Genomic DNA, 121,896 nt, shown 5'->3' with positions numbered 1-121,896 from the left:
CACACAGGAACCCCTCACAAGGTTTCTGGAGAGGCCTGCCTTATTCCAGCCTTCATGGTGGAACAACTTCACATGACAAGCCACTACTAAGGAGGCTAGGGTCATGGAACCACACAGCAATGCTGGACCCAGCACATGCAGGATGCAGAAGGCAGCCAAGTCATCTCACCCTCCTCCCACCTGCAGGCTCCTGGCCTGGCCTGCACCTTCCCATGCCTGCTTGTCCCCAGACCGTGCGTGTACTGATGCTCCCCTAGGATACATGTGCTCTGCTGGAAAGTGCCTGCTGACTAGGCAACATATAGCCTTGCTCAAAGCACATTGCCATCATCTGAACTGAGACCTTTGGTGTCAGCTCAGAGATTAGGATTAGGCTTCATACACAGTGTATCTTGGGACGACTGCCCTGGTAACTTTTTTTTCACTGCTGGGCTAACTTGGTGTGTCCTCCACTTCCGACACAATCTACTTAACTCTGTGAGATCTGCAGGAGGAAATGCACCCAGGAGAACCAGAAGTCCAGAAAGATGAGGAGACTCCTGAACCTCCCCTTTAAAGGGCTGAATGCATATTCCATAACCATGTGGCATCTGCTCAACCTGGTGCTGAACTTCTTGAGGGGGTCCAGGCTGCCTGAATAGGGCTTCAGGAGCCAGGGGATTAAGGGGTAGTCTGACTTGCCTAGGATGATGATGGGCATGTCCACCTTCCCAACTCTGATGGTGTGGTCAGGGAAAAAAGTGCTGGAGTGCATCTTTCGGAAGAGGCAGGAGTTCCAGAATATGTGGGTGTTGTGCGCCTTCCCCGACCATGTGACGTTGATGAAGCATCTCTTGTGTTCCATGGGGTCTGAAGCACCATGGAGCAGTACCCCTTCCTGCTGATGTAGTCTGAGGCCCAGTGGTCGAAGGCCAGGATAGGGATTTGCATGCTGTCTATGGCCCTCCTGCAGTTGGCAAAGCCATCCTCGATGCTATTAATGTTCCCCAGTGCGATGATCCTCTGTAGCAGCACATGGTTGAGGGCCTTGGGTACCTGCAGGAGCATGGCCCCGACTAGGGATTTCTCCATGCCGAACAGATCCTCAGCAGAACAGTAGCTGTGCAGCATGGAGAGCCTCCATAGGACAATGGCCATGCGCTTCTGCAGGGGGATGGCAGGTCTCATGTGGGTGTCCTGTTGCCTGAGGGCAAGGACAAGCCACTCGCAGAGCTTGAGGAAAATGGCCTTCTGCATGTGGAAGTTCTGCAGCCACTGCTGGTCATCCCATAGCAGCAGGACAATGAGGTCCCACCATTCCAAACTCATCTCCAATACCAGAAGCAGCGTTCTGTGGTGTCCAGGGGACTGAGGGGCATGCGCAGCAGCAGGAGCACAAGGGCCTGGGTGAGCAGGTCCTGCGTTCCAAACTGGGGTTCTTCCTGCAGGTACTGGTCTTCATCCTGCTGGAGCAACATGTGGGCAGTTTGGAAATACTGTGCCATGCGGTGCAGTACAAAGCCCATGAGCCAACCACTGCTTTGCAGCAGCTCTGGCTCCATACTGTGAGTGCTGTGGTGTCTGCAAGGGCAACCAGAAGACACCGCATCCCTTCTGTGTCCTGCAAAGGGGGGTGAGGGGCATGTGAGACGTGGCTGTAGAGAGGAGTCCCTGAAAGCACGTGTTACAGCTTGCCTGACCTTGGGTGTCTGGCTGGTGAGTCTTACCCACATGCTCAGGGTTTAGCTGATTGCCATATTTGGGGTCAGGAAGGAATTTTCCTCCAGGGCAGATTGGCAGAGGCCCTGGAGGTTTTTCGCCTTCCTCTGTAGCATTGGGCACAGATCACAGCTGAAGGACTCTCTGCATGTTGGGGCCTTCAAAGTATTTGAAGGCTTCAATATCTGAGACATAGGTGAGAGGATTATTCTAAGAGGGGTGGGCGAGATTCTGTGGCCTGCACTGTGCAGGGGGTCAGACTAGATGATCATAATGGTCCCTTCTGACCTTAAAGTCTATGAGTCTATGAGACCAAGCAGCCACAGGAAGTGTCTGCCCTTCTGGTGCCCTTCCCAGAGTGCTTCTGGGGGCTCTTAGTCTGAGGCAGGCTCCAATCAGCATTGATGCTATCGCAGAATAATTCCATCTAATTTCAATGCTTCCCTGTAGTGGGGACATACTGTTTTGATTTTGTTAAATTGGGAATTATGTGATTTTACTTATTTTTAAGTAACTTTCTAGTGTGGACCTGCCCCCATTGCTGAACTGGAATTACCCTGGGAATCTAATGCAGTGAATGACTTTCTACTTTCAGCTGCACTATACTACTTTCAGCTGCACTATTTCATCTCAAAACCATACAGGGCACCTGAACATGAACTGGCATTTAGTCAGGGCTTTAGGTAACAAAGTACCATCGACTTTTAATAATACAATGATCCTAGAGGTGCTAGAACAATTTGTATAGTGCTGGTGCTGGGAGCCACTGAATCAAATTGTAAAACCCTGGATATAACGGAAACCACTTCAGGCAGGTCAACACTGCCCTCAACACCTAGTTCCAGCACTTACGATGAACCCTAGCCTTAGGCTAAATCCTTGTTTCTGCCAATTGGTGCAAACTCAAAGGGAAGAGGGACAATCTCCGAATTTCAAACACACTTTGTGTAGCACCTGAGGGTACGGCTAGACTACAAGGCTGTGTCTACACTGGCACCCTTTTCCGTAAAAGGGATGCTAATGAGACACTTCGGAATTGCAAATGCCGCGGGGGATTTAAATATCCCTCACGGCATTTGCATGAACATAGCTGCCGCTTTTTTCCGGCTCGGGGTTTTGCCGGAGAAAAGCGCCAGTCTAGATGGGATCTTGCGGACAATAAGCCCTTTTCCGGAAGATCCCTTATTCCTACTTTCAATTCCTTATTCCTACTTTCAAAGTAGGAATAAGGGATCTTCCGGAAAAGGGCTTATTTTCCACAAGATCCCATCTAGACTGGCGCTTTTTTCCGTCAAAACCCCGAGCCGGAAAAAAGCGGCAGCTATGTTCATGCAAATGCCATGGGGGATATTTAAATCCCCCGCGGCATTTGCAATTCCGAAGTGTCTCATTAGCATCCTTTTTACAGAAAAGGGTGCCAGTGTAGACACAGCCCAAGAGTTTTTCTGGGATTCCAGGAATGTGTTTGCTCTTCTGTTGTGGTTTTTTTTTTTTTTTTTTTTTTCCGAGAAGAACAAACATGCTCTCTTGGAAACCCCAGTATTCCTCGTTCTATGAAGAATAAGGGGGATTCTGAAAGAGGTTTTTTTTTTTTTCCAACATTTGGCCCTGTCTAGAAGGACCTAATGTCAGAAAAGCCTCTTCCAACAAAAGGATGGAAAAAAGACTCATGCATCTGAGGAAGTGGGTCTTTGCCCACAAAAGCTTATGCTCCAATACATCTGTTAGTCTATAAGGTGCTACAGGACTCCTTGCTGCTTTTGTAGGTCCAGACTAACACGGCTACCCCTTTGATACTTGAGACCTGGCCAGGGTGATCCATGCATTTATAAAATCTAGATTGGACTATTGTAACTCTGGAAAGCTAGAAAGAAACTTACATAGGCTGAGGGACTTCTAGTTTAAGGAGAACACAGCAAGTTATATATTGAACAATACAGATAACCAGGAATGCCTCATCCTAGTACACTGACCCCTGAATAAGATACAGGCTGTTTCCTAGCAGTTCTGGTGCTCTATGCCTCCCAAGCACCTGCACCATGGGGGGCACTCTGGGAAGAGGGACTGGGATCAAGGACTTGTGGGACCACAGGGGCAGGCATAGATCTGCAGAGGGCAGGAACAGACAGGGAGAAATCAGGGGTCAGACCACCTCTGAAACACAATGATACTGCTGGGAACTGGTGGAGCAGAGTGGGCTGGTGCCAGGTAGCTCCACTTCCCATTGCTGCTGGAGAACACAGGAGGGGCAAGGCCTGACCCCTTCTGCCAGTGCCAGGCCTCCTCCCAGTCCACATTACTCATGGGAGAAGGCTTGAGAGAAGGGATAGGAACAGCAGTGGGGAGGGGGAGGAGCAGGGACAGGAAAGAGGTGGGGTGAGGACCTGGGAGAAGAGGCAGAGAAAAGGGGTTCTCCTGCCCTCCCCTCCACCCTGGATGGCCCTGCTGGGTGCAGCTAACTGGGGCGACAGTGGTTGGGGTGTGGGTTTGGCTTCTGGAGCTGGCAATGCTGGTCCATATGTACCATGTGGCTGCCTAGGTACCCTACGTGTCTGTTTATTTTGTGTATTGGTAGAGCCAGCTTTGTTCCTATTGAACACGAGGTCTACTTCACAGATTCATAGAGTTTAAGAACAGAAGGGACGATTACATCATCTTGTTAATACACACCATTACATTTTACTCAAGTATCCTGTGATGAGCATTGTATTTGTTAAGGCATATCTTCCAGAAAAGCATCCAGTCTTGATTCCATGTAATGGACTTAAAAGTTACTGTTCTTGTTTTCAGAGTCCTGCAAGGAATTGAACTATTGCCTTAAAAGCTACAATTCCATGAAACTTCCAACCAATAGGAGGAAATTCCTGGCCTGTGATTCAAAGTTCTATGCAAAGATGACAACTATGGAACTTGTTTCTGGAATAAGAATGAATACTAACCTCACTGCTTTCAGAGATGCATGCAAAAGTCACCTCTGTTCAAGCTTTCCCTTCACTCTCACTGATTTCTTTTAGAAGAACTAAAATACAATCACAAGACTTGTATGTTTGCCTCCTGGAAGCTGGCAACTGAGGGCATTTTCAGAGTATGGGAAGCACCTGCTACTGCAGTACTACAGTGGTGCAGGCAAAGTAGGTACTACTTAGAAGCTGCTTCTGAAATTGTGATAGTGGCTGTACTGATCCCATTCCTTGGAATGTTGCTTCTGTGTTGAATAAAAAGTTATGCATTTTGTTAAGGGACTTTAAACTTGTGCTTGGTTCAGAATGCTTAGTGATTCTACACTATGCAAAATTCTTCAAAAATAGTCAGCCAGAGATTTGTCTTTTTAAAGATTTATGTACCACTTGCCAAGAAGCTGCTTTTTTGTATCTATGGCAATATTTATGTAATAACTTTGTGTTAAAGTACTGGCCAAGCAGATGGACATAATTTGCAAAGCTGTGTATTTGCCCTTCCAAAATGCCCAGGAAAGAACAATACTGTTTGCAACACAGCATACTTGGCTATCATACCAGGGATGTTAAATATTGGTTAATTGAATAGTTGATTAACCTCATGAATTCTTATTGGTTATTTGACTATTCTATAGTCCCTGGAGGTGGGGGCTAGCCACCAGTGCACTCCAGCCTCACTCCCAAGGAGCCCCCTGCCACTCTGTGCTGCTGCCTCTGTATTGGAGGCAGCAGCATGGGGAGCCAGGTGGGAGCTGGTCCATGAGGGGAGCAAGTTTAAAAACCTGCTCCTCTCGTAGACTGGTTGCCTGCTGCCCTGTGCAGGGGAGGGCTGAGCTCCCAGACCCACTGTGAGCTAGTACTGAGCTGGGCTGCTTGCCCATCAGGCTCCTAATACACTTTAAATGCAGAACTGCAGCAGAGGTAGTGCAAACTGGCAGTGAGCTGGTTGGTCAGCCTGCTAAAAAATTTACTGTTAGGGCAGGGAGGGGGGGCAGGAGCAGGGGAGAAAGGATGTAGTCTATAGCATTAACCTATAAGCTTTTGCTTATTGGTTAATCAGTTAATCAATTACACTATTACGTCTCTATACTCAAGGGAAAACATTGTTAGCTGAGCAAAGTTAATCTATATTAAAAGTATTTTAATGAACTGAAAGCTTAACAATATGCACTCTGATCTCTGAGTGTACTTCCTTAACTGATATGCTGATCTATTTCCTTAAAGCATGAGATGAGACAGGAGATCTGGACTCTGCTATAGGGCTCTGTGACCAGGACAAATCACTTCCATTTATTCATCTGTAAAGCAGAAGTGATACTGAACACATTACAGGTTTAGTTTAAGATTTAATTAAGATTTTTGTATGGTGCTTAGAAATCCTCAGATGTAAAATGGGAGTATTATTATCTCTGCTGGTTATACCATTTACTTGGTAAATCTTGTACTGAAGCTTTAAGGGTACACCCCAGACCTGTAAAAGCCAAATAGTGAAATCTCTTGATTAAAACAAAATACACAGATACATCACTGCACATTTTCTTGAGATTCACTGGCTAATTAACAACATTTTGACTATTACTACACGAATGCATGTGAAAGAAGCAGAAACTTGCAACTGCTCAATATATTTTGCATGCTAATTGTAAGAGCATTTTAAGAATTTGAACATTTCAGAGAAATAGGGCTAGTGAGGCATTTTAGTTAACCCCACAAGGACAAATATGGCATTGTTGGGGGTTAAATAACCTTCTAAGAATTTATACTTTACTCATCGCCACAATATGAACACCTGTGGGTGCATCAATTGTGTACTATTTGTTCTTTCACCCTCTCCTCAGAGGGACAGATGCAGCAGAAAGATGAAAGTATGAATAACTGGTTTATGCCATCTATATAAAACAACCAAGAATGAAGCATTGTCAACATGATTCATGCCAGTATCATTTCTTTGTCTGTATCTATAATCTACCTAAGCCTCAATCTCGCATCGATATACCTATGGGCTGTGTCTAGACTGGCAAGTTTTTCCGCAAAAGCAATTGCTTTTGCGGGAAAAACTTGCCAGCTGTCTACACTGTCCGCTTGAATTTCCGCAAGAACACTGACGATCTCATTTAAGAAATCAGTGCTTCTTGCGGAAATACTATGCTGCTCCCATTCGGGCAAAAGCTTTTGTGCAAAAGGGCCAGTGTAGATAGCTCAGATTTGTTTTGTGCAAAAAAACCCTGATCGTGAAAGTGGTGATTGGGGTTTTTTTGCGCAAAAGCGCGTCTAGATTGGCACAGACGCTTTTCTGCAAAAGGTGCTTTTGCGGAAAAAGCGTCCGTGCCAATCTAGACGCTCTTTTCCGCAAATGCTTTTAACGGAAAACTTTTCTGTTAAAAGCATTTGCGGAAAATCATGCCAGTCTAGACGTAGCCATGGAGAATCACAGGCCCAGAAGTCCACAGATACAGATTAAATACCAGGGTCTAATTCTGTAATAAATTACACTACTGCAGCTGAAATTTAAATCATTTCATTCTATACAGGTACATAATTTTATCCAAGTACATGGAGTATAAGAAGAAAAAGAAATTGTGACCTAAAACCTCATTATATGACATACAGTACTTGGGTTTTAAAACTTTTCATGATACTTGCGAAGGTTTTTTTCGCCGCTAATTAAAAATAAAACTTTTGTCCTAGTATTCAGATTGGCTTGGCCATGAATAGAACACAAGCTTCTGAGAGCTGTAGAGTTTGGAGTCTTCTGAAGTTATTCAGAATATGCAACTCATAATCAATGTGTTAATTTTTTAAAAAATGAATTTTATTTTTCACATCTGCAACTGACTTTTTGTATCAGCAAACAGGCTATAGTTTATGAAAGAGGAAACTAAGAAGGGGATAATAGATGAGAAGTGCTCTGTGACTGAGGCCTATTTCTGTTTCTCCTTTTGATTGTGCATCTGGGCACACTTCTGCTAGACTACATCCTCTGACTCCCTAGATACCTTTAAGAAACAATGGGAGCAGACAAGGATTCTCTGGTGTCCCCCTCTAGGGTACGTCTAGACTACATGCCTCTGGCGACAGAGGCATGTAGATTAGACTACCCGGCATAGGAAAATGAAGTGGCGATTTTAATAATCGCCGCTTCATTTACATTTAAATGGCTGCCGCGCTGAGCCAATCAGCTGTTTGTCGGCTCAGCGCAGTAGTCTGGACGCTCCGTGGTCGACATCAAAGGCATTTGTCGACCTCCCAGGTGTTCCTCCTGGAATGAGACATACCTGGGAAGTCGACATGCCTTTGATGTCGACCGCGGAGTGTCCAGACTACCGTGCTGAGCCGATAAACAGCTGATTGGCTCAGCACGGCAGCCATTTAAATGTAAATGAAGCGGCGATTATTAAAATCGCCACTTCATTTTCCTATGCCGGGTAGTCTAATCTACATGCCTCTGTCGCCAGAGGCATGTAGTCTAGATGTACCCCTAGTTTCCTATGCCCTTTCGCCTGGCCCTATTTTTTTTAAGTGTCACCCAGAATTATTTGAGCCCTGGGTTCAGTCACTCTTCCCCTTAGGAGGGCGGTGGGATTTTCGGATGCTTTCGGGTCTGGTTATGAAAGAGGAAAGGAGAAGCTTTTAAAATTACTGAGGTGGGGCTTGAAGCTTGTCTGCAGAGCTAATCTTGGTGAACAGCGGAACAAGATCCAAGAAGTGAAGTGATGCAGACATATTACTGCCCACTTTCGTAATAGACATGTAGCAGAGCAATTTATAGGAGCATTTATGGTAAAGCTTTGTGAGCCCAATAGATGAGGTACTAGTAAGGACCTTGCAACTGATGAAATTGTGTTTTGATTTGAAGGGTAACCAGCAACTTGCTTTTTATTCTACACTCAGCACTTTTAAAAAATGGACTTGTTCAGTGAAATAGGTTTAAGAAGTTTACTCCTTGAATGTTAGTACTTCAATCAGAGGAATACACTCATAGTTCAGGTCATCCTTAAACGATGCTTAGGCAGCATTTTCCATTCTGTGGACTTCAAAGGACATAAAAAGAGAGGAAAGGTGGTCTTATGTTTTGAAGTAGAAACTGAGCAGTCAGGAGAGCTTCATTTTATATTACAGGCAGTCCCCGACTTACGCGGATCCGACTTATGTCGGATCCGCACTTACGAATGGGGCTTTCTCGCCCCGGAGGTCGAGGCAGCGGATTGCTACCTGCAAGCTCCGGGGTGAGAGAGCCCCGTTCGTAAGCTGCTCCGGTGCCCCTGGTCTGCTGGAGACCGTCTCCAGCAGACCAGGGGCACCGGGTTCCCACGCTTCTGAGGCTTTGCCAGAGCAAAGCCTCAGAAGCGTGGGAACCCGCCGCTGCTGCTACTTGAGTCCCGGTGCCTGTGGTCTGCTGGGGACCGTCCCCAGCTGACTTGGGGAAGCTTGGGGTTCTTAAGTTGAATCTGTATGTAAGTCAGAACTGGCGGTCAGTTTCAGCAGCGGCTGAATCTGGACGCCAGTTCCGACTTACATACAGATTCAACTTAAGAACAAACCTACAGTCCCTATCTTGTACGTAACCCGGGGACTGCCTGTATCTGTGCAACCCTGGGTGGGTCCCTTGATCTTTTTTTGCTTCAGTTTCCTCATCTGCAAAGTTGCCATAATAGATTTTTTTTCTGGAAAGTAATAGAAGTGCAAAGCAGCATCAGAGTAAGCATGGGAAAGGTGGGGGGAGAGGAAAGAAGGCTTTACATAAAATACAAGTGTATTACTTCTAGTTCCTTGTTAAAGCCCTTCAATTTTTAAAATAGAATCAGAATATCAATAACATTAACTCTTTGTTTATAGTCTTTCTACAACTGAGTTTTGCATTGCTGTGAGCTATTATTCTATTGAAATTTGGAGTGTTACAGCACACTTAACTATTTGTAATATATTGTCAATACATTAATTCTCAAAGTTGTTTTAACATAAGAATATAAACAATTAAATTATTCAGCTAATGGCACTATATATATATATATATATATATATATATATATATATATATATATATATATATATATATAAAATCAAGGATTTATTACATAAGAATGGCCTTACTGGGTCAGACCAAAAGTCCATCCAGCCCAGTATCCTGTCTGCAGACAGTGGCTAATGCCAGGTCTCCCAGAGGGAATGAACCGAACAGTAGATCAAGCAATCTCTCTCCTGTCATCCATCTCTACCCTATGACAAACAGAAGCTAGGGACACCATTCCTTACCCATATTGGCTAATCATAGAATACTAGGACTGGAAGGGATCTCAAGAGGTCTTCAAGTCCAGTCCTCTGCCCTCATGGCAGGACCAAATACTGGCTAGACCATCCCTGATAGACATTTATCTAGCCTACTCTTAAATTTATGGCCTGGGCAATTTATTCCAGTGTTTGAACTTTTTCCTAATGTCCAACCTAAACCTCCCTTGCTGCAGTTTAAGCCCATTGCTTCTTGTTCTATCCCCAGAGGCCAAGATGAACAAGTTTTCTCCCTCCTCGTGATACACTTTTAGATACCTGAAAACTGCTATCATGTCCCCCCTCAATCTTCTCTTTTCTAAACTAAACAAACCCAATTCTTTCAGCCTTCCTTCATAGGTCATGTTCTCTAGACCTTTAATCTAGACCTTTAATCATTCTTCTTGCTCTTCTCTGGACCCTCTCCAATTTCTCCACATTTTTCTTGAAATGCGGTGCCCAGAACTGGACACAATACTCCAACTGAGGCCTAAAACTAGCACAGAGTAGAGCAGAAGAATGACTTCTCGTGTCTTGCTCACAACAAACCTGTTAATGCATCCCAGAATCATGTTTGCTTTTTTTGCAACAGCATCAAACTGCTGACTCATATTCAGCTTGTGGTCCACTATAACCCCTAGATCCCTTTCTGCCGTACTCCTTCTTAGACAGTCTCTTCCCATTCTGTATGTGTGAAACTGATTGTTCTTTCCTAAGTGGAGCACTTTACATTTGTCTTTATTAAACTTCATCCTGTTTACCTCAGACCATTTCTCCAATTTGTCCAGATCATTTTGAATTATGACCCTATCCTCCAGAGCAGTCGCAACCCCTCCCAGCTTGGTATCATCTGCAAACTTAATAAGCATACTTTCTATGCCAATATCTAAATCGTTGATAGCATGAGTTCACCTCATCTGGTCAGTTCTTTGGAATTAAACTTTTCTGTTTAAACTGTTGTTTGAATGTTTTCTGTAGTAGTCAGTTAAACGTTGACCAAAAAATTTGGAATTTGTCATGTTTTCAACCCGAGTTTTGTGCATATAAAATTGGGAAGTTTAATTCAGACTCCCTGCAACTCACCATTTGCCTCTCTGTTCTTTGGACAGGACTGAAATTAAAAAATCTGCAGCTAGCCCATGCCAGCTAACTTCGGTTCAGGCTAAAAGGTGAATGTAGTTGCTGCGTAAAATTTTGAGCTCAGGCGGAAGCCTGTGCTTTAAGACCTTGTGGGAAGGGAGGGTCTGTAAAGTTGGGCTTTAGTTTAAGCCAGAATTTTTACACTGTAATTAAATAACATCTCTGTCTGAGCCCTGCAAGGCTGAGTCCTCTGGTACAGTAGAGTAGACACACTTTTAAGTCAGAAGTACTCAGGTGTGGAGACTGGATGTGACCCTTGGCTTGCTTGGATCTGGCTCCCAAGGTTCCAGGACTCCATCCCCCCAGTAGTGGGAAGCCTATGCTGGCACTCCAACCCTCCTGTAATCTCCCTTTAGAGTTGGAGCACACAAAATCTACTAGTCTGGGCCCCTTCGGTTCTGGTGTGCAGGGGAAATGGGGGGAGTGTATTTCTCCTTCTCATTTGGGGGCATGTCAGTGAGGGTTGTTGGTTTTTTTGCTTCTCTTTTGTGTGTGGCCTTTGATTTGGGGACGGGGGGTCCAGTGGCCCCTGTCCCATAAAAGGTTTCCCACCCCTGCCTTGAGTAGATGTGGCCTAAGGAATTTTTATAAACATGCATCCAAGCACATTCAAGATGGGATCTATAATCTGTTTGTGTGTTTCTGTATGGGCCAAACCCTGTAATCAGTTCATTATTTTGGCCAGAAAGTGTTGTCTTTTCCAGATCTGCTCATTTATTTCTTCTCCGCTGTGTACATATAAGTTCCTGTCTCCAAGAAGTATTGGGAAGTTTTTATTTAATATGCTTATTATTAATGGTCCAAACCTACAGATAATTGATGGGAAAGGATTTGAAAGGGGTTCCTCACCTGTCCGGGGCCTGCTCTGACCACTGGACTTACGTAGTCATGCTCACAGTGTTTTTGGCCTGATGCATAATAAATTATTTGTATAAAGTAGATTGGCTTCACTAAGAGTGAGTGAGAGAGAAACCCACATCAGAATGAGGGTAGTTCAGTGTTTTAGGTGCTCTCCTGAAAGAAAGGAACCTTCTGTTCACGTTTCTTTGCATCACCAAGCAAGAGGAGGAACTCAATCAGAATTTCTCACATTCTGGGTTAATATCCAAACCACTGGGATAACAGTTACTAGGAATTATGTTTTCCTGCCCACCGTGGGGAAGTTCTGAGTGGAGTTACAAAATAAAGCTAGGACAAGGCCCATCTTCCTGCAGTTTGAAGATCCTCTGTGGGAAAAGCATGACAGAGGTAGCTGGTTGCCTGCCTGAAGTAGCCCTATGCAGCTTCAGGTGCAGAAATTTAGGTAGTTTGGGAACTTGTACAACTGAAATTTCATCACTTAGAGATGTTAGGCACCTATTTAGCTGAGTGGAGGCTTTTTTGGATCACAGTAGTGCCTCTGTAGGGGCTGTAGGCATGTGAGCCTGGGCAATGTGGGTTAGTGCCCATGGAGGATTTTGCTAGGGGCTGTACATACACAAACCCTGCCTCAAGAAGTTACAAACTAAAAGGACAAGGCAAAGGGGGGGGGGGGAGGAGGAGAGAGGATCTTCTCTTTCTCTCTCGAGCAGAGACTGGGGCCAGGGAGAGATGAAGTACCCGAGGTCACACAGCAAGTAGGTGGCAGAGGTAACTGAACCACTAGGAGCATCCCTGGCTCCCCAAGCCACCACTGCAGCGGGTCAGGGAGCCAGCGACTCGCACAGGAGCCGCATGGAGCAGGTGCGGAGCGAGCGCCACAGCGGGTTAATTCCCCCTCGTCTCCCTTTCCCAGAACCTAGCGAGTGAGCCCGAGCGGCGCGAGCCTGGCCCCAGGCAGCCCGCGGCTGTGCTAGCGCAGCACCGGCAGGGGGGCTCGCTCCCGGCGTGGGGGCGGTGAGCGCAGGGAGCGCCCCCGCCCCCGCCCCCGCCCAGGTAGGGCTCAGCGCTAAGGGGCCGCAGGGGGCAGCCCGGCCTCCCGCCGCACGTGTGGGGGGTGCAGGGGCGGCAGCCCGGGCGGAGCTCACCCCCCTCCCCCGCGCAGCAGTCCCCTCCCTACAAGTGGGCCCGCCGGCTCTCCCGCTGCTGCCAGAGCTCGCGGAGGGGCTGAGCCAGAGGATGGTACCTTAGGAGCCGCCGCCATGGCCGCCCCGCTGCGGGATTTGCCGAGGACCGCAGAGACCCCGGCTCCCTCCCGGGAGAGCAGCGAGGACTTGGCTCCTTCCCCTTGGCTCGCCCCTCTCAGCCCTCGGGCGGGGCCCCGGCTCGGGCCAGACAGGTGAGGCGGGGGCAGCGGTTCCTCTGCCCCGTGTGGCTACAGGTGGCTCCGAGGCCCCCCTCGCAGCCTAGAACCGCGCCTCGGGCTCCTGAGCGAAAGGAGGCTCCGTATTGGGGTGGGAGGCTGTTGGGTTCACAAGGCAACGAGACGGTTCGGCTCCTAAACCTTGCGGGGGGGGGGGGGGTCCTGTTCACACCTGCTCAAAACCAAGCGGAGGACGCCGCTGCATAGGGCTGATGCCTGAGCAATAGCGGGGTTGGAGAGAGACCTGGGCGCACAACGGCGGGCGGCTACCGCTAGAGGTTCGCCAGCCAAGGCAGAAAGATGTGAAGGGTCCCGTAGCGGAAGCATTTTTTCCCCACTTAAATCCTTCCTTCTCAATTGGCTCTGAACAGTCACTGTTAACTCCCGCTCCTGCAAACACTTATGTATGGGCTCACCTTTCCCGTGGCGTTATTTACAGTAGCTCGGGCACAAGTCTTTGCAGGATAGAGTCTTTTATCGTTTCTATGGCAATTATTTTAGGTCTTCACTGATCTGTTATTCCTCAAGAGCTTTTAGACCTTGGGGTTGTTGTTTTTTAAACTAGATTATCAGCCAAAAAATATTTTTTTGCACAAGTCATCAATTTGCAATGACACTTTGGGGCCATAATTAATATTGCTGCGAGGAGTCCTGTGGCAACTTCTAGACTAACCGAAGTGTTGGAGCATAAGCTTTCGTTGGCAAAGACCCACTTCCTCAGATGCATCTCACAAAGTGGGTTTTTGCCCACAGAGCTTATGCTCCAACACTTCGGTTAGTCTAGAAGGTGCCACAGGACTCCTCGCCCCTTTTGCAGATTCAGACTAACAGGGCTACCCCTCTGATAATTAATAGTGCTGTTTATAGTTTCAGCATTTGATCTTCCAAGGCTATATCAGCAACATTATACACCACAAAAATTTTTAAAGTGAAATGAAATGCATGATAAGAGAAATCCATTTCCCAGAAACATCTACTATTAAAATCTCTTCTGGAAGAGTTGCAATAATTTTAAGTGTACCAAGTGCACATTTGTACCAAGTGCTTTTAGCGGCTGTTAGTTTCCTTTTAAAAGATGAGTTTGTTTCAACTTGAATTAAAAGAAATGTAGCTGTTAGGTTTTTATGCAGTATCTGTCAGTTGTCTACATTAACTTCTCCCACACTTAAAAGTATTGTGAGCAGAATCTTTTCCACTCCTGCTAAACTATTGTCCTTTTAAACTTCTTTAAATACTTCAAGAAGCCTTAAAAGTAATTTCATGATATTGAAGTCTAAACATTTTTATCATACTAATTAACAAGTGACACACAGAATAACATTAATGCAGGTAATAAAGAGGTTAAATATTGACCCCAATCTTCAGCTTACAGCAATAGAGGAAAAATAGATGATTGCAAATCAAATCAAGGTTTACAGCACTTTGATTTCTGTTGCTTAGAAGAATAGGTACTAATTTATATTTTACATGTCAGAACATTATGTACCATAGTGTGCACAGCATTTCAAAAGTTTAGGTGTTGCTGTTTTCCATTTCTATAATCATTCTGAATCTTAATCTGCTCAAACAACCACAGGCTTTGGCTGGTGGTATTTGAAACAAAAACAAACATAGATTTTAAAAGCAAGACATTTTATGTCTCATAGCTAATTAAGGAATCATACAAGAAAGAAGACAGAGGCAGTTAGAGGAAGAAAGGGACATTTTCCTATGTGAAATGCCAAGCTATTAATTACCTTTGGACCTGATTCTGCAAAAACTCATGCAGGTGCTTAGTTTTATCATGAGTAAGTTCATATCAAATGGATAGAGCTACTCGTTATAGTAAAATTATGTGCATGTGTAAGAATCAGGTGCATATTCCTGAAGCTATTTGCTAATACCTGAAGTATGGACACACGTAGGTCCAGATGCTGTAAATTACTAATGTAAGTCTTAATTTTACAACCATGGTAATCACTGGGATTTAATTTAATCTTTCTCAAGAATTGAAATCAGAATGCGGTGTTCACATTCCCAGGAAAAGGGGAGGGTTGGGAAATAACTAAATTGACAATGCTTCTGGTGATGTAACTAGTTAGCCACTGGAGGAGATGGGTGTAAAGAAATCTTGCATATGCAAAATTAATCATATGCATTTTAATCAGTACAGTTGTCTAATAAAATGTGCTAGTAACATGACCAATAATTAATGTGGCAACCCCCTAATATTAATGTCATTATGTATACTGTGAACATAATGCTTTAATTCAGCAGTTTATTTGATTTTCTTATGTATTTTGTTGATGTAGGATCAAAAAGAAAGAGCTTGGTATGTTGGAAACGCCATCAATTCCAAACCCTTTTCCTGAGCTATGTTGCTCTCCGCTTTCATCAGTTTTGTCAGCCAGCTTGTTGCCCAAGGCCACTTCAAGAAAAAAACAAGTAAGTCATAACTTTTTTTTGTTAAAACAGTTCTACAATTTTTTTTCCAGTTCTCAAAATATATAATAATGTACAAAATTGGTCCAATTCTAAATTCCAAATAATAAATGTTCCCATGAAATTATCATACTCTAATGATCACCACCATTAATAGTCTGTTTATGACTTTTTGTAATTCATAGTGTCATATATCTAGGAGAGTTCAATATTTTTCATAGTTGAGATGGGACTGACTAATCTGTAATAGGTAAAGAGAGATCTCAGGGAGGTTATGCTTTGTCATCCTTAATGCCTTGCCCATAATTATAATTAGACTATATCAGCTGAGAGTTCACAGTAACTGAAGAGCTTTTTATCTAAAGTGTATAATGGTTTTAGTATAGCTGTGCACACAAAATATATTAAAGATTAAAGAACTCTACCAGATTTTTAACCATGTTAGGTGGATAGTGGGTTTATTATTGAATTCTGTAGCCTACATATACAGTATTTAAATGAATCTCTTAAATGTGAGTCAGAGAAAGCACACCTTTCAAGTGGTCAGGTAAGATTTGCATTCCAATAATAGGTCCTCTTTTTCAGAGGAGAAAATAAGTTGCAAGAAACTAGGGTATTCTTTTGTAGTCCACGTTCACTTACAACATACTTGTTGACTTGAGAAAGGATGTCTACTTTAGAGCAAGAAACCAATGGGGTTTAAACTTTGTCTCTTACAAATTGGCCCAACTCTTGAATTTTTTAAAAATGTATGTGGGTGGAAGAAACTTCATGTCAGTGGAACACTCCTACTGGCTCTCTGGGATCTTTCCTGTGAGGTGTTTTAGACATTGGGCAAGTACAAAAGGAAATAGAGCTGATGAGTACCTACTTGCAGGAGGACTGTTTCTTGCTCAGCGTTCAGATTTCCACCAAGAAATTGTGCAAGCTAACATGGCTATTAGTAGCTTTCATTTCTCTGCAGTGATCAGCTACAGAGAGACTGTTAGTAACAGGACAGTTTCTACTGGAAAATGTCCTCCTGGGATAAGTGAGGTGTTAAAAATTTTAATGCCCTTCTGGCATGAAAGATCTCTTCAATAATGCTTATCTCTTCAATAATCCCTACCTAACCCTTTAAAGTTGTCCCATTACAGGGAATGGTGTTCTGAAAGAAGTCCATCTGGATTGAGTTCAGGTCCCACTGGTCATCCTCATGCATTGCTCCATGACCAGGACTATCTGGCCCACTGTTCCATCTGCTGTGTCACTATATCTCTCAACTTTTTCCCCAGTCATAGTAAGCTCCTTTGCATCATAGGTCTGGAGGCTGATGTAGAGGATAGGTACCAGGGGCTTGTCAGCAAAATCCAAGAGTAATACTTCGATGAGATGCCATTTCCTGATGTCTATCTGTTTTCAGAGGCTCCATCCTTCAGTATTGGTCTCTGAAAGCTTCTTGCTTGCTTGCTTCTTTCTCAACCCCTTTCTTCCCTATGACAGTTTGTGTGAGGATTTCCATTACTTTAACTTTTTTCTGCAACCTCCTGCTGTGAAAGTTGGGGTTCTGTGGCATGAGACGGGAGCAAGAGATCACTATTACTTGAACCCTCCTCACCTAATTCTGTTGGGGTCCATCTTATTTTCAACAATGAATGGGAGTGGTGTTTGCTTACGCTATTATTTCTCTAAGTTTTGCATTAACGGAATCACCTAACTCTTGTCATTTTCACAACTGCCTGCAGGATTTTGACTATCAGAAGTGAAACTGAGTGCACATGTGTAATATTAATACTCGGTGAAGCTATAAACAGCAGCAGAGACATTATGGGTATCTTTCTGCAGAGTCAGGAAGAAAACATTGAATCTGTTCATATTTGTAAAATTCTTTGCCCTCATAAGGGCTAGACACTCTTACTTGAAACTTTTTCTAACACCTCCTATTTAAGGTTTAAACCTGTCTTTTTCCACTCGACATGGCAATCTTTGTACTTAAAGCTATTAAACTGTTTAAGTCCTCCTATAATATTGCAAGAGCCCAACTGCATGTTGTTGTAGTCGATCAAATTGAAAAGTATTTGTCTTCATTAATTAGCACCGCTCAATCCTGAGGCTGGTGTATGAGTATAAATGTAAGTTTCACATCTTTACTGCTTTTATTGAAGTCTAGTTCAGTTAAAGGCTCTTGCTCTGGGCTCCAAATCTTTGATCCCATTCCAATCTTTGTACTGTCATTTTTTTCTCCCATTTAAGGAGAAAAACGTTTGTGGTAAAAGTATTAGTGGATTAAAAATCAAGGGCCTTCTTTAAAGGTGGAGTTGCAATAACTGTTATATATGGCCTGATCCAATGCTCAGTTAACTCAAAGGGGCCTTTTCTGTTGATGTCATTGGGCATTTGATCAAGTCCATAATATGTCCGCTGAGAATGCTGGCACTTTTCAGATGTAAATTGCACTGAACTTATAGCTTAAAGCTCAAGTAAAAATGTTTCAGTCCTGAAATGATTATTTACTCAAATTTCAGTTTTGTTTTGCAATATAGATTTAAACCCTCCCATAACTTTTTTTTCAGTAAAGTATTATATCTTCCTTGCACATGAGTAAACAGGTGTGCAGAGAGCTGAAGTAACTTGTTTAAGGCTTCACAGAGAAAGAGACAGATTCTCTTCTCTAGAATTTGAGTCTCTCCCAGTTCCCGGTGCTTGCTTTAGCCACTTTTTTTATTCTTTCTTTGTAACAGAGCTGCAGTATGTTGAATACAGATACGAATGCTACTGTGAATACATTATTACTATAGAATTACATGAAACTAGAAACCTCAAAGCCAGTTGTAATAAGAGAATTCATTATCTCTAAAAAGAGAATTGCAATTTGTTACACTATTGTCAAATACATTATATATAGTGCTCATGGTTAAAGGGTTCCTTCTCATCTTAAATTTATTTTCCTGATGGATTTAAGCAAAAGACAAGTAAAGAAAATTTACAAAGTTAGCTTCTAAATAAGTCTAATGTATCATTGTCAGACAAGTTTCGGTTTCCACCAGCGGCGATTTGGATGACTACAAGAGTGAATGCTGGAGAAAAGAAAGTAGATTCAGAAGTTAAAACAGGAGAACAAGTTAAAAATTACTTAGAAAAGTTAAATCCTTTCAAGTCACCAGGGCCTGATGAAATGCATCCTAAAATACTCAAGGAGGTAACAGCTAATGGCTCAGACATCTTGGAAAAGTCCATGGAAAACGGGAGAGATTCCAGAATATTGGGAAAGGGCAAATATAAGGAAATAAGGACAATCCAGGAAACCACTGACCAGTCAGCTTAACATGTGTGCCAGGAAAGATAATGGAGCAAATAGTTAAATAATCCATCTGGAAATTAAGGAAGTAAGTCAGTCAGCATGGATTTGTAAAGAACAAATCTTGTCAAACCAACCCAAGAGCTTTCTTTGATAGTAAAACAAGACTTGTGGATTAGGGGGAAATGGTCGACATGGAATACCTAGATTTTTAGTAAAGCATTTGATACAGTCTCTCGTGACCTTCTTATAGATAAACTAGGGAAATACACCTAGGTGAGGCTACTATAAGGTGGGTGCAAAACTGGATGGGTAACCATTCTCAGAGAGTAGTTATTAATAGTTCACAGTCATGTTGGAAAGACATAACAAGTGGGTTTCTGCAGAGATTAGTCTTGGAATGGATTCAGTGTCTTCATCAACAACTCAAAAAATAGCATAGAAAGCACTCTTATAAAGTTTGTGGGTGATACCAAGCAGGGAGGGATTGCAAGTGCTTTGGAGGACAGGGTTGTAATACAAAATTATCTGGAGAAATGGTCTGAGATAATAAGGAGAAATGCAAAGTGTTCTGCTTAAGAGAGGAACAGTCAGTTTCACCCATACAAAATGGGAAATGACTGTCTAGGAAAGAGTACTGCAGAAAAGGATTTAGGGGTAATAGTGGACCACAAGTTAATATGAGTCTAAAGTATGATACTATTGTGAAAAAAGAGAACCTTATTCTGGGAATGCATTAATATCAGTGTTGGAAGCAAGACACAAGAACTAATTCTTCTGGTCTACTCTGCATCAGTTAGGTCTCAACTGGTATATTGTGCCCAGTTCTGGGCACCACATTTCAGGAAAGATTTGGAGGAGGTCCAGAGAAGAGGAACAAAAATGATTAAAGGTATAGAAAACATGACACATCCCATCTCAGTCTTCTCTTTTCCAAACTAAACAAACCCAGTTCTTTCAGTCTTCCCTCATGTATCAGCTTTCAAGTACCTAAAAGATTGTTACAATGAAGATGGAGAAAAATTATTCTCTTTTAATATCTGATAAGACAAGAAGCAATGGGCTTAAATTGTAGCAAGAGAGCTTTGGGTTGGATATTAGGAAAAACTTCCTAAGTGTCAGGATGGTTAAGCACGGGAATACATTGTGTATGGAGGTTGTGGAATCTCCATCATTGGAGATATTTAAGAGCAGGTTGGATGGTGCTTGGCCCTGCCGTGAGTGCAGGAATCTGGACTTGATAACCACTTGAGGTCCATTCCAGTTCTAATATTCTAAGTATGCCCCTAAAAGAAAGAAAGAGAGCCTAAAACATAAAAATAAGATGAAGTAGATATATACAACAGAGCCATTCCACATATCCAGGAAACACAATATCAAACCTTTTTTTCTATGTTAAGTCTAGCCAACTGTTTCACAGGTACTTGGATCATTCTGTAGATGTCTTTGGGTGTTTAATAGATTTTGGGAATGATTTTCCAACATTTTTTCTATAATCTTTGGTCTCAGAAAGGAGAAGTTTAATTGGACTCCAGTATCATGGGCTGTTTGAGAGTTTCATGGTTTTCCTCTCTCCTTTTGTCCCACCACACTACAAGTCAAAGTAATCAAACATCTTTCTTATGTGGCTGCCTGTTTTAAAATATAGCCCAGGAATTCTCTAATTTTGAAAGAGGCTTGGATTGTTCAATGGGATATTATTTCAGATGTTTCAGGCATCTGGCTGTAAAAGACCTGTCTCACCTAGATACACACAATAGGAGGGCACTATTATTCTTTTTTATTTTTTTAAGCTCTCAAATATCTACCACATAGATGCTAACAATTTCAATTAGGCTGTTTTATTCTTTAGGACACACCCAGAGATGGAGTTACCATTTAGTCGAAAATGAAAGCGTGCCTAAAATATTAACATTAAGTTTGAACTTTACTCTTTCTTGCTTATCTTTTTGTCTTTTACCTGAGTACATCATTTTCAAATGTACTACAGCGAATGCTGAGTGACTGAGACACCTATTTAATGGGGCTGACTTGCTGGAATTAAGTTTAAATGGGCTACTAACTGGCTTTTATGACAGAAGGATAAATTTGCCTATGTTTGGGAAGTGGGACGTGTGTGTGTGTGTGTGTGTGTGTGTGTGTGTGTGTGTGTAAACATTATTCAGTTCTGCATTGTCAACACAGCTGTCAGTCTCCCATTTCCTCATACAGCTTGGGGAAGTTTTGCATTTTGTCATCAATTGCCGTCCTGATATTATGGCAGCACTGAAAGCATAATTTTGTACCACAGGTACCTGACATTTATTGTTAAAACATGGATATTCTAATGAACCAACACCATGGAAACAAATAGCTTTGCTGAATAAACTTAAAAGTTGAACAGAAAAAAAACTGCACAAGAGCTTTGGTTTAATAAACAAATGAAAAAAAAGGCAGTGGAGTATAGGGCCAGCAGGGTCACACCAGTCTTTAGTTATTTTCCAATGGGGGAAGAGGGACTGAGATATGGGTTTCACAGGGAGTGAGCTGCATACTTTCAGGCACCCTGGTACCTTTCTTGAACTAAGACCTATCAATCTATTTCAGGTATTTGGAAAACCTGATTTCAGCAGGGAGCTGCATAGGCATGAAATGTCACCTGTAATATAAGATGGCTGGATAGTTTTGGCCATAAATAACTCATATATATGCATGCTCAGTGAAGAGTAATCAAATGTCTTGCTTCAAGGCATAATATATTCCTCTGCAGGGATCAGGAAGAAAATTTAGCCCTAATATACAGCTTTGCAGAATTGGCCAAGTGTGTTGGTGCCAAATTCTGCCAATTGTTGTTGGAAGAGTATAAAAATTAAATCTATAGTATGATCAGGAATGGTAAATCATGTTTCTATCTTTAGTATAGTTCATTGGATTCTGCTCATGCTATGCTATGCTATGCATTTTTTACATTCTTTGCAGTTTCTTAATTAAAGAAGGAAACTAGATTATAGCTCTGATCTTTTGTGCTTTAAAATGTTAAATACATGAATGGTCAGTACTTTCTTCTGTAATTATCTCATATAGAATCCCATAGTAAAATGGGTGTTTGGGCAATCTAATGATCTAGTTTTATATACTTTTCCAGTTTCCCCATTCTTGTTAAATAAAGACAAGTATTTAAGGTTTAATAAATGTCAACTTTTTAGAGTCAATTACATTTTAGCGTTCAATGCTCTCTAATGACAAAACAAGAATGACTTGCCCTCGAGTGACAGTTATAGATTTGCTAAGGATAAGTCAAAAACTATTTCACCACAAAAGTCCTTCAAGGTAATTATGCTCTGAGTTTCCTTGAAGCCAGTTTGAAGTGTAAAAATAAAACAGCAGTGAATCTCAAGGTGAAGAACAGTTTATTCCTTGTAATGTTATCTTTGTGTGTTTTCTCTTTCTTGGTTTTCTCAACAAATGGCTATTTTTATCACTGAGACAAAATACACTTTAAATAATTCCATGATTTCCATTTTAGAAAAACAATGTAAGAGAAAATACATGTTTTAATTCCAGTGTGATTGTTTGCTTCCTTTCAGAAGTGACTGCTTCGCATTAGTAACTTTGTTAAAGTTTCATGGTAAAGAAGAACTTCATACCTACAACATGGCCTTTAAAATATTTACTAATCAAGGGCTAAAATTAACATTATAATTTGAAAGTCTCAGAGAGACAATCATATTAGTCTGTAACTGAAAAAAATGTAAACAACAAATGGTCTTGCAGCACCTTAGATTAACAAAAATAGATAGTATCATGAGATTTCATGGACACAAAAGTAGTGACTTCAGATGAATAGAGCAAAGGGTCCAGAGGTACAAATAGATAGCTTAGGGTGATTAACTGAAATAGAAAGGGGAGACACTTGTGCTCCCACTTAACTGGAAGTTCATTATCCACTGAAGTGGTTACTGTTGTACTTGTGAATATTGGGAGTCATGCAGACCTATGAATGAGTACCTTATTTTTGGCTCCATTTCTGCACAAGATATAAATAATGAACCCGGAAGTTTACTTTCCTTTAAATTTTACTATATTGTGCTAAGTTTTGTTGTTGTTTTTAAGATTGGAAGTACAGCATGGAACTGAATCCACTAAAGAGGACCGACTTTCTTTTTTTTTTTTTTTAAAGCAAAAAAAATTAAAAAATGAATGCAAACTACAAAACATTGGCAATAAATTAGTAGAAACTTAAGGATAACTATTGTGCTTCAGCTAACTTGAAAAGTAGTTTGCTAAACAAAGGCTTGTTCTAAATACAGATTTTTATAGTAATATAACTACTTTGGCAGGTGTGCAAGTGAATTAAATCAAAATAGTTATACAAGTACAGCGGTTAGTATGGATGCTCCCCTACTGGTATAAAGGATTAAAGGTGTCTTATATTTAGAGCTGCAAATATCTACCTTATATGCATGAGTGTATCTGCATCTATAGATGTGAACTTTCATAGATCATTTTTGCAGTTGCAGATACCAACTTTGTATTTGTACAGGGCTCTACTTTATGATAGTACTAGCTGGAGTTACCCAGCGTTGCTCGGGAAATCGGAGGAACAAAATGTAGAAAAACAGTAGTCCATTATCTTTTTTTACAGCTTGAGCTTGGGCCACATTGGGTCCAAAAGTACCTTAAACCCTTCTCCTGTATGAAATGTTATCCCATGCAAAGTTTAGTTGTGGTAGCTCTTATAGTGTCCAAGTTATTAGTGCACAAACTTACAAACATTCTCCTTTATATATTAGATAGCTAAGTATATCTGTGCAGTTAAAACAATGCAACTATTGTGCATGGTTCCCGCTAAGATTTCCCCTCCATAAGTGGAGTGAGTTTTGTCTTGTGCATCAATGTTGAGGTCCATGTGTGCTTGTTTGGACATGTCATGATGTGGCATTCACCAGTGGTGCTGATCCCCGAGAGTCTTTCCCAGCACAGAGACTCCAGCCTGCCCCCCCCCCTTGTTGGGACCCCAAATCCTGTTTCTAGGCAGTGACCCCTATCTCATGGGGAGAAGGTGAGACCTGCCCCCCTAGGGAGTGCTGCTGTTTCACTGTGTGGGAGGGGACTCCAGGCTGAGGCAATGGGTGGGGATGCAAGAGGGTGTGAGGGCTCTGGCTGGGGGGTGCAGGCTCTTGGGTGGGACCACAGATGAGACATTTAGAGCCTATATGAGGAGGCTCTGGCTGGGACTGAGGGGCTCAGGGCTGGGAAGGGGGTTGAGGTGTGGTGTGTGTGAACTTTGGGGTGGGACTGGGGATGAGTGATTTGAGGTTTAGGGGTGTAGTATGGGCTGGGACTGAGGAGTTCAGAGGGAGGTGGGGGATGGGAGTAGGGATGCAAGCTCTGGGTGGTGCTTATCTCAAGCTGTACCCAATAGCAGTTGGCATGTCTCCCCTCTGGTTCCTTTGCAAAAGCATGGCCATGCAGCTCTGCATGCTGTGCTACCCCACCACTTCCATTGGCTGCAGTTCTCAGCCTGGAGCCAGAGGGAGATGTGCTACTGCTTCCTGGGAGCCTTGTGGTATGAAGGCTCATGGGGAGCCAATCAGTCTGGCTGCGTGGTATCACCAACCAGGCAGTCAACTGCTTGGTCAGCAATACTAACCAGAGCAATTTGGATCTCTTTTTGACCAGAAGTTCCATTCAAAAACCAGACACCAGTGACCGTATTTGTTTCCCATCCTTAGTAAGGCAGGTGCTGTTGAAGGGAACTTGGAATTGATTGCACCCTGTAGAGTACAAGGGGGGGGGGGAACCTCTCCTTCCCTCCTTTCTGGCCTGGTTGGGGTAGCAGAGCTCAGCGGGTTGGCTCTAATCTCTGGAAACAAAGTAATTTGGTTCAGAAATGTCCTCATGGGGCTTGAAGTTTAGATGTCTTGTGCTCACATTCTCCTGCATATGCCATGCATACGGTAGAACACTGCCTTCTCTCTTGGTAAGGGTATCTGGCACATGGGAGACTTTTAAATAATAATAAAAAGAAGACCCACACATCTTCCATTAACTTTGATGGAAAGTGTATGGCACTAGATCTCTGGGATAGCAGTGATGCTTTCTCAGCATCCAAAACCAAAAGTCGCCCTATTTCTCCCCCTCCCTACCCGCCACACACACCTGCCTTTGCAAGGGGAAGACTAGGCTATTGCCAAGAAGTGTGGCAGCTCCCTGTTGTTACCTTTCTGTCTGATAGTCAAACAACCTCCTTTGGACTCTGCCACTTCTAACTTTGCCTTGCAGCTTACCTTCAGTTCCCAAACTCTCCAGAAGGATTTCCCTGCTGCATCCAGCTTGTCATTGGAGACAGCAGATCTGTATTTTTGTGGGCATCCAAAGACACAGAATACACACCAGCTATTACATCTCACTTACATATAACAGCACTGATATGAATGTGAAATAAAACAAGAACACTTCATTTAAAAAAAATGAAGACATTTAAGTGATACTAGACAGATAATAGAAACCGATCTGGTTGCAAATAAACATATATCATGCTTCTAGGAGACTACATGTAACCATAGCAGGTTCTAAGCTTTGGCTAAAGCAGTTCTTACAGGTACTTCTCAGCACCACCAGCCCACTTAGCTAGGTATTCACTGTTACTAAATGCAAAAATCCCTGAGCCAGAGCAAGGTAATACCGATAGAATGAAAAGACAGGTAGATAGGCTTCCAAGATTCTGTGATGGATGTGAAAGCAAAAATGGTGAGTGTATGAGTGCCCTTCTCAAGATGGAGGTCAATGAAGTCTCAAAGGGCATGTCTAGACTACATTGTTTTGTTTTTTAAATTGCCCTTAAAAAAAAAAAAACTTCACCTGTGTCCACACTGCAATCACGTTCTTTTGAAATTAAATTAGAAGAACGCAGGGTTTTTTGGCATTGGTAAACCTCAAATTACGAGGAAGAAAGACTTTTATGAAAGAGCTCTTTTGAAAAAAGGTATGTGTGGATGCAGAACAGAGACATTTTTTGAAAGAAAAGGCAATTGGAAAAAAAACACAGGTGCCTTGGTGGCTATTCTGAGAATAGCAATCAAGGCTTTCTTTTGAGAGAGCGTCCATGCAGTCTGGATGCTCTCTTTCAAAAAAGTAGATCGCTTTTTCAATCCGGTTTTGAGGTGTGGATGCTCCCTTTCGAAAGAAGCTTTTTTGAAAGAACTCTTTTGAAAAAGCTTCTTTCCAAAGAAGCTTGCAGTCTAGACATACCCAAAGAGAACAGAGGATTCTAAGGAAGCAGTTATCAAATGGCTCTGTAAAATGTGTTGCCATATAAGTGAATAAGATGAAAGGGATCTCATAAGTTTACTAATTGGTGATGCCAAAATCAAAGACATTTTTAAAATTAATTATTTCATCACTCCTTTGTGATGTTGAGAGGGGAGCACTCTTCCCTCCCCTACTTTGCATTTTGGTGAAAGTACAGTGTCCTGTCTCCACTATGTTTTTACAATAGGATAGCAAATACATGTTATTTACTTTGTGGTAAAAACACAAATTTTCATAGCACTGGGGAGCAGCGCCACTAGTGGGTGCCACAGTGGCACCTATCCGAATAAGCGCACATGACCTTATTGTTGGAGCACAAGAAAAAATTCGCTCCGCTCATGGATGGAAAATCTTAGAAGGAACACTGATACATGCTGCAAGAATATGTACCAAGGATTGGTATATATGCATGTGTACTTCAGAACTTGCTACAATATGCATGATATGCAGCACATCAAGATAACAAACTGTCTTGTGACTAAAACTCAAATTTTCAGCTAGTGTCTGCACTTAGGCTATAAATAGGCTTTTTTATATTAGTTCTGTTATGATAACTCCTATTACTGATTGCATTAAGACCTTGAGTTTGTGAGCAGCTGCAAGCACTTGATAATGACATAGAAATGCTATCCAATGTTGAGAAAACATTCTTGCAAACTTCGAGTCCTTTTCCTAATTACTCATAGTTATTGATATATTAAGGGGAAAGGATAATATGAAATACAATGGTTTTGTTATGACTGAGTTGGCAGAGCTTTACAGATAATTTTCTATGATTTTTAACTTGAACGTACCAATAATTACGTGAATAGCAGAGAGTTGGAAAGTACACAGACTTTCAGGATTTGCTTGTTATGAGTTTAACAGTCTACAAATAACTGAACAGAATGGGAGCAAGGGGGAGAACTGAGCATTGTGCTGGGGAGAACTGAGCATTGTGCTGTGTAATGTGACTTATCTCAATTTGTTTGTAGTCAAGAACCTAGAAGAAAGCAGTCTTCAGCTGTCTCCACTATGTATCTAAACTTAGGAACAGTTGACATGCAAGGTGGGGACTAATATCCCCACAGCAGCTGTGCAGATGAATAGTCTAATAAGGCCACAGAACATTCTGGCATTGAATTTATTTTTATTTATAGGTTGTTTCCCTATAGCACAGGCTAAACAACATCTACAAGATGCTCAGATAGGGAGAATTCTTCATGTTCATCACTATACTATTTTATAGTTTGAGCAACCAGAATTTTCCTAAGGAGAAGGGATCAGGCTATGTCCCACTCTTCTCCCCAATCATGATCATTACGTCAAGATCTCTTCCCGCCCTATCACCTCATGGATTCCCCCCTTTCATTTCCCCCTGCAATCTCTCATCCTGTCCCAGTGAACCTTCCTGGGAAGCACTGCTCAGAAGCCAGCGCTCCCTGCCAAGACAGAGTTTTTTCATCTCCAGGATGGAATTTTTGGGGGGAGAGGGAGAGAGTGAGTACCCCTTTTGACACTGTAATAGTCTGGCAAGGATTTGAAGCTGTCTTCTGCCATTAAGATGAGTGCACTAACAACAGTCTATTGTGGTGTGGGGTGAATTGGTCTGTCTCTTCTGCAATATTTTTGAAAGGTCACAGATTTATTCCAGTGTTTAATGGAAAAAAAATCTTTAGTCTTAACAATCTTTGCAGGTTTGGGAAACCAGTTCCTGCCCACTTCTAACCCCTACCTAACAATACTGGCAGCATTTCATCCAAGTCCCAGAACTACTTCTCGCTATTTCTGTCCTGGGAGAAAGAGTCCCGGTGACTCAGAGTGGGGGTGAAATCCATTGCTGGTGCACCATGGGCTGAGAAGAAGGGGAACACATGGGTCCTTCCCTGTCTGCAGGGTGGAGCATGGAAGTAGCTGTTCCTTCATATCAGCTTACCTGAAAACAAAATAACTGTGGTTGGAGTCCTGGATTTTGTGTAGTGTTAACCTTACATATTTATTTAAACCCTGAGTTTTGCCAGGAGGTTATAAGCTCTGTGTGTGTGTGGTTTTTTATTAAATGAGTGTGAACTGCATGCTAATGGAACATATTACTTTGTGAGGCCTAAAATGTGTGGTGGCCAGTCATTATTCCCGGCCAACGTTATTCCAGTTTAGCTTGAGGCCTTGCATATGACTCTGCTCTTGATGATATGTGAACCCTCACTCCATTTCATGTACCTTTATGGTAGGTAACGATGTGACAGGACTCCACATTTCTAAAACTAAACCAGGTCTTTATTAAGAGAGCTATTCGCAGTGGTGCTGCATCTGCATCTAGCATTCCATCCATGTGCATGTACCTCGTCTCTCTTGTAGTCTGTGCTCTTCCCTTCAAGTTTCATGCATGTTACTACTTACTCCAATTGAGGAAATAAATATTGAAACTTGACAGAAGTTCATCTCTTAGCACAGCTTGCAGAGCATATAAGCTCATATTAGAACAACTGTTCTAGGAATGGAAAAATGAACCACATGTGTCTAGGTCTTATTTGGTCCTTTCATGCTGTCAGACACACATGGAGATGGTCAGTTTCCATCTCCCCCATTCCCTTAATTATTTACTGGGCCAGTCATGATAACGTGATGCAAGTATGCATGAGGGGGTTGGTGGTCACATTTCACTTCCTCTTAGTACCTGGCCCAATCTGAAGAAGCTAATGATCCAACTAGTAGACAAAATTCAGTGATGAACTCTGATCGCATCCCACCTGAGGCATGTTGCTCAGACTAAGAATTAGTAGTAGAGGAGATTCAAATGTACACAGTATATCTTCGGTTTCTTTGCCTCCTCTGGTTGCACCAGGCTGTCAGCTGAGCACCACTAGTTGACTAATCAGTTGGATTCAGTTTTCAGCACACAACTCAGAATCTCAAGGCTGTCAAGATTTGCCCCTAACATGCCCTGAAATGGGTGATGCTTCTACGTAAATATAAGCTGGAGGAGTTGATGTGGTGTTATCCTCCTATAACTAAAGAGCATGCTGTTGGAATTCTACACTGCATCCTTTTAACAAACTGATGTGGTACAACTTCAGTATGTGCAAGATGGGCGTGGAGGAAGAGAGGGAATAGTTGATTCAACCTTAATTGTAAACTTCCTAGGTATCTAGAATCAAGATTATATATACTGTAAATGTTTTATGGGGTAATGTTTTAGTGTAGGAGTCTCTACATGGGAATTAATAAATATTTACTCCAGCCCTACTGCAAGCATATCTGACATCACACTACATGTTAAGTTTGGAAATAAGACTGTGTTTTCTCACAAAGTGGAACAAACTCTGAAATCTTTACCTTGTGCACATCAGTTTTACTTAAAAATACTTTTTTCAGAAAAACTAAATTCTATCCTATCATGTGTTTCTTCACTAATCTTGATAATATAACCTTCATTCTTTTGTTAGAGGCAGAAACACAAAAGATGATGCCACTGACTAGATAAAACAGTCTCTGATAAAGAAATACAGATGGTATGACTAACAGACATCTCTGACTATATGTTGGTCTTTTTATGACCACCTACAGTGTTCCCTCTAATTTTTCCATTAATGTGCAGAATACATTTTATGTGCATAGAGGTCTATGCATATGTGCACCACCAATAGACACATGCTGCTAACTGTGGGTGCTCTGTTCATTAGCTGGGTGACATTTGAATCTCTCATGGGTGGCTGCTCAAGCACTCAGCTTCCAAGGAATACTGGTCACCTAATACTATATTTAATAGGTTAAAACCATGGTATCCAACATGTTAGCCACTAACCTCATGTGGGTATTTGGCCAGTTAAGTGTGGCTAACTCACTATAGTAGAAACGACCATAGTTACTACTGCTTCAGAACTGGTTGGCCACCTCAGGGTTAAAATAATAGTTCTGCAGCATCTTTCATGTAAGGGTCTCAAAGGGTCTCAGAGCTCTTTACAAACACTAAATGAATTTAGCTTCTTGATCCTTCTAAAAATGTAGAAACTGAGGCACAAAGATTGTGACTTGTGCTGTATTTGCAGAAGAAGCATCAACACAACTTAGCTCTCATGACTCCCAGGTCAGTGCCTTAATAAGACCAGCCTTCTACCTCTAGAAGTATACCCCCTACAGCATATTATTTTTAGCCTTAAAAATCTCTATCTGAAGTTGATTAATGAGATAAGCAGACATCAACTTGACTTTGCAGAGCTGTTAGAAGTTCACCCTGTTTATCCCCTTTTTATGAATCATAGTGAGAATGGGATTGTCTGAATTGCTTTCAGTGGACTGCTAACATTTGAAGCTCTGCACTAAGATAATGACTTATCAAATCTCTTGCCTCAGGGCTTCAGCTGATCACTTGTAAAGGTCAGGAAGGATTTTTTTTTCAAGATCACAGTTGTCTAGAAGTATTCTGCATTTTTTCCCTCTCTGAAACATAAAAGATCAGCCATAGCTAGAGAGAGGATATTGGATGGGGTGGGCCAGTGGTCTGAAATGGTGCAGAGTAGCTCTTTTCCAGGCAAAATAGCTAAAGGTAAATAGCTAATGCAGTGTGAGAGAGAAAAGTGGGCAATTGCATGCTGCCAGAGATGTGTGGAGACTGCCAAACAAGGAATGGATAAATGCTGGTCCCCTTTTCTTTTCCAGGAAAACCACTATCAGTTGCATGAGACCTTTATAAACTCTACTATGCCTGAGCATTTCCTTTTATTTTATTTATATTTCATGTATACAGCTTGTAACTGAAAGCAGCCTAAACTAATTTTTCTTGCGATAGCTCACATGTTCAGGGTCATACTTAACTACTAGATATGTCTATGGGGAAAGAATGTTCCCCCAGGTCAAATTGACTGGGACCTTGGGGATTCTATCCATTCCTTCCAGAATGGAGCATGATTTGGCTGCTGAGCTCGTCTGGACACATTTTACCTAATCTGTTCTCTGCCACTGCTGGGACATTGGGCAGTAGTGGCACCTTAATTTCTCCTATTTTCTGCCTGACACACAATTTAGTTTCTCAAGAACCAAAATCAAAAATATTTTAGCATGAGGATGAAAACTAGTGGCCTGTGATATTCAGGAGTTTTAAAAACTTGTATAGGGCTAAAGGTAAAAGAAGCCATTAAAAGATGGTGTAAATAAATAGTGGTGATTTGATATAGAAACAATTAAGAAACTGAAGTATCCCAGAGTGCCATTTCAGACTAAATCTACACTGGCAAAGCACTAGGGGGGACTGTGTGGACACTTGAATTGTTTGTTGCATCTTGACTGGCTTCCAGAAATGGCCCATAATCCCTCAAATCCCATCTGCGCTTTGTTTGTGGAACTTGTCTGTTTGCCTTGCAGGCACGCACATATCCCTTTTCAGAGCTCCATTTTCTGACTGCCGCCTTGTTGTGCTGATTTACTCCATGACACAGAACAAACCCATGTTTATGTGGATGGACACAGGCATCTGTGTGTGAGAGAAGGAGGAATGTACGGGGTAGGGCCTGAGATGTCAGGGTTCCCCCCCCCCCCCCCAGCCTCAGGAGGGGTTGTTTCCTGTCACTGTCTAACATCCCCTCCCCAAAACGCATAGTCTTCTCCCCCCCCATCATACTCTCCCTTTCTCAGACTTCTGTTGAAAAATAGCTGTTAATGCATCATATTGACCATGGATCAATGGGATTGGGAAACCTGCATCATCTGATGCTGACTGTTCCATGCCACATTGCAAACTGTTCCCAAAGCACCCTGTGGCTAGTTGCATAATGGGATAGCTACAACAATACACTGCTCTCTGATGTTGCAAGAGCTGCTAATGTGGATGTGCTCCACCATCACAAGGAGCACAGTATGGACACACAACAGCCATTTCCCTGCAGCACTCTGGGTGTGTCTAGACTACATGGCTCCGTCGACAGAGCCATGTTGATGAGTTTACTAGACATAGTAAAATGAAGTGGCGATTTAAATAATCGCCGCTTCATTTATTTCAAAATGGCTGCCGCGCTGTGCTGATCAGCTGATTGTTAGCATAGCACAGTAGTCTAGACGGGGATCAGCCTTTGTTGTCAGATCCTGTAAGCCTCGTTTCACGATTATTTAAATCGCCGCTTCATTTTGCTATGTCTAGTAAACTCATCTACATGGCTCCGTCGACGGAGCCATGTAGACTAGACACACCCTCTGTGAGCAGTGATCTACTAGTGCTTTACATCTGCCAGTGTAGATGTGACTTTAGAGTCACTCTGGAGAACAGACATGCATTTTTATCTGTGAATTTTTTTAAAATCAACATCATCTGAATTATGAATTCCTGTTTTAAAACTGAAACATTTGGTCACACCTGGGAAAGTAGGGCCTTGTTTGTACTTATTGGGAGATCGCTGCTGTAGAAATCACTCCCCCAGGGGTCAATTTTTAGCGTGACTAGTAAAGACCTACTAAATCAACTGCTGAGCATGCTCCCATTGACTCCAGTAAGCCACCAGGTGAAGAAGAGTAAGGGAAATCAGAGTTTCTCCCATGGACACCCCTCCCCCCCAGTGGAGATGTCGCAGTAACTCAGACTAATGTACCGTATATCAAATCCAACTATGCTATTCATGTAGCTGGAGTTGGATAACTTAGCTTGCTATTGCCCCCTTATGTATACCTGGCCTAAGAAAATATCTGGTGTGGCCATGTCTGCTGGAGCAGAACAAACACAGATATTCTCAGTGGGGAAAATAATCCTTTGCTTCACCTTGTAGACAGAGGAAAATATTATTCATATAGCAAAAAGCATTGAAATTCTTGGCAGCAGACAAGGAACGCCAGTAACTGAAGTAAGATTAAACTGATTTTGGTTATTTGTATTCCCTTCTCAATAAAGTAGTTAATGCAATATACTGGGATTACTATTATTAAACCTCACTTTTTCTATAATTTATTTTAAAATAAATAAAACTGTGCTCCTGTGAATAAAGTTTGTGGCCTAATACCAAGGTTTGTGTCTCAAAGTCCAGTAAAACTTGAGTCGCATAATGGGCTACAAGGTGAAAAAATATGTAACAAGACACTTGACGCTTACATTAGCCATTCTGAAAATGGTGGTTGCAGAAGGATATGTCCATTCTGGATTTTACAGGAAGGAGATTAAAATTTGACCTTCTTGAGTAACTACATTCTGGAAATTTCCAACACATAGGCATAATGAGTTCTTTACTTAAGCCTCAATATAGGCAGAGAGTATGATTTGAGTACTGTCTAATTTTTGGGAGAAGAGTTATAGCTTGACTGTGAAACAAGCCAAAAAAACCCCTTAATATCTTTTAACAAAGATTTTTGCTACATTTTAATTGGATTTATGATTTATTAAAAGCATGCGATTAAAATTAACTAGACAAATGTTGGCCTCCATACTAGATCCCTTTATGACTTTGCTTCAGTTTCCAGAAGTTATTTGACCCTTCCCCCACTGTCCCGTCCCACCAGTCATCATCAAGCCAGTAGATTTTGAAACGGCAGAAAAATGATTGCCTCTTTCTATTATCTGACTAACTTTTGTCATTCTTTGACAGCTGTGTGCAACGCATCAACATACTACAGGTTACATTGTTTGATTTTATTTTAATCTGCATGTTGCTTTGTGCAAACTCTGATTTAGAGACCAATTCTGCAAAGTACTTAAGAATGTGCTTAAGCCCCACTGACTTCAGGGCCTCATCAAGGCCATCAAGCACATGCCTAAATTTTAAAGCCACGCATAGGCACATTAAAATTATGAGCTCTGATGGTGCCCTGTCAGTACCAGTGGCTTGTTAGATATGATCATATTTTTTACTATTTAAAAGACACTTGTACAGAGAGTGTTAATTGTAGATTATAGTACTGTTTCTCTTTAACTCCGCAGCATTTAATTTTTTAAAATCACTGACTGTTACGGCTTATAATCCGTTTTTCCTTCCCTACCACACTCTGAGCAGAAATGGCTGTCTTCATCTTCCAATTATTCCTCTCTGCCCCTAAATCTCAAAGATAAAATCGTTTTGGCATGGATTATTGTTGTATTTGCCAATTCAGCTCTGAACATTTCAAGGATATGTACAGTACTCGGACATGCACTAAATAATTTACTCACTGGTTTTTAAAAAAGACTGCAATAGCTTGAAATGTTATGAACTCTTGACTTGAGCCGTTGTGGATTGTTTACCTTGTTAATCTAGAGTGAGCAACATTTGAGATACTTCATACTTGATCAAAAGCAGCTTATGTTTAAAAACATACTTTAATCTCATAGTTCTAACTGTATCTATTGCATAATTGGCTTTAATTTAAAACATTTTAAGACCAGCATATTTTAACTGTAATCTAAATATGCATGTGTTAAATTTTAAAAAAGAAAACAAAACAAGGCACAATTTTCTTTCTGAACGGCAAAGAAGGCATTCAGTTGTTCTTTCTGGGAAGAGGGGGGGAGATGGAAGTATGGGGTAGAAGTTCCTGGGTGATCTAAATACTTGTTAATCTGGTTCTTTAAATATCATAAACAAAAATACCAGAATGTATTTTCAAGGACAAAGGAGGAGTTTGCAAGTCCTGTGATTGGTTGGTTGCTAGTTAGTCCTGTCCCAGAGTCCTCCTTAATTGGCTTTCAGTAGGGTTGGATTCCCATAAGAATGTAATAAATGTCACCCTGCTTTTTTGTTTGTTTGTTTTCTTTCTTTACACTGACTTTAAGGTATTGGGTTCTGAGAACTGAGGCTTCAAGGAATATTGCCAGAGACTGACTTTATTTCATGTATGACCTGAACGGAGGCTGTTACTCTAATTCTGTGAAGAGCAGACATGAGCTTGTATGCAAGAAGGGTAACCTTGCCAGCAATCACTCCAATAGTTCTGCAAAAAAGGGTAGGGCATTTATGTAATTTTGTAACACTTACTGTAGTGTGTGTGGGATAAGTGGTTGCATGGTTGAAGCAAACAGTGCTTTGAATACTTTAATGTAGCTATATAAAAGTATACATGATTTTTTTTTTAAATCCTGTAATATTTTCAGAAAATAGCTAAATGTCTTTATTTCATCTAGTGGATTTAAGGCTTCATTAGACTACTTATCACACATCTTTTTCTCTATCATAGTTTTTGTGGCTATACTAGTGTGTCTTATATAAAAAGTTGTATGTATAGAATATTTTATCTTTTTCAGTAGGGCTGAAAAATCCTAAATATAACAATTTCATTCATTAACATTTAAATGTGCATTCTTACAGAGTTTTTAAGGACTTTGTTCAAATCCCACTGAAGTCTGGACCAGTCTTTATGTTCCTACACTCTGTGACTAACTCTATTGGTTAAATTTCAATTTGTTAAAACTTGAATGTGAGCATTAAGTTTGAAAATGGTTTCAAATAGTTTTTAAAAACGAAACTTATTTGTTCTAGTTCTTACTGTAAGGATTTAACTCTTAAAAAGGAACTTTTGATATTATACCTTGTGAATAATAACTGGAGTTATAAACTGGCCAGCCTACGTAATGTGGCTGTACAGACACTTAAAAGCAACAAGGAGAGGGAGGGAGATGTACTGCTTTTCTAATATAGTGGTATTAATTTATATTAAATGCAAGAATCTGTATTCATTTTTAAAAAATGTAAATCATTTAAAGTAAATTTTCAAAGGTAGTTTTGATTGCCACGTGCTATTTCCCTGAAGTAAATAAAATCCTGATAGAGACTTTTGTTGCTTTTGAGACATGTCACAGCTACGAAAGATGGAATTCAAGTGAAACACCATAATAGTATTAAGTAGCTTTCAAGGCCATCCCTATAGAAATGTTTATGATGACCTGTTTGGCCCAGTGGTGTCTACACAATTTGAACACAACTTTTATAGCTCTTTGTATTTAAAAAAAACCAGTTTTGACTTAAGTGATCTATCAAAAAATGTACATAGAGAATACTAAGATTGCCCAATTGAGCATGCAAAATTCAGGAAATACCACAGTTAAGGTTTTGCATAAACTGCGCCTATGCCTCCTCTGTTCTCTATGGAGATAGTGCTGTGCTGGGAATGGCTTTTAAGCCTGCTTCTTTCTGCACTGACTCCTGCTCTCATCCCGTTAGTGCCTCTGATACAGAGGCAGCAAGGTGAGGGAAGCGACTAGTTGAGTAGTGAATCAACTACCGGATAAGCTTAGGTTTATCAGATAGTTTGCTAGTCGCTACATACCGTGTTCTAACAGTCTAATATATCTTAACTGACTTGCCAGAGAATTTTCTTAATTTTCTAAAATGTTTAAATGTTCCATTTAATCAATACCCTAGTATTCATTTTATTTTCAATAATCCATTTATTTTCAATAATCCTTATGTGTATTTTAGGAAGTGAGGCAGCATCAAAGATAATTCAGTTGTAAACGTAGGTAGTCTGTGTACCATGAGCTTTCATAGTTGCTCTATTTTTGTTTGCTTATTGGGCACTTGTGTTAATGCACTTTGCCTACTATAGACAGAGTAATACGCTATTACTGCACATGTGCAACTTTGGAGTTCCTTGATTTAAAAAAAAGATATATTTTACTGGCAGCCTTAAAGTTTTTTGTCAGAATTTTCTCTGTGCTAGTGAAGGAATAATGAATTCCATATTTGGGAATTTATTTTGTGATTTACTTAGATACCACCAGTGCCCAGTCCTCTGAAACTTTATACGGTATGCCTGAGAGAGCCCATTCTTCCATGAACCTTAGGAAGTGTTTAGGTGTTCTTTACATGCTTTACAGATAGGCAGTGAATGCGACAAATTTGCCAAAGCAGCCTTTTCCCAAGCACTGCACAATTTCACTAAGTCTTTCAACATCCAGCTAAGTTAGCTATGTGCATATTTTATAAGCCCACTATGCACCCAGAGTTGGATATTCATTACCTATGGGATCTAAAGAACTTTTATACTCCAAACCGTATGTCCTTGATTACAGATAATTCAATGCCAGATTTAAACTTTTTGGTACAGGTTGTGCTCTTGTGTGGCATACTTTCTGTGTAGATCTAAAGCTTCTGGGAGCTACCATCGACAGGAAAAACTGATGCATTGGATTTGAGTTACTAGGAAGCTGGGGAGAAGGGTTAGTTGAGGGAAAGGGTGCAGCAAATTTACATGGGCATAGTTCTAATATTCTGGAGATCCTCCAGTTTGGAGGGTGGATTCTGCAGAGAGCAGACCCCACTTTCAAGCATTTGTGGGGAACTCCTTTCAGAGATTTCCTTCCAGAAATACCTTTTAATAAGTTTTATTACAGCAATTTAAATTGCTTTAGTGTAGGGAACATTTGGGGAAACGTTTAATGGAGTGAGTATCATTCTTGTTTAACTTACGAAGGCTCCCTTTACTACAGAAGCGTCTGACTTTTACTGGGAGAATCCTTTGTGTTGCAGTCTAGCCCTAGAGACTATAGCTTTCATGAGACCTCGGGGAAAAAGGAGGGTTAGTGAGCTTCATTTTGGAGAAAGGAGTCATACTGCTAGTATGGACCCTTTTCCAGGCCAGGAACTGTTGTTGAGGCTAGAGCCTGTTACTGAGAGCCTACTGGGGCTTGCATCTAGCAGGCTGCTTCAAGGGCTGTTGGTGATTGTCCCTGGAGGGAAAAGATCCTGGCTATGCCTGTGGCTGAGAAGGGCCCGCATAAACTTGAATAGAAGTAACTGTGGCTGTTTGGAACAGAGTGTTGCCTGGGACAGAGCAGAGAAGACAGCCTGACTCTGGGTCCAAAGAGAGCCAGAGAGATCTGCCCAGTGAACCAGAGGTATTGGCATTTGGTGTTCCTTGCTCTGTGGCAGAGAGATTTTGCAGCTGGCTGACCACCTTGGACTGACATGCACAGAACCTGTACAGTGCTGTCTCCACTCCAGCTGCAGACCTTCAAGCGTGCCTGCGCAAGCATTTGGGGTGGGATACATTGTGGCAGAGTGTATGCCAATTAGATAAGTTTCCTTTATTTCTGTGCACTTTGTTAATTGATTTTACTCATTTTTAATCTTTTAAAACCTGTTTCTTTAAGTTGTTAAGTAAAGGTATGCTAATTCTAATTTAATCAATTAGATATATATTATTTGTAATTGTTGTTTTCGAGTTAGATCCACATCATTAGTGGAATAATTGTATTCCTGGAGGCTCCCAAGCTATACCATTAAGTACATATAGGGACAGCTAGGTGGAGGCACCCTCATAGTATATTCCTTTAGGAGCAAAGTGCTACAGCAAGGGGGTCGATAGGAAATTCCCAACTATACAACATCACTACTGGGCTACTCAGGATCTCCTTTTATGTTAAAAACATCAGGTGAGCGTGACTTGCTCCGGAGTAACTCTGGGAGGAAAGAGGGGGTTACACTTAAAAACTTGGTCAGATCTTTTGTTGTTGTTTTTTGTTTTGCATCACGCAGTATAACATTTAGGACTTGATTGTACTGTTATTAAAACCAACAGCAAAGTTTTCATTGACTTGAACTCCAGCATCTCTAGGCCTTTCTTATGTTATGTGCTATTTGAAATAGCAGTTTTTCCCTAAGAACTATGAATGCACATTTAAAAAAGCACTCTCCACTGTTATCTTTCAAAAATATGCTTTTGAACTGTCAATATACATTTTATCCATTTTTGAGTATTGAGTAATGCTATGTTAAAATGGGGAAAAAAGTAAGTAAAGTGAGAAATGTTATATTGATATTCAATATTAATTAAGAATATATTGTGTGAATTTTAGAAATACCAGCTTGATTCTTCTCAAATGAAATCTGAGCCTTAGTTCAAAGTATTCTCAATTGATGGTCACTTACGCCATAAAAATTTGACTTAATATGTATCTCATACTGTAGGCAAAAGTGTAGGTTTTACCAATTATACAAAAAATTGCTGTGGCATTTTTCCATGAGGAAAAAAAATTAGTTGCTTTTCTGAGCCGATATTTGGCTAATCTGCCAATATTTCTGATAGGTGCATTTCTCATCTTCATTTTCTTTTTGAAAAGTTGAAAGAAATACATACTCCAAATATGTATCTGTTGTATCCTAATATAGACAAATGTTATTCATACCATTACCACTCAACTACGTCTCATAAGAATAAAATGCAGTACAAGCTAGAATGTACTTCCACAATTCATGCAATTCCCTTTCTACTGACCATACATGGATACTGCTTGCTATGGATGTTATTCTAAGGGTCTGACTCCTTCTCCAAAAGGATCTTTAAAAGTCATCCAGAAAGGTGATTTATTGAATATGAGGCAAATATAAATATTAAGCATTGTTCAAATCAGGTCTGTACATTTTTGGCCCCAGGGTCAAACTCTCAGAATTAATATTGTTTTCTCTCTCTTTCTGGTCTTGGTAACTTTTTACTCTTTTATAAACTGTTTTTAAGGAATCTAACTAAACGTCAACCTGTATTAAAATATTTATTTTTGTCTGAAAATGTTAGTAATTAAAAATAAATACTGATGTATCCTCAGGATTAGTAGTTGGTAAGCATAGATGCTATCATTACATAGAATTAGGAAGAAAGCATGATAAAAGCATTCTGTTGTTTCATGCTAGCTAGAGTCTGCTTCCATAAATCATTGTGTATATCCCCCTTGAGCATGTATATAGCATGATGCATGACTATATTTTGCACAGTGATTTTTAGGGTTAAATTGGTTAAAGTCAGAGATGTAAGAAAGCAATTTCAAAGTCCCCCTCCCCACACACTTCCAGTGCATTTACCTTTTGGCCTTCAACTGCCATCATACTTTAGTCCTGAAACAATTCTCAGGAAAAAAAAATTCCTAGTTAAGCTAAATATTATTCAGGGTGATGAACAAATTTATCTGTTAGGCTCAAAGCCAGTTTTCAATTAGTTAAGGGCCCTAGAGGTGAAATGTTAGTGCATTTATCTAGTAACTTTTACATAACACTCAAATTGACATATCATTGGTGTCTGTAAGTGGATGCCTCTGGAAGCAGTGTTTTTTTTTCCTTTGAATATTTTGTCTTCCTACCAATAAAGACAATTGAAAATATGGAGTTAAAGATGGATAAACATCACCCTTTGTATCTACATCTGAGTGCCTCTCTAGACTCAAACTGAAATGCTTTGCCTAAGGCAATCCCATTGCTTGGCTAAAGGCCTGACAGAACAGGGAAGTCTTGTTCTGCTTCTTGAAGCTCACTAAATTCAGGCTCTGGAATATTTCCAGAATGAATGAATTTGTTGCGGGCTCTACCTATATTCAGGTCTGTCTTCTGCTGAATCTGGGGAACGTAACCTAGAAATCTACAGCAAAAGTAGCTTAAGAATATTGCAACCACTGACACTGAAGGCAGGAAATGAGGTAATTCTATACAGGATGGAATGAACTTTAGTATGATTCTTTTTTCTGCTCTGAAATATTGTCTTCTAGCATTTAGTCATAAAAGTGTGAAGTGTTACTGCAGCCCAAAGAACACATCCGTTCTGGCTATAGAGCTATTGTAATATCTATTTAATGAAGTGCTTAGCTTTACTGCTCTGGTTATTGAAATACTGCTAAACCTACTCCTATGTAGAGGAGGGTCTTATCTGAGTGTGCCTTTCCATAACTTCCTGTAGGCATATATGGGGAGATGGCTCGCATGGATTAAAATCAGAACTGTTCAATAGCAGTATTAGATTTCTGATAAAGTGACTTTGTAGCTCTTTTTACAGCTAATGCTGCTAGGAATTCTGATATTCTAAGAGAATTGCAACTGGAAAAGGGAGCCTTTGCTATCCCTGGCTACATCATTATTAATAGAGGACTGTCTCAAGCAGAGATAGCATGTTCTTTTCTTCCTTAGCTGAGAAGTATGTTCCCAGCTGTAGGTTAGACATACCCAAAATGAAGGATGAAAATCATTATTAATGATTAATCACCCTGACATCTGTTGGGAGACCAATACAGCAGTACACAGACAATCCAGGAAATTTTTGGAGAATGTTGGGGATAACTTCTTGGTACAAGTGCTGAAGGAACCGACCAGGGGCCATGCGCAGCTTGACCTGCTGCTCACAAACAGGGAGGAACTAGTAGGGGAAGTAGAGGTGAGTGACAACCTGGGAAGAACTAGTAGGGGAAGTAGAGGTGAGTGACAACCTGGGAAACAGTGATCATGAGATGGTAGATTTCAGTATTCTGACCAAAGCAATAAAGGAGAGTAGCAAAATACACACCCTGGACTTCAGAAAAACAGACTTTGACTCCCTCAGAGATCTGATGGACAGGATTCTCTGTGATGCTTACATGAAGGGGAAAGGGGTCCAGGAGAGCTGGCAGTATCTTAAAGGAAGAAAGCCTTATTGAAGGCACAGGAAGAAACCATCCCGATGCTCAGCAAGAAAAGCAAATATGTTAGGCGACTGGATTAGATTACCGGGGACATCCTTGGTGATCTTAAACACACAAAGAAAGCTTACAAGAAGTGGAAAATTGGACAGATGACTAGGGAGGAGTATAAATATATTGCTCGAGCATGCAGGGGAATTATCAGGAAGGCAAAAGTGTAATTGGAATTGGAGCTAGCAAGGGATGTGAAGGATAACAAGAAAAGTTTCTACAGGCATGTTAGCAATAAGAGGGTGATCAGAAAGGGCACGCTGCAACCCAAAATGGCTGAGCAGGGCTCACACGGTGAGGACACAGCTCAGGCTGCAGACCTTCATCCACCGTTCGCCCACCTGACCCTGCAATTCTCTGTATGGCCTCCCCTCTTCCCGGTGCTCCGGGGAGTCAGGAGCCAGATGGCCTCGCCCCTCCCTGTACATCCAGCCCCCTCACAAACTCCCTCAGCTGAGACCCCGCACCCTCAGTCCACTCACTCATATCCCCCAAACTGAGACCTTGCACCCCCAGCCCCCTCACACACCTCCTCCACTGAGACCCTGCACCCTCACACACACACCCTCTGCTGAGACCCTGTACCCACCAACCCATTCACTCATACCTCCTCCCCCAAGCCAAGGCCTCACACCCTCACCCCTTCCACCAAGACCGCTTGCCTCCAGCCTGCTCTTGCACCCTCCCCCAGGCCAACATGTCAACATGGATTTATGAAGGGCAAGTCGTGCCTGACCAATCTGATTAGATTCTATGATGAGGTAACTGGCTCTGTAGATATGGGGAAGTCAGTGGATGTGATATACCTTGACTTTAGCAAAGCTTTTGATATGGTCTCCCACAATATTCTTGCCAGCAAGTTAAGGGAATATGCATTGGATAAATGGATTGTAAGATGGATAGAAAGTGATCTAGACTGTTGGGCCCAATGGGTAGTGATCAATGGCTCGATGTCAGGTTGGCGGTCAGTTTCTAGAGGAGTGCCCCAAGGATCTTTTCTTGGTCCGGTTTTGTTCATAATCTTTATTAATGACCTGGATGAGGGGATGGATTACACCCTCAGCAAGTCGCAGATGACACTAATCTAGGGGGAGAGGTAGATGTGCTGGAAGGCAGGGATAGGGTCCAGAGTGGGTCAGTGAGCACCAGGGTAGAGTCCTGCACTTGGGACGGAAGAATCCCGAGCATTGTTACAGGCTGGGGACTGAATGGCTAAGTAGCAGTTCTGCAGAAAAGGACCTGGAGATTACAGTGGATGAGAAGCTGGACATGAGTCAACAGTGTGCCTTTGAAGCCAAGAAGGCTAATGGCATATTAGAGTGCATTAGGAGGCACATTTCTAGCAGATCTAGAGAAGATGTTATTCCCCTTTATTCGGCTCTGGTGAGGTCACATCTGGAGTATTGTGTCCAGTTCTGGGTCCCCCACTACAAAAAGGATGTGGAAGCATTGGAGAGGGTCCAGCGGAGGGCAACCAAAATGATTAGGGGGCTGGAGCATATGACTTATGAGGAGAGGCTGAGGGAGTTGGGTCTGTTTAGTCTGCAGAAGCGAAGAGTGAGGGGGGATTTGATAGCAGCCTTCAACTTCCTGAAGGGAGGTTCCAAAGATGGAGATGGTTGTTCACAGTAGTTACGGATGGCAAAACAAAGAGCAATGGTCTCAAGTTACAATGTGGGAGGTCTAGGTTGAATATTAGGAAAAACTATTTCACTACGAGGGTGGTGAAGCACTGGAATGGGTTACCTAAGGAGGTGGTGGAATCTCTCCCTAGAAGTTTAAAGTCTCAGCTTGACAAAGCCCTGGCTGGGTTGATTTATTTGGGATAGGTCCTGCCTTGGTCAGGGGGCTGGACTTGATGACCTTCTGAGGTCTCTTCCAGCTCTATGATTTTATCAATGTTGTTTAAGGGCCAAACAAGAATGGGACAGGTTGTTAGGTCCTGTGCAAGCATAGTGTAGGGTTTTATAATTGATTTATGTAAGACAGACATTGTATGGGAGAAGGAGAGTAATACACACATAGCTAAAAACTTGAATTTGAATTTTTGGGATCTTATTAGCCCTATGCTGCGGAAGGCAGTCAATGTCAAAGAGCAGCCATGTCTGTTGTCCTCAGCTGCTCTGTAATAAAATGGGGGAAATAAAAATGTTTGCTTACATGAAACTAAATAAGTGGCACTGTCTGCTAGGCAAGGCACGGCTATGGAAGTCCGGAGACCTGGCTTCTGTTCTTGGCTGTACTGCCCACTTTATATGCAACTTTTGGTAAATCACTTCACCATTTGATGTATTTTGTTTTCTCTTCTGCTCTGTGTGTGTCTAACTTAGATTGTCAGCTTTTCTGGGCAGTGTCTGTCTTCTATTTGATGTGTACAGCAGTTAACATAGTGGAACCTCAGCCTCAATTGAGGTCACTGTCTGCTATTATCATACAAATAACCACATTCCCTCCCCCCATGCCTTTTTAACAGGACTGTGAGTTTGGACATATATTCCAAGTGAATCTCTTTGAATATTAGGCATTTAGATTGTTGTGAATCTGCTGCTATATTTGTCTCCCCAGCATACTGTAAATCCTGGCTTTGAGGTTGAGCAGATACAGCCAAAAGGCTGATTTTACCTTAAAGACAGCTGTGATTGAATTTTAAGTTCCTCTTATTCATTTTCTCAGGTCTGAAGATCCTTTAACGATTACAGGTTTCTGAATCTTAAATGAACTTTTTAGGTTTTCCATTGAATGTTCAAATATGTATATTTGTAAACAAATATGCAGTAAGATGTGTTATTTTAATTTGTTAGCCATTTCAAAGGAATAATTTAAAAACAAAACCTAGCAGGAAAGGTCAGCATGTTGGTTTTTACCATCTTTGTAAAAACAAAGAAACCCCAAAAAGCCCTTTCCAGCCTTTTGCTTTTTCTAACATGCACATGCTAAATATATTGATCATGTGATTAAAATACTGTGTATTTGGTTCAGTGCAGTATGATAGTGTCTCACTGACACTCTAGTCTCTACACTTGCTGTGGCTTTTGCAGATGATTTTAGTCACAGAATTCACAGTGATCTAATGTGAATTGTATGACAAAATGTTGCTCAGCTCGTCTGAAGTGTGTGTGTGTGTGTGTGTGTGTGTGTGTGTGTGTGTGAGAGAGAGAGAGAGAGAGGTTGTAAATGTGTAATTTTCCCTAGGTCTAAATCTGAGCAGGTAACACATACTTTCATCATTTATTATAAGGTGTAGTTTGACATGCTTTAGTGGCACAGTTAATATTGCACTCCACCCCCTCTCCCTTTTCAGTTCTTGGAAAACATCTCATAGACTTATTCAGTTTCTTCTTGACTTCTTTGAACATCTAACATTCTTCATATAGTAACCAAGGGAATTGGCTGTGTTTAGTGTTTTTCTCTGCTCATACTCTTGTCTTTTTGGCAGAAATCTGTTGGAAGAAAATTGCTTTCTCATCAGTTTGGAAGAGTGCTTGGCCATTTCCTAGCCCTATTATTTTAATCTCATCTCCTTTGGAAAAAAAATTAGGCTTCCAGTAAGTTGGAACTTACACTTCAAGGCTAGATAACAGTCTGAAGGTTATCAGGAGACTTTGAGTAGTTATTTCTGCTAAGAGTAAATCTCTTACTTAGTAGACATGATTTTGCATAGCTGTGTATAAAAGAATAAATGTAGCTTATTTAGAGCACAAAGAATTGATTAGTTTTAGCATAAAAAACCCAAAGTATTTCCCATACTTATGACTGAAATTTTATATGCATCTTTGGAATTATTCTGATATATATGAATATCCAGTTACTTATTGATGTATTTGAGCGTATACACACACTAATTTGTCCAGAAGAATTCAGCACAATGTACTAAATCATATGCCATTAACAAGACTAATATCCTTTCGTAACATGGATGTCTTCTTTGACTCCTCCTTCTCCCTTGTTGTGCACAGTCATGCTATGTCCAAACCTTTCTGCTTCCTCTAGAAAATCCCTGAAATCCAATCCTTTTTACTTTTGATATTGCAAAATCTGTCATTCAGAACCTCATTTCAAGTGTTGACACTGTAAACCATCTCTTATCTGACTACTTTGTCCCCTCACATTATATACACTAGATTAGCAGTAGGCAAAAGATGGATGTGGCTTGCTGGGATTAGTTTATTATTATTTACCTACATCTTTGCAGGTATGGCAGATTGAAGTTACCATTGGCCACGGATCGCCATTACCAGGCAATGGGAGCTGCAGGAAACGGTGTCCCAGTCTGCGCCACTTCCAGCAGCTCCCATTGCCTGGTAATGGAGATTTGTGGCCAACGGGAGCTGTACCTGTGGAGGCACAGATAAATAAAGCACCGGCATCCTGCCGGGGCTAACTCTGGTGAGCTGCGTTCAGCCCATGTGCTGGTTATTGCCAGCCACTGAACTAGATAATTTTTTTTGAAATCTTAGACTGGCTTTTTCCTTCTTCATTTCATAAACTTCTTGCCCTTGCTTTCAAGGCCTTTCATAACTCTGCCATTTGATACATATCCACTTTTGTGACTTATAACATCATCCCCATTTCCCAGCCTTGAATACCTATTTGTCTACTGCCACAGATATTGTTGTACTTGTTGTCCTTTAGTCATGGAATTCTTCTGTAATCATAAGATAGTAACTGCATTCTCCCTGTCACCCCCGTTCTCTCCTTTTACCCCCATTCTTATGTTAACCTGTCTTTTTTCAACTTAGATTGATATATCTCTGAGGCAGTTTCTCTCCATGTTTGAGATACTTCATTATTTCTAAAGGTCTTTTAGGATTGACCACAGTAGAAATAACAACCAATGGGAGATATGGCATGTATTTTGTTCCAGGTCAATGGACAAATCTGCCTGGGCAATGTAGGCGACTATCGGGGAATAATACTATAAAGAGTAGAGAAGCTCTCCAACTTTTAATTTAAAGCTGGAATGTAAATATTCCTCAGACAGCTTTGTTCTCCTAGTCTGCCTGTGTTCCTTCTCTAATGAGCTCCAGGATTGTTTGCATTTTTACCTTGAAACCTCTGTTATAGTTTAGCCTAGTTTTCCCATATAAAATTGCTGCCCAAAAAAGAACATATTCTGCTCCTTTTATTAGCAGGATAACCGGTAATAGCAGGAGCAGTTGCAGGGTGAGTACAGAGCATTCTTGCTCTCCCTCAGTCCTTGGGGCTTGGCTCACACCCCTTTCCTCAAGTATCCTGTCCCCTCGGGGCTCGAAAGGGAGGATATCCCCAATTCCTACAGTGTGTTCATCGAACCCCAAATGATTTAATCCAGCCTTGAATGTGTCATTTACTTTATATAATAAGAACACAGAATTCTATTGCGTTCTCTGCAAAGAAAACATTAGACCGTTAAATACTGGTGACACTTGACACAAATGAGGATGTGGAATTCAGAGATATGGCTGATAATCTTCTGCCCTTAACTTCACTGACCACAGAAGACAAAAGTGAGAAGTATGTAGTGTTAGCTTCATTTTGGAACTCCTTTTCTTCCCTCATTTTCATGGGTGACTGTTTTTTTGGGGGGAAGGAGGGAAAACATAAGCATTTCCTGTATGTGGGTGCTGCTTAAGTAGTTTTGCTGCTTCTTGTTTATAGTAATTTCAGATGTATGCAGTAATATGAAGGCATTTTATTTGACTCTACACTTCTAACTGCCAGAAGGAATCAGTTTTAAGTGAAGAGCTACATGAATGGTACTGAACATAACATTTGCTGCTCACGTTTGCATAATACTGCAGCCACTACTTGGTTTGTAAAAGACCAGCTTTTTTTGGTGGTCTTATGTTATTTCTTACCTGACACATCTTTAGTCCTATTTCTTTCCATCTGCCAACTCCATTTATGTAGTTGCTCCTTCACTTTTAGAGGTGATCTGAATGTTCAACTGAGTCTTTCAAAACAACCTAGTTTGGGTATGTCTACACTACAGTGCTATTTCAAATTAACTTAATTTGAATTAGTTAATTCGAATTAAGCTAATTCAAAATAATGCATCTAGACACAAAAATTAATTCAAAATAGCATTTTTCTAATTTGAAATAGCATGTCCACATTGAGTGGACCCTAATCGAAGGTAAGGCTGCCCGGAACCAGTGCCAAAAGGGCATCAGGGTCGGACTTAGTGTGTGGGGCTGCTGCCTTAGGCTAGTCGAGGTCTGTGCTTAAAAGGACCCGACCCCCCCCCCCCCATCTCAGACAGACAGTTTTCAGGTTTCTCTGCTTGCTGGTCCACCTTGCTGAGGGACAGCAAAGCATTCTTGTCTTGGAGTGCTCTGCTTGATGTCCCGAGTGAGGGCACAGCACTCTGCAACATGGAACCAGACCTATCCCTGGGCACACCTATCCCTGGGCATCTCGTGGGGTCATTGCCATCATCCCGGCTGCACTTGCTGCAGGCTGCCATCTATGAGGTCCATCGGGGGGCTGTCAGGATCCAGGAGGCCCTGCGGGAGAGTGTTCACCCAGAGGAGCCCTCAAAGCCACACCAGTCCTCCCTACTGGGGGCTCGAGCCCCATTCCTGCCTCACGTCCTTCCACTTACCCTAACCCTAGCCCTAGCCCCCGCCTTCCTGGTGTCAAATAAAAGACACGTAGTGTCAAAAATATTAACTGTGTTCAATAAACCCAACTGGGGAGGGGGAATGAAACTATGGGGAGATGGGGGGGAGTAGGCGGGAGAGGGGAAGGGGAAAACTGGGAGGAGGGAGCTGGAAGGGGGAAACAAGGGGAAGAAGGGGAGGGGAAGCTCAGCACTTAGAGTTGGGGGTCTCGCCGGGCCAACCACCTCCCAGCATGGCAAGGGAGGGGGCCTCGGTGTCCCCGGGAGGATGGGGAGGAGGATGCGGAGGTTGAGGTGGGGGGTGTGGACATTGAGGGGGAGGGTGTAGAGGTTGAGGAGGAAGAGGTGGGAAGGGGGGCAGGAATGGGAAGAGGGGCAGTAGTTGGGGGGGCAGCAGGTGCAGGACTGGACTGGCACAGGGCACCATGCTTTGCAGGAGGGTCTGCAGGTGACAGTTCCTTGCTCTGTCCTCCACAAGCTGCTCCTGGCGGAGCTGCAGGTCTTCCAGCATCCAGGTCTGGACGGTGCAGTGCAGGGCTCGCAGGGCCCCCAGGTGCTGGTCCCAGTACTCCTGCTGCATGGTGGTGGTCTGGAGCAGGCCGTGGGTGTGGGAGCATGTTCCAGGCAGGGTGGTGCACCCTGTACCAGAAGCTTGTACAGCTGTAGAGAAAGAAGAGAAGTGGTCAGTTCTCCCTGGGGACACAGTGAATGATGCCCAGCTCCCACCCTGCATCGTGAAGGCGACCATGCTCTGCACTGCCAGAGCTGCTGTGTTTGCACAGAGGCCATCGTCAGGATGTCTGGCTCTCCCCGGGACTGGGAGCTGCCCCAAGTCCGCACCCATGCCCCTGTGCCGTGTATAGTGTGGCCGAGGTGGGGGGGGGAGATGTCCCCTGCCTCTGTGAAGAGGGGGCGTGAGAGCATTCTGCTGGGTCCCGCCCCGGGGTCGGGAGCGTGTCAGGTCTCTTCACACATGCATGTGCCTATTGGGCCATGGCCCCTGAGTGTCACGCAGCTGGAGCCACCTGCCCAAGGGTGGCATGGCATGTGCTTGCATGTGCACAGGTAGCTGCATGATCCATGGGAGGTATGGCCCACATTCGCAGTCCCTGGTCTCCCTCCTCGCCTCCCCCCCAGGCACAGGACAGTGCTGGCACTTAGCCGGTATGGCCTCCCTGGCCGACCCTGCAGACTCCAGTGCCGGAACAGCTGGCGATGGCCCCTCCGGTGCACCTGGGTCAGGACCCTCTGGACCCGGCTCGCTGCCTCCTGGGCTGGCGTGGACCGCCCTGCTCCCCAGGAGTTGTTTGAGGGTGGGGAAGTAGGGGCAGGTGGCAGCCCCTGCTGCGGCGCTGCCCCTGGTGGCCCTGGTGAATGCCTGCTGCAGCTCTTTGACTTTCATGTGCACCTGCTCCTGGGTGCGCCTGTGTCCCTTTTGGGCCATGGTGGCCGCTATGTGGCCATAGACGGCCACGTTTCTCCTCCAAGTGCAGAGATCATGGACGTTGGGGGCCTGCCCCCAAACCTCAATGAGGTCCATGACCTCCGCACTAGTCCAGGAGGGCATGCGCTGTCTACTGCCCCTGGCTGGCTCCTGGGTGCTGTGGGACTGGGTGAGGGATGGCTGGCTGTCACTGGCTGCCTGGCTCCTCCTAGGGCCACTGGGTCAGGGGCAGAGACTGCTGGCAGGGCTGGCTCTGGCAAGTGCCATCTGGCCATAGTCTACCCCTTTAAGGGCCCTGGGGCTGGGGGAGGGGAGAGGAGTTTTCCTGGTTTGGCCCAGAGTGGCCACCAGGGGAACCTGGGAAGGGCTAGCCTCCAGCTAGTTGGAACTAAGTGGCTACACAGCATTTAATTCGAACTACTTAATTTGAATTAGGTGTTACTTCTCATAGAAGGAGGTTTACCAAGTTCGAATTAAGCGCTCCGCTATTTCGAATTAAATTCGAAATAGAGGTTTGCATGTATAGCCACTATTAAAGCTAATTCGAACTAACAGCTGTTAGTTCGAATTAACTTTGTAGTGTAGACATACCCTTAGAAATTTATGCATGCTCCTGTATATTTGTTTATATGGACTTAAGTTACTTCAAGGTACGAACAGCTATGCCTTAGGTAGCCATTTAATTGTGCTTGTTCCTGAATTTTTCCCTGTTTGGCCTTGGTTTGTTTCCTTGATTTGATTCTGGAACTCTGTTTGTTCTAGTGCTATGTGGAAATGGTCTCATCCTTGGCTGAAACAGAGAAGTTTCCTTCCCAGGGATATTCTAAAGCAAAAAGATGGATGGTCCAGTGCCTAGGGCAATAGCCTAGGACCCAAGAGACTGCTCTAGCAAAGACTTGCTGTATGACTTTGCACAGGTCACTTAGGCTACATCTACACTATGAGTTTTGCCAGAAGAGGCAATGCAAATGAAGCATGGATTAGCATTTTCTCACGCTTCATTTTCATCATCTCTTCTGATCCGTTTTTACGCAAAAACAAGCATTGTGGACATTTCCTTTTTGCTCCAAACCCCCTTTTTGTGCAAGATCCTTATACTTTTTTGACACAAACGCTTCTGGCAAAGCTCGTAGTATAGATGTAACATTACTGTCTTGCTAAATGGTGATAATTCCCCATCACACATGAGTGCTAGGAGCACAAATTCATACATGCGTCTGATAAGCTCAGATACTGGGGTAAATGAGGCCATATTGGTGCTCTAAGGTAATACAAATACTTAATTAACTTAGAATGTATATGGAGAAATCTGTCATGATCATTTCTTCCTTTCCTTTTACATGACTGCATAATGTAATGTCTGTGAGTTGTGATAATCTTTTCTTTATACACCTGCTTCTTTTGTGGGTTAATGATAGAAGCTGAAAAATTGAACTGGTTGATTGAAAAACTTAGAGAAAATCCTGGGAAGGTTCTTTAAACTCCCTAAACCAACATTCCACTACACCCAGGGAACCTACCTAGTTAAGGAGACTGTACATGATGGGCAGGTGGAATCCTGCATTTTGGCCAATAAGCTAAGTCATTTGCTTTTATAAATAAAGGTATGAGTTTTCCATTGCATGTAGAATCATAGAACCATAGAGCTGGAAGAGACCCCAGAAGGTCATCAAGTCCAGCCCCCTGCTCTAGGCAGGACCAATCCCAACGAAATCAACCCGGCCAAGGCTTTGTCAAGCCGAGACTTAAACACCTCTAGGGATGGAGACTCCACTACTTCCCTAGGTAACCCATTCCAGTGCTTCACTACCCTCCTAGTGAAATAGTTTTTCCTAATATCCAACCTGGACGTCTCCCACCACAACTTGAGACCATTGCTCCTTGTTCTGCCATCTGTCACAGCCTCTCTCCATCCTCTTTGGAACCTCCCTTCAGGAAGTTGAAGGCTGCTATCAAATCCCCCTTCACTCTTCGCTTCTGCAGACTAAACAGACCCAACTCCCTCAGCCTCTCCCTCAGCTGAGTTGGTCCCCAGCTTGTAACTATGCTTGGGATTCTTCCAACCAGTTAAGCTGGGGACCAGCCAGTTAAGTAGATTAGTACCAGGGTCTGAGGCCCAAATTTACTTGCCAGGTGCTTTAAATGAGTAAAGGAAGGTGGAAGCTGCCTTTATTTTCCTTATCTTTTTGTTTCTAGTCTTGGTAGGTTTCAAGAGAAAGGAAATGGATAGAGAATGCCTTGTAGGCATTCTTGTAGGTTGTAGATCGGGGAGGTCAGTGTAGTCACATTCTTAGTCATGACTTTATCCTCATTTTACTACTAGTGAGCATTTCTTTTCTCCCTGGATCTGGCAAGAAAGAACTGTATAGCTCTTTATTTTGAGGAAGGGAGGAATCTCCACATGACCTCTTTCAGCTGGCTCTAATCTTGGAGACATTTGAAACAAGTACATTCCTAAGGAGTGTGCCCTGGACTTGTCTCAAATGCACATACTCAGACAATGCAGATGGTACTTTCCCTCCCCTAATTATAAGGAAACAAAAGGTCACTCTAATTTGATGAGACTTACCCTGTCACACTTGCTTCATCAAACTGTAACTAAAGTTCAGAGAGAAATTCTTAGGCCACAAGCAGTTAGTTGTCTCCCAGCCGAATTTAAATAATTTGAAGTAACAGAACTCAATGGAACAGTTTTGCTACATTTTTCAAGATAACATGTATCCTACCCGCTAGTAGGGGGTGATTGGCTTTCTTTGGCTTGGGGGTCTGTGTGTTTGTGTGTGTGTGTGTGTGTGTGTGTGTGTCTTCTTTGCTAGATTGTTCCAATCTCTTGTCCAATTTTGGCAGCCATCATTTCAATGTGTAGATCTCTTCCAACGTCTACATGGAGAGAACAGCTGGGTGCCATTTTAAAAAAAACAGTTAATGAGAGTATGATGCAAATTGAAGATGCTTTATGGAACTAACTCCATTGCTAACAAACAATCTCTGCTGCCCCTCAGGAGCCATTCCCTTATGTTGAGGCACCTCTTTTCCATTGTATTATTAAATGACAATTTGTGCCTGCCATGCAGACTCATAGTGACCTTGCATTCAGGCTCCATTTAGATTAGCTGTCTCTCTGCTGTGGCAATAGCAACATTTGCCCAGGCTATGTTGTCCCTTTTTAAGGCACTGGCTGCATGAATTAGGGCTGGGATATCCTGCCAGCTGTGTAGCTAAGGGTCAGATGGTGGAGCAGAGTTCCGGAGAAGAGTTGACCTTCAGTGCACTACTGCTGATGTGTAGATGAGGTGCTTCACAATACGCTTTTCACTGATTGAGATGAAATTCAGAGAAGGTTGAAGCAAATATTTAAGGGATGCAGGATTGCTTCATGAAGGAAAGTTTTAAAAGCAGGTAAGATATCTGTAGCTCATTTAAATGACAGAATAAGAGTGTATTAAGCCATGATAACTTGGTGTATAAATCTCAGAGGACCGTATAAATCTCAGAGGACCAGATGAGTTATGCACACTATGATAAAAGGGAACCTAGATACAGTGGGGGAAAAATGTAGTAAAGAATTTTTAAAAATGAATACCACAAACAACTTGAAAATGCTGAGGGCTCTCACTATGTCATGGACTTCCCAGGGAAGTGAGACATCAATTTATCTAGTTTAGTGTTGTCTCAGGCTACTAGAAAATATATGCACTAGGGAAGAAACTCTGTGTTTGTGCAAGATATTAATGACATGATCTACAAATTATTTAAATACTTTGCCCAGAACAAATAAAACACAACTTGATAAAAACAAAGGTCTCAATTTCAGATTTATGCCATTTTACTGGACTTCAGAAGATGTAGAAAACTGTTTTAATATGCATATTTCTCATGCACTTACCTCATATGTTGATATGACCATCATTTTAAAATTAAACTCAAAATAGTTATGTTATTTCAGTGATAATGTTAAGATTCTAAAACCACAATGAAGTTGAGAATCCATGCTGTTGCCAGGTGTCTTCTATATTTTTTCATTGTTTATTTTTGTTATCTCTCTTTAAAAAAATGGAAAAAATAAGGCAAATGCAAACTTCTGTCCAGAATTAATTCCATTTTAAGTTACCATTATAATTGCAAACAAGTTGAGAAATTAAAAAGTTTCCTGATCACAAGCAACTCCATGTTGACTTTAATTGGAGGAGTAGGTGCACAGCACTCAGAAAATAAGGCAATAGCAAGTTTAATCACTTCCATTTGATTGGCTCTAGCTTAATCTTTCAGTGAAATTGAATAAATCACATGTAACTTGACTGCTGTATGCATCTGAGCTTCATCTTTTGGCTGGATGCAAGCATGAGAAATTTCAACTCAAACCTTCACTTCTTTTCCAAAAAGTTATATTGCACTTAAACATTCCCCCCCCCTTTTTTTTGAGAAGAGTGGATCTTTACTGAAATGTTCAAGTCAACAACTCTTGCTTGCTGAAGATCACCAGAAAATAACATTTTTATATAAAGAATACTAACAGATGTACCTGGAATTGCTCAGGTCTTTAAGTGAAGTACTAGGGTTTGGGGTGGGGGAGTGAAGAAAGTGTACATGCTTTAGTTAAATTATTGTATTTTTCAAAGATGAAGGAAAAATAAATTTGTATTAATAAAAGTAGGAAAGTGATTCAAATAATGGGTAGACGTTGTTGGCAGACAATATTTGCAGTTTATGTATCTTCTGCCAAAATAAAAAGGGGGTGGGAAGCTGGAGTGAGGATGGGGTAGAGGGAGCTGGAATGAGGGTAAGGCGTGGGAGCTGAGGGTACAGGGTTTGGTGTGGTGGAGGTGCTGGAGTTAAGGCAGGAATGGGGGAGCTCAGGATAGGGGATGGACATGTGGGGGTGACGACAGGGAGTGGAGGGCTCAGGGTTCAGTGTGTGTGGGGCTCATGGCAGAGAGTGGGGAGCTTAGGACTTGCTCAGGGGGGAGACTTGCTTTGGTGGCAGTGGCTTCTGCCAAGCATCCAGGATTCTGGGAACTCTCTGTAGTCTGAAGACTGCCAGTGGGGAGAGGTGCAGGGGAAGGACCCCAGAAGCCACCTCCAGCGGGGGCCCCCTTCATGGCCTGTAGCCTGTTTGGAGGGGGGAACCAAGCTCTGGGGGCTGCCTCTAGCCTGCAGCATCTCCTCCCTCTCATGGCCTGCAGCTCCACTTCTCCCCTGCCATGGACTGCAGCAGCTTTCCTCTCTCACCATGGCCTGCAGGCTAAATGGAGAGACCAGCCTCTGGAGGCTGCTCCTGGCCTGCAGCATCCCCTCCCATGGCCTGCAGGGTGATACTTCTCCCGTCTGGTGGCTGGCAAAATGGCAGAGCCCCAGCCCTGTTGGCCACTCTTTTTTTGTGGTGCAGCTGCCTTACTCTGAATATAGCTCTCTCCTGCAGGATCACTGCCCCCAGCAGTCAGTCTCAGTATCGCATCCCTCCTCTCTGTGCCCCTCTCTTTCCAGGTTATGGAAAACAGTCACATTCCCAGCACTTCCTGTTTTTTCTGGAACAATGGAACCCTGGTCTTCCTTTAAGTTAGGGTAAGAGAAAGCTGCATACCAAATTTGGTGAAGGAGTTCTTAAACATGGAGTCACAGACAGACGGATGCACAAATCTGTAAAATATATAAAATAGGAAGAAACTTAGAAGGCGTAAGGATAGAAAATAATTAAATCTGTTCCCTTGTGTTATGTTCTCTCTCACAATATTTTGAACTACCTGTTAGTTTCTCATAGACCATGGCAATCTTTTGCATGTAGCACTTTCATTCAGGTTTGTTTTTTAATTCTACTTCTGTTCTTTGTGCCTCAATCCTTTATTGCCTGATTCATGCTTTTCAAAATTTTTAAGAGTCTTGTGGCATCTATCCTTTATGTTCCCTACAGAATTGTTTACATCTCAGATTAATTCACCTCCCTTTGCCTAATTTCTTCCAACAAATGCAGACCTGGTTTCACTAAGTTTTCTGTACAACTACATTTTTAGGGTCCTTGAATTTACAGCACCATCTTTGTCTCATAAGATTGTGGAGATCTAGCCTCTAAAGGGGGACATGGAAGCTTTCTGCAGATTGAACCAATGCTGTGCAGTTCTAAAGGAATGGACACTTTAGCTTTTCCTGTGTATACTCATTTATTTTACAGGTAATTAAAGTATACAGTGAGGATGATACTAGCAGAGCTTTGGAAGTGCCAAGTGATATAACAGCCAGAGATGTATGCCATTTGTTAATACTGAAGAATCATTACATAGATGACCACAGCTGGACGCTGTTTGAACACCTTCCTCACATAGGTCTAGGTAAGATTGCCTCGTTCATACCATTAAAAATATTGTAGCTGCTTAGGTCATTTTTTAATATGTAGGAAGACCTGGAAGCTATTAAAATTCATTCCTCTATTCTCTCTTTGCCACCCCTTTTTTCTGGACCACTGTCATAAGGCATGCTCTTTCACTCTTTCCAAATTACCTTGGTATGACATTGAAGCAGTGAGCTCTAGGATATAGGTTCTTAACACTTATGATAAATGACTTTTAGTTCTTTTTTGGACAATTCCCCCGCCCTTTTTTTTTCTTGACTTGCTCTTTATTTCTAGCAAAAGAGCCATGTCAGTATTTCAGTACAAATGGTAGCTATGCCACTCCAACAGAACCAGCTGAAAAATGTTGAGAGCATTGTCCATGAATATCTCTCATGCAAATGACAGAAGAGCTATCATATTTCATACTTTTATGTTGATGGTGGGAATTATGCTTCTAAGTGGCATCTTGTTCTATTGGAGTAGACTTATCAACATCCTGCTGCAATATAGTCAATTAGCTTGGTGAGGATTTAAACTCTCCACTCTCTGCCATGAGAGTTGGTTTAACTATTACAATGACACAGATACAGAACCTTCTTAAGTGTGTGATATATTCGCAAATTGATCTTCCCTCTTGTAATCAAATGGATTCACTATGTATAGGTACTGGATGAATAACTTTCAGATTGGTTTGTTTGCGAACAGTTTCAGTTGACTGGTTGCTATGCTTTATTCTGTTGTGTGGTAAATCCATTAAGAAACAGCATATTTTCAACTGCCTGGTTTAATGACTGAAGCACTTGAAACCAAGAAATATCAAAAAGCTCATTTCCAGTAAAAAAATTTTGTAATGAAGAATAATTGTTAAAATTCTTGAGTTTGTCGTGAACACAAACATTTTGGCTAATATCCAAATGCTCATGATTTTTGATCCCATAGATCATAGTGAACTGAACATAGTATTTATTTGCAAATAAAGTCACAAGTCAGCTGTTGTTTATATAAAATGACATTAATTATCAGAAAGTCATTGGAATATGCTCTCATCTGTGTATGTGTATTTAAGTAGCTACTTGCATGTTCATATGGGTGTATATGCGTTGAAAGGGGATGCATTTGCCAGAAATTATTTCAGAATCCTAATGACCTTGTTTAGTTAACGTAAGTTTACAGTTTAAAAACAGGGTTTTTTTTACCTTTGTGATGGACAGCAAATATTAAGATACATTTGGTCTGCATAGTACAATTTTTAGAGACATATTTCAGGAAAGCATAATAACCTACCATTTCTTTTCTAGCAATTATGCTTATCACAGGTGTGTGAGATTTCTTTTTTTAAGTATCCACTGGATGTCACTGTTGTTCCTCATATACAAGTACCTTTTATTTTTGCTGAATAAAAGGCAGCACTTGAATCTCAGGTTGTGTTTATACAGTTTCACAATTTTGACTTATGGGTACAAATTGTAGTGTGCACTAGAGCGCCTCACTATAATTCCCTTGTGGAGGCTGAGTGCAAACTAAAAGGTACTAGTTTGGTACTTAGTACATTTAAAGTGGACTATGTTAAAGTGAACTATGTACTTTGTATGCACCAGCAGTGTCCATGCAGTGGAGTGCAATAGTGTGTGTTACAATTCATACCCTCATAATCCAAACTGAGGAGGTGTGTAGACAGGCCCTTAGGCTCGGTCTACAGTTGGAGAGGGGAGTAAGTGACCACATCGTTCTTTTTAAACAATCACATTTATTTTTAAAGAATTCTTTGAGAAAACATTAAAAAGAAGTGCACACCATGAAAATAAGATAACCCTACCCGAACAAGGGCTCAAGCAGGTGAACAATCCTTCAGATTCCACCAAGAGTTTCCCAGTCACAGGAAAATAGCCACGGATTCATTGCTACCTTTGCTCAGAACTAGCACATCCATTAATCTGTTTTTTCTCCTTTTATACAGTTTAGGTCTTCATTCCTTAGAGACCAGGAATAGGTGATCAGACAAATGGTGGGTTTTTTCTATAAGGTGAAGTTTCCAAAGGTTTGGTCTGGAGGTAGGGAATTTGGATTTCCTCCTAGGAAATCCACTTAAGTAGCAACTCCAGGAGGAAACAAAATTATCTGGCCTGTTTGTTTTAAAACAGCTCTTTGAAACTCACGACACTTCCTATTTGTCATATTTCCTGCCTAGAGATGTTACATACAATCCCACAATAATACATAAACATGCATTTGTAATGCAAAGAATTCCTATGATGCTTAATGCATTAGGGTTTTCTAGAATATTGCAGGAAATGGCCATATGTGTCAAAGCTGTAGCATGGGCAGCAGTGAGCAGCAGCACAAGCTGCCATCCTGAGTATGTATCCAGAGTGTCTAGGTGTGTTTGTGCTCTGGGTGGACAGCTTGTGAAGCTGCTTGCTGCTGACCATGCTGTCATGTCAGAGCTGCTATTTAGCGCACTTATTTGATGAGATTATCATGCACACACTCCCCGCTCCAAATGTAGACAGCAGGTAGAGACATAACAGCTAGACCATCTTTATTGATTAGGGATTTCTTGCAAGTTAAGTCCAAATACTCATTTAATTGTGTGTCAGCCTTATCTGTGTCAAAGAAGAAAAGTTTGAGTCCATACTTAGACTCCATTATCAACTGAGAATACATCAGCTTCATGTAGCATGAACACTCCAATTGACCATTTTTTCCCCCCTTTTTTCCCTTCTTTTTCCTTCTCCCTGCCACATCTCCTACTTATTTTGGAACTGGACCTTTAATAACTCCATTCATCTGAAAAAGTGTGTTGTGCTCATGAAAGCGCATGATACTATCTACGTGTTTTGTTAGTCTTTAAGGTGCTGCTAGACTATTCTGTTTTTTAAGTTTTTCCAGTTACAGACTAACTTAGCTACCCCTCTGAAGCTTTTGGACAAGGAATCAGGCATTCTTTCTGAATCTCCTTCCTCTCACGTGGAGGTTCTTGGGGCCTCTCAGTGACAGCATTTAGGCCTCAAGCATTTCTCTCAGGAGAAGCCCCCAAAACAGGCACAATTTAGGAAAAGGCAAGGATGAAATCTACTCCCCAAAAGAAAAGTTAATTAAGATAAAGAGGATATAAGATATAAGCCAGAAAGCATTAGAATACACATTAGAAGTTGTATATTCTACTACCTTAAAAATCCATTGAGTAAAGTTCATATGCTATACCATTATCTTTACCTATCCATGAGATGATGTGGTATGTCTTCTTTTTGTTCCAAGAAATAATATTTATTTATTCAGGAAATGGTATTTATTTAAATGTCTTAGTGCCAGCAATTTAACAGTTTAAATGGCAAACTAGAACAACATTTGCTGTTTGTTTTAAAAACAAAACAAAACAACATCATCAAAAAACTGTTTCCAGAGGACATCTCAGTTCTCAGTGTGTTTTCCCAGGAATATGAAATTTTGCCTCATTTATTTATCCCTGTGAAGAGGGGTTAAATTAACTTTCCAATGGAGGTGTAGGGTGTTTTTTTTTTTTTTTTTTTTTTTTAAAGTCAGTGATAGTGGAGGTTATTTAATCCAATGATATTTAGTTGGGTATGGTGGGCTGCTACATTTTCCATTGGATTAGGCATGATGTAGTGTTATATGAGAGATTCTATCTTACCTTATTGGGTTGTGACCCCAAGAATTCATATAGTCTTTGTTAAATTTCCATCTCCTGTATTCAGGACAAGGTGGGTTATGCCTATAGCCTATTAACCTTGTTTGTTACTTACTTACTCTGCAATCCACCCTTCACCCCCAGTTTTATTGTGTCTTAATTTGTTAAATTTGTCTTTGCTTTTAATTTGATTCAAACATTTGCTAATTAATAGTAGGATTTTCAAAACTAGAGTCAAATATTAAAGTATTTTTTAATTAATGTGGTATTTACCTTGTCACCATTTAAGATGAAGCCAGTTTGGATTTTTAACATTTATTTAAAAAACACAACCAACTAGGAATATGGTTAAGTAATTTCTCCCACTTTCTTCTAGTACTAAACAATATGAAAACTGCATTGGGATTATAAAATAAAGTTTGATTTAACTGTTAGCCAATTCTAATTTATATTTTTAACTGAAAAGCTAACCATTGAAGATGAATGATTGGTCTAATTATTGCATGAGCCCAGTCAGTATGTGGCCTTTGTATCCTATGAACCCATTTTTTTTCTTACTGATAGAATTTAGCTATATGAGTATAATAACTCAGTAGAGAATTGGAAATTTTTTGGCACAGTAAATAATCTAGGTCTGTAGACTTCACCATATTTGGGCTGTGAATAGTAGTTTTGCTGGGCAAGGGGAAAATTTTGCCATAATACATGATGACTGTTGATGGAAAGAGTCTCCAGTTGTACACCTATCCTTTTAATTCTTTCTGGGCAAGGTATTCAAAAGTAACTTTTAAATGGTTTATGTGCCCAGCTTGAGATTCTGTAAATAGTCTGATTTGCAGAGGACTGGAGCTCCACACTTTCTATTTAGGCCCCCAGTCATTTAATCCTTTTGAAAATCTTGAACTTTATCTTAGTGGTGCATGAAAAAATAGGTTTAAATAAAAGGATAGACGTGTACTTTTTTCCCTTCTTAAGATTGCTACTTCTGTCCGGGAGCTTGTGAGCTGCCTGCTTACACTAGTGTAAGCTGCCTGTTTGCTCTAGCATGAACAAAAACAGCTGCCAGTGATCCTGGTGCCTGCCCGGCCACTACCAGCTTCCCAAGGATTAGAGCTGCTGCTAGGGCGGAAGCAGACAGGCAGCTACTACGCAGCTCTCCCTGGCTGTGTGCTGGAGCTGGAGCAAGCTGTCTACCCGGGAGCAGCCAGGCAGCTATCACTGGCTTCCCCGGAGCTGGCTGGGGTGGGGTGGGTGGCTTGGTCTGGGGCTGCACCCCGAAGCCCACCTGGAAGCAGCTGGGCACTCAGCACGAGCTTTCCCAGGGCTGGAGCTACCTAATGGGCAGAGTTAGGGGCAGTGCAGTTACATCAGAGAAGCTGCCTGGGCTGGGCACTGGTTCTTGAGTAGCAGGCTGACATGCTGCTACTTCTGTCACTGTGGTTCCTGGTAGAGCTGCTTGGTGGATATTTGTTTTATAACCATGGATATCTGCATCCATGTGTATAAATTTTGCATCTGTGCCAGACTCTACTTTTAGCATCTTTCCTAGCAACAGTTTGCTGTTGTACCTTTCTCATTGTCTCTCTAAGGAACTGAGAACTCTCCCAAACTCCTTTTTTCATTTAGATTTGATTCCTGGGGGGGGGCGGAAGAGACATTAAATAAAGAAGTTATATAAAACTGTATAAGTGGTGGTGGGGCCAAGAACAGTAACTGAAACTATTTAATCATTTATTTATTTATTTGTATTTAATCATTTGTCACTTTCAAATCCAATTCCAACAAATAAATAGTGTCCCTTTAAGTACAATTCACTAAAGTTGCAGAAAAAACATTTTGCACTTTATATTTAAAATGTGTTTCCTCATTGGTTTGTGCCATCAGCAATATAAACATTGTCTACCATATTTTTTTCTGTGTATTGAAATGTATTCTTAGTTAAACTTTCTTTTTTAAAAGTGATATTCAAGGTACAGAAATAAAATCAGTCACAGTTCTGCAAATGGTTATGCATGGGCTTAACTTTACACGCTCTAAATAGTTTAATTGAAATCAATGGTAGCATTTCTAGTATTTGCAGTTCAATACATGTACAACTTTTTGCAGGATTGGTCCCTTTCATACAAGCCTAGTTTAGTGATTTTTTGCAGTGCAGGAAACTGTCAAATGAGATGAAGACAACTGTCAAAAGAGGATAGGATATGCAACAGCATTCTGAAAAAAAATCAAAAGAACTCTGGAGCAGATAAAGGTGGATTGATTGGTTATTTACCCATTTGTGTAAGTGCTTTGTTTAGATTTTTCTGAGTCCTCAATTACTGTAAAGTTAATTAGCAATCAGACTTGGTTTTCAAAAAGGTTCAAATTCCCCACATAGTTTTGCAGATCTAAATGTCTGGCTTCGAGCCTAGTTAATGAGCTCACATCTATACAAATTGCATCACTTCTAATAGCTTTGCCAGCTCTTGAGTAACTCAGTAAAAACTTTTCCAATATTGGGGGTGGAGGAGGAAGCTTTATGAATGAACATTGGGTGTTTTTGTAATTAACCATTCCCTCTAATTTTGGCTCTCTCTCTAACGTATCAAAGAAGGAAGTTATATAACTAAAAAAATCTTGCTGCCAAAATCACCATCTCTCTGTCCTGAGTGGTGTAAAAACATTACAGTATGCAATAAATTGGTTTTGGAAAAGGCAATACCTCGTTTTGTATTTGAGTTTACTACGAGGCTGTACCCACTGCTTGCTATGCTTGCCAATCCCCCGCCTCCACCCCCAGGGGAGCTGTGTGTGTGTGTGTGTGTGTGTGTGTGTGTGTGTGTGTGTGTGTGTGTGTGTGTGTGTGTGTGTGTGTGTGTGTGTGTGTGTGTGTGTGTGCGCGCGCAGAGCAGGCTGGGGGCAGGGTTTCTGATTAGGGGACAGGAGTGGGTTGGCCTGGGGGAGGGTGCAAGAGCAGGCTGGAGGCAAGTGGTCTTGGTGGAAGGGGTGAGGGTGTGAGGCCTTGGCTTGGGGGAGGAGGTATGAGTGAATGGGTTGGTGGGTGCAGGGTCTCAGCAGAGGGTGTGTGTGTGAGGGTGCAGGGTCTCAGTGGAGGTGTGTGAGGGGGCTGGGGGTGCAAGGTCTCAGTTTAGGGGATATGAGTGAGAGGACTGAGGGTGCGGGGTCTCAGCTGAGGGAGTTTGTGAGGGGGCTGGATGTACAGGGAGGGGCGAGGCCATCTGGCTCCTGCCTCCCCGGAGCACCGGGAAGAGGGGAGGCCATACAGAGAATTGCAGGGTCAGGTGGGCGAACGGTGGATGCAGGTCTGCAGCCTGAGCTGTGCCCTCACTGTGCCCTCACCATGTGAGCCCTGCTCGGCCATTTTGGGTTGCAGCGTGCCTGGGCTAAGCCACAAAGCCCTGGTGATGGGCTTTCGGGCAGGGACCAGAGCTCACCCTGCAGGCTGCTGCTGCTCAGTGCCCAGCCGAGCAGCGAGCCCAGCCACACCGGCACTGCTGCTGGATCCTCATCCCAAGTACCCGTAGGGAGTGGCTGGACTCCCCAAGCACCCAGCCCAGCCTAAGGTGCTGCCCCTATCTGCCCAACCCACATGGAGCCGGTGGCATCTGCCCAGCTTGCCACGGGAGTGCTGCCAGCCCAGCCAGTCAACATGTTCCCGAGCCCAGCCTGGGAGCACTGAGTTCACCTCGCTGCTGCACTTTGACTGCCCAGGCAAATGGCCACTTCCTTGTCTGCCAAGCATGCGGGGCTCCTGGGAGAGCAGTGCCAGCCCAGTGCATGGGACCAGCAGAGGGTGGAGCTGTGGCTGGGCCACACCCAGAGCAGCTGGCTTGTCCTGGGTCCTTGCTGGCCCCAGGCTCTTCCCTTCTTCACTGCATTGAGTGGGGCAGGAGGTGGGGAATGCAAGTAGAGTAGTTGGGTACTCAACTTGACTATTCCCTTACATCCCTACCGGGGAGAAGGGAGGCCACACTGCTTCCTGGAGCATCGGGGAGGGATGAAGGAGGAGGCCGCATGGGGGGAGGATGGGGGGAGAGGCGCACAGGATGCAGAGTGACATGATGACATCACTTTGTCCTCCCACAGGAATTTTTAAAAAATATATAATATAAAACACTGTTGGGCTATGTCTACACTGCAAGCTTCTTGAGTAAGAATTGTTTTGCACAAGAGTTCTTGCACAAAAGCATGTCCATACTGCCATGTGCTTTTGCACAAGAGCGTCCATGGCAGTGTGGACGCTCTCTTGTGCAAGAAACCCCTGTTGCCCATCCACACCGCCTTCTTGCACAAGAGCTCTTTTGCAAGAGGGTTTGTTCCTTGTGGGGAAAGGAATAACCCTTGTGCAAAAGCCCTCTGTTCCTATGCTTTACTGTAATTTTACTTGCGCAAGAACACGCATGCAGTGTAGACACGCTGCAGGTTTTTGTGCAACAATGGCCGTTCTTGCGCAAGAAGCCTGCAGTGTAGACGTAGCCACGGTGTTTAAAGAGATGGACATTAGCTTGCTCAACTGCAGCAGACATGTTTTATGAGCATTTGGGTTATACAAGAGCATTGACTTTGGTGACAAAAAGTAAAACAGACTTGATGAATTGAAGGTGTTAATATGGCTTGTTCATGTTGGGCTGAACATAGATCCAGACATAACTCTTCAGTCAAGTTTTCATGGGTTAAACATTATGTTGCTGGGTTATGCATTTTTCTTTGCATTACAGAAAGAATTCTAGAAGACCATGAATTGGTACTTGATGTCCAATCAAACTGGGGAATGGAAGAAGAAAATAGACTGTATTTTAGAAAAAACTATGCTAAATATGAGTTTTTTAAACATCCAGTGGTAAGTATATCTTTTTAAAAAGCACTGTGGGTTCAGACAGCTGTCCCTGCTGCCCTGACATCTGAAGCCATGTGGCATAGTGATGTGAGGGAATGCCATAAATGCAGGAGGACTTGTAGTGATCAGTATAATAACATGGAACCTAAGTCTACCTATAACCTGTTAAAGGAATGGAAGAATGATGTTAAATCACTACAGATATGTCTATGCCAGAGCTGGAAGGTGTAAATTTCATCTTGAGGGGACATACTTGCACTAGCTCCAATTGTTGTAGTGTGTTAAAAGTAGCAGTGTAGTCACCATTACGTGAGCTCTGAGAAGGGTTCACCACCCAAGCAGTTATCTATATGGTCTCGCACAAGGTCGTGCAAATAGCTGCTAGCTCCTCCCCACATCACCTTGTGTCCTACTTGCACTCTGTTTTGCCACACTGGTTTGATCAAAGCTAATGTAGGGATGACTTCTCATAGAACTTAACCTATGTCTGTACCACAGCCAGAGGTAGAAGAGACACAGGAGTTTAGGGTTCTGTTCCATGCTCTGCATGTATTATTTTGAGCAAATCACTTAATCACTCTCTATCTTCCTTCCCTATTTTTGAATGGGAATATCTCTCTATATCTCAAGATGTTGCTAAATTTAATTAACAATCAGAAGCTTAGATATTATGGTAGTCCATTGGAATTTCTTTATATAATTAGACCCAGTAGGTTGGTTGGCCAGTGGGTGTGGTCTGTTGTGCAAACAGTCATGCAGCTTTAGTGGACAATATAGATTCTCATTAGTTAACCCATCAGGGTCTTTATATGCCCAACAAGAATGGTACAGTCCCAAGAGAAGATGGAGTTGGAACATTGTCTCAAAAACACGTAACTCTTAAATAATCCTAAAAAACCATATTCATCATTTGAAATGAAAGTCTGTGGTGAATAACTGCAGTTCAGTCAGTGGCACTGTGCTTAGACTAGCTCTGACCTATAATACCTCTTGTATTTTTGCAGCTTCATCACATGATCCATATTCATAGAGAATAAAGTGTGCATTCACAGCAAATCGTAGAGGGCCTTTTTTTTTGCATTCATAAAAGCTAGTATACAGTAATCCACATTTTGTTTCAATATGATTTTAAATAAATGCTTTTGGCAGCGTATCCCATTTTTTTCTTCTTCCATTGGGTATTATCAACTTCCACAAAACATTACATGATAATACATTATATAAGGATTTCCACTCTTCTTAAACAGTAGTATTTTGAAGCCTGCAGCCAATCTGTATGTTGTGAAGAGGAGGCTGAATGATGACCTGAGGATCTAAGGGTATGTCTACACTATCAAACAAACCAAGAACACACCAAAAATAAAAGTAACAAACCATAACCTGGCAGCAAGAGTGAGCTGAGTCAACACACTTGGGCATATGGGGCTTGACCTGGAGGGCACGCTTTGAAACCCGCATGGATGAAACCATCTATACTGCTGCTTTAGTCCAACAGTGTGAGCCTGAGTCAATTGACCCGGGTTCTGAGGCCCATTGTCATGAGTTTTTGTAGTGTAAACATACCCCAGATTTATAGTCTTTCCTGGAATATGACGTGACTCAGCAGACTCTTTTGCCTGCATTGAAATCTTTAAACAAATTTTTTTGAAGTTTGCCGTCATGAACTCAGCAGGTGAAATTTATAAAATAGCACAATTTGAGGTTATTTTAATGATTCCCCCAACCCTTTCCTAAATTTTTTGAGTGTGGAAATGTCTCATTGTCTTTTTTGCTCGGGGCAGTTGGAAGGCAAATCTGTTTATATGCCTGAGAAATCTGAAGGTTTTTGTATTCACATTTAGAGATGTTTTAATAATATGTTCTCTTTTAACAGAACTATTTTCCCGAGCATATGGTGTCATTGTCAAACGAGACCAGTGGAGTGATAGGCCACACACAACTATTACAGGTACGCAGTATTTGCATTAAGATAAACCAGTTCACAGCAGAATAATTCAATTTCAGGTGTCTAGTTTGTGTGTACGTAGCGTTTTGTCATTGACAGAATTTGTGGTGGACTATTGTTTGACTAGATACTAGAGAGACATCAGGAAGGTAGTATTCCCCTTCTATGAAGTTCTAATATAAATGCACCTGGAATGTTGAATTGAGTTTTCAGAAATTCATTGACATAAAGCAGCGGTCACTAGCCAGTTGATAGCGAGGCAGTGTTCCCAGCCCTGAGTCACTCTCCCCCACCTGTAATGGTGCAACAGTCTCTTGCCCCTCACAAATTTTGAGCCAGAGCTGGCATCCTTTGGGAGTGGGGAGGTGAATCCCAAGGCTCTGTGCCAGAGATGGTTTCTCAGGAAGTGTGCATGCACTGCTCCTCCCCTTCCCACAGCAGTGCATGTGTTTTCTTATTTTTCCTTCCTTCCTTCCCCTGTGCTCTGGGAAGAAGGGGGGATTAAAATGGCTTAGGGGTCTCATACGAGGAGTGGCTGTATTTCTTAAAGGAGCCACATGTGCACTTCTTTCAGTGCTGCCTGAAGAGCCTGCCTGAGAGATACATGTCCCTGGAGACCCCCAGGTACTGGCTGAGCTGCTCCTGCTCCTGCTCCTTCTCCCCTGGGTAGAGACCCACCAGCACCCTGTTTCTGCTTCTTCCTCCTCCCCCTGACCAGACACCCACGAGCACCCTGATTATACCTACTTAACTTCTTGTTTTCCTTTGCAAGTACCCCTTTGAAATAGTTGAGAAAGGTTGGACTCCCATCCTTTTAGACAGGCTGACTACTTCCATCTTTTAGACTACTTCCATCTTTCAATCATTTAAAATAAGACATCCCTACCATTTTTGCTGCATTTTGTTTTTCCTCAACTCCCTTCAATTGGTCAATATCTTTACAGCAGTGGTCTCCAACCTTTTTACGCTCAGGACTAAGTTAAGGCCTCGGGAGCTTGCGAACAGGACAACAGCGATGGATGGTGATTACCTGCATGGTGTGTGCCATGTTTGTCTTCCTCCCAGAAGAAAGAACAGATTTCATCTGCACTAAGTGCAAGCTGGTCGCCATTTTGGAAGAAAAAATTAGAGGACTGGAGGCCCAAGTATCGACCCTATGCTCGATCAGAGAGGATGAAGACTTCCTTGATAGAAGGCAACATTTAATCCTTCAAGCAACTGGCAGCATGTAACTCCTAGAAGGGGAAAAAAGCCAGCATGGGAATCCCCCAATGCTATAGAGTAAGTAATCGCTTTCAGGCTCTCTCCACAGGCTCTGCAGTGCTGAATGCTTTGGAAAGGACCTCACAAGGAAGAAATCGGAAGGGAACACCACCTACTGTAAGGCATAAGATGTGTAGTCTTAGGGATGGGGGTTCCACGGCCACCACCCCCAAAAGAAAACGACGGGTGGTGGTGGTCGGGGACTCCCTCCTAAGAGAGACTGAGCCATCCATCTGCCATCCGGACCTGGAATCTCGAGAGGTGTGCTGCTTACCGGGAGCTCGCATTCAGGATGTGACTGAGAGGCTTACCAAAGTGATCAAACGTTCAGATCGCTACCCCTTCCTGCTTCTTCACATGGGAACTAACGATACAGCCGAGAATGACCTTGAGCGGGTTACTGTGGATTATGTAGTTCTGGGAAGAAGGATCCAAGAACTCGGAGAGCAAGTGGTGTTCTCGCCCATCCTCTTTGTTGAAGGGAAAGGACTGGCCAGGGATCATCGAATTGAGAACGTAAATTCGTGGTTGCGCAGGTGGTGTCGCAGAGAGGGCTTTGGTTTCTTCGACCATGGGACTCTGTTCCGGGCACAAGGATTGTTAGAAAGAGATGGAATCCACCTAACGAAGAGAGGAAGGAGCATCTTCATGGGCAGGCTTGCAAACCTAGTGAGGAGGGATTTAAACAAGGTTTGTCGGGGGACAGTGACCAAAACCCTGAGGGGAGTGGGATAGTCAGATACCGGGAAGAAATGCAAGAAAGGAGGACCCCTGATTCAAATGGAGAAGATAGGGCGATCAACTGGTTATCTGAGGTGTTCGTACACTAATGAGAGAAGCCTGGGAAACAAACAGGGAGAACTGGAGGCCCTGGCCAAGTCCAAGAAATATCCCAATTAAATCATAACAGAGACTTGGTGGGATCACTCGTATGACTGGAGCGCTGTCATGGAAGGGTATAGACCGTTCAGGAAGAACAGGCAGGGGAGAAAAGGAGGAGGAGTGGCACTATATGTAAGAGAGCACTACGACTGCTCTGAACTCCAGTATAAAGAGGGAGAAAAACTTGTTGAGAGTCTATGGGTTAAGTTGAAAGGAACAAACAACAGCAGTGATGTGGAGGTTGGGGTCTGCTTCAGGCCACCGAATCAGGTGGATGAGGTAGATGAGGTTTTCTTTGGACAACTGAGAGAAGCTTCCAGATCGCACGCCCTGGTTCTCATGGAGGACTTTAATTCCTGACATCTGTTGGGAAACCAATGACGTTTTTGGAGAATGTTGGGGATAACTTCTTGACACAAGTGCTGAAGGATCTGACCAGGGGCTGTGCGCAGCTTGACCTTCTGCTCACAAACAGGGAGGAACTAATAGGGGAAGTAGAGGTGGGTGACAACCTGGGAAGCAGTGATCATGAGATGGTAGATTTCAGGATCCTGACCAAAGGAAGAAAAGAGAGTAGTAAAATACACACCTTGGACTTCAAAAAAGCAGATTTTGACTCCCTCAGAGACCTGATGGGCAGAATCCCCTGGGATGCTAACATGAAGGGGAAAGGAGTCCAGGACAGCTGGCAGTATTTGAAAGAAGCCTTACTGAAGGCACAGAAAGAAACCATCCCGACGCATAGCAAGAGAGGCAAACATGGTAGGAGGTCGGATTGGCTTACGGGGAAATCCTTGGTGAACTTAAGCACCAAAAGGAAGCTTACAAAAAGTGGAAACTTGGACAAATGACCAGGTAGGGGTTTAAATGTATAGTTCAAGAATGCCGGGGGGTTAACAGGAAGGTGAAAGCGCAAATGGAATTGCGACTGGCTAAGGATGTGAAGGATAACAAGAAAGATTTCTACAGGCACATTAACAAGAAGAAGGTGATCAGAGAGGGTGTGTGACCCCTACTGGATGAAGGGGGTAACCTAGTGACAGATGATGTGGTGAAAGCTGAAGTACTCAGTGCTTTCTCTGCGTCTGTATTCACGGACAAGGTGTGCTCCCGGACTAATTCGCTAAGTGACGCAAGATGGGATGAAGATCGACAGCCCTTGGTTTGTAAAGAACAGGTTAGGAACTATTTAGAAAAGTTAAATGCACACAAATCCATGGGTCCGGACTTAATGTATCTGAGGGTACTGAGGGTTGGTAAATGTCATTGAAGAGCCTTTGGCCATTATCTTTGAAAAGTCATGGAGATTGGGAGAAATCCTGGATGACTGGAAAAAGGCAAATGTAGTGCCCATCTTCAAAAAAGGGAAGAAGGACAATCCAGGGAACTATAGGCCTGTCAGTCTTACCTCGGTTCCTGGAAAAATCATGGAAGGGATCCTAAAGGAATCCATTTTGAGGCACTTGGAAGAGAGGAAAGAGATTAGGAATAGTCAGCATGGATTCACAAAGGGAAAGTCATGCGTTACCAATCTGATTAGCTTCTATGATGAGGTGGCTGGCTCTGTGGATGTGGGAAAGTCAGTGGCTGTGATATACCTTGACTTTAGCAAGGCTTTTGATACGGTCTCCCACAATATTCTTGCCAGCAAGTTAAGGGAATGTGGATTGGATAAATGGACAGTAAAATGGATAGAAAGATGGCTAGAAGGCTGGGCCCAGCGGGTAGTGATCAATGGCTTGATGTCAGGATGGCGGTCGGTTTCTAGCAGAGTGCCCCAAGGTTCGGTTTGGTTCTAGGACCAGTTTTGTTCAATATCTTTATTAATGACCTGGATGAGGAGATGGATTGCACCCTCAGCAAGTTTGCGGATGACACTAAGCTAGGGGGAGAGGTAGATATGCTTGAGGGCAGAGAGAGGGTCCAGAGTGACTTAGACAAATTGGAGGATTGGGCCACAAGAAATCTGATGAGGTTCAACAAGGGCAAGTGCAGAGTCCTGCACTTGGGACGGAAGAATCCCAAGCATAGTTACAAGCTGGGGACCAACCACTTAAGTAATAGTTCTGCAGAAAAGGACTTGGGGGTTACAGTGGAGCTACGTCTACATTGGCATCCCTTTCCGGAAAAGGGATGCTAACGAGACAAATCGCAATTGCAAATCCGCGTGGGATTTAAATATCCCCCGCGGCATTTGCATTTACATGGCTGCCGCTTTTTACCGGCTGGGGGATAAGCCGGAGAAAAGCGCCAGTCTAGACGCGATTCTCCGGAAAAGCAGCCCTTTTCTGGAGGATTTCTTATTCCTACTTTCAAGTAGGGCTTATTTTCCGGAGAATCGCGTCTAGACTGGTGCTTTTCTCCGGCTTATCCCCCAGCCGGAAAAAAGCGGCAGCCATGTAAATACAAATGCCGCGGGGGATATTTAAATCCCCCACGGATTTGCAATTCTGATTTGTCTCATTAGCATCCCTTTTCCGGAAAGGGATGCCAATGTAGATGTAGCCCGGATGAGAAGCTGGACATGAGTCAACAGTGTGCCCTTGTGGCCAAGAAGGCTAATGGCATATTAGGTTGCACTAAGAGGAGCATTGCCAGCAGATCCAGAGATGTCATTATACCCCTTTATACAGCTCTGGTGAGGTCACATCTGGAGTATTGTGTCCAGTTCTGGGGTCCCCACTACAAAAAGGATGTGGAAGCATTGGAGAGGGTCCAGCGGAGGGCAACCAAAATGATTAGGGGGCTGGAGCATATGACTTATGAGGAGAGGCTGAGGGAGTTGGGTCTGTTTAGTCTGCAGAAGCGAAGAGTGAGGGGGGATTTGATAGCAGACTTCAACTTCCTGAAGGGAAGTTCCAAAGAGGATGGAGAGAGGCTGTTCTCAGTAGTGACAGATGGTAGAACAAGGAGCAATGGTCTCAATTTGTGGTGGGAGAGGTCCAGATTGGATATTAGGAAAAACTATTTCACTAGGAGGGTAATGAAGCACTGGAATGGGTTACCTAGGGAAGCAGTGGAGTCCCCATCCCTAGAGGTGTTTAAGTCTCGGCTTGACAAAGCCCTGGCTGGGTTGATTTAGTTGGGATTGGTCCTGCCTAGAGTAAGGGGCTGGACTTGATGACCTTCTCTGGTCTCTTCCAGCTCTATGGTTCTATGATTCTATGAACTCTTCTGGGGTTCCAGGGTTAGTGGATTTTGTGGACCCCTCTACACTCTGAGGTGGGGCCAAAATGAGGGATCCATTGTGTGGGACAGGGCTGCAAGTAAGTGGGATAGAGATGGGGGTGCAGAATCTGTGTGGAAAGTAGGGTAGAGGAGTAGGGTTAGGTATCTGGCCAGGAGGTAGATATCTGGCCAGGAGCAGGGGGGCAGAAGCAGGGTGCTGGTGGGGGTCTGGCCAGGGAACACCTCCTCATAATCGACTGGCTGTGCCCCTGCGAGCGACCAGTTGATTACAATCAACTGGTGATGATGATGATGGTTTAGACTGATTAGCAGAAAAATGTTATGGCTGGTGAGGTTTGTTAGTCTGTGGAATACTGCAGTCTTCCAAAAGAAGTGGTAGCACCTAGTACTGTACAATGTAAGGATGTTAAGTATTGACTAATTGAATAGTCAATGCATTTTGCATCTACTATTTGATTAGTTGATAGGGTGCCTCTGCCTTTGAAGAGTAGCAACAGCTCTAGGGCTATACTTCAAAGGTGAAAGCGCTGTGTGGAGCCCAGGATCAGCTGGGGACTCCCCCACTGACCCCGGGCTCCATGCAGTGCTGGGGAAATGATTGTCAACTATCCTGTCGACTATTCTATAAGCATCCCTAGTACAATGAAGTTCTGCTCCATGACTTCCAGGCTTATTGGCATGATGGCAAAACAAATAATAAATAATGTCCACAATAATGTCCACAATATGTTTCAAATATAAACTGGATTCATCCATTTCAATGTAAATGAGGCACAATCTACAGAATAGAAAACAGTCCTGTGGTGACTGTGAGATGGACTAATTATATAAACAAGGATCTTCTCTTTCTTTTCTGTATATATTTGAAATTGTAAAACTTATACAAGGGAAAGCTTTCACTGGTGCTAGAGAGAGTGACCTGCCACATACATCTGGGGCTGAGAGGTGTAGAAAAGTAACAATGATAAAATAGGATTTTTGTTTTAAAAAATAAAACCAGGAAGACTTGCTAAAATTGGAAAATAGTTTAATATACGTTGGTGATCCTATGATGAGGAGAACATAAAGTGCTTTAAATTATTAACCAATTAAATTTTCAAAACATATGCACTCCCACTGACAGCAGTTCCAGGCCCTAGATCAGAACAGTCAATAAGCCCCCACGCACGCATAAGTTGCACCTGCACAGACGTGGTCTGCCTATACTGTCTGATGCCAGGTGATGCTGCCAACATAGCCAGGGCTTCCATATGCTGGCCTGCTAGGGTGGCCAACTGTCTACTTGCACAAGCCCCACACTCCCCGTCCTGCCTCTTCTTTGATGCCACTCCCCTGTCCTGCTCCTTCTTGGAGGCCCCAATCCTGCTCTCTCCGTTCCCCTGTCTGTTGTTTGAGCTCTCTTTCCCTCACTCGCTTTCACCAGGATGGGGCAGGGAATTGGGATTCAGAGAGGGCGTGGGCTCTGGCAGGGCAGCGCTTACCTGAGGTGTCTCCTAAAAGTGACCAACACATCTCTCTGGCTCCTAGGCAGGAGGGCTGGGAGGCTTCCACGCACTACAGCTTGCAGGCACTTCCCTGCTGCATGGTTCCTGGCCAATGGGAGCCATTGAGTCAGTGTTTGACATGAGGTCAGGTGCGTAGATACCCTCCCCTTGCCCCCAGGGCCACAGGGCTGGTGCTATTCACTCCCAGGAGTGGCATAGAGTAAGAATGGGCAGGAAGTTTGCCTTAGCCCTGCTGCACTTCTGATGGTGGTGGCGGCTGGTGGCCTCCATGTCCTTTTTAAATGGCAGAGTTGAGAGAGTCCAGATCTGATTCTCAGCTCAATTGTGGGCAAAATGTTCAAACTTAAATGTTTTTTCAGGAACTAAATAAATAGAAAATCTATTAAAGGTACTGAACACTGTCAATGACCCTATGAAAATCAGGCTGTTTTTCTTTTGCTGCCTAAATATGGATTTCAAAGCCTAATTTGAGGCACCTATATTGGATTAATAGAATTTACCATCTTTCTTTTTTTCAGAAGTGATCTAATAATTTAAAAGAAGCATTCATCTTATTTTAGAAAGCTAAAATCTGTCTTCTAAAAACTTGTTCACAGAGTAAGTGTAAGGCTTATATACCCCTTAAATATCATTATGTCCTCAGAAGTAGTGTTTCATCAGTGCAAAGTTTGTATGTTGTTTTTCCATATAGGGATCAATTTAATACCAAATATGAAATGCATGCAATTTTGATTGATTTATAATACTGTATGTCTTCTGTTTCATTGTCTGATTATATATTTATATTTAGTATAACAGGATTTACCAGACATTAAAGTACAGAATACTCTTGTGAATTAGAACCCTCTAATTCATCATGCACAATTCAGCAAAAGCCATTTAGTAGATTATTTTACAGTATGCTACTATTTCCTTTAAAACATTCATTAAGACAAGTTAATGGGCTTGCATTATTATTTGTGATATGCTTGGTAAAGTATCAAGAAATATGTTTTCTCAACCTAGTTTTGAAATTCTTTTATCGTTTTCTGTGGTTTGTGCTGTAAGCAAGTAAAATATTCTCTAGCTATGTGTAAAACACTTATTGTCTTTTGTTATAAGGCAACAATAAGGGAAGGTAGGAATTTTGGCTCTTTCTTTTTAACTCAAAGAGAAAATATACCTAAACATATATTGACTTTAAGAACAGCCATGCTAGGTCAGACTAAAGGCCCATCTATCCCAGTATCTTGTCTGCTGACAATGGCCAATGCCAAATGCCCCAGAGAGAGTGAACACAACCGATAATCATCATGTGATCCCTCTCCTGTCATCCATTTCCAGACAAACAGAGGCTAAGAATACCATTCCTACCAATCCTGGCTAATAACCGTTGATGGACCTAACCTCCATGAATTTATTTAACTCTTTTTTTGACCCCTGTTCAAGTCCTGCTCTTCAGAACATCCTCTTGCAAGGAGTTCCACAGGTTGACTGTGCGCTGTGTGAAGAAAAATTTCCTTTTGTTTGTTTTAAGCCTGTTACCTATTAATTACATTTGATGACCCCTAGTTCTTATATTGTGGGAATTGGTAAATAACTTTTCCTTATTCACTTTTTCCACACCAATTGTGATTTTATAGACCTCTATCATATTCCCCTTTATCCTCCTCTTTTCAAAGCTGAAAAGTCCAACTCTTTTTAATCTCTCTTCATATGGGACCAGTTCCAAACACCTAATCCTTTTTTGTTGCCTTTCTCTGAACCTTTTCCAATGCCAATATATCTTTTTGGAGATGAGGCGAGCACATCTGGATGTAGTATTCAAGATTTGGGTGTATCATGGTTTTATAAAGAGACAATAAGATATTCTCGGTCTTACACTCTATCCCCTTTTTTAATGGTTCCTAACATTTTTTGCTTTTTATTTTTTTATTTTTATTTTTTATTGCTGCTACATACTGAGTGGATGTTTTCTTTAGCTTTTCTTTCCAATAGTCATAGGAAAGTAGGAGTGAAGGGGATCTTGAGAGGTCACCTAATCCAGACTCTTGCTCAGAGGTCAGGACTAAATATATTTTGACTATCTCTGACAGCTATTTTTCCAACCTGGTTTTAAAAACCTCCAGTGCTGGAGATGCCACAGACTAAATTGGGGATCTGTTCTGGGGTTTAAGTATCAGCTGTTCCTCGATTTGTAACAAATTGTTTCTGATTGTGTTTCCTAAACAGCGAGAGGTTCAATCTTAGCCCCCAACAAGCTTTAAGTCTGAATTTGAGTCTTGAATAACGGGTGCAATATGTAGCTGGCATGTGGCAGCATCAGATGGAGGCACAGTATTTGTACATACATTTCTTGGGTGTTAAGAGTGGAATCACTGAGCATAGCTCATGTTCTGGGGTTTCATGAATGTGATCTATTTTAAACATAGAAAATTAATAGAGCAAATGGATTTTAAACCTGAGGGCTTCACAGTAATGGAATATTCTAATATTTCATTTTTTATCTGTTCCTTTGAGAAATTATAGATTTCATAGTTTGAATTCATTTATATTTCACATATTTCTAGTAATTAAATATGAAGCTGATGTCTTCAAATCTAATTTAAAATCAGATTTTTCCACTTGCAAGTTACTGAATAGATTTTACGGCAGTGCTTACTGTGGCAGGCCCCCCTCCCGCCTTCTCAGTAATGATGTTTGGAGCCAATCTCATGTTGTTAGTTCTTACAAATACTCCCATTGAGTTAATTATGTGAAGAGGATTAGGCCCCATTTGAGCGATCTTGAATAATGGGTGAAATACTAGTCTCATTGAAGTAAATGGTAGCTTTACTATTGACTTCGCTGAGGCAAAGAGTTCCTCTCTTTCTTATATGGCTAACTCTTCTCTGTTCTGATACTATTCAGACCTTTTGGCTGCAGTGGTTTTTGGGAACAGGATTTAATTTATTTATGCTGCAGATTGTTAAACTTTTACTTTTTTTGTATTTTAACAGCAACAGTTTCACAATTACTCGTCTGTAAATTATTCTGATTATGCTTTTTTACTTAAGGGTAGCTTTATTCTTCCCCAAGTCCAGTTTTTAAATAGATTAAATTGATATTCAGGTTCTGTATGTGTACTTTGAGTTCAGTGTGCAAATCTTGCATTGATCTCCTAATACCAGCCCCTTTCCAACCCACCACACTTGCTTGGCCCCATCTACTTTCTCCACTCCCATCACCACCACCTTCTATCTCCTCTGTGTTCCAGACAGAATATAATACTGCTTGAGCACCAGCAGAGAGAACATTGGGTGACTGTCTTCCTGGTCTCAGTTCTGGTGTTTGATGCTACAGCTTCTGGAATTGGCAAGTGCAGAGAGGCTGTAGCATGTCCTGTTCAAATGGAACTTGGAAAATTCACCTGTCAGGCCTCTACTGACTACATGCAAGCTGTCTCTACGTGCATGCTGGTTTATAAACAGAGAAAGCTAACAGTGTTTGGACACCCCCCCCCCCCCCAAAAAAAAAAAGTACTACTTTGTCAGAACCTAAACTTTTTGTGGAAAGGTTTCTGAAGAAAGGCAGGAGGCATATGTATATGGGGAGAGATGATTAGCCAAAAGCCCAGTGGACAGGACAAACATCCGGTCATATAGGAGACACAGGTTCAAGTCCTTGCTCTGAATCAGCCAGAGCAGAAACTTTTTCATCCCACATGAGTGTTCACGAGGATGTTACCTGCTCTGGGGTGTGTACTTGGTTTTTCATAAAGAAAAATTGTTAGAGCTTGACTCTTTTGCCTCAATGTTTAATGGGAATATTTTGAAATCTCTATTTTATGGGATAAGGGAAAAATATCTCTTTCTACCCAACTTCTAAATAATCTCTACCAAAATCTGGGAGATTTTTCCATTTCCCTGTTCCAAAGAGAGAAGGCATTAGAACTTTGCAACACTTGGGGAAATGGTTTGAAGGTGGGCAAACCAACATATTTCTGAGGAAAATAATGAACTATTTTTGCTAAAAGTTCCAAAAATGTTCAGCCTAGGGCAGATGATTAGTATGGCCAATTTCAGCATGGATGGGTAAAGTTTGGCAACGTTTGAAGGAACTGAAAACTGGGCTTTATAATAGAAGTCATTTGGCAACTTCACCTGTTTACACTGCTACTACCTCTGTCTATAACTGAGCCCAAAATGTTTCTCAGTTCAGAAATCTTTGAAAATTTCTACATGTATCTCAGACCTTTTCTCCAGTTTGTCGAGATCATTTTGAATTATGACTCTATACTGCAAAGCAGTTGCAACTCCTCCCAGCGTGGTATCATATGCAAACTTAATAATCATACTTTCTATGCAAAGATCTAAATCGTTGATGAAGATATTGAACAGAACCGGTCCCAAAACAGATTCCTGCGGACCCAACTTTTTATGCTTTTCCAGCAGGATTGTGAACTGTTAATGACTACTCTCTGAGAACGGTTATCCAGCCATTTATGCACCCACCCTATAATAGCCTTAAAGTAGTTTGCTTGCAAGAGGTGATGCTCACAAACATATCTGGATATTTTCAGAGGAAATTCTTAAATATTAACCAATAGTAACTTAGATGTAGCAAAAAGGAAGCTTTTGAAGATCAAATTTGATTGTATGGGACCAAGTTAAAATCTGAGGAAGTAAGTGGAAACTTAAAAGCAATCTGGGCAAAAAGTGGATACAAAACTATGTACAAAAAGGCTCTAATTCAAATCAGAAAGTTAAGAAGCTGGCTTTCTCTGAAATTAGTTTTCATTTTGTTTCTGAGAGTGTCAGTGTCTTTCCTCAAGAAGCAAGATGGTGTATCTAACTTCCAGGTGCCATTAATACTTCAGATATTTCACTGTAAGTTATGGGGATTCCTGTGAATGTTATATAATGGGAAATTTAACTTTAGGCCTAGATTTTTTTTCTCATGCAAGAATATACCTCTTCTAACTTTTTTCTCTTCCTTTTTTTTAGTTTCAGCTCAGATTTTGAATTTGTATCTGCTGAATTCATTTATCTTTCAATAGATTTTGCAAATATCCAAACCAAGTTATAAATCTCTGATGCTGATGTTTACTAGAATCTGTAATACACAATGATGCTTTACACTAATGATGTGTACAGTTCATTTGCTATAATCATATTTTGTATCTTATTCCCATAGATTAAAATAAATTAAATATTAATACATTTTGTATAATCAACCCATCATTTTTAGAGGATTTTTCTAATTTTCTGCACTTTAATCTAGTGTTACATGGATCCTTAATAAGGCTTTTCTTTGTCATTGATTTCTTCTAGCTGTAATGAACTTTGGTCTTAAATTCACCCATTTTACATATGCTACCATCTTTTACAACTCTATAATATGATTGGAGAACAAATTACTCTTATTGTCTAGGATTTTCAGTGTTCTTTCATTGTGGCAAAATGATTTTGTCAGACAAAAGTAGTCGTCAGAGACCCAGATGATTTAGTCTTGCCTCTTTCCAACTACCGTTGTGAACTACTAATGTTATCATATTAAGGAATAGGTGCTACATGGATTGCTAAAGCAGGGCTCTGTATTACTCTTCAGCAACTTTGGCCTGCTGTTCAAGGAATGTTTTGGTTATTTTGTCATTGGTATCTTCCTAGTGGGAGGATAAGTGCAAGGGTACAGGGTCTAAAATGGAGGTCTTATGGAGTCAGGGTAGTTAATTGAACCTTCAGACAAAAGAGGCAAAGGTACTGAAATTAAGTGCTAGGGAAGGAAAGAGAGATTCTTCTTCACAATCTCCCTGAAGAAAACAGATGACCTGTACTAGAAGGACAGACTGATCTCACTGCATCAATCAAGCTTCTAAACCCCAGCATGGACAATGCTAGTACGATAAAAGAATTCTTCCATTGACCGCCACTGAAAGATGGCTTTACTGTAGTAACTGAAGAAACCCTTCCATCACTGTGAGGATCTATACCACAGCAGTGTAGCTGGGCCATTATAATGTATCTAATGTAGGCATACCCTCACACTTTCAAACTCTCCCAAAGTCTCCCTTTGAACTTTGTCTGTACATTAAAGCCGCAATTTAATTTTAGTCTTTTTATTCACCACCATATGTGACTGAAGAATAAAGTAGGTTTACATAATTCATCTTCCTCTTTGTCAGATTCTGTAAAACCTTCCTAGCTTTGGAGACACACAAACTTTCAAGTTCAGACTAGAACATCTGTGCTTCAAACTTCCTGCTTCGAGAAGCCCACGTTATTTGATATTTGTGGGCTCGTGGGGCAATATTCAAAACCAAAAGTGCAAAAAAAAATCAAAATTAGCATTTCCTTCTTTTTCACTAACCACAGTTTTTATGCTTCCTTCAAGTGCATTGTTGTGAGATGAATATCACTTATGGCTATGGAAATGAAGCTGTGTTGTGGAACAGTGCCTACATAGCAGTGGAGATGTCTGTCCCTTCAGTTGTGTACAGTGCTGGAAAACAGTACACACAAACAGCTCTAGGCTCTGATTCTGGACTCTTGTGCACATCAATCATTCTGTCGGTGGCACTAGTCATAGATAGGACCCTGTTTAGGACACTTCTGAAATTCTGTAGACAAAAATTTGGCTGAGGAATTTGACTGTTGCTGCAGAATTGTGCTTCACAATCTTCCCTTTCATTTGTAATTTTGTGCTTAGCCCTTCTGGTCATGGTACAAATGTCAGAAATATGAACTGAATGGTAATTAAAGCAGTGTGCCTGTTTGAGTCTATAAAAAGGCTGAAACATTAACTCGGGGGCTACATCTATACTACGATCCTCTTCCACAAGAGGAAATGCAAATAGAGCGCTCATTTGTGTATGTCATACTCTCATTTGCATTTCTTCCTCCAGGTCCCTTTTGCACAAGAGATTTTTGCGCAAAAAATCCCTTTTGCGCAAGAGTCATTCTTCGTCATTTTCCTCTTTTGGCTCAGTGATTCTGTAGCCATAAGAACTTAGAATATTTCCATAGAATTATCCATTTTTCTGCAACCATATGCCTGATAACTTTGTTTGATCTGAGGAAGTGGGTCTGGCCCACGAAAGCTCATCATCTAATAAACCATCTTGTTAGTCTTTAAAGTGCTACATTGTCCTGCATTATGCTTCAACTACCCCAGACTAACACGGCTACATCTCTATCACTATTCTTTCTCCCTGTTCTTCTGGATTTTTCTTGAAACTTCTTCTCCACAGCTTTCCCTTCAAGAGGCAGTTAATTGGCTCATTTCAGATTCCTGCTTCAATAAGGGTCATTGTGATAATCTAGTTAAATCTCCTGTAAAATAGAGACCATAGAACTTTTCCCAAAATAATTCCTAGAGCATATTTTCTACAATAAACATTTTGTCTTGATTTTAAAAAACAGCCAGTGATGGAGAATCCACCAGGACCCCGATGAACTGTTCCAATGGATAATTGCTCTCATCATTAATTTATTCCTTATTTTCAGGTTTGGTGGATGCTGCTTTCTCTGTGACAGGAAGCCATCCTATTGTTGAGACACTGACAGACATTAAAAATTCAGACCGTGAGATGGGAAAGCCAGAAATACAAGTTCATGAGCTAGACAGCGTACAGAAAATCACAATTGCCAAGGACTCTGGAGCCAGGGACATGAGCTGTTGCAACTAGAGCATTCCCCTTTCCTGGCTACACAGGAGGGGAAAGTTATTTTGTCCTGACTTCCTAGAAAACATTGGGCAAAGTCTAGGCTCATAGTGTGCTGTGTTTTCGTGGCACTCTCCAGGTGGACTAACCATTACAAAAAATAATAAAAAACGTTATTTCAATATTTAAAGCAGTGTGTGTTTGTGAAGGTGTAAAGATGTGGGCATGCAGGATGTTGTATGATGCTACAACAAAATTAATATTGCTGCAGAACATGAATTTCTGATGCACAATTTGCTGCAGAGTATATAAAGTCTGCTTAAGACTTTACAGGATACTGGCTGTAGTGTCTCAGACAAATTACTGCGTTAATAGCAGAACATAAGCTCTTTTTAACCTGAACCTCTTAGCTAGAATAGATATTTTCATCCTTTAGGTAAATGGTTCTATTTAATTCTTTTGAACGGGATGTGCTAGCATGAGGTAGATGGGTAGAAATTGCCTTGATCAACTTCTTCCATTCCTTCTTGGAATGAAGGAATGGAGTGCTAATCCCAAGAGGGCTCCACACTTTCTTTTATATCTATCTCTATCTCTATATCATATATGGCAGAGCTGAGAGCTATAAAAAGACTAGTATTTTAGAGACATTGAAAAGACTTGCATTAGGGGAAGGATGCTGTAACACCTTGCAGAGGAAAGAAGGCGCCTAATCTTCCCTGAGCAATTGGGCGGTTGTAGAGAAGAGTGAATGGTGCCTTCTTCCCAGGTGTCTGAAATCCTTTGAATAGCTGCAGGAACTCACACAAAGGATGAGAGATTTATGTGAGGGGAAATAGATTGAGAATACCTGGCCTGGAGCTGAATTTGTTTCAGATTGAATTAGGAAGTGTAGTGTTCCAGTGTCTGTTACAATTTCTTGGGGCATTCTGTCAAGTTTTCTAAAGGCATAATATATTCCTTTAGAAAATTCAAATAGCAAGGACAATGCATTGAACTAATAAGGAATGCTCTTTATGGAGTATACGTACCTTCATCTGTCTACTAACGGCCAATTCCCTTATAATGAATGGTGTTTGCCTCTCTCTTGCTTCAATGTTTGTAACATTGTGGTAATGTATTGTGGAGATATCTGCAAACTATTCTTAGGGATAATAATTTTTTATCTTGTCAAGGACTTGGAATATTTCTCACTCTAACACATTTGCAAAATGATGCAACTAAATTTTTCTCTAGGACAAAAAGGCTCTTCTCCTGGGGGTCTGAAATTTAACCCTGATTTCAGGGTCACTTCATGCATACTTTAATTTTTAGTCAATACTCAAAGTGTGCATGTTTGGGTTTGTGTGTGGCAGAGAGAGAGGATCAGTGTGTATAAATGGTGATATATTCCCTCACTCCCAAATGATAGCATATTTCTGTCACTTCTAAACTTAAGTTGTTTCCTTTCCAGAGGTTTTTGAAAGGCAGGAGTTACTGTAGGGAGCTATGCAAGGACTTAGGCTTTATATTCTGTATGGTGGTATTCATTGCTTTCTCTAAATGTCTGATGGATCTTTGAAGATTTAACCTTCTTTACTTACTGAAAACTTTGTTCAGTGTCTTTCATGCTGTTGTAACTAGATGCTCTCACTATTCTGAGGCATCTGTATAATTTTCCATTTTTGCAGTGTGTATTTTCACCTATTTAACGTTTAAACTTTGATATAACGTTGACTATGGAATAGCATGTCAACGGAAGAAAAAGCTGGATTCAGGTGGGAAATACATATGCAATATTTGTTTCAGATGTTCCTAGGTTCCAGCACATATCCTGAAATTCATGGTTATTTGCATGCAAAAGAGCCAGGGAAGAAATCATGGAAAAAATTATACTTTCTTTTGAGAAGATCTGGCCTGTATTTTTCCACTAAAGGGACATCAAAGGTAAGACTAGAATATGATAGAGAACAGTAAGCATAGGACAAGCATGTATTTTCATTTGCAGTACTTTTAACTAATTTTATTTCAGTCCATGGTAATGAATAGGAAACTTGGGATCAAGGTGGGTTTTTTGTCCTTTTTTGTCCATTCTAAGGATAAAACATGTGATTGGTGGGAATAAGGATATGTAATGAAAGGGTTTCAGAATAATTTCTTGTATAAACCAAAGTATTGTGGTCTAACAAGTCTGATTCATTCTGAATATATGAATTTAAATTTATTTTCCAGTCAGTCAACACGAGCTCTTTAAAAAGAAATTATGCTTTTCAGATCTACTGGTTGAGAATTCTGATGGGTGGGAACATAATCAAATCTTAGCTGTTGTTCCTGAATGTACCACTTGGATCAGTCTTTCAGAGCATTTATTTATTTTTAACCAAATAAGAGGAGCAAATTTGCAGGGGAAAAAAAGGTAAATTTGTAGGAAAACTTTTTTTACTATCACCATGTATCAATGACTCCTTATATTTTCTTTGTTCAATTTTTGTCCATACTGAAAGTATAACTAATGACACCTGTCTTAAACAGGGTGCACTGGAGATGAGAACTTTTATGTAATCCACTTTTTAAAAAAAAAAAAATTTTATGTTTGTCTGAACTAGTGTTAGTTGTCAACATATTTCCACAGCTGTACTCATTTAATTGAGGACAGACAAGTAAATAAAAGAAATTTTACTGCTATGCCCTTGAGGAATGGAATTAATATTTAGTTTGTGACTGGACATTAATTATTAAAATTTATTTTCTTTCTTCTGATGATGTGATTTAAACAATGGAATTTAAAATAAATTGCAAAATGACTTCAAAAGTTGTTACTTTTTAAGACTTAATCATTAAGCATTGGGGCTTAGATATCATGTATGTGTTGCTAGAAATCAGCTCATTGGTGCATCATATTTTTCTTCACAGAAAACAAAGGTGGGTTTTTTTTTTGGCTTTGTCTAGTTTGGGGCATTTTGCTCTGATGCAGCAGGTGAATGTTCAGTGGCCTTTTTGTTTATTTCTTCAGTTACTTCATCTTCTACTATCACAATATCAGGAAGGCTGCTATTTGGAAGAAGAAAACTATACTCATCTGATGCTCTTATTTGTATTTTTTCTTAAAGCTGTCTGCCTAAGAAGGAAAGTGTTTCCCTGAAAGTGTTCTGTGTAATTTACTCTTGTTAATTTTTATAAACTCATGAAAACAGCGAATATGGTATTTTTGTTTACAAGAGGAATGCTATTATTGTGTTTTAGGACACATGCAAAGAATGTCATTTAAAACAGCTATACAGTGTGTTCCCTTCCATCCCTTGTTTGTTTTGGGAGGAGCTGCTTATTCCTTTCAGCAAATAAAAACAATTCCTCTACCTGATCTCTTCACAAGGCAATGCTGGTTGACGAGCTAATCATCGTGTTATTCAGTCAAGGTTACATTTTAAAGTAGATTATAAATTCCTGCTTCTCTAAAAGTAGGTGGCCGATTGGTGTGACATTTCACACCAGGTTAGTTTTATACCCTTTTAATTTTCTGTGTAGTTTGGTTTTCGTTTCTCCTCATGCATTTTTAATAGGGTTTAGGCTCCGCCTGAATATTTTTCCTGTGAGGTGTGTTTCACTAAATTATATATCAAAAAATTATTAACACAAAGCTTGTTTGGAATTAGGGTTTTATCTCTTAAAGTGCAACAGGGAAGCACATTAAAAAATGTGAGGCCATTTTTAGCCATTGTTCACATTATATATGAAAATTTATGCACTCTGCACAAACCTTATTGATGAATGCCAGGTGCAAATTAACCTGATTAATAGGATTAGGTGCATGCAGATCTGATTGGACAAAATGCATATAAGGCTCATAAATTGAAATAATGTAACTTGATTGATGGGACAAGTTGTGGATGCATGTAAAATCATCTCCAGGGGTAGATGTCAAATTTTATCATATAACAGTAGTTCTGCCAACAGGTAAAATATTATTTTGCCACACTTGAAACCATTGCTTTACCTCTACCTTCTGCCCTCTAACCCTGAACATTTTTTTTTAAACCAAACTCCCTTTTTCCCACACAACCAACTATTTAGTATTGTTTTTAAGAGGGGGAGTAGATAAGCTGGTAAAGGCATGTGTGCAGAATAGTTAATGTAAGGGCAGCATTAAGATTGAAGTGCATTGTTTGTGATAGTAGTAAGGTATGTGCTTGAGATGGAAGCTCAGAGAATATGTACTGCTAGATAGCTTGATTTTAATCTTAATTTTTTGAGTTTGTCAGTCCTTGCGTGTGTATAGCAATTCTAACTGCTACCCACCAAACAGCTTCAAATTGAAATAGTATTAAAAATTTATCTTCTATCTGTGCTGGATGATCAGGTTAGCCTAGCTTTTGTGGTATGTGCATTACATGGTAATATGATAACTAGATAGGAATTTTTCCTCGATTTTTTTTTTTTTTTTTTAAATGTCATGTATTTCCAAGTGATGTATTTATCATAAATAGTTTACAGTGTGTATATATATGCATATTCTGTTTTTCATCCACATCCTTATTATAATTTCATTCATCAGTTTATAATAAAGTAACAGGCCTAATTGTGTTATATTACTTTTCCTTTCAGGAACCAAGGCATCTGCAGTTTTTCAGTGAATTCAGCAGTAGTGATATGTATATGTCTTTGGCAGGCAAAAAGATGTCTGGAACACCAACAAACTATGGATTCTGTTTTAAGGTACAGGCTTAATATTTTGATAGAAATATGCTAAAGAAAGCCACAGTTTTTAGGTAAGCTTAAGTTTCTTTAAGATTTAAAAAAAAGATTCAGTTATCTCTTGTAAAATAGGAGAATTAGTGGCTTTTATTTCAACAGGTGTTATCTGCAAGATATGCATTAATGCTAAACAATGTGCTGTGGCTTTCTAGCCCAACAAAGCAGGAGGAATCAGAGATCTGAAGCAGCTTTGTGCAGATGATGAGCAGAGCAGGACCTGCTGGATGACAGCAATTAGATTACTTAAGGTAAAATCTGTGAAGTTTAATTACTTGCCAGCATTTTACTATGTTAAATGCTTTTTATGTCCTAGAATATAGAACCACAGGTTACTGATAAATTTCAGTGTAATAACAAGCCTTCATTTTGTACACGGTGGAGTCTTTTTGACATCTTCCAAAAAGAAGATAGACATTGAATTTCCAGTAAAATACAAAAAGATGGCGTTCTGCTCTTTAAGAGCACTAAAGACTTGCAAACACGTATGCAGTATATAACATTAAGCACATGAGAAGTCCTCTTGAATTCAGTGAGGCTATAAAAATGAGTAATGTTAAGTTCATGTATCAGCGTTTGCAGGACCGAGACCTTAAAATGTATTTGAGATATGTCACTCAGGTGTTAAATCTTTCCTACAAACTGTGTTTAATTCTTTTAGCCAATTTTATTTTATGGTACTGTACTTTTAGTGTACTAATTATATACTATCAAACTCTTCAACAGAGTACTTGATGCAATTAAAGAACATTTTCTAGTCCCTAAAATAGACTTATAATAAATCCATTATACAATTTGAGCTACAGTTGCTACTGGTGTTGCCCCCAATTATGATGGTAGAACATAGTTGACTAGTTGGAGGGGTTAGTTTTAGTAACAAGCAGGCAGAATGGGTCATATGGTGCCTATAAATGGCGAGAATTGACATACATGTACAGTATAAGTTATTTCTTAAGAAAATGAAAATCTTAGCCATTTACTCCCTCTGGCTAACTTCTTGTTTTGTTATTTTTGAGGGAGAAAAATTTAATATTCCAGTTTTATATTTAGAAAATTCTCTTCAAATGTAGAGTCAGAAAACAATAATTAAAATATATATCTTTAAGGCAAATATTCCTATTTTTTGTGCAGGCTATTATATTATAATTAATATAATTAAGCTAATAAGAAAAAAAATTTCTAAATAAAATCCGTTGTATAGTATTTTGGAGCTCCTGTGTAGTTATCTTTATTTAATGCTTCAAGTTGGTACTATTGAAATCCCTACAATAAACAAATTGTGAACAGGTATATTATTTTTTATTTTAGTATGGAATGCAGCTGTATCAGAATTACATGCAACCATATCAAGGTAGAGGTGGCTGCAGTTCTTTGACTATGTCACCCGTGGTATGTACTGTAATAACTTACTGAGTAAATAAACTACCTAAAATAGAACCTGTGGCAGAAGTAATGTAACCTGTGTTTGTGATCCTAGAAATGTTAGTGTACTTTAAATTTAAGCATGTGAGCACTTATTTAAAATATTCAAGTACAGTGGTCAGCTTCCCTTAATGACACTGTAGATGGAGCCATTACTGATTCCCTGGCATGCATGCAGTTTCCATGTGTGACCTTTTCTGTGCCAAGTGGCTCTTGGTGCAGGAGCGACACTAGCCTTGTATTTGCACCGTGCTCCAGCTAAGAGGAATATTAAGAATTCATCACTACAGCTTCTTTATGCAAATCACTCCAGCAGCACTCTTGGAAAAGGGCTAATATAAACGATCAAACTTTGAGACTGAATATTCTCAATATCGGATGCAGTTACTTTCTCACACCCCTCAATCAGAATTCACAACCAGCAATTCCAGGGCTGGCCCACAACATTTTGGCACCTGAGGCGGAGAGCTCAAATGATGCCCCCATGCTCCCTCGCTTGGGCCAAAACTTTGAAAGGTCTCAATTCTGCCTTTTTCCTGTTCTACTCCTCTCAAGGCACTCCACCATCTCTGTGCATCTAGAGCAGAGAGAATACATATGCACCAGCAGCAGACACAATTTTCTACACTATGGGTCCTAGTGGTGCCCCCCTCCCCTCACAATATGGCACCTGAGGTGGCTGCCTCAGTTCGCCTCATGGTAAGGCCAGCGCTGAGCAATTCAGGTCCCATTCTCTGAACCCTAGAGGCAAACATCACCTTTTATTCTGTTCTTGTTTGTATCTTTGTTAAAATTTCAGCAAATGATAATTCATCAGACCAATCTTCAGCTCAGGACATGGTTCCTGGATTTGAAGTCCTTCAGTTGTGATGTCTGCTGAAGTCATTACAATTAGATGTTTTTTTTTATAGGAGTAAGATGTCCTAATCCACATTATTGAAACCTCTTCTATTTCCATTTATTTGAGTTCTAATGCAATCTTTCTATGGTTATAATCGAGTGGGAACTTTTTAAGGCCAGAGATTTTGGTTAAGGAGCTTTAACTGCAGAGGCATGTCTTTTAGGCTCTCCATGTTGCTTCAAATTATAGAAGGGTAGGGGTTTTTCTATTAATTCATATCCCAGGCCATACTGATTGCTTGCTGTAGAGCTTGTGTATTTACTATCATGCTCAATTTATAAACGCGAGTGTCTCAGAAATAAGTGTTTTGTGCTCATTTTAATTCTTTGTTTATGAATCCAAGTTCACTCAATACCATGAAACATTAATGGTACTTGTGAATCTGACTGTCAGGAATACTTTATATAAGAACTTGCATATGCTGTTTTTATGCTCCTCCTTAGCACCCAGAAGTTTAACATTAAAGTAGAACTTAAAATCTACTAAGAGATGCAAACTAACATTAATCAGCTGCTCTGAGCTATCCCGCAGAAATTTTTATTGGAAGTTTGGGCTGTGAGGTGAAGCCTAGTGTGTATTCATGCATACTTCAAATATTTAACAATTTTGGTTGAATTTAAATGGGGGGGGGGGGAGAGAAACAAAGTAGAGTATAAAAATCTTCCTTCAGGAGTGTGAAGTGTATTTCAGTTTTTGCCTGGTTTTAGTGGTGTTATAAAGGGCTTTTGAACACAAAGGAAGATGCTGAAGCCAATCCATAACAAAATATGATTGTTATTGGTATCCTCTATTCCAGAACTACTTGGTGGCTCTGAAAAATAAGGGTCTTTGAGCTCTAGCAGAAAAATCCTTGTCTAAACATGGTTAACTTTGGCTTGTAAAGGTTGGCTATACTATGGCAGAGCATTTGGGCATAGATGAGTTCATGCCAATGTGTGGCATTTAATAGGCTTTCCTACTAGTGTAGGTAGGTGGGCTTCCTGATTGGAATAATCTCTCTTCCTCCCCTTACCTCATCTCAGCCTGCTCATCACAAGGAACTGACTTCAGTGAGGTGAGTAGCACTGTTATGTTTAGAAGAGGTCTGCATTGTCAGTGCCAAATCATACTAAGCAGTGTATATGTAGCAGTTTTGAAAAGCCATAATAGTAGGTAGCCTCATCATATACCTGCTCTTAAACTTAGATGGGACATTTGAATCGCTATATTTTCACAAAAGCACACTGTAGCAGTCACATCAAGGTATGATTTAGCCATTATAAAGGTTGTTTTGTTGGCTGTGTTTTTTTTTCTTGGTTTGCAGTTTCCTTTCCTTATCTTTTCTTTAACAACTCTATTCAGTGTGACGATTGAAAAGGAAATTGCATCCTTGTCTGACTTCCCCTCTCTCTTAGTGTATCAGAGTCACAGAGCAGTGATGGAATATTATAGAATCGTCTTTCAAATATTTAGTCCTTTGGAAGTGGTTCACTCATTTTGTAAGAGCATTTGAGTTTCAGGGAAGGTGGCATTTCTTCTCAGCATGTGTAAGTGCAAATATTTTGTTAGGATCTAATTTAATAACATTGGTGACTGTGGTTCAGACCTATGTTGCTTTTTGATAGATGGAGACTATAATTTAAAGTAAGCAAAGCACAAGTTTGTATCAAATGACTCATGCCAGCCCTTTTAATCAGCCATAAATAACAGGCCTAGAGAGTTTAATTCCATAATTTCAGCTAGAGCTGATGAGGACTAGTCTTTGGTAGCTTAAGTATCTTCAGACTGGGTATTATTGGCTGCAGTGATGCAAAAAACAAGATGCTTTCTCCTTCCTTCCACACTTATCTCATTGACTGGCAAGCCTTTGGGTTCAGCTGGATAATCTCCCTCGAAGACAACTAGAACTACAAATGTTGTCCAAAGTGAAAGAAAACTTGGTTCAGGGGAAAAAAGTTGCAAAAATTTGAAACACAACTGGCAAAATGTTATTAGAAAATAACGTTTAGAAACCTCCTAACCTTTTTCCCCCCCAAACTGAATTATCCCTCTCCCCTCTTTTTCCCCCCCAGAGAAGCATTTCAGAAAATTCCTTGGTAGCAATGGATTTCTCTGGACATAGAAGCAGAGTAATTGAAAATCCAACAGAAGCTCTTTCAGTTGCAGTTGAAGAAGGGTTAGCATGGCGGGTATAAATACTTTACTTTTTCCAAGTATTTTTTTCTAATTTTATTCCCACACGCAAACCTTTGACACTTTTTGTTTTTAAACTCTCCCACACAGAAAAAAGGCTGTTTACGTCTCAACACACATGGAAGTCCTACCACTTCTCAAAGTGCCACATCAGGTGTAGGTATGTGTGAGCTAATTTATAGTCCCAGAAGAGATGCAACAATCTTTGATAAAACAGTATTGTTAGAATAAAGATCTTTTTAAATTTTCTAGCTATTCATAGAACTCAGCTGTGGTTTCACCATAAAATCTCTAGGCATGAAGCTCAACGACTTATTTTACAGCAAGGACTTGTAGATGGGTAAGCTAGTTCCTTTTTAAACTTTTCTAGGTTGTAGTTAGTGATGGTCAGAAAATAACTATGCAGAAACATATTTGCTTACTCAAGGGTTTATGTCATATCTACTTAATGGAAGTAAAATATAGACATTCAAATTACTAGAGTTATGGGAGAATGACTTAGATTGTATTAGACGTCTTTTTTTTAACAATAAAATAGTGCTCCAAAGCTTTGATCCTACAGTTGAATGGATGGACTGCTGCATTTGCCCAAAGCCATGTTAAAATCACTGGGCTCTGAATTGGGATGACAGTCTTCTCTACACTGTCAATTGTAAGATCAGGATCTAAAATTAGATTCCAACATCTCTTACTAATGATGAATCAGAAAACACTGTTGGTTTTCAAATCCAAGGTTGAGTTTCTTGCACTGGCAGTTGGAAAAATCCATTTAATTTGGAGCCTGAGAAGCAGTGGTCTGAAAGTAATTGAGAGAGAATGTTGAATTTCAGGATGAGTCATTTAGTCTTCTAATGATATATTTTAAAGATTTTAAATATTCTTCTCTGAAAAATTATTATTGTTTCTAAATATCTTCTCTTGACTTACTGTATTATGGTTGAATTTTGTGGTATATTTATTTTAAAGTCTAAGACTTCTTCAACCCCATAACGTACAGATAAGTTCCCCTCTCATTTTGGCCTCCTACTGGCCTTCCAGACAGGAACTCTTATTGTCCATCTTGCTGCTTATAAATTTTTCTAGAGCTCAAAGTAATGCTATTGGAATCCCCGTTCATAGCACTGATCTAACAGTTTATTATGTGTTAGAAAAGGCCTGCACAAAAAGTGCTCTCACAACCAAAAATATTTTCCTGTCAGCTGCAAAACCAAGCTGAATCTGTCAGCTGAAAAACCAAGAGCTCTGTCCTCCTTGAATTCTGTTCACTGCAATGATATTGCAGCTGGCCTAATAAAAACAAGTAATATTTCTAGCAACGTGTCTAGCAAGTAACGTTCTGAGGTATGCTGATTTAAATTTGAGCCACATTTTAGCAGACAGAACCAAATTTTTAAATAGAGAGATAATGGATTGGGGAGTGAAGAACCATACCATTTGTGCCAAGAAAGTGAATATCTTGTCAAAGTTACATCCGTGCAATGTTAGCATGTGATGATACCCTGGTGTCTGAAGGGAGATGTCCCTGTCATTTGGTGTGAGGGATCTTGTTGAATAGACTCTCTAGAATTATTTGAAACTGGTCTACCTCAAATTTATGTACTGGCAGTTTGTGTTGACCACAGATGTATCTGCTCAAATTGTACACTAGACATTACTGATAGCTGGCACAGAAGACTTTCACAACTATTGATAATACAATACGTGACAAATGTTTCACATGGTTACTTCTCTTTAAAAAATGAACTGCCACCATGAATTTAGAGCCTTTGTGAATAAGATGATGTTATCTGTATAGGTATGTCCACGTATCAGGCAAATTTCTATATTCCTTGTGCAGAGTCTTGATGGGTTTCAGTTCAAAGATAAGTGTTCCAGGCAATGAAACCCACTATGCAGATGAAAACAGATTATGGGCTTCCATTCTAAAGTGTGTCCTGATAAATAGTATTCATACTATTATGAAAGAGGGAAGTTAATAGTTTTAACAAGGGTTGTTATGTAAAGGAACTGCAGCAGGCGGATAATGGTGCCATCATGCGAAAAGTGTCCTGAACCTAATTATTAAAAATTAACCTAAATTTAAAAATTTAAAGCATTTTTGAGACGCCTCGATGGTATAACTGTTTTCTCAGGGGGATGAAGAAAATACTAATGAGTCTCAGATCTAATCTCCAGCAGTTTTTTAAAAATCTGTATACTTTCTGGAAGGTTTGTCTGTGAGTACTGCATATATCAAGGCCATCTTTCTTCCTTAGATTTACATCTTGTCCAGTTTAGGTGAAATATAACAAATTTGAAAACATTTGGGGCTAAATCTTCATTTTATTTGGAATCCAAGTTTACCTATTTTAAGCTTCCTGTGGAGTTTCAGGAATACAATACAAATGTAACTGGCATGCAACATTAGTTGTGGTGTTATATATTATATATACTTTGGGATGTGATTTCATCTTGGATTTACTTAATATTATGCAATGATACTTGCTTTAAAGCAGAGCAGAAGCTATAGCAAGATTATGGTTCTGATATTAGACCCTTAGTGGCTATTTGGAGGCTTTTCATTTAATGAATGGCTGACAGCCAGGATGTACAACTACTAGGTTTCTGATGCATGGGCAGCATATGTCATTAACAAAGTAGCAGTTCAGCATGCATCTGCTAAAGTGCAGGATTTTTTACAAATCAGAATTATTTGGGCTTTGACACCTAAAATCTACGAATGGATTGATGTTTTTAGATATAGGGTGGGTTTAATGGGGGAGAATGAAAGTTTTAGGACATATTTAAAAACACATTTTTGTTTGTGCATTCATTATATTAGCTCTAAAAGCTCCTAAAACATGTACAAAGATAGTTTAGTGTTAAAGGATTCCATCTTAAGGAAATAATCCACACTTGACACTAAAATGGGGTTAGAAAAGGGTTTAATTAATTTAAAAAATAACTAATAAAACAAAGGTTGGGGTCCAATAACTGAGACTAGGCTGCTGAAATGAGTAGGCCCTAAATGTCCCCTAAAATGAAATAATCAGTATGAATGCCAAGGCTGAGTCCTGGTTCTCCTTTCCAGCCTGTGCTCTTTTTAGTCTGATGTAATTACTCATAATATTGTTTAGTTTGGACCCTAAACCAGTACAGCTAGGGGCCTTATTTTTGATGTAAGAATGAATTTTTTTCCAGGCCAATTTGTGCATCTTTAATGTTAGAGTTATAAATATCATGAGAGTTATGCCTGGGATCGACCTGTACACAGAAAACTTTTTTGCACAGCCCACTAGATGGTATGGAAGAGCTTGTTAGAAAAGTATATTCATTGCTCTATGGCTATCATTTAAACACACTTAGTTGTTATATCTACAGGCATCTGTGCATAGATTATATTTGTTTTCTTCCCCATGGACACATCTCCAAATAAGCTGAGCAAGAGAGTTCTGAGTTCATGCTGCTGAATTTTAGTTAATATAAAATTAATAGGGACCCCAAAATTGCAAACCCTAGCCAAACCCTCCTTTATGGTTACTAAACAGTACCTATATTTTGGTGATGGGAGAACTTCAAAAGGATTGAGGTTTATATTAATAAATATAGCAGCCTCTATTATCCCCTGTTTCCACACAACTTTCCTTACCATAAAACAGCCTGTCCTTCACATGTAATTCTCTACTATGGGTAGAAGGCACAGTTGCTCAATATCTTTACAACCTGCCAGAATGTGCATGGAAAGGATAGACAGGCTAGTTCTCATCCTAATGGTGACTACAAGAGGCAGCCACTCATTTTCTCCAGTCATGTGGCTTTCTTCTTGGATTCTTTCATTGTTTCTCTTAAAATTTTGGATGATTATCCCCTCTATTCTCTTATTCATACTGTCCAGATTGTCTCCATTCCAACTGTTAGGAATTGCTTAGTTCTGTACCTATTCTCCTCTGCATGTATTTTAGCAGTAATGAAGCAGTAGAGGGCACAGCAATTTTCAGGTGCTATTCCATCCTATTGCCAATACTGCTGTACCTCCCACCCCCCAACAATCTATTCACCCCTCCGCAACCCCTGCTGCAAAACCCCTTCAGCTGCTCAGTCCTCAGGACAATGGCCGTTAGGAAAAACTAGTCTGGGATCGCTTTTCAATTTTAGAAGAGCCCAATAGTTGATAAGAATATTTTAATAGAGATCTGCAATATAAAAACTTGTAAGTTTGAGCGTTTATTCCTAAGTGGGAAATTTTCCCGCTGTATAGATTTTAGTGTTTGTACTTTGTTACACAGGGATGAGCAACCACAACCTATGGGCTGGATCTAGCCTGCTAAGCCAAATTAGATTCAGCCCGTGAATGCAGCAGGAGCCTCACTCAAGCTTCCTGCCTGCCCTGCACCTGCACACTGCTCAGGAAAGCCAGCTATGAGGACCTGTTTGTTTGTGAACAGCAGCAAGCCTGGATGGGGAGAAGAGGAAGAGGCTTCATGTGCTGCCCCTGCCACCAGCCAATCTCGTAGCTCCTATTTGGGAGCTGCTTATTTGAAAAATGGGTAGCATGAAGTACCACTCCCTCCCTCTCTTCCTCCCTTACTTTAGGCTCACAGCTGTTCAGATGCACATGGCCCACAGCTGGGCTGCACTTAGTAGTGTGCAGGGCACAGAAGGCAAGAAACCTGCTGGGCTGCTGTCTGGGAATCACCCAGGTAAGCTTCTCTCAACCAGAGCCTGCCTCTGGCACCCTAGCTCCTCCAAACACACCCATCCCTGTGCTCTGCTCCATATAACCCAAGTTCTCTGCTCCCCCTTCTGCACCCATACCCTCTCCCAGACAATCCCCTGTCACAGCCTCTTCCTGCCCAAGGTTACAGTCCAAATCCCCGTACTCCTTGCTGCACCCCAGTCTCCTGCCCCGGTCACACTCCCTTCCTTCACCCAGCCTCCTTCCCAGTTCCTACACCCCATCTCTTACCCCAAGCTCCCCTTCTGTACCTAACCTTCATTCCAGATCCCACACCTCTTCCATTAATATCATGAAAAAGTGCAGACCTTGACCACTTACCAGTTTCGTGGAGTGGCCCCCCCATCAAAAATTATTGCCCACCCTTATTGTTACAGCTGGCAAATCTATGCATACAATCTAGCCAGGTTCAAGTCTTGTACCATGTTTCCTATAAGCTTTCCATTGAACTATAAACTTTTCAAGCTATCTTACGCATATGCTCTTATGGCACATTAGCATTGTGGAGATTGGTAAGTCCTTAAGGGAGTTAGATGCCCAGATATCATTGATTTTTTTTTTTAAAATGGGGAATAAGGTGCTTAGTTCCCTTAGCCTCCAATCGTGCTATTGGAGAAATTAAAGGAACAAGTATCAATGTATCAAGTGGACGTTTGAATATAGAAAATCTCCTTCTCTTTTCTTGGTACGGGATAGCCAAAGTACTTTTAGGCAAAATTGCCAGCTGTCAATCTACTAATAATTGATGCCTGTGGTTTCATCTGATGAAAATAAATAAGGTTTCACAAGTACAGTTCCAATCTTTCTATGTAAAAAATCATGGGCTGCCACTTCTTAGCATTCTACCCCTGTGTAATTTATGATTTTGCTCATTGTCAAGATCTTGGGCAAAACTTTACTAAAATTGCAAACTCTTCAACATGTTTTTGTGTCTGTAATAAAGAGATACTTTGTATGTTAATATTAAGGTGTATTTAAAATAAATGGCTGCTGTGTTTGTCATTGTGGAGAAGCGTATTTTTTCAGATGATAGAGACAGTATTTGAGGGATAATACATGGATGAAATAAAAGCTTGTATTTCCAATTATACTTTTTCAATATGCACAAAGATTTAAAGTACAATTCTTGAAATTAAACTTAGTACAACATTGACTGAATTATTTGTGATCAGCAATAATGTGTTTGCAATTCATGATGGTGTGCACTGGAAAGCTACAAAAAAATTCTAAAAATTCAACATAAGCTTATTTTGAAAATTTCTGTTCTCTCTCTCCCTAGAGTTTTCTTGGTACGGGATAGCCAAAGTAACCCCAAAACATTTGTCTTGTCAATGAGCCATGGATTAAAAATAAAGCACTTTCAAATTCTACCAGTAAGTAGCAACTTTGTATAAAGGCACAATAGCATGCCATGCTTCCAAAGATATTTCTCTGGTATATGAAAACTGGTAGATGTCGGTACTACAGTATTAGACACTGGAAAAGCTTGTCTCTGTCATGAATAGATATTACCCCATTCACCTTTTCTCTTTGATATCCTGGGACCAGCTCAGTTGCCACAACCCTGAGAGCCAGGATTAAACATTTATGGAACTTGCTGTTTGATTTGTTATAAGGTTTGGCACTATTGTTTGGGCTTTCAAGTGAGCTGTCCTAAGATGAGGGCAAGTCTGCTGTCTAAACTAAATATAAGCCTTTTATGGGATGGAAATATTTTAATTTTAAATGTCTCTCAGCCTCCTGTCCTCCTGCCTTGTTTTCTCAAATTTTGGTTAGATGGACCTGTGTAGGTTAGAACTCTTAGTCATGTTCACAGGCACACATCCTGTTCCTATAGCCATCACCCTAGAAAACTCCCTCTGTTGGAACAGCTTCCTTCCAGGGCCGCATTTCCTCTACACGTTGCCATGGTATTGCTATGTGCAAGGATAGGAGAGTATTTTCATTTTTTACTTAATGTAAGTTTCATTTTTTGGTTGCAATTGATATAATGGTTTTCAGATCAATTAATTTCAAAATTAATTCATTTTAAATTTCAAAAACCTCCATGGATTTACTGAAGAAAAGCCATATTCCCATTCATTTCTCAGTGAAAGCAATTACATAGCATATGATGCTCTTGTCAGTGACTGTGGGGTTATCCTGTCCATTCCACCGAGCCTGGAGGTGGTATTAAAATTCTTCCACTTTCTTGCCAGCCTACTTTAAGTTGAAATACATTTTTGTTGCCTGCTTTAGCCCTAACGCTTTATCTAAGAGCGACTACTGCTACTTCACTTTCCACAAAGAACTTCCCTCCCAGACTGGTTTTTACCCAAAATCTCCTGGCCTGCTGCTGATTAATTTCCCCTGTTGGCTTTATCTATTCTGAAGGACTAGGCCCTTCCCCAAATGCATTTTCCCCTGACTCACTGGACACAGTTTTGCTCATTGGCTCCAGTGACAGATTTCAGAGAGCCACCATTTGGCATTTCTATGCTGTAACCAGCACCCTAGACACCTCCCTCTGTGCTGCACAACAGTAAATTTGATCTAGTGCTTGAAAACCAGCCTGTAACCCTTACTCATTGTGAACCATTAAGCCAAGAAGACCAGTGCCGGTTTTGCTCTGCTTAGACAGATGAGGTGGTAGTATATCTAGCCTGCACACTGTGTTTTCTATAATCAGGGCCACTGAGGGTTCACCTATATTTTTCAGTTGTTCCCTCTCCAGCCCTTAGATCAGACAGTATATAGTTGAAGACAGCTTTTTGGATTCACTAGGAAAACTGAATGATTCACTCCTATCAGAAAGTCACTCCTTTCATTTGCCAACTTCAGAAACCACTTTTTCTTTCCTGTCCTCAGGAAACAGGCCCCAAGTTCTTTAACTTCTCCTGTGCAGGAAAATGTAGTTCCTCTTTAGAAAATCTCCATTCCCTTTGTCCCAGACATTCCCCTTCTCCTCTCAAAAAGCCAATTATTTCTCATACTCTTCTGAAGGTTGCTCTTCCATACAGAAGCACTGTACAAAAAATACAAGTAATATTCATCCTTAATGGTGGCAAAAAACATTCTCTCCTGCAATAGGATCCTTGGAGGAGGAAGAGGAAATATTTGCTTGGTAGCATTTGCAGTCAAGAATTAAGTCAGCTTTTCCATGGGATGATCTGGAAGGTCTCTGCACACTTATTCATACCATTTTGGAAATTGAGGAACTACATCAATTCAATACAAACAAGATTCTCTTAAACTACTTTGCCTTTTTCTCTTTTCCTTTTATCTTTTGCTACAGTTATGAGAAAAATAGCATAACTTAGAAAACAATTCAAGCCAGAAGGGGAAAGAGCACAGAAACAGAGCCAGATTAAAATAAAAGTAGCTCTGAAAGGGACAATGTTCTAAAATTCTCATGCCTTCCAAATAGTGATTTCAGTGAATGGAGTAGAGCCATTGAGACTTACATTTTTTTTTTAAAGATGTTTTCTTTAAACACATGATTATTTAAATCCTTCACTAGTCGGAAGGATGGCATGCTCCACTCTTTTAAAATAGATGCCAGCTCCTTTCCAAATCTATTTTCTTAACAACTTTTTCTCTAATCAAATTCTGATGGTTCTAACATCTCCATTAAATGCTTTTAAAGAAGGATGGTATGCATTGGCAAATGTGGCCTAGTAATCCTAGACAATGGATACTTGTGCCTCCAAACTAATTCCTCACCTCTACTTTTCCCAGGGCTCAGGATAACAAACTTGTATTTATGTAAAAATTGATTCCATCAACCAGGTTCCCACTGATCACTAACATCAGGAATTCTGCTTCAGGTGCTTCAGATCCCAAAGGATTAAAGATTTTTGCCAAGTTCTAGATGAGTGAAGCTTACATCGATCTATTGTTAATGTCTGCTTTTGCACAAGCACTCTAGGCTACCAGATCTAGAATTTCTGGTATTTAATAGATGGGGAGCAACGTTTCTGACTTCTCCAAAATTAGCAATTTATTTAGCAATTATTGTAGGGATTTTGTGGAATCAGAAATATGTGTGTGATTGGGAAGGGGATCTAGTTGGAAAATGTTTGAATATTCCTTTTAAAAAAATTCTTCATTGCTGCATGTTCCACTTCCAATTTATGCTTTCAGTCTGAGCCATCACTACCAATTAATCACCAAATATACTGCTCTTCTAATGTCTAGAAAGCTAATTACTGTTCAAGTAGAGAGAAGAAGGCTATAATTATATCGGTTCTCAGACAATCCTCTTCTAATAAAAGCTTGATCATTCAGAATAATAACCTTGCAAACATGCACAACATGTCAGGTTCTTGGGCAATATGGTTTCCTCATTAATGTGCTGAAGAACTGAGGTTCAGTTCAAGGTAGACAGATTTGGGGATAACAAAAACATTATTAAATTCAAACCTCTCATTAATAAATGCCTCAACTTTTCTGAATGTTTCAGCTCTGCAATATCTATTATGTTGGCATGATAATTGTATGCATGTGTTGAGTTGGATGGATAACGGTACATTTTCATATTTCTTGCTGGAAAATAGGAGTTTTCAGACCCATAGAATGACACATGTTAACACTTCCTTACTTAGTAGTGTTTGTCCTGGACTGATGAAATCTGAAAAAAAGAATTTAGAAGCTGCCTCCAGACTTAGAATGGGTAGGATAACCCAGTAGTTGTGGCCAATGCAACTGCTGCTTACACTGAGAAACCCTAATTACAGGTAAGAGAACAAATTTTGTTCCTTCCAGAAGGATGGTTGCATCTTTTCTCTATGCTGCAGTAACTGATGCTGCAATGCTGTCACCATTTTAGGGTCTTATTTTATGCACTATTATCCTCCACTTTGCCTATAAATTGCCTTCTTTTATTAACTGATCAATATTTCTGATAAGTATCAAATGTCTTAGTAGCAGGGTGCTTTAGATTCAATTTTTTCTAATTGAGGCTATTCTGTTATGCAAAGAATTAGCTTAAATTAATGGGGTGATGTAAATTATGGGGATATTTATTTATAATAATTTAAAATTGTAAATGTTCCCTGTAAATCTTATTTTGTTTGTTTTAAGTACACCAAGGTAACCGTACAATAGGTATTTTCCAATTCTCCTCCCTCTCTTCCCCTTTGGTTAGCATGCTAGCATACACATGGTTGTCCAGAGCAGCAGTAGTCTTTGTTCTCTCTTCCTGCTCCAATGAACATATTATTGTGCTGCCACCGTCGTGAAAACCAACAGTAGAAGGGCTCCTGTCTGGAACCACCCTCTGCAGCAAAAGCTACGTCAGTGCATAAAAATAACCATGAACATACAGGCACCTGCTGCTATATAAAATATACTAGCTACACGGGCCATTGTAAATAATGAGTGTAGGGCAAACAGTAGTTAAATACAATTTTTTTTTTGAGAGAGAATGTACTTAAATTCACATTTCTTGTTTTATGAAGGCTCAAGATTTTTATGGTTCCAGTTAAATTTTTCCATGTGTGATCATCTAATGTTCTTACTGAATAAAAGCATAATAGGCTGACATTAGCAGCCGTCATGAGCTAATGTTCTAATACATATTCAGCCTTATATTCTTTTACCTTATGAATTTGCCTAAAATTAACAAGAAGATAAAAAATGCACGACCTCTCTATTGGTCACTTCAGAATTTGCTATAAATGAATACTTAACTTCTCCCCTTCCCTGTGGACTATAAATAATTCAAGAGCATGAATCTATACAAAGATGTCACAAGTCTTTGATTTCATTAAAGATGTACATATTTTGAATTTCTGGTTACAAAATACTATTGAACTATAGTATTTATCTTTTATTCTTTCTCTTTTACAGTTGGAAGATGATGGAAAGCTATTCTATACACTGGATGATGGTCACACCAGATTTACTGATCTTATTCAGCTAGTGGAGTTCTACCAGCTTAATAAAGGAGTGTTACCTTGCAAGTTAAAACACTATTGTGCCCGAATTGCTCTTTAACCAAAACACAGTTAATTCACCAAATAGATAGAAAGGAGATGCTAGAACACTTTTTTTTCCCCCAAGATAATTTCCTAGGTGGAAAAGTCATTACATTGAAATGGTTGTAAATATCATATGGGAAAAAAAAGTTTATACTTTCCATATAGAAATACTTTGCACTGTAATTGTCTCCAAAATAACTTTAGTAAAATGAACTTCAGAAAAAAAGTCATATAATGTTCCAGTACTTGAAATCTTTTTCAAATAGAAACAGATATTTTTATTATGAAACTTTATTTACCAAAATGAGAAAGGAAGATACCTCCATGTTGGTAATAGATAATTCATAAATGAGTTAATTGCATTCAGAAATACTTCATACACATAATTTCTATTCCACAATCTCAAATATAACATGAACTTTGGGTAACAAAACTCTAGGAGTTGGTTTGTATTTAATTTTGTAAATAAAACAATTATTTTGCACTATATTTTAAATGCTATTTTGTGGCTTACTGTGTTCAAAAATGAAAATATTCTGAATTAATCAATTAAAATGACTTCTAATATAATGACTAATTTTGGATCAGTTGTATGTATTTCACTAATACTGCTCTAATACTTCTTTTAGGTTTTCTTTTTAAGTAATTACTGGAGCCACTTTTTTATTATGCAGATTTGGAGGTAGTATGCATATGAGCATGCTTATCTGTATTTTGTAGTGCACATCATGTGCATGTATATATGTAATTTTTTTTTTACTTATCCATAGACATTTCAGAATACCCTGATTTTAATGTTATATTTTGGAAGGAAGGGTATTTGGAATTCTACTCCCTCCCAAGAGAATAGGTAAACTACATTGTGATTTTCTGGTTTTTTTTTTTTTTTTAAACCTCTCCAAATGACTGGCTACAGTCCTAATAGTCTCCCGATAATATTGCACTATTGACTAATTTAAAAGCAACTAGTTAGACATTAACTACATCAAAGGGAGGGCTCTCCCATTGATGCAGGTAGAGTTGCTGACTCGAGTCCCACGACTTGAACTCGAGTCCGACTTAAGTCGCCTAGGTGACTCGACTTGAGACTCAACTCGGGTTCATTGTTTGTGACTTGAGACTCAACTTGAGACTTGCTAATTTTGTTAAATCGACTTGGTGAATAAATTGTCTGAAAATGCCTATATTGATGGCTTGTACAAAAGTGACTTGACATTTTTAAAATTAAGACTTGAGACTCGACTTGGGACTTGACTCGAAAGTGACTTTAGGGACTTGAGACTCGGCTTGAGACTTGAACTGTAGTGCCTTGAGACTCGACTTGGACTTGATCATGACGACATGAAGACAACAGTGGATGCAGGTAGCCCTCATTGCCACCAATGGAAGAATTCTTCCATGTATCTAATGTTGTGTAATATGAGGTTATGTCAGCTAACTACATTCCTTGGGAGGAAAGATTTTTCATACTCCTGAGTGATGTAGTTAATCCAGCATAATTTTCTACAGTAGGCCAGGCCTAAGTGAAACAAGATTTTAGAATGTGTATTGAAGATGTTGTCCATCAGCTCATTTAAAATAATTCTGAATTTTAAGGTTTTTGCATCCCCAATACATTCAATTTTTAAATTAAACTAGAAAATAAACTAAAATTTAATTATTAAATTTTAATTAAAATCTAAGTTGCTATTGCTTTATTTATGCAACATGTGGAACCCAAATTTAACACTGTATAAATGTTTATTTGGGGGCAAACTTTGGTCCAGGGATTACACTGTGAGGAAAAGGAAAAATACCTTCCACATCACTGTCCCAGGAAAACAATGACCACAGGTTGTCATCAGACATGAAAAGCAAGTTGTTAACTTTGGTTCAGTGCTCTCTTTAAGATGAGCACTTGGGTGGCTGACCAGAAGACATTCAAATGCTACCCAGCTGATTAGCGGAATGCCAACAGACAGTAGCATGTGTTTCTACTGGTGATGCACATCTGCACATAATTTATTCTGCACATGAATGGAAAAAATAGAGGGAACACTGCTTTGATCCATTTCATAACAGAAGTGTCACTTTTTAAAAATACCATAATTTGGTACTTTCACTGCTTTTTTCACTGGTTTTTTTTAACTGCTGTTTTACCTGGGAAGTATTCAAGACAATGTGTTTTTTTTTTTTTAATTTAAACATTCTAACAAAATAGTCTAAAGGTAAAAAACTATGCTGAGATTCTTCTGAGAATATGAATTCTTATTTTCAAACAAATATATACCTTTTTTTGAATAGTGTTTGCAAGAATTGATAAAGTCCAAGCATTACGAGTAGTAAAATCTAAGTTGGTATTTAATTGACAACACTCTTTATTTTTTAAAATAATTTTTGATAAAATTACTGTGCTAGAAGAACCTAAACAAGTAAAAACTATGGGCATTCCAAAATAGTCTTTAACAGGCAAAATTGTACAGACTTGTTTATGGAGCTTTCTTAGCCACTCAGAGTTTACACAGGGGGGACTGTGCATCATTTTCAGTAAAAGTTGGGAGGCTGTATAGTGAATACAATTGATCAATCTCACCCAGGATTTTGGCAGGTGGCCCCTAATTATGTATTTCTCATTTTCTTGGGCACCTAGAAAACATTCCAATCTCACAAGTGCACTCATTAATGTTCGAGACACCCTTTGATACTACAGCTATGACTGTTACACACACCCTCCTGAAAGTGAATTTAATAGTACAGAATTTGGTTGTTGATTAGCTTCTATGATGAGGTAACGGGCTCTGTGGACATGGAGAAGTCAGTGGATGTGATTATATCTTGACTTTAGCAAAGCTTTTAAAATGGTCTCCCATGATATTCTTGCCAGTAACAGTAAGCTAGAGAGAGAGGTAGATACGTTGGAAGGTAGGAAAAGGGTCCAGAGTGACTTAAACAAATTGGAGGATTGGGCAAAAAGAAATCTGATGAGGTTCAAAAAAGACAAGTGCAGAGTCCTTCACTTAGGACGGAAGAATCCCAAGTAGTATTACAGGATGGGGACCACTTGGCTTAAGTAGCAGTTCAGCAGAAAAGGACCTGGGAATTACAGCGGATGAGAAGCTGGATATGCATCAACAGTATGCTCTTGTAGCCAAGAAGGCTAATGGCACATTAGAGTGAATTAGGAGGCACGTTTCCAGCAGATCTAGAGAAGTTATTCCCCTTTATTCGGCACCGGTGAGGAAACATCTAGAATATTGTGTCCAGGGCCGCCCCACTTTAGAAGGATTATGGATGCATTGGGGAGGATCCAGCAGAGGAGAACCAAAATGATTAGGGGGCTGGAGCACATTACCTATGAGGAGAGGTTGAGGGATCTGGGCTTGTTTAGTCTGCAGAAGAGAAGAGTGAGGGGGAGATTTGATAGCAGCCTTCAATTTCCTGAAGGGAGGTACTAAGGACGATGGAGAGAGGCTGTTCTTAGTAGTGGCGGAAGGCAGAACAACGAGCAATAGTCTCAAGTTATAGTGGGGGATGTCTAGGTTGGATATTAGGAAAAACTATTTCACTTGGAGGGTGGTGAAGCACTAGAATGGGTTACCTAGGGAGGTGGTGGAATCTCCATCCCTAGCGGTTTTTAAGTCCTGGCTTGACAAAGCCCTTCCTGGGATGGTTTAGTTGGGATTGATCCTGCTTTGGGAAGGGAGCTAGACTCGATGACCTCCTGAGGTCTCTTCCAGCCCTAGTATTCTATGATTCTAATAGTAAATAAGGTATAGTGACATGCACTAGCTGATGAGAGTAAAAGACAAATAACAAAAAATTATCTACTCCTTTGAGTATGTTTTACTCTGTGCTCTGAGGGATTCTGTGGGGAAAATTTGACTATAAAGACTGTATCATAATACATATGTTCAAAGAAGAGAAATGTACAGGACCACTGTCATTTCCTAACTCTTTTACTGTAAAGTAAAAAAAACTCCAACAATTTTATTAAGATTGTATTTTTTTATTATAACCCACTAGTCTTCAATTCAGCAAAACACTTTGTGCTGAAGTTGAATTGACTTATAGCACATGCTTTGAAGTTAGGCACATTCTGAAGTACTTTGAATCAAGCTTAACTAGGGTTCTACCAAGTTCATGGTCCATTTTGGTCAATTTCATGGTATTTGGATTTTAAAAACTTCATCATTTTAGCTATTGTAGTTCTGAAGTTTTTATGATGATGTAATTGTAGGGGGCCTGACACAAAAAGGATTGGTGGAGGGGGTAAAAGATTATTGTAGAAGGGATTACAGTACTGCTACCCTTAGCAGCAGTGCAGAACTGGCAGCAGCACAACCTTCAGAGCTGGGCAGGTAGAGAACAATGACTTCGCCAGAAGCCCAACTCTGAAAGTTGAGCCCCTGCCAGCAGCAATGCCGAAATAAGGATGGCATGGTATGGTGTTACCAGTCTCTTCTGTGCTGCTTGCTGCAGAGCTGTGTCTTCAGTCAGCAGTTGCTGGTCTCTGTCTCTTCAGCTCTTTTGAAGGTGGCAGCACCATAGAAGTGAGGCAATACTATACCATGCCATCCTTACTTCTGTGGCACTACTTTTACAACACTCACTGGCCACCCAGCTTTGAAGTCAGCATAGAAATAAGGCTGACAATAGCTTGGCCCCTTTAAAATAACCTTGCTGTGAGAGGTTCAAACCTCCCCCCTTTGGAATGTCCCCTGATGAGCTGAGATACCACTGAATCAATCTGGTCTGTCTGCCCGGGTCTCCTTTACCTGGTTTGGCTGGGCCAGGTTCACAAGCCTCCTCTAGTCAAGTACGCAGGCAGACACTGAGATCAGCTTTGGGAAGACTCAGCTTAAGGGACTTGCCAGGGCCCCGGGTGTTTCCTTCCCTTGGGGTATGTCTACACTGAATTCCTCTTTCAAGAGAAGAAGGCGAATGCAGCTGAGTGAAATTGCAAATGAAGCATGGATTTGAATTTCACATGCTTCATTTGCATAATAGTGTCTGGGCGCTTTATCAAAATATCCTATTTTGAAAGAAAAAATGCAGTCTAGGCAGGGTTATTTTGGAAAAAAAAAAGCTTAAACCTCATTTTTTTAGTAGTAAGGGCTATTTTGAAAAGTTTTTTTTTTAAATAACCCTGTCTAGATTGCATCTTTTCTTTCAAAATAGGGTATTTTGAAAAAGCGCCCAGACACCATTATGCAAATGAAGCGTGGGAAATTCAAATTTGTGCTTCATTTGCAATTTTTTTCGGCTGCATTGGCATTCCTCTCTTGAAAGAGGAATGCAATGTAGACATACACTTGGAGTACAAACCCAAAATTATATGAAATTCACCTCCTTCCTCAATGTGGGCGGAGGTATGCATAGCTTCCTGCCCCTGTTAGAAAATATATAAGCTGGGTTATATTATAAACAAGTTAAAATACACCTTTTTATAGTTACAGTAATAAACTTAAGTGGGTAAAGGGGATAGCAAAACGAATAAAGCAGATTACTAAGAAAATACAAAGCCAGATGTGGCTCTAGCCTGGGTCCAGCAATTCTTCCCCCAGTCTCCTCAGTTGGAGTCCTTTTGTTCCCAGGAGTTTTAATATATCTTTGGGCGGTAGGTAGAGAAGAAGCAAACTGAAAACCTTGATTGTTTTCCTCCCATGCCCTATATACAATTTCCATTAAGTGGGTATCCTTTGTTTGATTCCGCATCTCCCACTGGAATAATTCCGGAGTCTAAGATGGAGTTTAGTAGCAGGTGACCAGGTCAGTTGACTAGCATCTATGAGCCAGTGACAGTGTGGAGTATCACAGTCCACTGTGATGGGCCATCAGCCCTGCCTGGCTTTCCCATTGTGGTACCTGAAGTATTAGCAATGGGTGTCACTGAAAGTAGAATAGCTGAACTATACATTAAAAGACAACAAATAGACTTGTAGGACCTTAAAGACTAACAAAACATATAGATGGTGTCACAAGCTTTTGGGGGCATCTGAAGAAGTGGGCTGTACTCAGGAAAGCTTATGATTTCATCTACATGTTTTGTTAGCCTTTAAGGTGCTACTAGTGTCTATTTGTTGTTTTTTAAGTTTTTCCTGTTACAGACTAACTTGGCTAACCCTCAGAAACTTATACATACATTAGTCAACGTTGCTAACTTCAGATTAAAAAAATGACAAGATGATCATATTAAATAAATTGCAACCTTTCCAATGATGCCTTACACAAATTACAGAAGGCCCCTGACTTGCAACGTGATTCGTTCCAGGGGAAGCATCGCAAGTTGGGGGCGTTGTAACTTGAACTCTCATTTATGATAGGTGCCATGTGCCTGTTGTAAATGCGGGCCAAGGGCATAAGTCGGGGGTTTCTGGCCCCTTCTGCACTTACAAAAATGGTTGTAAGTGGGGGGAGAAAGGGGGTTGGAACGTGGGTGGCTGCATCTCGGGAGCCTCCTGTATGTTGTATAAAGTACATCTTAGTTATATCATTAGTATTGTAAGTGTATTTTCATAAAGAGTATGGAATATATTTTCACATAGGCTGTGTCCAGACTCAGGGGTTTTTTCGGGAAAAGTAGCCTTTTTCCGAAAAAACTTCACCTGCGTCTAGACTGCAGCCGCGTTCTTTCGAAATTAAATCGAAAGAACGCGGCTTTTCTTTCGATGGCGGTAAACCTCATTTCACAAGGAAGAACGCCTTCTTTCGAAAGAAGGCGTTCTTGAATGTAAATAGGGCTTCTTCGAAAGAGAGCATCCAGACTCACTGGGTGCTTTCTTTCGAAAAAGCGGCTTGCTCTTTCAAAAGTTCCGCATGCAGTCTAGACGCTCTCTTTCGAAAGAGGCTCTTTCGAAAGTATCTTTCGAAAGAGCCTCTTTCGAAAGAGGCTTGCAGTCTAGACATAGCCATAGTTGCTGCTCTCCTGTTAGCCAGTTCTGAAGGCAATGTGGAAGTAAGAATGTTACTACCCTGGCCCCCCTAAAATAATCCATCAACCACCCTGCAATTCCCTTTTGAGTGAGGGCTCACAATTTAAGAAATGTTGTTTTCCCCCCTTGAAATCTGTATAAAGTATGATAAAAGCACACAAAAGGCTAGATTTCATGGGAGAAGAATGTATTTCATGGTCTGTGATGTATTTATGGTGGATGTGTTTCTGTTTCTGTAGGCATATTCTATTAAATACTATAGCATTAGCTACATACTTGACTAAGAGGTGGTTCTTTCAGGACTAAAAGTTGTCAGTGGCACAGACATTCTATTTTTGGTATTGTAGTATTCTGTGTGTTCTCTGAGGGAAGAAAACATCTATTTTACCTTTCCCTGGTTCAAGAGATCAATCATCTTGTTTGTAATATGATATACAACTGGAAATTGTCATTTTCACCAAAAGAAAAGCACTCTGACTCTAATTTAATTTGTATTTTGAATGTTAAACATTTTTATAAATATGTAATTGGAAGCTTACGTGCTATAAGTAGTCAATCAGTTAATGAGATCTTTCTACCTTTTTATTAGTTTTTCCAAATGTTTTAAAGTTACATTCCTCTGCAAATGTATGGAAGTAAGACTCAACTGGCACTACTTTTTCATATTCCGTTTTTTTTTTTTTTAGTCCCTGAATTTTTAAATTCTTTTACATTTGGAATGTAATTTTTCCTAATACAGGTCATAACTGAAAATTTCACTGAAGTCATCCAAGATGAGACATAGTGTCATTTGAAGCTTTCAGAGGTTAAACACTTGATGGTCTATACATAATCAATGTATATGGTAGCCCAATTAATGTTAACTTTAATGAAATGCATGAATATTTAAAATGTAATGAATCTGACTTTTTAGTTGGCTTTATAGTCTAACTGAAAACAACGTGAACAATATCAAAAGCTGGCCTCTGGATGTCAGTAGTGCATCATGACATTCCTACCATCTGCTATTGTTTGCCTATTAACTCCTGGAAATATCTGTGCCTTGCAGTCTCCACACACCTTCAAAATGCCCAGTGCTTTTTCCTCTTATAAATTATTCACTGGTTCTGTACCAATTAGTTCTACCAGTTGCTAGGTTTGTTATCAAGTTAAGCTTCAAGACAAGAACCTGAACTCGATGAATGATTAAAAATTTATTAGTAGAGATGATTAAATATGCAGATAGTCTGTGAAGCTTGTTCTTGAAACCATTACATTACCTTTTTAATACTAATGATTTGTATAATTAATTAAAAAAAGCCTGAAAGACCTTTAAAAAAAAAAAGCAGAGTGGGACACGAGAGAGTATTAAATGTAGAGGAAGCAGTGAACCTGACTATCACATGAGATGGTATTAAAATTATTTGCTCTCAGAATATTTTTCTTTTTCTCCTTTAAATTAATTGTCATTAATAGTTTCAAGCTCCCCACTGATTAGGACCCATCAACACACACAGCAGCACCAGTTCTGCCATAACAGATGCAAAACCTGCAGCCATCTCCATTGTTACAATGATTATATGGTACCCCTTTCAGCACACCTTTCAAAAATCTATGAGTCCAGCACATGCGTATCACATGTGATATACCTTATCTACTGCTCTAAATGCCTCTGTAAAAATGTTGTGGATAAAATGAGGTGTTCACTATACTCATGAATGAACTTGCACAGAAAAATGATGACACACAAACCATTCTTACTCCCCGGGCAAACACTTTTCACAGAATGATCACTCCATTTGTGACCTCAGTCCTCACCTTCCAAGGAAACCTGCACAACACCTTCAAAAGCTGAGTCTTGGAGCTTAAATTCATGATTTTGCTAGACACTAAAAATCATGATCTTAATAAAGATGCTGGATTTATGGCTTATTTCAGTGTGTAACCTGCTAACCCCCACTGCTTTTGTCCTGTGACTACAGAGGTGTTAATGGGCCACTTCACCTTGACCAGTCCCTTGGAATATGTTAACTACTTTTGAGTACTGTTCCACTTTTGAGTACCTTTCCAAGATATAAAGAGCTTTGCTACTTGAAAGCTTGTTTGTTTCACCAACAGAAGTTGTCCAGTGAAAAACACTACCTCAGCCTTGGCCCCTATAGAAAGGGCTTCTCTACAAGTACAGTGCTGCATCTGATGAAGAGCTCTTCTGTCAGTATAATAAAACCAGCTTCATGAGAGGCTCTCCCATTGACTTGAACCACCCCCAAAGAATAGTGTTGTAGCACTGTCCTCACTAGCGTGTATGTTGGTATAACTTTAGTCAGGAAGGTTGGGGTAGTAGTGTTTTGCTCACACTCCCTCAGTAACATACTTTGTTAATGTAAGCTGCAGAGTAGATATAGCCGGAATGTTGATATTCTGGCTTCTCTTGTCAAGTGTACAGCTAGGATGGGTAAATTGCATATGGAAGTGTTCTTGGATAAATAATGATCTAAACCAGGGGTCTCCAAACTACGGCCCGCGGGCCGGATGCGGCCCGCGAGGCCCTCTCATCCGGCCCGTGGAGACTGTGACGGGGAAGAAACTCCCCGCACTAACAGCCCCTCCCCTGGAGAAGCGCCGAGCGGCGCAGCGCCGCGGAGCTGGGGCGGGGAAGAAACTCCCCACACTGACAGCCCCTCCCCCGGAGAAGCGCCGAGCGGCGCAGCGCAGCGGAGCCCAGGGGAAAGCCCACGGGGAGGGGAGCGAGGGCGCACAGCCGCAGGCACGGCAGGCGAGGAAGGCGGCAGGACCCAGGAGGAGAAGGGGCAGGGACGCCAGGGTGAGCGGCACGCCCCGTGCGTGCCGGCTCAAAAGGGGGAGGGGCCGGAAGGACAGGGGCGGCCGGCACTCACTTTCTTTTGGGTAGGCAGCCAGGAGAGGGAAGCCGGAGGAGCCAGCGGGACGGAGGAGGGACTCTGGACCCGCGCAGCCCTTGCCCTGGGCAGCGAGACTCCCCGGCCGGGGGTGCGGGGGATCGGAGCCGCCAACGGACGGCCACACGCCCTGCGGACCGACGGCCAAGGCCGGGCTCTGCGCATCCCTCACAGCAAGAGGGGTTGGGACTTGGCGTGGACAATTGCTCCCTATTGGCCAGTGCGTTCTTATCCTATTGGCTAGCTCTCTCATGAGGTCACTAGTGGGCTGGGCTCTATTTCGGCATCCAGGAAACAATTTCACCATTCACACTAATACAGGTGTTCATGTGTAGTGTATCAATGTGTTATTAAATAATAACTGAATAAAATAATATTAAATAAATAATTAAAAACAACATCCATGTTTTGATTGTTTTTTATTTGGACCTCAAGTGTGTAGTCGGCCCCCGAACTGCTGTTTGATAGTTAATGCGGCCCTCGGGCAGAAAAGTTTGGAGACCCCTGATCTAAACTATGTAAAAGCTTAAGTTTCATTTTCATTTTCCCCACACCTAATTTGTGCATCAAGTTTGAAGCTGAAGCTTTTGTGTGCTTTGACTTAACATGTTTTCCAATATATAAATACACTTGAGATCACTTCACTTGTATATCCTGTTTCAAATATGTGTTGGTTTTGGTATTCTGTTGACAGATTGAAGTTTCACTTAAGGGTGTATTTTGAAAACATGTAGACTATCTGAAGAGAACAAATATTCATTTTCCTTTTGTTGGTCTTATCCCACTTAACAGCATTTTAATATTGAAAATATAGTTATGCACTATGCTTTAATTCCATAAAATCTGTACTTTTTTCATTGTGGATATAGATTACACTGTTTTTATTTTCAAATACTGACTTATTTCAAACTATTGAACCTTTCCCTATTTTGAAAACAGTAATTGTTAGTAACTGCATAGTATAGTAAAACATCTTAAGATGATTTTATTTAAACATCTAGTTCTCAAACACTTTGTGTCTTCCACATGATGTGTCAGGGCCAGATTCTGCTTTTAATCACAACTGAAGAAGGCTCTTATGTCCTTTTAGGTAGTGTGTGTAAGGCTATGTCTAGATTGCAGGCTTCTTTTGGAAGAAGCTTTTTCCAGAACAGATCTTCCGAAAAAACTTCTTCCAAAAGGCTAGCTCTACACTATAGAGTTTTTAAGCTCGCGGAGTGTCCACACCTCAAGTGCACATTTGCACAAGTAAAATGAAAGAACAGGGGGTTTTTTAGTGTAAATATTCCTCTTTCTATGAGGAATAACTCCTTTTTTGTGAAAGAGTTCTTTTGCAAAAAGGTGTGTGTAGATGGGCAAGAGGGGTTTTTTTGAGTAAGAAAAGCGAGGAGCAAAAACCACAGGTGCCTTGGTGGCCATTCTGTCCATAGCAAAGACTGCTTACTTACGACAGAGCATCCAGGCAGTCTGGATACTCTCTTGTGCAAAAGCACATTGCTTTTTCGATGTGCTTTTGAAGTTTAGACGCTGTCTTGCACAAGAAGTTTTGTGGAAGATCTCTTCTGCAAAAAGTTTCTTGCATAAGAAGGCTGTAGTCTGCACATAGCCAAAGAGAGCATCTACACAGCAAAAGCCCATTGAAAAAGCTATCTGCTTTTTTGAAAGATAGCATCCACGCTGAATGGATGCTATCTCTTATGTAAGCTGTTATTACTATGGACAGAGTGGCCACCAGGGCACCTGTGCTTTTTCCTCTTTCCTCTTCTTTTGAAAGAACTCCCTCTACCTTGTCCACACATGCCTTTTTCCAAAAGAGCTCTTTTGGGAAAAGGCTTCTTCCTCGTAGAAAGAGGTTTACCAATGTTGGAAAAACCCCTCTGTTCTTTCGATTTTCTTTCGAAAGAACGCGATTGCAGTGTGGACATAATTCAAGTTTTTTTCGGAAAAATGGCCGTTTACCCAGAAAAAACCTCTGTAGTGTGGACAAAGCCTCAATGAAGACCTTATGCGGGTCTTAGTTTTTATCTGGATTTTAAGTTTCACTCCACCAAAATCCAAATCCCAAACTTAATTTAATAATACTTATTCTTGTATAAGATGGGGCCTTGTCTTCTTCCTTTTAAATGTAGGAAATATACAGAAAATGAAGCTCTTATTTGATATACCAAGTTGCTGCAAGTACAAACTATTAATTAAATATTTCTTTCGGAAAGCATTTCTTGACTTGCGTTTCCCCAGTGAGCTAAGTAAACAATATTTTTTTGTGTGGCAGGAGACTTAACCAAACAAATGAGTTCTAGTAGGTAAAATTCAAACTGAAATTTACATGTGCAAAGCCTGCACCTTATAGAGTTAATATTTGTGTAAAGTATTGAAGAACTGATCATTTAAGAAACTCAAAATCTTCAGTTAGGACAGTGCAACTGGCTGAGACTTGTAGTTAGATTATGAATATCAGCGAGTGGGCAATTCATTTCCTGGGCTACTAATAGTAGGCAACATTACGTATAGCAGGAGCTTCTTCCAGCATGATGTTTGAAGAGAATATTTCAATTGCTTTAGACCACTGAGCTTGAAGAGCAAAGATTTCACCTATGTGTGAGAACAAGACTACTAGAAATAGGAGTCATGCCAAGCTGTGTCAGAAACAAAATGCTTCCTCTTGATTATCATAAAGGGATAGAGTGTGATGCTTGGCACAGCCCAGGGCAAGGAGTAGATCTCTAGGGCTACATCTACACTGCAGGCTTTTTACGCAAGAATGGCTGTTCTTGCGCAAAAACTTGCGGAGCATCTACGCTCCATGTGCATTCTTGCGCAAGTAAATTTACAGTAAAGCATTGGAATAGAGGGCTTCTTGCTCAAGAGTTATTCCTTTCTCCACAAAGAATAAGCACTCTTGCACAAGAAGGCAGTGTGGATAGGCAACAGGGGTTTTTTGCGCAAGAAATGGTCATCAGAGCTTTCTTGTGCAAGAGAGCATCCACAGTGCCATGGATGCTCTTGCACAAAAGCACACGGCAGTGCGGATGCACTCTTGCACAAGACCTTTTGCACAAGAACTCTTGCTCAAAACACTTCTTGCACAAGAAGCCTGCAGTGTAGATGTAGTCAGCCTAGCTGTATTAACTCAAGAGGAGCAGTGAAAGAACTTGGGGCTCTCAATTATTTTCCCACTTTCTCCTTTGCTGTGAAGGGAAGCTTAGTTATGTCTCCCTTTTTCATGAAGCTTGTTGCCCCTTACTGCACATCAACTACTTACTCTAGCCAATGAGTTAGTGGGAGGAGGGGGCAAAGCAAAAGATACTTCCTAATACCTCCATCTTTCCATCTCTCCCACATACTTGCAGCAGGGAATACTGGGTGAGTAGCTATTCCCATATCACCATGGCAAGAATTAATATCTGAGTAGGGTAGTAAGGGGAGTCTTGCATGGCATGGCTATGTGATGGGCATCAATGATCTATTTGTGTGTAGGCTGAAAGTTTAGACTGTTAATAACATCAAGCCACTGCCAAAGAAAAGACTGGTTGCTGGCTCCTGTGAGAAGGAGAAGGATTAGTATTCAAATGTTTTCACATTGTATGAAGTAGGAATAAGGTGGCTGAAGATTCTGATATTTCTTATCTGCTGTAAATGTCTAACACAAAAAAAAGTCTGCCAAAGTTACGGAAGTTCACAAGTTTGCAACTGCGATCTAAATGCCAAAAGTCATGGAAAGTAGATTGTGGAAAAATGCTTTTCATATGACATGTACGGATTACATATTCAAAAATTAATTTATTCCTTCTGCTACACATTGTGGGGAGGTGGTACTAGAAATTATGTGTAGAAATTTAGGGAGCATGGGGAAGAGGGACAAAGTAGGAGTAATAGTAATACTTGGAGCAATACTTTTGCGGATGTGCTATTGGACTCATTTTCCACACTGCGACTTTTATCTCCAGGGTATAGTATGCCTTCACATCTGTTTCCAAGAGGGCCTAGTTTATACTTCTTCAGTAGGAAAGAAAACCTAAGGCCTTGATCCTGCAAAGACTTATGCAGGTGTTTAATTTGTGTCCCATGAATAGGCCTATTGACTTCACTGGAATTATTCATACTGCATACATTTAAGCAGATAGGTAAGTCTTTGCAGGATTAAGTCTTAAAACTTCAAAATTGAAAATCTTCACATGCACTATTAGTGAAGGTGTAACCCAATGGTTTTCAACCTTTTTCATTTATGGACTCCTAAATAAATCTGAATGTTGCTATAGATCCCTTTGAAAATCTTAGATAGTCTGCAGACCACCAATTGAGAACCACTGGTGAAATAAAATGATGCTTTCATTGCATTTGCAATGGAAATAATAGTTTGGTGTGTGTGTGAAAATGCTCTGTTTACACTAACTTGACCCATGTCTGTCTTTTCTTTGAGGCATATGAAGAGAAATTAAAAGTAACTCTTGCCTCATTTCCTTTTTCTATGCTCTGTAAATTGATAGCACTAATGGCACTTAATGCTTTTTTTTTTCTTTTTCAAAACTAGGAATGATAGTGCCTACAAGAAATGACTGATAGTAGGATGCTTACACTTGAAATGATATTGTTTTTTGTTTTGTAGAGGACCTATTACATTGTTGGTGATCAGTAAATAACAACCATAAGAAATCCACATCATACACATCAATGAAAACTTTATCAGAAACTAACAAACATAGCAGAAATAAACTGTTGTTTCACCCATAGGTAGCTATACATAAATTACCACGTTAATTCACAGCATCTGTAGTGGTGCTGAGGTGCTACAGAGGAATTCCCCACAAAATGGTCCACAAAATGAAGTGAAACTGCTGAAGGAAATACTTGTAATAAGCCAATGGCTTGCTCTTTGCTAGGGTAGTGCCATTTGCTGCAAAATGATTTTTGACTGTCGAATGGCATATATAAAATTACTATATGTGCCATTAGAAACATCTACTGCTTTTTTTCATTTTGAGCTAAGGCTAAACACCTTGTGTAAGAATGAACCTACTGCTACCATCACATTAGTTCTAAAGATCAGAAAGAACTAGCTGATGGTATTCTTTCTGGATTTCTTTTCTTTTCTCTCCCTACACTACTGCTTTTCCTTTATCCTTTTCTCTTTGCACAATTTCATCTCACCTTTCATTTTAAATTTTGAACTACTTTGAACTACTACTACTGGTGAATGACCTATCATGGAGAAGCATTTGATTGCTGGATATATTTTATACTCTTCAGGAACAGGGAATGTGTCTCATCTATTTTCTATATATTTACAGAGTGACATAAGTGTTCTATAACATGAAAAGTGCAACTGGAAGTAATGTAAGTGCTACACCCACATGTTTCATTAATGTGACAAATCTGCTGCTGGGGAAATGTGGCAATAAGGGGGTTAAAGCACATGTGCTTATTGAGATGCTTGGGAAAGATGCTTGTAAAGCAACATTGGTGAAAAAATTAATATGATGGTAAACCGTATATTAACTCACAATGTGATGCGGGTGGCAAAAAAGCCAGCACAATTCTAGGTTGTTCAGGCACAGGAATAGCATCATGCAGAAGGGGCTAATTGACCTCTCTGCAGAGCAGTGTTTTGCCTGCATTTGGAGCATGCTGGACAGTGTCCTTGCCCCCAGTTCAAGGAAGAAATCAACAAATTGGAAATGGTCCAAGGAAAAGCTACAAAAATGATGAAGAGCTTGGATGGCTTGACTTTCAAGCAAAGGTTAATAAACTACTGTAACTTGGCCAAATACAGACTGTGGGAGTGACAAATAAATATAGGAAAGGCATCAACATTAAGAACAGGAAAAATAATGGAGGATAGTAGGATGAAACAAAAAATTATCTGAACTATAAATCAAGTGGATTAGGGGAAAAAAATTCCACGGGAAGTAATGGAGTTATTCAAATTTAAGTGTATACAAGGTTGTGAAGACAGTCATACTGGAAATAATTGCATACTAATTGGTGACACGCTGGATAGTCTTATTCTTCGGTGATCCTGAACTTTTAACTCAAGAGCCTCATGTTACTGGAAAGGTCTTTGAAATTATCTATTTTGGAATCTCTGATTGGAGAGTCTTCTGTTCAGACAATGTGGAGGAATGCAGAAGAAATAAAGAATGGTCAGGAGAAAATGCCACCCTCAGTCCAGTGGCCAGGAAGGTTGGGAGAAACTAATCAGTGGAACATTCTAACTTTACTTTGTGATGTTGCACCAGTGTGTGATGACAGATGCAACGAGGCAAGCTCATAATGTGATTGGTTTGTTGTGGGGCCTCTCTAACTCAAATTTCTTACACTGAGCTTGTGACTCTCCAGCCCAACAAGGGGTATTTTTAATGTTTTATTTTCCATGAAGACACACGCTAATAAATAAACCAGTTGTTCTACCATTGTTGCTTCTTGAATAAAGTTCTCATACTCTTCAAAGTTTCATCACATATTTAAAATATAAAGGTAATTTATGTGCCCCTTCATGATGATGAACCTCCCACCAATCAAAATGGTACAAGAAACTGAAAAGCTGGAACCCTAATCAACATGAATTTTTACAAAAGATAATTTAACTTAAAAAAAATAATTCCAGGAACCCTAAGGAAGACAGAATGCTATGATAGAAGTAAATAGATATGTTGACAGTTATATACCTATACATTTGGAAACTTAAAATATGTTCAGTATAAAGTAATGAAAGTTCTTTTTAAAATCGTTTATTCTGCCCTTCCGCTAATTTATGAAGCATTTTTTTCTGATTATGGCTTTCTTTTCACATGTAATCTGTATGTGGGAAGTTGAGTTTTAAAAATGTTCTGATTAATTTTAATGATGTCACTCCAATCACAAACTCCAGTTGCAGGTGCTCACACATTGCCATTGGGTTCAAATCGCTGATAGGCTCAATAAAATCCTCTGCTCCCCAAAGAAACAAAACTTACAGTCTCCTTTACTATGTCCTTGGGTAAAGAACATACAGCATGCCCTTAAACTCCACAATTGCCAGCTCTGTTGGAACAATAGATATAGGAAATTTCAGAATCAAGAAATAACACTAAGCATGTCACCTGTAGAAGAAAGATGAGACTCTACTGACCATGTAACATGAGAATCACCTAGGTATCTGACTACAGAGTATGCCATTAAATTATTACAGTGAATACAAGGTCTGTTTTGTTCTCTCTCTTCTTCCCTTCCACCATCTTGTCTCTCTAGGTACTCTTGTGACTTTCACCTGATCACAGTCTACTAGTTGTGCATGGATTTCACAATGCCTTCCTATCCCCTCAGTGAAGGTAGTAGTATTTCCACTTTACAGTTGGAGCCCTGCAACAGACATAGGGTCATATTCAATGCTGTAAAGTACTGTATTTGTAGAGGAGACAAGAATGGAACCCAACTTTTAATTCTGTAACTTACATAGCTTTTAGAAAACACCCCATATTTTATTTGATTTAAAAATAGTCAAGGTTGCCTCGACCTTTGATAAATTATTCCAATAGTTTTTACTTTCACTGTTAATTTTTTAGTCTTTGGTTCCAGTCAGAATTGTGCTCAGCTTCCATATTATACCCGTCTCTACTAGATGGAACAGCCTGTTATTGAATATTTGTTCCTCATGTAAGCAGCAATACCCTGTAATCAAGTCACCCCTTGACCTTCCCTTTGTTCAGATAAATCAAGAAGCTCAATCTATTTATCACAGTAACACACACTTTTTAATCCTTTAATCATTTTTGTGGCTGGCAATAGGTGAAAAGGGTTCTAATTGTAACTGTGTTCTGAAGTGGTGAGAAGTTTAGGTAAAGAACAAGACTATTGCCTTGCTTAATGATCTGAGGACAGAGCTTCCCATGGTGCTGATAAAGTCCTCTGCCCACCAGCTGCAATTTACAGTATGTAAATTTAAAACAACCACAGAAATATTGTGTATTGGTTCTTCCAACCAAATCAGAAATTATCCCTATTTTGAAGATTGCAGCTTCCTTATTGGATCTAAGCAGTGGAGGTAGGCCTGGCAACGAATTATTCTTTTGGGGATAAGGTGACTTATTATGGAGAAAGAAAGTTTTTACAAGTGACTGTTCTTCATACTATGAGCATCCACATTTTGTACTCTCCAAATCAAAACAAATTCACCTTAGCCAAAGCCTTACGCAGATTTTTAACTCAGACATGAGGTGGTTGGGGTGTTTTTTAAGCATTAAAATGTTTGGTGTTTGTAACTCTGAAAAATGTCTAATACCATACATGCATTTTCCCCTGCTTTGCAATCTAACATATGAAAATGTATGGGGTTAATGCAGGTTGAGTTCAAGCTGAATTTAAATTATTTTGCTGTAAAATGTATTTAGTTGGCTGGATAAATCCAAAAGGCAGTGGGACTGGCAGACTCACCAGGCCTCTGGGAAAGGCAGAGGCTGCAAAAGGGACCAGGGCCCCTGACTGCTGCCATCACTGAGACAGCAGCAGCCAGAGCCCAGGTCTCTTTAAATTGCCACTGGAACCCCTTGCGGCATGAGCTGCTGTGGGGGGAAGGGCCTAGCCCCTGCCATGTCCCTAGCACCTGAAATCCCACCTCTTCCAGGGGCATGAAGCTGATGAAATAGCCAGACCCCTGGTCAGTTGTCCCTTTGTCTGTCCCCCACCCTCATTGATGGGCCTGCTGAAAGGTCATGCTATGTCAAAGACATGAAGATCCGTGGCTGATAAAATGGGTCAATAACATGCTAATAGAAAAAATGCCTTTCTGCAGAGTAACATGTCAACAAAAATCAGTAGCAAACAAAGTTATAGCTTAGTAAATGGATGAAAAAAATTCCCATGAACAATACAGTATCTACTCTTCTATTCCTGTGGTATTTATATATCAAGGACTGAGGTAAAACTTTAGCACAAATACTATAGGTTTTTATGCTAAAGTAATGGTAATCTGTCCAAACGTTGCTAAGTTTGCATTAAAACCTTATTCCATCAAGCTAAAAAACAGTGTTGCTGATGAAAGGTCTGCTGTGCTGTGAGGTAGACATCAAATCAGCATGAAACCAAATACGCTGTAATAGATGTTGAATACTGGGAGGAAACTGACAGAGAGACTCATCAAAATGAGATTAATTCCCAGCATACTTGTACTTTTCCTGGCATCTTTCAAAGTAACTGAACATAAGCTCCTTAACCAGGCTTTTTATTAGTGAATACCAGTACAAACCATCTGGTAAAGGAAAATCTCTTTGTGAAAAATACCTCTTTATTTCCAATTAGAGGGTTCAAATGGATTTTAATTGCTCCCATAATATATTGTGAATGTGGTTTATGAGCAGTGGCAAAATACTGGGAGTATATTTCATATATAAAATAAGTTAATCAACAGTAGTTATCCTGATTTCCTAAACTGTTGGCAAGTCCTCGGTGTTCAAGGAGGATTGTCCTCCATACAATGATAGCCAGTTATCTGTAGAAGGCTAATGAGACTGATCCAGGATCCACAGATTTTGTCACAACTGGGGCAGTCACTTCCCAGTGGTGATGAGTAGATCTCGGTTGTTGAGTTGGAGTGCCATGCGTTCTTTCCTCCTTTCCCATTTTTCCATTTCCTGTTATCCATTTCCATTTCCTTGCCACAAGGCCATTTTCCACTCTGGTCAATCGAGGGCTTGAACTTCCCATGATTTCATGGGCATATTACATTAATGGCTATTAGCCAGTATGGGTAAGGAATGGTGTCCCTAGCCTCTGTTTGTCAGAGGGTGGAGATGGATGGCAGGAGAGAGATCACTTGATCATTACCTGTTTGATTCACTTTCTCTGGGACAGCTGGCATTGGCCACTGTCGGCAGACAGGGTACTGGACCTTTAGTCTGACCCAGTATGGCCATTATTATGTTCTTAGTTCATCTGGATTCTAATTGTCCAGTTTCTAAATGTCACTGTTCAGTCTGGACCGCACTAAGATGATCCCTCTGAACATGGTTGTTCAGTCAGAGGGAAGCGAGGCAGACTATGTGTAGGTCACCTTTCCTAACCCCCCGTGCAGGGTGAGCAGAGTGGATCCTAAAATGGGCTGCTCAATCACAATTGCAACTGTTGAGTTGTCCTTCTGTCTCTGTCGGAATGCAAACAATGACCACCAGACACCACCTGCAAGTCAGTCCCTGATTAGCTTCCTGACATCATTCTCCTGCTCCTGTGGCCACTTGATGACCATTAAAGGACTTGGACATGAATATGGTAGATGCCTATGTAGGAATTCATTTAACACGGAGAGAGTGTTGCACATGTCCCAAAGGTGCAAGACAGGATGAATATCCTAATCCAATGGCAAGGAGGTGATTGGAGACTTCATCCTGCTGCAGCCTTCATCCACCTTTGCAGAAATTGAGAGAAATTTTCTTTTCACGTTCCAGACAAATAGGGATCCAGTTCCCCCCAACTCCTCAACAGCATATCAGGCAGATGAAGAGACAATTTCTCTCAATTGATTTTGCAAGTAGAGCTGGATGGAAAGCAGTTCCCACAAAAACTTTTAATATTTCAAAAATGTTTTCCATTCTGCATATGGACAAAATCATGACTGGTGTCTCTATGTATTTTGAAAAAAGGAGAGTAAAAGAAAAAGCAGGCAAGCTCCTACTGTTAGGGTGCTCATCTCAAATGTACAAAATCTAGGTTCTAGTCCCTGTTCTACCTGATCTGGATAAGTAACTGGACTTCTTTTATTTAGTCTATTTGAGTGCCCTTACCACTAGGCTATTGGTCATTCTGGAGACTGAGTTTTTGAGTGAGGTTGTTAGCTTGTTTTCACAGCACGTACCTATCTTCTGTCAGAGCCTGGGTTTTTGTTTTTTATTTGTGATAATTTTGCTATAAGCAAACTTCTTAATCTGCACACGGGGTATATTTCAGCAGACCAGACAAAAGACAACTGTGTCAAAAGCTGTCTTTTAAAAACTTTAGAACGGGGTGGGGAACCTTTTTTGGGTCAGGGGCCACTGACCCACAGAAAAATCAGTCAGGGAATGCACACAAGCGAGAAGAAAAATAACTAAAACCAACCCTCACTGATGTGGCCCCGGACTGAAAAAGAGAAAGACACTCCCCACACTCCCCCGCACACCAGAGCCTAAGGGCCCAGACTAGTAGACTTTGTGTGCTTCAGCTCTGCAGGGGGATAGTAGGGGGCTGGAGTGCCAGCACAGGCTCTCCAGTACTGTGGGGAAACCTGAGCCTTGGGGGGCAGA

General features: G+C 40.8%; 1 protein-coding gene across 5 annotated transcripts; it reads left to right on the top strand.

The window, feature by feature from the left end:
* The first annotated feature begins 13,001 nt into the window (after positions 1-13,001).
* On the top strand, positions 13,002-101,546 carry GRB14 (growth factor receptor bound protein 14). Of its 5 annotated transcripts, XR_012905196.2 has the most exons (15): positions 13,002-13,317; positions 15,633-15,765; positions 55,893-56,049; positions 64,419-64,540; positions 66,411-66,485; positions 82,731-82,868; positions 85,524-85,634; positions 85,826-85,921; positions 86,979-87,059; positions 90,045-90,161; positions 90,256-90,325; positions 90,418-90,505; positions 96,159-96,252; positions 99,463-99,594; positions 100,709-100,841. XR_012905196.2 is itself a non-coding variant. In XM_075933511.2 (14 exons), the coding sequence occupies exons 1-14, from the start codon at positions 13,181-13,183 to the stop codon at positions 100,853-100,855; spliced, it is 1,566 nt and encodes a 521-aa protein (XP_075789626.2). In that variant the 5' UTR covers positions 13,002-13,180; the 3' UTR covers positions 100,856-101,546. The 5 variants fall into 5 exon arrangements, 3 of the variants coding, with proteins under 3 accessions (XP_075789626.2, XP_075789627.2, XP_014436233.2); XR_012905197.2 differs by lacking the exon at positions 90,418-90,505; XM_075933511.2 differs by lacking the exon at positions 99,463-99,594 and having other exon boundaries at positions 100,709-101,546.
* The last annotated feature ends 20,350 nt before the right edge of the window (positions 101,547-121,896 follow it).

Source organism: Pelodiscus sinensis, chromosome 7 (assembly GCF_052426305.1).
Source record: "Pelodiscus sinensis isolate ZL-2025 chromosome 7, ASM5242630v1, whole genome shotgun sequence".
NCBI lineage: Eukaryota > Metazoa > Chordata > Testudines > Trionychidae > Pelodiscus > Pelodiscus sinensis.
This window is presented reverse-complemented; position numbering and strand designations above follow the sequence as displayed.

What these genes read in the sequence shown, in the direction of transcription:
- GRB14 (XM_075933511.2), top strand. Translation starts at nt 13,181, where the DNA reads ATGGCCGCCCCGCTGCGGGATTTGCCGAGGACCGCAGAGACCCCGGCT. An exon ending in CCCCGGCTCGGGCCAGACAG is followed by an intron (nt 13,318 to 15,632) that starts GTGAGGCGGGGG and finishes TTGTTGATGTAG; the next exon opens with GATCAAAAAGAAAGAGCTTG. An exon ending in GCCACACACAACTATTACAG is followed by an intron (nt 66,486 to 82,730) that starts GTACGCAGTATT and finishes TATTTGTTTCAG; the next exon opens with ATGTTCCTAGGTTCCAGCAC.